Here is a 121,896-nt window from a genome sequence, read left to right on the forward strand (position 1 = left end):
GAGGATCCCCTGGGGAAAGGAATGGCTACCCACTTCATTATTCTGGCCTGGAGAATTCCAAGAACTGTATAGTCCCTGGGTCCCAAAGAGTTGGACACTGAGCAACTTGCCCTGTACTAGGAAAGAAGAAAGATCCAATCAATGATCTAAGCATCCACCTTGCTGCTGTTGCTGCGTCACTTCAGTTGTGTCTGACTCTTAGCGACCCCATGGACTGCAGCCCATCAGGCTCCTCCATCCATGGGATTTTCCAGGCAAGAGTACTGCAGTGGGGTGCCATTGCTTTCTCCAAACCATCCACCTTAAGACACATAAAAAATGTGAATTGAAATCAAAGTAAACAGAAGAAAGGAAAATTTAAAAGCCAAAACAGAGGTCAATAAAATGACAGAAAAACAGAGAAAATCAATGAAATCAAAAGCTTGTTTTTGATATGATCAATAAAATTGATAGTCTAGTTAGATTGTTATGGAAAAAAGACATAAACTATCAGTATCAGAACTGACAGAGGTGACATTATATATGTATCCTACAGATATTAAAAAGAGCAAGAAGAGAACATGAACAATTTTATGTCTATAACTGTAACTATTTATATAAAAAATATAATTTTTCAAATTGAAGTATAGCTGTTTTATAATATTGTATAAGTTTCAGACATATATAACAAAGTGATTTGTTTATATATATACATGTATATGGGCTTCCCAGGTGGCACTAGTGGTAAAGAACCCACCTACCAATGCAGGAGACATGAGACACAGGTTCAATCCCTGGGTGGGGAAAATCCCCTCTGGAAGTAGGCATGGCAACTCACTCCAGTATTCTTGCTTGGAGAATCCCCATGGCCAGAGGAGCTTGGAAGGCTACAATTCGGAGAGTTGCAAAGAGTCAAACACAATTGAAGTGACAAATCCCGCACACATGCATATATGTATTTATCTATATTCTTTCTTTATTCTTTCCCATTATAATTTAGTACACAATACTGAATATAGTTCCCTGTGCTATACAGTAAATCTTTGTTGTTTATCTATTTAGATATATGGTACTCTGCATCTGTTAATCCTGTACTCCCAATTAACCCCTCCTTCCCTTTCCCTTTCCCTGGAGAAGGAAATGGCAATCCACTCCAGTATTATTGCCTGGAAAATCCCATGGACAGAGGAGCCTGGTAGGCTACAGTCTATGGGGTCGCAAAGAGTTGGACACGACTGAGCGACTTCAGTATGTTCAGCATGTTCCCTTTCCCTTCAAAGCATTTGCCTGCAATGCAGGAGACACTGGTTTTATCCCTGGGTGGGGAAGATACCCTGGAGAAGGGAATGGCTACTCACTCCAGTATTCTTGCCTGGAGAATTCCATGGACAGAGGAGCTGGTAGGCTACAGTCTGTGGGGTCACAAAGAGCTGGACATAACTGAGCAACTCTTTCTTTCACTTTCTTCTGCCTTTGGTTACCATAAGTTTGTTTTCTATATCTGAGTCTGTTTCTGTTTTGTAAGTAAGTTCATTTTTATTATTTTTTTAGATTCCACATGTAAGTGATATGTCTTTGACTTACTCCACTTAGTATGATAATCTCTAGGTGCATTTATGTTGCTGCAAATAGCATTATTTCATTCATTTTTATGACTGAGTAGTATTCCATTGTGTATATGTACCACATCTTCTTTATCCATTCGTCTGTTGATGAACAATTAGGTTGTTTCTGGATCTGGGCTATTGTGAATAGTGTCGCAGTGAACATTAGAGTACACGTATCTTTTTAACACAGTTTTCTCTAGATATGTGCCTTAGAGTGGGATTGCTAGGTTATATGGTCACTCTACTTTTAGTTTTTTTAAGGAACCTCCATACAGTTTTCCATAGTGACTTCACCAATTTATATTCCTACCAACAATGTAGGAAGGTTCCCTTTTCTCCATATCTCCAGCATTTGTTATTTGTAGACTTTTTACTGATGGCCATTCTGACTAGTGTGAGAATGTTGCAGGCACCTTGTTGCAGTTTTGTTTGGCATTTCTCTGATAATTAGTGATATTGAGCACCTTTCATGTGCCCACTGGTATGTCTTCTTGAAGAAATGTCTGTTTAGATCTTCTGTCTCTTTTTTGATTGGGTTGTTTTGTTATTGAGTTGTATGAGATGTTTGCATATTTTGGAAATCAAACTCTTCTTGATTGCATCATTTGCAAATATTTTCTCTCAGTCTGTAGACTGCTCTTTGTTTATGGTTTCCTTTGCTGTAAAAAAGCTTACGAGTTTGTTTAGGTTCCATTTGTTCATTTTTGCTTTTATTTCTATTGCCTCGTGAGATGAACCTAAGAAAACATTGGTATGATTTATATCAGAGAATGTTTTGCCTGTGTTCTTTTCTAGTAGTTTTATGGTGTCAGGTCTTATATTCAAGTCTTTAATCCATCTCAAGTACTTTTGTTCAGGGTATGAGGGCGTGTTCTAGCTTCAATGATTTACATGTGGCTGTCGCACTTGCCCAACACCACTTGCTGAACAAACTTTTTTTCTCCATTGTATTTTCATGTTTTCTTTGTCAAAGATTAATTGACCTTAGGTGTGTGGGTTTATTTCTGAACTGATTTATTGAAGCAAATCAATTAGACCAACTGAAGGCAGCACTCAATGAAAAGCATCCAAAATGAGTCAAAAGAAAGGGCATTGTCTTCCATCAGTGGAGCACAAGATCATATGTTCCTTGATGACCAGGCAAAAACTGTTGCAGCTTGACTGGGAAGTTCTGATTCACTGTTTTGATTACTGTAGCTTTGTCATATCATCTGAAGCCTAGAAGGTTTATACCTCCAGCTTTGTTCTTTTTTTTTCAGGCTTTAGCAGCAATTCTTTTTTTTTTTTTGGTTCCATATAAATTTTAGGGTTATCTATTCTAGCTTGGTGAAAAATGTCATGCATAATTTAGTAGGGATCACATTAATGGATAAATTTTTTGAATTATACAAACTATCAAAGTTCACACAAAAGAAAATATTGGGTTGGCCAAAACTCTCCTTCAGTTTTTTGAGTAAGAATAAAAGACATAGTTTTCATTCTCACCAATAACTTTGCTGAATGAGGCATTAACCATTTTGTTCCACGACCTTCTGCCATTTTTAAGGCAACTTCATAATTCCATTTTCCCAAGCTTTTTATCTTTTTTTATCAAAGAACTCTATCAGGTGCATTTTACAGTCTTTCAGGGAATTGAAAATTTTTTTCTATTAAGGGAATTTTATAAAGACTGAACTAAATGGATGTCCAAAGGTGAAATGTATGGTAAGTATGGCAGATGAATTAGAATTTCCCAGACAAACTGCAACAATTTCCCCCTAGTCATCAAAGAAACGTGTGGTCTTCCACTCTCCTGATGGAAGAGGATACATTTTCTGTTGACTAATTTTGGATGCTTTTCATTGAGTGCTGCCTTTACTTGGTCTAATTGATTTGCTTCAAAATGGGGGTCAATGGAAAGTTTTGAGCAGTAAAGTCTAATGACCCATGTCTAATGATCTATATCAAGTTATTTTTTGTCTCTGTTGCACACCTCCTCCATCACCCCAGACTTCGTGAATGATCAGTATGGTTTTTGTTGCAGTGATATTGAAGGAAATAAAAAGAGTATTTGAGGCAAGTTTTGTGCCATGCTTTGTTCTCTCTCTCATTCTTTCCCCATTTTCAGCTTCTTTTACCTTCCTGTATCTTCCTCTTTCTTTCCTTTCTTTTCTTATTTTTCTCTCCTATCTATTCCATTGTCCCAATTTCTATTTATGTCTTTAAGTGGTGTCCTTTAGCTGTTTTTCTTTTTCCTATCACCCCAAACAGCGTAACCAAACTCTTTTCCTAAGTAAAGATTATTCTCTCCCTAAAATATTTGAGAAAATAAGAAAGAAAGAAACTGAAAGAAAACTTCTTCTCTTCAACTTGGTATTCAAATAGAATTAATGCACATCAAATTGCAGTCTTGAAATTGGAAGACACTTCTTGAAAAGAAGGCTAAGACAAACCTAGAAGGATATTAAAAAGGAAAGACTTCACTTTGCCAACAAAGGTCCATATAGTCAAAGCTATGGTCTTTCTTTTGTACAGATGTAAGAGTTAGACCTTTTCCTATTTGGAACCAGTCTGTTGTTCCATGTTCAGTTCTAACTGTTGCCTCCTGACCTGCACACAGGTTTCTCAACAGTTAGAACTGGACATAGAACAACAGACTAGTTCCAAATAGGAAAAGGAGTACGCCAAGGCTGTATATTGTCACCCTGCTTATTTAACTTCTATGCAGAGTACATCATGAGAAACGTTGGGCTGGAAGAAACACAAGCTGGAATCAAGATTGCCGGGAGAAATATCAATAACCTCAGATATGCAGATGACACCACCCTTATGGCAGAAAGTGAAGAGGAACTAAAAAGCCTCTTGAGGAAAGTGAAAGAAGAGAGTGAAAAAGTTGGCTTAAAGCTCACCATTCAGAAAACGGCGATCATGTTATCTGATCCCATCACTTCACAGGAAATAGATGGGGAAACAGTGGAAACAGTGTCAGACTTTTTTTGGGTGGGCTCCAAAATCACTGCAGATGGTGACTGCAGCCATGAAATTAAAAGACGCTTACTCTTGGAAGAAAAGTTATGACCAACGTAGATGGCATATTTAAAAGCAGAGATATTACTTTGCCAACAAAGATCCGTCTAGTCAAGGATATGGTTTTTCCAGTGGTCATGTATGGATGTGAGAGTTGGACTGTGAAGAAGGCTGAGCGCCAAAGAATTGATGCTTTTGAACTGTGGTGTTGGAGAAGACTCTTGAGAGTCCCTTGGACTGCAAGGAGATATAACCAGTCCATTCTGAAGGAGGTCAGCCCTGGGATTTCTTTGGAAGGAATGATGCTAAAGCTGAAACTCTAATACTTTGGCCACCTTATGTGAAGAGTTGACTCATTGGAAAAGACTGATGCTGGGAGGGATTGGGGGCAGGAGGAGAAGGGGATGACAGAGGATGAGATGGCTGGATGGCATCACTGACTCGATGAACATGAGTCTGAGTGAACTCCGGGAGTTGGTGATGGACAGGGAGGCCTGATGAGCTGCGATTTGGGGTCACAAAGAGTTGGACACGACTGAGCGACTGAACTGAACTGAAGAGTTACACCATAAAGAAAGCTGAGCACTGAAGAACTGACAATTTCAAGCTGTGGTACTGGATAAGATTCTTGAGAGTCCCTGGGACAGCAAGGGGATCAAGCCAGTCAATCCTAAGGAAAATCAACCCTGAATACTCACTGGAAGGACTGATGCTGAAGCTCCAATTCTTTGGCCACCTGATGTGAAGAGCTGAGTCACTGGAAAAGATCCTGATGCTGGGAAAGATTGAAGGCAAAAGGAGAAGAGGGTGGCAAAGGATGAAATGGTTGGATGGCATCACTGACTCAATGAATATGAACTTGGACAAACTCTGGGAGATGGTGAGGGACAGGAAAGCCTGGTGTGCTGCAGTCCATGGGGTCACAAAGAGTCAGACATGACCTCTGGCTGAACAACAGCAACAACATAACTACTAATAAATGTATAAACTTGAGATGTTATAATAATCAAGTGTAGAGTCAACCTTGGTGGGGATAAAGGGACTTGACAAGGAAAGTCACTAGAAAGAGCCATTTTCAGAGCAGACTTTGATGATGGTGTCCTTCATCAGCTCTTCTTCTGTTCAGTAAACATGCCTGCTCTGTTCCAGGCACTGAGCTGAACACTGAAACACAAAGAAAACTAACATTTAGTTCTGACTAAATAAATATTCAGTCCAGAGAGAGAATTGCATATGAAAAATACACAAAATAAAATGAGGTGGTTAAGGGCTATTTAACTGTCCACAGAAGCAGAATTTTTGGGGAAAAGTCTACAACTCAAATATCCCAGCCTGCTGTCAGACTTCATTGTCTCATTTGTAGCTCAATAAAAACACTCACCTCATGTACAGTATAAACAAGATGCTATAGAAGCATGTAATTTGCTAAATGTTTTGGAACACTGTTGGTAATGTGCCTACCATTGTGATACATCAAGGACTTTTAAATGCATGGCTAATTGTCCATATGCTCCATAGGAATGCTGGCGAATCAGAGGATATGCATCATCTCTAACCAATAGACTATGTGATGAGTATATTTTGGAATTCATGTTTAGATCCTTAAATTTACCTCTTTCTTAACACTCTGAGCAATTTATTGCTTTTATTATCAGAGCAGGTAAGGTCTTTTTTAGTAAAGCTGAATGGTTACAAGTGTTTCTGGAGTCAGACAGTCTGGTGTTTGAATTCTGAAGTTCAGTTCAGTTCAGTTCAGTTGCTCAGTTGTGTCTGACTCTTTGTGACCCCATGCATCGCAGCACGCCAGGCCTCCCTGTCCATCACCATCTCCTGGAGTTCACTCAGACTCACGTCCATCGAGTCCGTGATGCCATCCAGCCATCTCATCCTGGGTCGTCCCCTTCTCCTCCTGCCCCCAAACTGTCCCCTTATTATCTGATTAAGATTTACCAGATCCTCCAGCCTCATTATCTCCTTATCTATCACTTGATCATAAGAATGATACTTAATCCTGAAGTTCTCAGCCCTTGCCTGCCAAGGAGCTGGAGCTGAAAAAGTTGTTCTTATTCGGTGGCTCAGTCATGTCAGACTCTTTGGGACCCCATAGACTGCAGCATGCCAGGCTTCCCCGTCCTTCACTATCTCCACCAGCTTGCTTAAACTCAAGTTCATTGAGCCGGTGAGGCTATCCAGTCATCTCATCCTCTGCTGTCCCCTTCTCTTTCTACCTTCTATATTTCCCATTCAGTTCAGTTTGGTTCAGTTCAGTTGCTCAGTCGTGTCCGACTCTTTGCGACCCCATGAATCGCAGCACGCCAGGCCTCCCTGTCCATCACCAATTCCCGGAGTTCACTCAGACTCACGTCCATTGAGTCGGTGATGACATTCAGCCATCTCATCCTCTGTCATCCCCTTCTCCTCCTGCCCCCAATCCCTCCCAGCATCAGAGTCTTTTCCAATGAGTCAATTCTTCACATGAGGTGGCCAAAGGACTGGATTTTCAGCTTTAGCATCATTCCTTCCAAAGAACACCCAGGGCTGATCTCCTTCAGAATGGACTGGTTGGATCTCCTTGCAGTCCAAGGGACTCTCAAGAGTCTTCTCCAACACCACAGTTCAAAAGCATCAATTCTTTGACACTCAGCCTTCTTCACAGTCCAGCTCTCACATCCATACATGACCATAGCCTTGACTAGACAGACCTTTGTTGGCAAAGTAATATCTCTGCTTTTCAATATGCTATCTTGGTTGGTCATAACTTTTCTTCCAAGGAGTAAGCATCTTTTAATTTCATGGCTGCAGTCACCAACTGCAGTGATTTTGGAGCCCAAAAAAATAAAGTCTGACACTGTTTCCACTGTTTACCCACCTATTTCCCATGAAGTGATGGGACCAGATGCCACAATCTTTGTTTTCTGAATGTTGAGCTTTAAGCCAACTTTTTCACTCTCCTCTTTCACTTTCATCAAGAGGCTCTTTAGTTCTTCACTTTCTGCCATAACAGTTGTGTCACCTGCATATCTGAGGTTATTGATATTTCTCACAGCAATCTTGATTCCAGCTTGTGCTTCTTCTAGCCCAGCATTTCCATGATGTACACTGCATATAAGTTAAATAAGCAGGGTGACAATATACAGTCTTGACGTACTCCTTTTCCTATTTGGAACCAGTATGTTGTTCCATGCCCAGTTCTAACTGTTGCTTACTGACCTGCATATAGGTTTCTCAAGAGGCAGGTCAGGTGGTCTGGTATTCCCACGTCTTTTAGAGTTTTCCACAGTTTATTGTGATCCACACAGTCAAAGGCTTCGGCATAGTCAATAAGGCAGAAATAGATGTTTTTCTGGAATTCTCTTGCTTTTTGATGATCCAATGGATGATGGTAATTTGATCTCTGGTTCCTCTGCCTTTTCTAAAACCAGCATGAACATCTGGAAGTTCACGGTTCACATATTGCTGAAGCCTGGCTAGGAGAATTTTGAGCATTACTTTACTAGCATGTGAGACGAGTGCAGTTGTGTGGTAGTTTGAGCATTCTTTGGCATTGGCTTTCTTTGGGATTGGAATGAAAACTGACCTTTTCCAGTCCTGTGGCCACTGCTGAGTTTTCCAAATTTGCTGGCTTATTGAGTGCAGCACTTTCACAGCATCACCTTCAAGATTTGAAATAGCTCAACAGGAATTCCATCACCTCCACTAGCTTTGTTCGTAGTGATGCTTTCTAAGGCCCACTTGACTTCACATTCCAGGATGTCTGGCTCTAGGTGAGTGATCACATCATCTTGATTATCTTGGTCTTGAAGATCTTTTTTGTACAGTTCTTCTGTGTATTCTTGCCACCTCTTCTTAATATCTTTTGCTTCTGTTAAGTCATATCATTTCTGTCCTTTATTGAGCCCATCTTTGCATGAAATGTTCCCTTGGTGTCTCTAATTTTCTTGAAGATATCTCTAGTCTTTCCCATTCTGTTGTTTTCCTCTGTTTCTTTGCATTGATTGCTGAGGAAGGCTTTCTTATCTCTCCTTGCTATTCTTTGGAACTCTGCATTCAGATGCTTATATCTTTCCTTTTCTCCTTTGCATTTTGCTTCTTTTCTTTTCACAGCTATTTGTAAGGCCTCCCCAGACAGCCATTTTGCTTTTTTGCATTTCTTTTCCATGGGGATGATCTTGATCCCTGTCTCCTGTACAATGCCACATTATCAGGGTCTATTTCAATGAGTCGGTTCCTCGCATCAGGTCGCCGAAAAAAAGTTCTATTGCAGGGTGGAGGGGGTGGGTTGGGGGGTAAGGAGGTCGGAAGTGGGGTGGAGTAGGGGGAAGGAGGGGGTGGGGGAAGGCAGTTTTATAATTTGCAATGCTTTAGAGGGGACAGTAGAGGGAGCACTGTCATTGGGAATTGGACTTAAGATAGGTAGTAGGGCCTTAGCTTACAAAGCCCTTAGGTTACAAAGCCCTTGGCTTACAAGAATAGCAAGGAGAGATAAGAAAGCCTACCTCAGGGATCAGTGCAAAGAAATAGAGGAAAACAATAGAATGGGAAAGACTAGAGATCTCTTCAAGAAAATTAAAGACACCAAGGGAACATTTCATGCAATGAAACAGTTCAATAAAGGACAGAAATGGTATGGACCTCAGAGAAGCAGAAAATATTAAGAAGTGGCAAGAATACACAGAAGAACTGTACAAAAAATATCTTCACGACCAAGATAATCACAATGGTGTGATCACTCACCTAGAGCCAGACATCCTGGAGTGTGAGGTCAAGTGGGCCTTAGGAAGCATCACTATGAACAAAGCCAGTGGAGGTGATGGAATTCCAATTGAGCTTTCAAATCCAAAAGATGATACTGTGAAAGTGCTGCACTCAATAAGCCAGCAAATTTGGAAAACTCAGCAGTGGCCACAGGACTGGAAAAGGTCAGTTTTCATTCCAATCCCAAAGAAAGCCAATGCCAAAGAATGCTCAAACTACCACACAATTGCACTCGTCTCACATGCTAGTAAAGTAATGCTCAAAATTCTCCTAGCCAGGCTTCAGCAATATGTGAACCGTGAACTTTCAGATGTTCAAGCTGGTTTTAGAAAAGGCAGAGGAACCAGAGATCAAATTGCCAACATCCATTGGATTATCAAAAAAGCAAAAGAGTCCCAGAAAAACATCTACTTCTACTTTATTGACTATGCTAAAACCTTCGACTGTGTGGATCACAATAAACTGTGGAAAACTCTAAAAGACGTGGGAATACCAGACCACCTGACCTGCCTCTTGAGAAATCTGTATGCTGGTCAAGAAGTAACAGTTAGAACTGGATATGAAACAACATACGGGTTCCAAATAGTAAAAGGAGTATGTCAAGGCTGTATATTGTCACCCTGCTTATTTAACTTATATGCAGTGTACATCATAAGAAACGTTGGGCTGGATGAAGCACAAGCTGGAATCAAGATTGCTGTGAGAAATATCAATAACCTCAGATATGCAGGTGACACAACTCTTATGGCAGAAAGTGAAGAAGAACTAAAGAGCCTCTTGATGAAAGTGAAAGAAGAGAGTGAAAAATTTGCTTAAAGTTCAACAATCAGAAAACAAAGATCATGGCAATCCAGTTCCATCACTTCATGGCAAATATATGGAGAAACAGTTGAAACAGTGGCAGACTTTACTTTTTTGGGCTCCAAAATCACTGCAGATGGTGATTGCAACCATGAAATTAAAAGACGCTTATTCCTTGGGAGAAAAGTTATGATCAACCTAAACAGCATCTTAAAGAGCAGAGACATTACTTTGCCAACAAAGGTCCAACCAGTAAAAGCTGTGGTTTTTTCAGTAGTCTTGTATGGATGTGAGAGTTGGAGTATAAAGAAAGTGCTGAAGTGAGCGCTGAAGAATTGATGTTTTTGAACTCTGGTGTTGGAGAAGACTATTGAGAGTCCCTTGGACTGCAAGGATATCCAACCAGTCCATCCTACAGGAAATCAGTCCTGAATATTCATTGGAAAGACTGATGCTGAAGCTGAAACTCCAATACTTTGGCCACCTGATAGGAAGAGCTGACTCATTTGAAAAGACCCTGATGCTGGGAAAGATTCAGGGCAGGAGGAGAAGGGGACGACAGAGGATGAGACGGTTGGATGGCATCACTGATGCGATGGATATGAGTTTGAGTAAACTCCAGGAGTTGGTGATGGACAGGGAGGCCCAGCGTGCTGCAGTCCATGGGGTCGCAAAGAGTCGGACACGACTGAGCAACTGGACTCAACTGAACTGAAACCCTTAGCATAAGGCATTGTCTCTGTTTTTTGATTGAGCTTGAGTGACCTACACAGATGAGCTGGTAAGACCCACACCAGACTGCCTTGTTCCAATAATCCTGTGTACTGCTCATTTGATAATAGCTACCTTGGAATCCAGTGTATCTTTCTCTGTGTATGTATTCTGTCGGTCCAATCAGCTCTAACCTACCCCTGTCCCCTTGGGACACACAAGAGAGGAAGCTTGGACAGAGAGGTAAGGTGCCACCACAAAAATCAAAACAAACAAATGTTTATGTTCTTTGTATAAAAATTGGGGAGAAGGTGGAGGTGGCTTGTATCCTGTGGAGGGAAAGTGACACCCCTTCTCTTCCTATCTCACGGCCTCCAAAGCAAACAGGTCTCCTGAGTTTAGTGGAAAAAGCAGTCAGAAGAACGGACTGAATCCTCTCTGCCACCGACTTACAGATGTGAACCTGCTTACCTCACCTTACCTGTCTTCATCCCATCTCTATTTGAAACCCTGTCTGTACAACCAGGGGAAGGGAAAATGGAGTTTATTAACCTAGTGACCTCCAAAGTTTCTTCCAATCTGGCTATGTTTATTATTCTATTCACAATAGCTACTGAGCATTTTTCCTTATCTCATTCCTGACATTAGACCTTTGAATCTTCTCAGCGATTTTGTGTGGGTTATGATATTGCCATTTTTACGAGTAGTTTAGAACTCAGAGGTTAGGTAGCTAATCCAACTTTGTACTGCTAGAAAGTGGCAAAATGAGTACTAGAATTTATATTTCAGGAACTTTATAATCTGGTATTTCCGTTTTAAGATGAGGCAAAACAAAACAAAAACAGCAGTAGGGCTTAGAAGAGGGCAGTTAGGGGACAAATTAAAGTGGAGAGAAATCTCTGAAGATCTCCAGGTTTGGGAAACTTTATGAGGATTTCACTTTAGAATGCTTTTGTTTGATTTGCTTTGAATTGTTTTGGGGGAGATTGGTTTTGAAGTTGTCTGTTTTTGTTTTGTTTGTTTCTGACGAGGCACTGATGAGGCCAAGGCCAGCGTAGGGTCAAGAAATTGAGAACCTAGCTTTTTAGATTTAATTCTAAGAAAGAGAAGCAAGGGGGATATAGAGATACCCTTTCCTAGAAGCCTGGCTTGGTTCATGAAATAGGAAAAGAACCAGAATGTAAGTGTATATTTGAAACCAACAGACTGTTCATTTGAGTGGAGATTCTCTCATGATCTATAACTCTGGGTAACTGACTACAGTAGACAGGAGATGGTGCATGGAGCAAGGATTCCAAAAGTGTTGTCTGAGGACCCCTGAGAGTAGTCCTCCAGGTCTTTTCAGGCTGTCCTCCAGGGTAGTACTATTTCATAATAATACTGGTTTGCCTTTTCACTTTGTTGACATCTACGCGGATTGCACTGAATCCACGATGGGTAATCTTGGTGCCTTAGAATGAACCAAGGCTGTGGTGCCAAATTATCCTAGTATTCACTGCATTTTTCACCACCACACACTTCAGTTTTTATTTACTTATTTATTTATTGGCTGCGCTGGCTCTTTGTTGCTGTGCACAGGCTTTCTCTAGTTTTGGAAAGTGGGGGCTACTCTCTAGCTGTGCTGTGTAGCCTTCTCATTGTGGTGGCTTCTCTTGTTGTGGAGCACAGGCTCTAGTTGGTTGCAGCCTGAGGGCTTAGTAGTTGTGGTGCACGGGCTTAGTTGCTCCGTGGCATATGGGATCTTCTTGGACCAGGGATCAAATCAGTGTCCCTTGTGTTGCAAGGAATATTCTTAACGACTGGACCACAGTGGAAGCCCCCCAAATTTTTTAAATGCCAGTTTGAGTTAAAAATTTTCAATAAAGCAGGAAAACATATTAATTGTATTAAATCTCAGATCTTGAATCCATGTCTCTTTAATATTCTGTGTGATGAAATGGGACATACACATACTAATATACAATGGTCACTTCAAAGAAAAGCAATTATGTGATTTTTTAAGCTATCCACCCACTGTCCTGGCCATTTTTACTTGAAAAAGATGACTGACTATGGCTATGAAGACTTGGGTATTTGGAAAACATTTTCCTGAAAACAAAGTGAGCTATCACTTCAAGGAAAACAGTTGGCAATATCTGTTGCCATTAACAAAACAGGAGCTTTTAAGCAAGTTTGGAAAACTTTTATCTGTCATCATGAATTTAACAGCTTTCTTATACTTAAAATGGGGCTTCCCTGGTGGCTCAGCAGTGAAGAATCTGTCTGCCAATGCAGGAGACACGGGTTTGATCCCTGGGTCAAGGAGATCCCTTGGAGAAGAAAATGGCAACCTACCCCAGTATTCTCGCCTGAGAAATCCCATAGACAGAGCAGGCTGGTGGGCTACAGTCCTTGGTGCTGAAGAGTCAGACCCAACTTTGCGACTAAACAACAATACTTAAAATAGCTTTCTAAAGAGATCAGTGGTGATGTTAACTACTGTGATTTTCTGTTATTGTATGATGAAATGTGTCAGCATTTGGAAGAGTTGTGTAATTCAATGAACCAATATTTTCCAAACTGAACAATGTGTGATATTACAAAATTCTGACTGTGTTAAGAGTTCAATTCAAAAAACAGGGTATACCAATGGATTTTAATGTAACAGTATTTGTAAAGTTTGCTGATATGGCTTCACATTCCACAATACAACTAACTCTTAAGGAAACCACTTGTTGAGTTCTGGTGTGGTACCAAAGAAGGATACCAACATTATCTGAAAAAGCTATTAAAATGTTCTTCCCTTTTCTAGTTACTTATCTATATGAGTCCAAATTTTCTTCAGATACTTTAAGCAAAACAATATTTTGTAATAAATTGAATGTAGAAGTGGCTGTCTTTTCTCAAATAAGACATTAAAGAGATTTTAAAAAATGTAAATCAATGCCAATCTTCTATTTTGCCTGTCTGTTGGAAAATATGCTTGTTTTCCCTTTTAAAATGTTTAGCACATAATGGGTTCATGACTATAATTTTAAGTGAATAGATGCTTTAACTTTTTTTCAGAGTTAATTTTGAGTACAATAATTAAAAATGAATACAGACTAGAAATACACAAAAATTCTTTGAGGTTGTCAACAATTTTTTTAAGCATATAAAGGTGTCTTGAGACCAAACAGTTGGAATACTGCTGGGAGTATCCCAAGATGAGGTTTTTAAAAGAAGGGAGCAAACGCTCAGCTTTCTATAGCAGTCACTCAATAGTTGACTATAATGATGATAGAGACCTACAAAACCAATGTGACTAATGTTGTAAGGCAGGAAGTGAAAAGTGTTAAATGAGTGGGCTAGTTCTACACTGTCCAATATGGTAACCACTAGCCACACGTGGCTGTTAAGCACTTGAAATGTGGAGACTCCTAACTAAATGGCAAGTACACACCAGACTTCAAAGATTTCATATTAAGTAAGGAATATTGTCTCTCAGTCTTCTTTTTTTCTTTAAGTTTTAAAAATGGAAGTACAGTTGATTTACAATGTTGTGTTAGTTCCTGGTACACAGCAAAGTGAATCAGTTCTGTATATAATATACATATATATGATATTAAATATAGTTCCCTGTGCTATATAGTGGGATCTTTTGTTTATGGAATGCTGTCTCTCATTAATAACTTTTTATACTGATTATATGCTGAAATGTTAATATTCTATATGTATTGGGTTATTTACAGTATTAAAAGTAATTTAATTGTTGCTTTTTCCTTTTTTAATATGGCTACTAGAAAAGTGAACATATGTTGCTTGCATTTTATTTCTCTTGGACAGCATTAGTTTGGACATGATCAGAATTCAGTCAGGGAAAAATTGCTTACAGGGTTGGAGTCATCAGTGAAATCTTCACTGAGAAGGAGAGGATTTCAGTGAGTAGACAAGTTGGGGAAGAAACTGCAGCTGAAAGGGGCATCACTACTGAAATATGAGAGGATAATCTAGAGAGCAGAGGAGACTGATCTACATCAGATCATGGGTTCTCAGGGTGGGCCAGGAGGGTGGGGGAGAGAAGTTTCTGAAAGAGGTTAGGACCAAGTTGAACAGAACTTTGAGTGCCAAGAATCTGGACTTTTTCCTATAGGCAGTGTCCATGTCCCCAGAAGAAAACCAGGCTTTGCCCCATGGCTGCTGGAACAGCCTAGATGAGGCACTTTCTTCAGGTGCAGACAGAGCAGCATGCTGGAAACCACCCAGTGAGCAAGCAGCCAGGACCAGCTCTACCTGACAAATGAATTTAGATGGTGACTTTGAATTTAGATGTCTGAGTTTGGGGTTGATTGACTTGTTCTTTGTAGGTGAGGGAGTTCAGTTCAGTTGCTCAGTCGTGTCCGACTCTTTGTGACCCCATGCATCGCAGCACGCCAGGCCTCCCTGTCCATCACCAATTCCCGGAGTTCACTCAGACTCACGTCCATCGAGTCCGTGATGCCATCCAGCCGTCTCATCCTCTGTCGTCCCCTTCTCCTCCTGACTCCAATCCCTCCCAGAATCAGTCTTTTCCAATGAGTCAACTCTTCGCATGAGGTGGCCAAAGTGATGATACCTCCTGAAAGAGGAGGAGAATCCTCTGTGATGCTGGTTAGCACCATGCTGTGAAGCAAGGCCTTTGACCTTGGCAGATCTCTCTAGGCATGTGCATAAACAGATTGAGTCGTTCTGTTCTTTCTACCTCCTTTAGTCTATCGTCCGTTTTTGTTTTTGTGTCTTTATTTTCCTGAACTTTTGTAGAACTCTTACTGCATGTCAGGGGATGTTAACATCTGGCTCAGAAATGAAAAGAAAACAGCACTAAGGAGGCAGTTGAACCCCCCAGGTTCTTATCCAGTCTTCACAGGTAAATCACTGAGTAACTCGGGTCACCTCTTTGGGCCTCGTGTCTCTTCAGATAGGAAAGAGAAGTCAGAACCAGATGAGGCCAAGGCTCCCTCCAGCTCTGGGGTTCTAGAACCAGTCCACATCACGAAGGGAGAAACACATCCCCCTGCAACCAGGTGTAGCTACTGGGTAGGGGAGGATGATTCTGGGCTGATAAGGGCAGGTGTCCACCTGCGCAGGAGCTGGTCCAAGCCACTGGGTGAGGTTGTCTTGCTGGTGAGCAGACCCTATTAGAATCTGCGCACAGTGAAGTCTTCCACTGGCTGTTTTCATCCTGGCGACCCACCCCTTTCATCCCTGGGGCTGGCTCCCACCATGGTGAGTGAAGTCTGTAGGGAGGAAGCCGGGAAGCCTGGAATTTAGGTCGGGGCAAGTAAGTCTGCGCTTCCCTGATGGTTCAGCCGGTAAAGAATCAGCTGGCAATGAAGGAGACCTGGGTTCGATCTCTGGGTTGGGACGATCCCCTGGAAGAGGGCATGGCAACCCACTCCAGTATTCTTGCCTGGAGAATCCTCCTGGCCAGCTACAGTCCATGGATGGGGTCGCAGAGTCGGACACGACTGAGTGACTAAGCGCGGCACAAGTAAGTCTGCAGGGGCTCTCAGTCTGGGGAAACCGGAAGAAAAAGAGCGTGTGGCCCCCTCCCCCTTCTTTCTGACACCCTAGGGCCACAGGGAGTGGCTGGAGTGATTGATGGGGATGAGGAGAGGGCTCCCCGCGTGGTGGCTTCAACCTGTTTCTGCTCTTGAGAGTTTCTAGAATAGGCAGTGGGTGGGAACGACCCTAGTAAAGTACCGGAGGTTCTAACACTGACGCACAGGAAAGCCTCAAGTAGGAGGAGAAATGCAAATCCCCTCTGAAGAAGGCGTCAGCGGCTAGGTCCTGGGGGACCGTGCAGGGCGATTCCGACCGTGGACTTGAGCACCGCCTGGGACGCGGGCAGAGGGAGCCAGGTAAGGAGGCAGACCGCACCTTGGCGTGGCTTCTCTGGAGGAGGGCGGGCCAGGACGTGGTTCTGCAGGACGCTGCCGAGGTTTTGCCGCGCCCGTGCTGTGTTGACAGTTACTTCACGGTCCTAGCTGAGGAAGAGTAGTTTCAGAAACAAGCGGTCGACTCCATGATTCAAAGGTGCGCGGTGGCGCGGGTCTCTCCAGGCACTCTGCCCCGGAGACCGTAAACTTGGGTGGGCGCGACCGCTGTGGCTGCAGCGGGGGTGTGTCCGCGCCGAGTGTGGCCCCCCCGCTTCAATTTCTTAGCCAGCTGCTCTTAACTCTCATGCCTGGCATTAGATTGCTTGCCTGGGTTTCAGCCAGAAGCCCGCAACTGAGGTAGCCAGTGATTGAGGCTTTGATAAGAGCAGTGATGTTTTAGGGCAAGTAGCCCCCTTTTCACAGAACCCCAAAGCGGCAGCGTTAGCCCCCAGGAGGTGGGACAAAACGCCCGTTTATCAGGCTTCTTCTAGGGCCAGGCATTCAAAGAGACTAGGCAGGCACTCAGTCTTCAAAAGAAATGCTCGGTAGTTTTCTTGGGATGGGAAGAATTAGCCCTTAGAGAGTGAAGGTGTTTTTAGGTCCTTTAAAGGCGTTACTAGAGGCTGCAACAGAAAAGAGTGTCCTGAGTCTATAAACCTGTCTTTCCCCCTTTCAGCCTTGTGTTCAGCTCTCTGAAGGGTGGACTCAGATACTAGGAGTGATCTAACTTTAGGATGGGTTCAGACCAGTTAATTCTTAGTTAGAAAATAGATTTTCATCCAGATCATAGCAGAGATTGAACAGTAGTAGCAGTTACAATTGTAATGCTATTCTCAGCACCTGTTCTTTTGTCATTCACTAGAATAAACTGATAGAGCAGAGCCATGGGGATAGTAGCATGGCAACAAATGTGTATACACCCAGCATCAGGAAAGACAACCATGTGTAGTGTCAGGAGACCTCAGGTTGTTCCTTAGGAGCTGTGTGTCTTGGGCAAGAGTCATTTTGCCTATGTGTCCCTCGGATTTTTTTTTTCACTTTAAAGCCACAATAATACTAGCCACCTGTGCCAATTACAGCATCCAGAGACCCACTCATTCTTCTCTTAATGAGTACTTACTGAGCACTTTTGCCTAGGATTATATGTATAAATATAAAGTGATAGGAAAGTGAAAAAATTTTTTCCAGTCACTTTCTTTTAGCAAAACATTGGCATTAATCTTTTTTAAATACAAAAGGTGCTCCTGAAATGGTTCCCTTTGAAACCTGAGAAATTTCTCATCATAATGTTCTGTAAGCAAAAGGAAATCTTAATATACCTACAAGGTAAGTTGAAACACCATTGTGATTGATCACATAAATGGTTTCTTTGTTTGATCTAGAATTAGTGACAAAACAATAAAAAATTTGACTTTGGGAAAAATAAAATACTGTAATTTCAAGGAGAGATGTCATATTCATTTCCTTGAGTTAAATACGTCTAAAACTTCTAAATTGGACAAAATGGGGTTATGTTGGGGAAACACAGACTTTTGTTTTATGACACACTGCCAACTACGTATCAAGTGGTTTCTTCTTCAGTATGTTGAGGGTTTAACCACTGTCAGATACACATCAGAGACGGATTAAAAGGAGACTTTAAAAGCTTTGCCCAGCAGTAGTTGATCATTCCAGAGAGAAATGAAAATATTTCTTTGTTCAGAGGTATTTTGAACTGAAAGAAAAGCTCACAGGAAACTCTTTATATAGGTAAGACTGAGACTAGATAGAAGTCTAGGAATATGACTGATTCTAGAAGCCAGACAAATCTGAAATAAAGAGATTGGACAGTTTTATATAAAAGAATCTTATTGGGCAGTCCTCACATCAGGTGTCCCTGGTGGCTCAGATGGTGAAGAATCCACCTGAAATGCAGGAGACCTGGGTTCGGTTCCTGGTTTGGGAAGATCCCCTGGAGAAGGGAATGGCAATAAACTCCAGTATTCCTGCCTGGAGAATTCCATGGACAGAAGGGAATGGTGGTCTACAGTCTATGGGGTCGCAAAGAGTCGGAAAGGCTGAGCGACTGGTGCTGCAGCACATATAAAGCCTTAAGAGAATCTTAGGAGACATAGGTTAGTTTGTTGCTTGCCTTCAGGTTGCTCAAAGTCTAATTAATAGTGAGAGGGAGCACAGACTAGGGAAGGAGATTGTTGAGAATACACATCTGTGTAGACAGATGTGAAGGGTTTTGAGGGGGAATGAAAGCTTTCTAGAGAAGGTGGATCAGACATTTCTTTTAGAACAAAGAAAAGTATGGCGTGGGGTAGAGAAAGAATCCTTTTTCCTTCCTAGGAATGCATTAGGAAAAAGCTCAGAACTGCATTATCTTTGGACTGAAAACATTTTCTTGTTTCTGTTTTCTTTAATTGAGTGACTATAAAATAAATTTTTTTTCTCCAGTTACTTAATGGATAACATTGTTTTTGTCCGAAATCCAAAAAAAGGAAAAGAAAATATGTACCATAGTTGTTAATTAACATTATTTTTAAGTTCTATTTTTTTCCTCTTCTTTATAGCATGTCTCAGTGGAATCAAGTCCAACAGTTAGAAATAAAATTTTTGGAGCAAGTTGATCAATTCTATGATGACAACTTTCCTATGGAAATTCGGCATCTGTTGGCCCAGTGGATTGAAAATCAGGACTGGTAGGATCAAAGGTTATTGTGTTTTCCCTAGAGGACTTACACATGGACTTACTCTATGGTCCACTTTTAACTCAGTAGATACATTCTTTTCAGGTAAAGAACTTTCTTTGAGGCTTTGGAAAGCTTCCTTAAGGGAGAAGAATCATTGTCCTTTCTGGTTTCATCCATTGTAGATGAAAACTTTATGGTTCTAGTGCTTTGTTTTTTATAAGCCAACCCTCAGTGATTTTCTAAGTATTAAAAAGCCAAGAAGTAAGTCTATTGTTTATATCAATTCTCCATCATAGACTCAATAAAATAAACATTTTTTCTTAATATGTTTTACAAACATTTTTGGAAGCTCCATTCACCTTGTACAATTAATTTTTTGTTTGCTTTTGTCTTCTTAAAATTTTTCTTGTGATAAAATGTGCATAACATAAAATTTACCATTTTAACATTTGTTCAGCTTAGTGGCCTTAAGCATATTCACATTGTTGCCCATCCATCACCACAATCCATCTCCAGAACGTTTTCATCTTAAAACTGTGTACTCATTAAGTAATAACCCCTCATCCTTTCCATCCCAGCCCCTGGCAACCACTGTTTTCTGTCTCTGAATTTAACTAGCCTAGGTACTTCATATAAGTGTAGTCACACCAAATTAGTTATTTTGTGACCAACATTTTACGTAGCATATTCTTTCAAGGTTCATTCATATAGCATGTATCAGAATTTCCTTCCTTTTTAAGATTGAATAATATTTTGTTGTATGCATAGACTACATTTCTATATTCATCGTTCAGTGAACATTTGAGTGATTTCTTCTTTCAGCTATTGTGAATAAAGCTGATTTAAATGTTGATGTACAAATTATCTACTCAAGTCTCTGCTTCAGTTCTTTTGAGTATCTGCCCAGAAGTGGTATTGTATGTAATTTTATCTTTATAATTTGAGGAATCTCCATACTGTTTTCTACACTGGCTGTACAGTTTTCCACTGCCATTGGCAATATACAAGGAGGTTCCAGTTTCACACCCTCAGCAAAACTTATCTTGTGTTTTCAATAATAGCCATCCAAATAGGTGTGAAGTGGTATCTCCTGGTTTGATTTGCATTTCCTTAATGATTAGTGATGTTGAATACCCTATCATGTGTATACAATTTAATTTTTAAAACCATTAAATGCTTATCACTGTGGGATATATTTATCACTTTTAGGTGATTATGGTAAAAAGTAGGCATTTTTATAAGTTGTTTCCCTCTGTGTAATAACATTTTTGCTTTTTAGGGAGGCAGCATCTAACAACGAAACTATGGCAACGATTCTTCTTCAAAACTTGTTAATACAACTGGATGAACAGTTAGGCCGTGTTTCCAAAGAGAAAAACCTACTTTTAATACACAATCTGAAAAGAATTAGGAAAGTCCTTCAGGTGAGAATGTATTCTCCTTTTTCAAAGTATTTGTCTTTATAAGTCTTAAATTCAATTTAAAAAAATGTAGTCTTGTTGTATTTCTGTATCAGATTTAAAAGGGAAAAAGCTGAATTCTCTTACGACTTTACATTTTGTGCTCAATTTTATTTCATTACCCAACGTTTGTTTTTTACCAACTTTTGAATCTTAAGATGCCCACAAAGGAGAGAGTATGATTTGCATGTGACTGTTTACTAGTTATGATCAAATTGACGAGAGTCTGGGACAGGGATCTGAAAGATGTTCATTTCACAGCTGTCCCTCCAAACCTTTCTTGTCTTTGTCTTGTATGTATGTAACAAATCAGAGTTGGTATTGTTCTTATTCATAGGTGGAGGCATTATGGTCGTATGTCTTCTTCCAGATTTGTTTCAAACTTCACCTTCGAAAGCATTCTTTGTGTCCTGTAGCTTCCCATTCCAAAAGTTCATCCAAGCTTCCCTTTCCAAAAGTTCATTCCAAAAGTTCACCAAGGTGTTCCCATAAAAACTGCAACTCATCTGTACTGTACCATTTAGTGTATTCTACATTAGTGTTACTTCTGTCTTTCTTCTCCCTCAAATTGGGGGTTACTTAAGGCAAGACCTTTACCATTCAGTTTTGAATTCCCAGTGACCACTACAAAGCTGGACATATGGCAGATGTGTAATATTCATTGATTAAACAGGTGAGTGAATAAGTGAAACAAGGATCTAAAGAAGTAAGAGCAGGCTATTATTGACCTAAATGCAGAGATGCTAATGAAGCAAACTCTGAACATGGACTGCTCTAATATTTACAAAGTGCCTATACAATGTATTAGAGAACATGAAATGTACATGTACCATTTCTTAGTGATACATCTTTAGAACCTCAAACTTACAATGAATGCATTTTTAGAAGACTTTTCCTAGACTATAATAGAAATGTTCTTGATATTACTAACATCTGTGAGAGGGAAATAGATATTAATTTTTTATTGTTGTTTGGATTGCTGTTTTTTAAATTGTTAATGTTTTATTGTTCTTAGGATTGGATTTTTTTTTTTTTCATTGTCCTTTTACTGTTATCTTTGCCTTTGTAATCCCCTACAAATTTGCAAGAGACTTGGCCGGAGTAGGAAATGAACTAGTTGCCAGCAAAACAGAGTTTTTCACAGTGTAAAGCAAACTATCTCTTCCAGAGATAAGACATTTAATCTTGGCTTCATTTGCTATTGTTCTGATCAATGGACCTAAAACAGGGGTTTGGCATACTGGTACCCACAAGTCAAATGTGGCTGTTGCCTGTGCTTGTAAGGTCCATGACTAAGAATGATTTTTGCATTTTTAAGTGTTTAAAAAATTAAAAGTAAAATAAATAAGTTTGTGACATGAAAATTATAGGAAATTCAAATTTCTATATTTTAGTGGAATGTAGCTTACTTAATTAGTTATGTATTGACTCTGGGTGCCTTTGCACTGCACTGGCACAGTTGAGTGGTTGTGACAGACTGTATGGACCCACATCCTAAATTTAAAATATGTGCTTGTGTATATGTGTGTGTGTCTGTATTAAACGTACTTATCTGGCCCTTTATAGGAAAGTTTACTGACCCTTGGTCTTTGCTAGAGGGACATAGATGGATAAAATGGGTGATTCGTGGTCTTTGGAAATTCTGAGTCTCAAAATTTGACCTTAGGCAAGTCACTTAATTTTTCTAAATTCTTATATCTTTTCATGTAAATGAGGATAATTATTTGAGATTATAAGAAAAACTGGAGCTTTTATTTTGGCAAAAAAAAAAAAAAAAAAAAAAGGCTTTCAAAAATGGACCTTGTTGTTGATAGAGAAAACAGCAAGGTCTTCTTAGTGTTATTCAAGAGTAAGTGTCCAACCCATCATTTTTCTGAGTGTGGATAAGGTTGTGAGGGAGCCCAAGAACCCGCGGTAATTCCCAGTCACATTTCAGCTCAAGCACAAACGTCTCTGCTTATGTCACAGACCTTGCAGCATCTTGTCTCTGTTCACCTTTTCAATAAACTGCCCCAAGCTCCTCCACATTCCTGCCCTAGAAACCAGAGATCTACTCCTTGTTCCTGAGCACAGCAAGCTCACTGTTGAATGACTCTGAGCCTTTGTCCGAGACAATCTGGTGGCCAGGAATGCTCTGCCATTTCTCTTCCTCCAGCCCAGCTCCCAGTCATTCCTAGAGGACCTGTGAAGGCCCCGGGGCAGCAAGGGAACCTTCACCTGTACTGCTTTTTCTCATTCCCCATGGAGCATGGGCCATAAGATAACCAGCCTCTCACCTGTGGGGGATGTATCCAAGAAGGTCACACGCTCTTTGAAAGTAAAAATCTGAGCTCGTTTTGTGACCTTCCTCTTCCCTCCAGTACCCAGTGTGGTACTGGAAACAAACTAGAAACTACTACAAACTAGAAATTCCAAAAATAGTTTGGTTGGTTAGGATATTTTGAATGGACAAAACCACTTGCTCTGCCTTTGACTTATAAACTATACTTATTGATATTTGTATTAATTCAAAACAATAGAAAATAGTGATAAAGAACATCACCAATTAAGACAAATCTTTTTGGTAAAGTAAGCTTCCCTCCCCCAAAATGAAGGAAATAAAAATAAAAATAAACCTGCTGCTGAAAGAATATTGACACTATGTTTATTTAGTTTGAACATTTTCATCCTATGGGATTTTAAATGCAATCTATTTTAACTTTTAGAGCATAAAAGATCAAACAACATGGTCCCAGGGGAACTAAGCAGGTGTAAGGTAAATTTATTTTAGCTGTTGTCAGAGCAAGTGAGGTCTCCGGTTTCGATGTTTTAATTTACTATTTATATCCCACGTACTTCTGATAAAAATTTGGAATGGCTTGTTATAAAATACAAATTAAACAAAACCACTGAACCAAGAGTCAAGGCAGTCTCTGAGTTGGAAGCAGTGAACACTGATGCCCAGGTTACCTTAGTCCTTTTAAGGGGAGCCAGCCTCAGATCAAGATCAGGAGGTGGGCCTGTATTGGGTTGAATCCTGGTTCTATGATCTGCTTGCTGTGTGGCCCAGGGCAAAATGATCACATTCTCTGGCCTCAGTTTCCTCAGCAGTATGAGTGGACTCACAGTGGTATTGACCCCACAAGGATGTTAGGAGCATTAAAAAATTGTAGAACATGTGGTAAGGACTGTGTTAGGATTTTATAAAGCTAAATATCTGGCCCAGATACTTCAAGAATGCTTCACTCTGTTCTTGGGGCTTATTTTTTAAACTAATAGAAGTTCTTTTTTAGAGCAGTTTTAGGTTTAAGGAAAATTGAATAGAAAGTAGAATTCTGGTATGTGCTCTCTCTCCACCTGCCTCTCCCTACTTTCTCTTATTATCTGGCAATTTTTTGTACTTTGTTTCAGTTGATGAACCTGTTGTAGTCCATTGTTACTAAAGTCCAAGACTGCATTAGCATTTACTCTCCGTGGTGTACAGTTCTGTAGGTTTTGGCAAGGGCGTGATGTGTTGGATCCGCTGTTTCAGTTTCGCTGCCCTAAAGATTTCCTCTGCTCCACCAGTTTATTCCTCCCTCCTCCCCACTCCAAAGATCCTGGCAATCACTAATCTTTCTGCTCTATAGTTCCATCTTTTTCAGAATGTCATATAGTTGAAATCATACAGTATGTAGACTTTTCAGATTGACTTTCCTCACTTATTAATATGTTTTAAGTTTCCTCTGTGGCTTTTTGTAGCTTGGTAGGTTTTTAAAAATTGCTGAATGATAATTCCTTTTTATGGAGGTACTACAGTGTGTTTATATGTGTTGGGGAATTATAAACAAAACTCATATTAATATTTATGTGCAGGTTTCTGTGCGTTGAGTTTTTAACATATTTTTAGCACCTTGGAATTTTATTACTAGATCTTTGTTCTTCGATTTTCAGTTGAAAATCTCTTTTGTTTATTCATTTTCCTGTCTGGGTCTTAGTCTGTTCTGGATGTTATAACAAAATACAGTTGATTGAGTAAATTTTATATAAAAGACATTTATTTTTCACAGTTCTGGACAGGAAGCCCAAGATCAAGGTGCTGGCATGTTCACTGTCTGATTCAGCTTTACTGTAACCTCACAAGGAAGCTCCCTAGGTTCTCTCTTAAAAGAATGCTAATCCCATTCAAGAGAGCTCTGCCCTTATGGTCTAATCATTTATCAGAGGCTCTACCTCCAAATACCATCACTTTAGGGGGTAGAGTTACAGCATATGAATTGGGGAGGCACAAACACTTAGCTTCCAGCAACCTTTTACTGTCTCTTTTCCTCAGATAAAATGACTTTAAAATAATTAAAATGGTGCATATTATAAATTTAAAAATTGAAGCAATATAAAATATGCAAAGAAAATATGAAATAATACAAAATCTACTGCTAAGATATAACCATATTAATATTTGATAAACATCATTCCTAACATCGCTCTCTCATTCCATATATATATATATATATGGATGGATAGTAGAGCAGGCTGCTTTTGACATTTTATACTCAGTTGCTATCAGTATCTTTGTAGCCTCCTGTTTCCCCATCCCCAATTCCTCTCTGCTCTCTCCCCAGTCGCAGTAATCACTAATCTAAAATTTGCATTTATCAGTCTCTTTCTTTTTGTTACAGTTTCCCATATATTGGCATCTTTAGATGATATATAGGTTTGCAAGTTACCAAATATCACTTAAATAGGATCACATTTTTTATCCTATTCACATAAATAGGATCCCATGTTTATTCTTCATGACTTTTCTTTGTGCAACATAATTCCTGAGACTCACCCATGTTGATGTATATAGCAGTAGTCATTCATTTTCATTGCTACATAGTTTTCCATTGTGTGACTATGTCATAGTTTATTTATTTTACTGTTGATGGGCATTTGGGTTATTTCTGTACTTCCATGGAGAAGGAAATGGCAACCCACTCCAGTACTCTTGCCTGGAGAATCCCATGGAGGGAGGAGCCTGGTAAACTACAGTCCATGGGGTCGCAAAGAGTCGGACATGACTGAGCGACCTCACTTCATTTCACTTCACTTGCTATTTCAGACACTGTGGTCTGAATATTCTTGTGTGTGCCCCTCGGTGCACGCGGTTCTCTGAGACATAGACCTCGGAGTGAAACAATGAATCTTGGGTTATGTATATCTTTAATTGTGCTAGATCACGCCAAAATTGTTTTCCGAAAATAGTTATACAAGTTTATACTCTCCCAGTAACGTAAGAATTCTGGTATTCTTGTCCATACTTGTAATGGACAGATGTGTGCATGTATGCATAATTGCTTAGTTACGCCCAATGACTCTTTTTGACCCCATGGACTGTAGCTCTCCAGACTCCTCTGTCCAGGGGATTTCCCAGGCAAGAATATTGGAGTAGGTTGCCATTTCCTCCTCCAAGTGACATTCCTGACCCAAGGATTGAACCTGCATCTCCTTTGTCTCTCGTGTTTCTTGCATTGGCAGGCGGATTCTTTACCACTGAGCCACCTGGGAAGCCCAATTGGACATATATCATGTACCAATCTGGTTCTATATCCATCTAATTTCTTCAGTTTAGTTTATTCTTTGTCTAACTTCTTTATTCAAATACTTAATTTCCAGCCTTTTTTTCCTTATACATGAATTTAACACTATACATTTTTGAGTGAGAGAAATGTTCTATATACTTTAATATGGAGTGCTCTTGTTCATATTTAATCTAAATGTTTCATTAGTCCAGTTATGACTTCTATTTCTAGCTAGCTAAACTCAAAAATGGTCTCACTAAAAATACATTAAAATGCTAGACAAAATGTAACAGATTTTAAATGCGTAGATAAATTTATCACAAATTAAGGCAAGTTACAGAACCAAAGGGCTTCCCCAGGGGCTCAATGGTAAAGAATCTGCCTGCACTGCAGGAGAAGTGGGTTTGATCCCTGAGTCAGGAAGATCCTCTGGAGGAGGGCACAACAACCCACTCCAGTATTCTTGCCTGGAGAATCCCATGGGCAGAGGAGCCCAGTGGGCTACAATCCATAGGGTCACAAAGAGTCAGACATGACTGAACCAATTGAGCATACACACATACACATAGAACCAAAAAAAATTTTAACTATAAAACAGAATTGTGAGTAGGAGCTGAACTGGTGCCTGTCATATATCCTGTCATTTGTCCATGTGCATGCATGGCAAGTAACTTCAATTGTCCCTGACTCTTTGTGACACTTTGAACTGTAGCCCGCCAGGCTCCTCTGTTTATGGGACTCTCCAAGCAAGAATTCCTTCAGGGGAATCTTCCGAACCCAACGATTGAACACGAGTCTCTTATGTCTCCTGCATTGGCAAGCAGGTTCTTTGCTACTAGCACCACTGGGAAGCCCATCATATATCCTTCAGTTCAGTTCAGTTCAGTCGCTCAGTCATGTCTGACTCTTTGCAATCCCATGAATCACAGCACGCCAGGCCTCCCTGTCCATCACCATCTCCTGGAGTTCACTCAAACTCACGTCCATTGAGTCGGTGATGACATCCAGCCATCTCATCCTCTGTCATCCCCTTTTCCTCCTGCCCCTAATCCCTCCCAGCATCAGAGTCTTTTCCAATGTGTCAACTCTTCGCATGAGGTGGCCAAAGCACTGGAGTTTCAGCTTTAGCATCATTCCTTCCAAAGAACACCCAGGGCTGATCTCCCTTAGAATGGACTGGTTGGATCTCCCTGCAGTCCAAGGGACTCTCAAGAGTCTTCTCCAACACCACAGTTCAAAAGCATCAATTCTTCGGCACTCAGCTTTCTTCATAGTCCAACTCTTGCATCCATATATCCTTAGACTCTAGAAATACAGGCCCCAAGCATAGTAAATAAAAAGAAAGTATAGGACACCAGAGAGAAAGAAAAGACCCTGAAAGTAGCAAGAGAGCCCAAATATATTAACTACTTAGAGATGAGAAAAACTGAAAGTCAAATTTAAAAGAGTATCAAGTGAGATAAGAGTGTAATATCTTCACAGCACTAGAATACAATATCCAAAAACTTGGAATTCTATACCCAGCTCAATCATTATGCAGAATTAAAAGTTTTGTATAATACTATACAAAATCTACAACGGTATGCTCACAGAAGGAATTACTAAAGGAAATCAGACACAGATGATAAGCACACATGTTAAAATTTCAAAAGTTTCACTGCAAAAAAGTAAAAATAGAGTACACGAAAGGTTGAAAATGTGCAATAATATATCAGAAAAAACTATTCACTGTGTGGATCAAACTTAGCAGTTCTAAGACAAACTATAGTTTTTACAGGGATGTATCCAAAACATGAAATAAAAAAGTGATGAGATCAAAGACGTGCACCTGGGCTGCCTTGTATAGAATCTTGTGGGCCCTGGTCAAGATTCTGAGTCTTATTCTCAGTATGATGAGGAGCCATTGAGAGATTTGGGCAAAGGTGTGACATGAACAGATTTCTGTTTTTCAAAGCTTACTCTGATCTTTAAATGAACTGTAGTTAGTCAAGAAAGAATCAGGGCAAATCCCATTGATTTTTGAAAGCAATATACTGAGTCAATCTTTCTCTATTATTGGGGTTTATCAACTCTTAAACTTCTAGAAGTTTTTGCTTTGTGTATTTGTTACTATGTTGTGAGGAGCATAAGTACAAAATAGTATTGGTGAATTCAACTTTAAAAAATTCATATAAAATATTCTCTTTGACTCATTTATTATATTTGCATTTTGAAATTTTATTGTGTGGCTTTCTTTTTGTTACTGTTTGCTAACAGGTAAATGACTCTATCTTTCCATTTTCATACTTTGTCACTTTGTACTGAGTATTTTATAAATATCACATAGCCAATCTTATTATCTGGTCAACAAATATTAGACAAGTTCTTATTATATTATCAGTTACATCTTAAGCACTAGGAATACAATTAGAGGAAGTCATGAAGTTTACAGTATAAAAAATACACACCTCCTATGTTTTGTTTTTAACTTATAGGAGCCTCAATGGCTGTCCGTCACAAATTAGTATCAGGAAGTAAGGGGAAACAGACAATAGCAAACTTGTCTGATTAAAAAAAAAAAAACAACCTCCATTAGAAGGCTGAGTTCAGGGTTTTGGTGATTAACTCTGTGGTTAGTAGTCCCATCACCTAAAGAACATTTTTTACCCACCAGGGTAATGAGTCTGTTAGTGAGAGTTTTAGACTCTATGTGTGAGGGAGCACGAGCAAGTGCAAACCACACCTGACATGTTCTATTCTCTGCACTCTTGTGGCCTCTTTGTCAGAGGTGTTTGGATTTGCCTGAACAAAAATACATGTTGGGGTTTAAAGGTCCTCTAAAGTTGGGTAAACCGTGGTTCCTTCTGGTCCAGTCTGTAAAAATCCTACTGTTGGTTCTGAGTATCGAGCAAAGTGAGATTTTTAACATGACAAGGTGGAAGATTAGAAACACAGTTTTGCAATATGATGGAGAAAAAAGTTTGTTTTTTTTAAACTATTGAGTGGCTCTGAATCTACCAGATGGTCTGCTCTAACTTGTGCTGCTTTCTTAGTTCACTCCTCTTCCTTCCCCTCTGTACACGGTATACAAGAGAGGCGACAAGGTGACCTCAGCCCCCAGTCTGAACAGAGCCCGGTGTAGCCAGTCGGTGTCAACTCAGTTCAGTCCAGTCGCTCAGTCGTGTCCGACTCTTCGCGACCCCATGAATCACAGCACACCAGGCCTCCCTGTCCATCACCATCTCCCGGAGTTCACTCAGACTCACGTCCATTGAGTCCGTGTTGCCATCCAGCCATCTCATCCTCTGTCATCCCCTTCTCCTCCTGCCCCCAATCCTTCCCAGCGTCAGAGTCTTTTCCAATGAGTCAACTCTTCGCATGAGGTGGCCAAAGTACTGCAGTTTCAGCTTTAGCCTCATTCCTTCCAAAGAAATTCCAGGGCTGATCTCCTTCAGAATGGACTGGTTGGATCTCCTTGCAGTCCAAGGGACCCTCAAGAGTCTTCTCCAACACCACAGTTCAAAAGCATCAATTCTTCGGCGCTCAGCCTTCTTCATAGTCCAACTCTCACATCCATACACGACCACAGGAAAAACCATAGCCTTGACTAGACGGACCTTAGTCGGCAAAGTAATGTCTCTGCTTTTGAACATGCTATCTAGGTTGGTCATAACTTTTCTTCCAAGGAGTAAGCATCTTTTAATTTCATGGCTGCAGTCACCATCTGCAGTGATTTTGGAGCCCCCCAAAATAAAGTCTGACACTGTTTCCACTGTTTCCCCATCTATTTCCTATGAAGTGATGGGACCGGATGCCATGATCTTTGTTTTCTGAATGTTGAGCTTTAAGCCAACTTTTTCGCTCTCCTCTTTCACTTTCATCAAGAGGCTTTTTAGTTCCTCTTCACTTTCTGCCATAACGGTGGTGTCATCTGCATATCTGAGGTTATTGATATTTCTCCCGGCAATCTTGTTTCCAGCTTGTGTTTCTTCCAGTCCAGCGTTTCTCATGATGTACTCTGCATAGAAGTTAAATAAGCAGGGTGACAATATACAGCCTTGAAGTACTCCTTTCCTATTTGGAACTAGTCTGTTGTTCCATGTCCAGTTCTAACTGTTGCTTCCTGACCTGCATACAGATTTCTCAAGTCTGAAGGAGCCAAATGAAAGCTTCAGTCCTTCAGGTTATTTTCTACATATGAGCAGCAGCCAATTTGCCATTTTCATGCCACAGTTATTTTCCCAAATCCTCAGGACACATCCCTTTTTTCCTTCTGAGATAATTACCTGATGCCAGTATCACAATGCTCACATTTCAAAGGCTAAGAGACCTGCAAGTCATGCCATCTAAGATGAAATGTGAGTTCAGTGTCAGAATTTTTTTTGCTGCATAATCCGGGACAGCCAACAAAAGGTGGATAGTGTACATCACAATGCTCATGCACATCACACTAAACTGGAAATCCCAGGGGATCAACTCAACATCCCACCCACCTGAGACTTCATTCATGGATCATTTTTTGTATATTCCTCCAAGCCTTTATCTTATCCAGGCCTGCCAGGATTGCTCTCCCTCCTTATTACGTCTTCTCTCACAGTGTATCAAATGTCCGTAACGATTTGTTCTTTCCCTCTTATGAAATAATTACTTGTTTATAGTCCATATGTATTTAAATTCCAGATGATGATTTGGATTTCTTAAGTTACAACAGAGTTGGGAACATTTGAGCTGGGTCTAAGAGGATGATTCAGAACTCTGACAAGAAGAAGGGAGGGAAGGGAAGCACGTACAGAGGAAAAGCAGGAGCAGGAACATGACAGGGGAATGAATCCCATCCCTCAAACCAGCTTGGCGCTGCAACCAGTAAAAGGGGCTTGTATGAGGACCTTGCATGAGATCTGTCTAGTCAAGGCTGTGGTTTTTCCAGTGGTCATGTATGGATGTGAGTTGGACTATAAAGAAAGCTGAGTGCTGAAGAATTGATGCTTTTGAACTGTTGTGTTGGAGAAGACTCTTGAGAGTCCTTTGGACTGCAAGGAGAGCCAACCAGTCCATCCCAAATGAAAACAGCCTTGAATATTCACTGAAAGGACTGATGCTGAACCTGAAACTCCAATACTTTGGCCACTTGATGCGAAGAACTGACTCATTTGAAAAGACCCTGATGCTGGGAAAGATTGAAGGCAGGAGGAGAAGGGGACAACAGAGGATGAGGTGGTTGGATGGTATCACCAACTCAATGGACATGAGTTTGAGTAAACTCCAGGAGTTGGCGATGGATAGGGAGGCCTGGCGTGCTGCAGTCCCGGGGGTCACAAAGAGTCAGACATGACTGAGCGACTGAACTGAACTGATGAGGACCTTGAATGCCATGCTAAGCAACCTAGACAGCTTTAAAAAGCAGAGACATTACTCTGTCAACAAAGGTCCATCTAGTTAAGGCAATGGTTTTCCCAGTAGTCATGTATGGATGGGAGAAGGCAATGGCAACCCACTCCAGTACTCTTGCCTGGAGAATCCCAGGAATGGCAGAGCCTGGTGGGCTGCCATCTATGCGGTCGCACAGAGTCAGACACGACTGAAGCGACTTAGCAGCAGCAGCAGCAGCAGCATGTATGGATGTGAGAGTTGGACTATAAAGAAAGCTGAGCGCCAAAGAATTGATGCTTTTGAACTGCGGTGTTGGAGAAGACTCTAGAGAGTCCCTTGGACTGCAAGGAGATCCAACCAGTCCATCCTAAATGAGATCATTCCTGGGTGTTCACTGGAAGGACTGATGTTGAAACTGAAACTCCAATACTTTGGCCACCTGTTGCAAAAAGCTGACTCATTTGAAAAGACCCTGATGCTGGGAAAGATTGAGGGCAGGAGGAGAAGGGGATGACAGAGAATGAGATGGTTGGATAGCATCACCGACTCAATGGACATGAGTTTGGGGTAGGCTCTGGGATTTGGTGGTGGACAGGGAGGCCTGGTGTGCTGCTGTTCATGGGGTTGTAAAGAGTTGGACATGACTGACCGACTGAACTGAACTTAAGAAGTTTGGACTTTGGCAATGGGGAGCCATCAAAGGTTTTTAAGCCAAGTGGGACATGAATGTAGGTTTTTTTGAAAACATTATAGAGCAATCTTTCTCTCTACAAAGACCCATCCCTTATCTGCTGTAGGCAAAATAATTTTGGAGAATTATCCTAAGACTTAAAGCTTTTTCTTTCCTCATTCCAGCCCCTATTCTCCCTCTTCTCAAATCATCTAAATTTAGTGATTGGATAAGTTTTATTTCCCCTAATACAAAGCCTAGCTATAGTGTTCCCAAGGGAAAGAAAAATTTTAAAAAATCATTCTTTTTTTTTAATGATTTTTTGATGTAAGCCAACTTTTAAAATCTTTATTGAATTTGTTACAATATTGTTTCTGGGTTTTTTGAAGATGTTTCTCGGCTTTTTTGCTCCCGAGGCAGGTGGAAGCTTAGCTCCCTATCCAAGAAACTCACACCCACGTGCAATGAAAGGTGAAGTTCCAACCACTGGACTGCCAGAGAAGTCCCAAAACTAAACATGAAGCTCATGAAATTTATCCAAGAGCTATCATGAAAAGTCCAGACATAGGGATGAGGCCTGGGTCTGTCAGCCTGACAGACTGTAACAGAAACTTTTAGAGGAGCTGCCAAAGCCCAGAGAGAGCAGTCACCCCCAAGAATATAATGAAATAGATTTCTATAGCCCCTAGTATGATGACTAATCTCACCATTGAGAATGTGGGTGGAGAGACACAGATGCCAGTTGGGGCAGAGGATATGAAAATGTTAAGTGTCATAAGCTGATGTTTACTATCCATGGGTTCCATTTGCTGGTGGCATCATGGTGACTGAAGAAAAAGCTGAGTAGATGTTCATCTTAAAAGTGGAATAATTGTATCATTCTGCCAGCAGTTTTTTTTTTTAATTAGTTTCTTTTTTTAGTTGTCCCCATCCCATGGAGATGCAGACTTATAGGAAACCTTAGTTAAACTTTTCTGAATCCACTGTGACCTGGAAACTTTCCAAAGAGAAACTTAGTCAAAACCAAGGTAATTTATAAGACTTGTTTGTTACCTTAGTGTTTGCTGCTTTAAATATTTTTGTACAAGTTTAGTAAAAGCATAAAAATTGGAGCAAAAATAAACAATCCACTTGTAAACAAGTTAGTATAATCCAAGTTTGTAAGAAACCATTTTATGTTAGCTTTAAAACTGTGATCTGAGTGAATAATGATCAAGTTGCTATCTAAACTTAGTATATAATTAGATTTAGTTCATAGTACCTGCATGTTAAGCCAATTCAGTTGTGTCTGACTCTGTGATCCTGTGGACTGTAGCCCACCAGGCTCCTCTGTCCATGCAGTTTCTCTAGGCAAGAATACTGAAGTAGGTTACCATTTCCTGCTCCAGGGATAGAACCTGTGTCTCTTATGTCTCCTGTATTGGCAGGTAGGTTCTTTACCACTAGCAACAGCTGGGAAGTTCTTAGTTCATAGGCATTGAATGATTGCCTTTAATTGATCCAAATAACTTTAAAGGTATCAATTGTAATTTGTCAATGAAAAGTTCATTGTTTGGGGAAGAAGCTGTTTTCTTACCAAGTCACCAGTTCCCCTCTGGGCTTATCTTACTGATTTCTCCAGAAATGACCTGGGAGATAGAAGATTTGCTTAGTGGACACTTATCTCTCACACTACTTCCTTAAAAAAAAAATCAGGGTATAGAAAGGCAATGCCAAAGAATGCTCAAACTACCACACAATTGCGCTCATTTCACACACTAGTAAATTAATACTCAAAATTCTCCAAGCCAGGGTTCAGCAATACGTGAACCGTGAACTTCCAGATGTTCAAGCTGGTTTTAGAAAAGGCAGAGGAACCAGAGATCAAATTGCCAACATCTGCTGGATCATCAAAAAAGCAAGAGAGTTCCAGAAAAACATCTATTTCTGCTTTATAGACTATGCCAAAGCCTTTGACTGTGTGGGTCACAATAAACTGTGGAAAATTCTGAAAGAGATTGGAATACCAGACCACCTAACGTGCCTCTTGAGAAATCTGTATGCAGGTCAGGAAGCAACAGTTAGATTTGGACAGGGAACAACAGACTGGTTCCAAATAGGAAAAGGAGTACGTCAAGGCTGTATATTGTCACCCTGCTTATTTAACTTCTATGCAGAGTACATCATGAGAAACGCTGGGCTGGAAGAAGCACAAGCTGGAATCAAGATTGCGGGGAGAAATATCAATAACCTCGGATATGCAGATGACACCACCCTTAAGCCAGAAAATGAAGAAGAGGTAAAAATCCTCTTGATGAAAGTGAAAGAGGAGAGTGAAAAAGTTGGCCTAAAGCTCAACATTCAGAAAACGAAGATCATGGCATCTGGTCCCATCACTTCATGGGAAATAGATAGGGAAACGGTGGAAACAGTAATCCTGTGATTGGCTACCTTGGTCAAGAACATAATGACATTACTTCCTGTGTGTTGATTATGCAGTGAGGTGCTAACATGGTACAGGTAGCCAAGAACTATGCTTACCAGAAAAATGATCCTTCTGTGTGCCTGGGGAGTCAAGAACCTGCCTATTTTCTGTCCTTTAATCTGTCATCTCTGTCTCAGTTGCAAGATGTGGAAATGAGAAAATAAACAGTGTCATATCAAACTAAAATAAAAACCAGCCAACTGCCTTTTCTACTTACCAGGTTTTCATAACTTACCTCATTTCTGTCAAGATTTCTTTGGGAAAAATTAATATCTTGTTGGTTCCCTGTAGTTCAGTATACCATCAACTCAGTATTTCTCCTTCTCTAGACTCTTCTGTATCCTTCTCTGAACAATAAATAGTCTTCCCAGAGAAAGAGGTAGAGATGATAGACAGATAGACAGAGGCTTCATGGCAACAGTGTGGAGCATAGAGTGGCAGAGGTGACCACTTCAGCAGGGAGACCTGTCCGGACATTATTGCAGTAGTTCAAGGGATGTTGAGCTGGGCAATAACAAGGGTGAAAAAAATGTGCTGGAGTTGTGAGATAATTTGATAAAAGAATGTATCACTTAATGAGTGGATAGGTATGAAATGTGTGAGATGGCAGAGCAAGAAATGAGAGACAATTGAGAGTTTTAGTCTGGGTTACTCTATGATGTTGATGCATAATGATTACATTTGGGGCAGGAAGTGGGATAACAAGATGAGTTTGGTAAATTCTAGCGGAGTGCAGCAGGAAGTTAATGGGAAGTAACTAGAACTAATGTGTCTGCATACTTACCTGTTTTCTCCACAGAGCTGTGGTCTCCTTAGCATGTTCATCTCTGCATTCCCAAAATTTAACACAAGCCCAGCACATAGAAGGGGCTCAGTGTCTCATTTAATAACCAGTGCAGTTGATGTTGAAAATGTGAATCTCTCCTTACTACAATCAGTATCCTAAATAAAAGGAGCAAATGTCATGTCATCATTGCGATTGCAGTTTAGCGTCCATAAACTCAACTTTGATAATAAAACTTTCTTGCTGAAATCACCAGTTTCTACAGATGAAGGGAATTGGGTTTGGGAAGGTGTGTTTTTTTAGAGTGTGTTGTACATGTGAGAGAATTTGGACTGGATGGGACCAGAAGCAGCAAAAGCTGAGAAACTTTTGAGGAAAGGATACAAAACCACAGTCTAGAGTTTTTATTCTTATATATATATATTTAATATGCCCAGTATGATGATTTGATATACATGTACATAAGGAATCGATTACTGCAGTCAAGCTAACTAGTATTATCTCAGGTATCACTCTTGTATGTGTGACAAGAACACCAGAAATCTACTCTCTCAGTGTATTTCCATTATTTGATACAGTATTAACTATAGTCAATCTTGCTGTACATAATTGCAACTTCCACACTCTTCCAGTACCCCCAAACTTCTGGCAGTCACCTAAAACATCCATATGGTTAAATCTTTCATTTCTCCTGGCAATGTTTTTCACCTTTCTTCTGTAGGTCTTTCCAATCTTATGGATGTACCTTACTTTACCCCAGAGAAGGCAATGGCACCCCACTCCAGTACTCTTACCTGGAAAATCTCATGGACGGAGGAGCCTGGAAGGCTGCAGCCCTTGGGATCACTGAGGGTCGGACACGACTGAACGACTTCACTTCCACTTTTCACTTTCATGCATTGGAGAAGGAAATGGCAACCCACTCCAGTGTTCTTGCCTGGAGAATCCCAGGGACGGGGGAGCCTGGTGGGCTGCTGTCTGTGGGGTTGCAGAGTCGGACATGACTGAAGTGATTTAGCGGTACTTTACCCAGTCTTCTAGAACTGGGCATCTAGTTTGCAGTTTTCACTCCATTGCATCTCTTCAAGTGTAATGAAATTTAAAATCTCATGTCTGTCTTTTTGTCATTTTAAGTGCTATAATTATCATCTTAAAGTGCTGTATTGCTATCGAACACTATTCGTTCTCCCCCTCCTATATTCTCATCTATAAGCAAGAAGCCAAAGGGCAAAAACAGATTACCAATGGTGTCCCACCCTTTGGTTTTTAAAACCACAGCTGAACCACTTCAATCTATTTCCTGTTATTTAAAATCTCTAGGGAAGGCTACTGCATGAACAGACTTTGTAGCTTTCCAGTACCAACATGGTTATCAGAAAATGCCTTCTTTTGTCATTTTGCTATAAATTAAACCCATTTTCCCATTGTTCATTTGTCAGTGAATGAAAGAACTTATCACTGAATGGAAGAATATCTGATTTTTATTTTTTAAAAATAGTTCTCCATGAATTAGAAAACAGACTGTATTGGGGGCCCTATTAATTTCCCATGTCTTTAACTCTTTTTAGCTCTGTATATTGGTCCTAAACTCCAACCTTGCAAATCAACTAATAACCAAGCAGTTGTTGGTAATCTGCTCTATAGGAGCCCTTTTAATAAGCATGTGAACACTTTAGCTTCAGGTCTCCTCTCAGAGGCAGTCAACTTTCCTGAGTTATTAAGCCTCAAACAACACACATCCAGAGCCTTATAGGTGGTTTATCTCTGAGTTCCTATAGATTATACCTTTCTGCTGATGTAGTTCAATATTATAACTACTGATTTTTAAAGAACTTTATTTTTTTATCACAAAAATATTTGTGTATTAGATACACATCCAATAATGAAAGTTTAGAAAACATAAATAAAAAGGAAAAAAAAAATCATCGGTAATCCCATCTTTAACTGATAACCATTGTTAACATGATAGTATTATAAAATAGTATATTATAGTATATTTCCTGCCAATGATTCCACTCAAATATATCTTTTAACTTAAAAAAATTGATATTGTTTTATATCCTTCCTAAGCCTGCATGCATGTGTGCACGCTAAGTTGCTTCAGTTGTGTCCAACTGAACCCTGTGGACTGCAGCCTGCCAGGCTTCTCTGTCCATGAGCATTCTCCAGGCAAGAATACTGGAATGGGATGCCATGTCCTTCTCCAGGGGATCTCCCTGACCCAGGGATCAAACCTGAATCTCCTGCTTTGGCAGGCGGCTTCTTTACCATTAGCACCACCTGGGAAGCTTAATACAGTTAAATAATCATCCAACCAACCAACCATGGAATAGCATTCCATGCCATTAAATTCTTTTTCAGCATTATTTGTATTCACCTATTATTTGATATTTACTACATTTTCCTTATTTTTCACCAATATAACAAGTGAAGTGCACATGTTGTTTAGTGACTGAGTTGTGTCTGACTCTTTTTGTGACCCCCATGGACTGCAGCCTTCCAGACTCTGCTATCCATGGGACGACTTAGGCAAAAATACTGGAGTGGGTTGCCGTTTCCTTCTCCAGGGGATCTTCCCAACTCAGGGATGGATCCCACATCACCTGCTTTGCAGGCAGATTCTTTACCACTGAGCCACCAGGAAATCCCCAAAGTACATATACCTGTTATTAAAGTTTCATTCACATTTATGATTATTCTGTTAAATGGTGGGTTTTAACACTATGCATCAAAATCATTTGTAGAGTTGTTGTTTTTAATACACCCACTGCTGACATGAGTGTAAACTGATATATTAAGGAGAATAATACTAGTTATTTCATTAAACTATCAGACAGTAGGATTTTATTTATCATGCACATAACAGTTTAGTATTGGTTAGTCTATAGATAAGTGGGTGGCTTTCATTTTCATTACAATTCAGGGATCCAAATTCCTTCCACACAGGGCTTGGCTATTCCAAAGGGATCTCTTTAGAGATAGGCAGGAGCTGGAGAAAGAGAAAGAGCATGAACTCACAGCCACATCAAAGATTCCTTGGCCTAGAAATGACACAGTGTATCTATATCCCATTAGCATGAACTAGTTACACACCTTCCACACCATGCAAGGAATGCTAAGCAGTGTAATCTCTGGATGGACTGCCACTTCACACTTCAAAGGGGAGGGAATAAGCAGGAATTTGGGGGAACATGTAGGTATGTTTGCCACATTTGGTAAAACCATTTTTGAAAAGCAGTTTGTCAGTATCAATGTTTAATGCAACTCATGAATTCCATTTCTGGATATTTATCCTATAGAAGTTCTTACACAGGTAAAAAGAAGGATATCCATACCATTATGTTCATTGTTTTGTTATTTATAGTAGCAAAATGTGAAAATCATCTCAAATGTCCATCTTTAAATAATCTCAATTCTTTTGTCATTGTCCCGTCCCTCAGTTGTGTCCAGCTCTTTGAGACCCCTGGAATGCAGCATGACAGCCTTCCCTGTCCTTCACCATCTCCCAGAGTTTGCTCAAACTCATGTCCATTGAGTCAATGATGCCATCCAACCATCTCATCCTCTGTCATCCCCTTCTCCTCCTACCCTCAATCTTTCCCAGTATCAGGGTCTTTTCTAATGAGTCAGCTCTTTGCATCAGGTGGTCAAAGTATTGGAGCGCCAGCATCAGTCCTTCTAATGAATATTCAAGGTTGATTTCCTTTAGGATTGACTGGTTTGATCGCCTTGCAGTCCAGGGGACTCTTAAGAGACTTCTCCAATACCACAGTTCGGAAGCATCAATTCTTCATCACTCAACCTTCTTTATGGTCCAACTGTTAATTCTTAAATAAGTTGAATTATTTCTGTTGGATAAACAGTTATTAAAATATTAGATCTGAATATGCTGAAGTGGAATAATGATATATGTTATGGGGTGAAGAAAATGCAGAACAACATATTCTCTGTATTACCCACAGGGAGTGAGGGAAAGAAGCAGAATATGGAACTGTCAGCAATTTTTAACTTTTCTATTACCTGAAATTAAAAAAAAAAAAAGTCCAATTGACATGAGTATTTTCAAAACCCAGATTCCCAGACCTTGCCCCAAATCGACAGAATCATAATCTCCCAGGAGTGGGGCCCAGAAATCTGTAGTTCATATAAAAGCCTCCCAAGTGATTCTGGTAAATTGCCAGGGTTGAGACCACAGCCTTAGGGTAAATTTCTAAACGTGGAATTACTGTGTCAAAGGGTATGAAAAATGTCAAGGCTCTTGATCAGAGTTGCTAAATTGTCCTTTAGTAATGTACCATTCACATTCCCACCAGCAGTGTGTAAAAGCTCATTCCATCATCAATGCTGAGTGGTGCCAAGTGTTTTAATCTTTGCCAGGCTGATAAATGAAAAATGGTATATCTGATTTATTTTGATAAATGCACTTGTTTGTTGCATTTGGTTCTCTTTGGGGACATTCTGTCCCATCTATCTTCCTCTTGAATTGCGTAGAAAGATTCATCATGCTAAATTAGCATTCCATTTTAAAAATCGCTTGGGGAACTTGTTAAAAACTTCTAGCACCCACTTCCAATTCTGACTGAGCAGATCAAGAATGTGGTTTGGGGATGTGGATAGGAAGGTAGGATTCACAAAGTTTACAAGGGAGCAACACATTCCAGGCAGAAGCAACAAGACAATATGAATAATGGTGGGTGTAGTTTATGAATGTTTCATATGCCTAGAATAGAGGCATTGCTCATGACTTGCCCTGCCCTCTGCTCCCCTTTCCTCCCATCATCTATTAAGTTCCAGTCCAAGACTTCTTTCCGTGTCATTAAAAATCCACATTGATTTCTCCTTCCTCTCCACTCCTCTAGCCCTTTGTGTCCAAACAACTTACCCTGACAGTCACATGCTGCAATTACTTTAGATAGATTGGCATTGACTTACAGAAATAAGGATACGGTCTTATGGAAGTTGTAGAAGTATTGTTTCAGGACAAGAAGAAATGCCCCAAGATAGCCTGGAACATAATCCTGAAGTAAATTACTTTCGTGTTGACACTAAATTAGAAGCATTGCAACTCTGTAGAAGCTGAAGTTTGAAGTCAAATGGACTTAAAGAATTAGAAATGAGTGCTTCTCTGTCAAAACAAAACAGAGGGCACTTTTTATCTTCCAAACTGGCAAAGTTTTAAAAAATACTCGGGCTGATTGCAGACTGAGCAACCTGGGTGATTCTTATAATCAGACAAGTCTGGGAAAGAGTGCCTTTCCATCAGTGTTCCCAACACTGCCTGCTTATTAGACTCATCAGAAACACATTGAAAAATTCACCATGCTCGGCCAACCCCACCCCAGAGATTGTTTTGGCTGGGTTTTTTTTTTAACCTCCAAAGATGACTATAATGTGTAGCCAAGATGGAGACTCGTCAAAAGTAATGCAAAACAACCAGGTGTAGATCTCTCATATAATGGATTTCATTATTTTTTGCCACTTTAAATGTAGGGGATAAGTGAGTTGCTTTTCCAGGGAAATGATTCCCAAGGGTTTATTTACCACCTCCCTCAAATCCGTTGTCATCCGTTATGAGAACTTGGAGTAAATTTACTTTCATTTATTCATTCATCCAACAAGTATGCATTGAGGAGGTTCTTTGTCAGCAGTCTGCTGATGTTGGGGATATTGACTTCATGGTGTGTATAATCTACCAGAGCAGATGGAAATTAAATAAGTAATTGCAAGTAATTACACTGGAGCTGAATCTGTGAGTAGGCTTCAACCATTATGGACCATTCCTAAAATATGCCATCTTTGTCTTAATTGAATGCAGTGTGTTTAAGAACAACTTTTCTAATTCTTTGAGGTTATTTCTTCTATTTTATTATAAATCAGTTATTTTATTAAAAGATAATTTTCTATACTACTCTCAACTTTTAACATTTATCAACTTTAGTTAGGCTATTATTTTTTTATTATGACTAAGCTGATTCTTCTTTATGAAAACTTTAGATTGCAAAGTAATTGTATATCAACAAAACCAGCTGATGAGGGCTTGAGTCCAGGTTGGAATGTAGTGGCCAGTATGATCCTGTAGAGAAGGGGATTCCAGATCATAGGTCTAAAACTATTACATTATCAAACTGTTTCCCTCTTGTCAACACCAACGGACAAAGGGTACATGTGTACTTGTCTCACTTTGGGAATGAAAACAGTGGAAGGAACCATCAAGATTTCCATCTGTCAGTCATGGTCCTTACCAAAGTATTTCATGTTATAAGCAGGATACATTCCAAGCAAATGCTACTTTTCTGATAATCCAGTATCATTCAAAGTTTATCTCATGATCATAAGGTTCATTTGAACATGGGTTCCATGACCATAGATTCATTAATCCCATTTGACCAATCTCTTATTCCTACAAGAATTAAGCACTACTACCTAAAAGACACAACCTTCTCTGGCATTTTCACTTAATCCTGCTTGAAAAGGCAACAGAAGACCTAGTATGTAGAATCAGAGTGCATTTTTGGACCCCTCAAGAATTGATGTATACAATTACTATATTCTTGGTATAACATACATAAAATGATTCCTAATTTATTAAGGAATTCTTCGCTGTGCATTGGTAGGAAGTCATTATTTCTGAGGACCAAGGTTATGTACCAGCCTGGGCCCCCAAATAGTTAAGTGTAGCCTAAGAGCCTCATTGGAAACATGGAACTATAAGCTATTGCAATTTTGCTACAGTGGGAGCATCATTCTGTCCAACTGTACACAGGTGAATAAAGACCATAATGAGACACGATAAAAACGATGCATAGGCTTTTGGAGAGTCTGATAAAGTAGCATTAAGCACAAAGCCAATGCAGATGCTTTTCAAAACAGAAGAACTTTCAAAGTCTTGAAGTATGGTTGACAGGCTATGCCTTGCACAAATGCATGAGACTGGGGGAAAAACAGGGATCCCTTTTATGAAAGTGTGTGTCCTGGTGTGAGACTGCCTAGGTTGTTTTATTACAAGTCACATTAAGTCATCCTAGGGACTAACAGCTGCTTTATTTTTCTTGTTTTTTAAACAATTCTTTTTTTTTTTTTTTGGTTCGCACCACATGGCTTGCAGGATAGTGCCACGTCCTATCTGCCTGTGAGCCCTGACCCTTCCTCAGCCAAGACATATCCAGTTTTTTATCCTCTAGTCTTGGCATTATTTATGATCCTATCTGACATCATGAGGCAAGACATGACCACCAGCCACAAGGGAGAGTCCAGTGTACACATGACTACTCCAGGTGCAGTTGAGGCATCTTATTGAGTGAGGTCAGGACTTAAAATTCGTCCAACTTCAGGGCTGTGTATGCTTAACTAAGAAATTATGGAGCTGGGAGAATGGAGTTGCTCTTTTTGCTTCAGTGAGGCTGTATGTGTGAGGAGACTCTGTTCAAATACTTCTAAAAAATGATACAAATGAATTTACACAACAGAAACAGACTCACAGACTTTAAGGTTATGGGGTAGTGGGGAGGGATAGATTAGGAGTATGGGATTGACATGTACATACTACTATATTTAAAGTAAAATGTCTTTCAATGAAAAAAAAATTCTTATAAGCACAAGGTAAAAGCACATAAACTAAAAGGAAGTACACCTCAGTGCTTAGTTTGGAACAAAACCTAGAGTTTAAACTAGCCTTTTACCCTTTTCATCATCCTGCTTAAAGTCATGAAGAAAAACTAGAGGACACAATACAGATTAAATCCAGCTCCTGCTTCAGAGCCCAGATCAAATCACACTCTCTCATTGGATTGATCTCTTACTCCTAAGGAGAGCTATTTTCTTCTCTGGGCTTTGAAAAGTATCTTGTTCATACCACTAATAAAGCAGACATGTCATGGCTGTTTACATATCTATATTTTCTATTAGATTGTGAGTTTTTGAGAGCAAACAGCCTGAAATCACTTTAACAAATGATCTTTTAGTGAACTGTTTTTTGATGAACTGAATTTATATGACAGTAGAATTGTGTTTTATTCAACTTTCCCCATCACTTAGCACAATCTCTGGCACATAGCAGATGTTCCTTAAGTGTTGGAAGAATTGAAAAACAGGTAATTTTTTTTTTATGTTTATAAAAGTAATGCACTTCCATGCTTGTCAAAAAAATGTGGAATATAGAGGAAAATATCAACAAATTTACCTTTTAATCAAACAAACTAATGTATACTAGCACATCAGTTTTGAGAACAAAAAAAATAATACTAGCAATGATGATGTTGTTCAGTCACTTAGTCGTGTCCAACTCATTGCGACCCCGTGAACTGCAGCATGCCAGCCTTCCCTGTCCTTCACCATCTTCCAGAGTTTGCTCAAACTCATGTCCATTGAGGCAATGATGCCAGCCAGCCATCTCATGCTCTGTCACCCTCTTCTCCTCCTACCTTCAATCTTTCCCAGCATCAGGGTCCTTTCCAATGAGTTGTCTCTTTGCATCAGGTGGCCAAAGTATTGGAAATTCAGCTTCAGCATCAGTCCTTTCAATGAACACCCAGGACTGAGGGACCAGGATGGACTGGTTGGATCTCCTTGCAGTCCAAGGGACTCTCAAGAGTCTTCTCCAACACCACAGTCAAAAGCATAAATTCTTCGGCGCTCAGCCTTCTTTATGGTTCAGCTTTCACATGCAACCTTCTTTATGGTCCAACTCTCACACCACGATGTCATGGTTTTACATGACTACTGGAAAAACCATCGCTTTGACTAGATGGACCTTTGTTGACAAAGTGATGTCTCTGCTTTTTAATATGCTGTATAGGTTGTTCATAGCTTTTCTTCCAAGGAGCAAGCGTCTTTTAATTTCATGGCTGCAGTCACCAGCTGCAGTGATTTTGTAGCCCAAAATTGGAGTAGCAATGATGTCCACGCTGAAAACAAGGCGTATGAAATTTTGCCATTAGGGGTGGGAACATACCTTCCCCTGACCTAACAAAATGCTGGTTGGCTGCTAAACTGAATGAAAGCAGAACTCTGTCCTCTTCTATTTTCATATTTGCTGTCTCCTCCTCCAAAGGAATCCCTAATTTCTCTACCCTTCAAGGGTGCATTATTAATAACACTATTTAGTGATATATTTTAGTAGGGAGAGCCCCAGGGCTCTGACTAAGACGAAGGTGACATCATATGTGATAAGTTGTGTCGTGGTATTCTCACTAGAACTGACTTCATATTTCTAATAAAGGCTCAGCTGAAAAACATACAGAAAATGGAAAACACAAATTATGCAACTGAGAGTTGTAACTTCCTGTTGAACTTCATGGAGGAGGTGATAAAAGAACAGTAAGAGAGAAACTATTTTAAATGCTTTTTTTTTTTTGAACATATTGTTTCTTCTTTTGTTTTTCCTACTATCTATACTATACACAGAGAATACTATATTATCTATTTATCACAGTATATGTATAGGCATCCTAGAAAAATAATATTTTAGATATGGAAGAGACATAAGAAAAATGAATATGTGTGTAACAAATAACCAGCAAAATAGTTTTTGTTTCTTTTTTTTTTTTAAGAAAAGGAACATTGTTTTGTTAACGGTCTCATTATCATGACTTTGAAAAAACTTCAGGTTATACATTTAAAAAAATTTTTGTCTTGTTCAATTTTAGAAATGCTATTAGCAGCTGAGCATTACATACAACAACACTTAAGGCTTGCGGGTATTTCATTAATTTCACTGATAATTATTCTCCTGTCTCTATTGCAATTTAGTTCCTTAAATGAAGTCTAAAAAGCTACCTATGTTGTAAAACAACTGTGACCCAGACTAAATTCTAACAGCAGCTTCCTGTATATCACACCTTTTCTCAGACCACAGCTTTCTTAAGAAACAGTGTATTTTAAACATCAGATTTGATCAACCATAAACTCTAGGCCTTAGAGTCTAGGGGAACCTCCAGTCTCTGCCAGTTCTGAGCAGAAGAAAAAGACGTAAAAATACGTATGAAAACATTTTCTCTATATAACTCACTTTCTCTGTTTTAAAAACCTCTAACGTTCATACAACATTCTCTGTGGCTCTTGGGGAGAACTTTCTCTGTGAGAAGCTGCTTTTAAAAACATTTTAAATTTCCACAGATTTTCATTATACTGATCTCTGTAATTATTTTCCTTGATACTATTTCCCGAGTTCTTTTGTTGAAACTCCCTAATTCTTGTCCTTAACCTATTTATTCCCTCTTCCAAATGACAAGAGATGGTAAGAATTGTCCCCAGTAACATCTAGTTGCCTTCTTGCATCTCTCTGGGGAGGCCAAAAGTTTCCTGGAGTTTCTTAAACCAGTTCATCCTTGTTCAAGTTTGGCTCCCTTGTGTGAATTTCTGAGCATTGTTTACATCAAACTTTTTTTAACTTGTATCAAATTCAACACTTTCCTTTCTCTTAAATTAATTAACATTTCAAATAAGAGTTTGTCTCCCACATCTCAAGTGCTATACCCTGAACCTGTCATAGCTCTAAGGTTAAAGGAACAACTACAATATAGGGCTTCCCTGGTAACTCAGATGGTAAAAAAATCTGCCTGCAATGCGGGAGACCTGGGTTCAATCCCAGGAAGATCTGTTGGAGAAGGGAATGGCAACCCACTCCAGTATTCTTGTCTGGAGAATTCTTGGACTGGAGGAACAGTCCACAGGTTACAAAGAGTGGGCTAGGACTGAACAACTAACACTTTCACTTCATTTCACTTCACAGTATAAAAGTGAAGGTCAGATTCAAAGAAGGGAAAGATGGAGGAGGTGATGCTTGTTTGGTGTGGTTTTCTGAGCATCCAGATCAGTGCCTGGCAATACCTGTTGTTTAATACAAATTTGTGGAATGAATGAATGAATGAATAAGTTGCATCAGTAATGTCTGCAAGCATTGGCAGGATTTTCATAAACAGAAGTGTGAAAGATGTACAAAGCCATGTATGCAAAGGCACAGAGGTAGGAAAGCAATGTGAAGAGACATAGGAACCTGGACTAGGCGATTTGTGGTCACCCTTGACTTGACTCTTGACTCTTGGTCACACTTGAGTCTTGGGAAGATGGGTCAGAGCAATGGAGGACTATATGGGTGCTCTTCACATGAGGGAGCACAGGGGCCTGGCAGTGGGGTGCAGGGGAGAAAGATGCTTTTCCTTAATATTTGCTCTACAAATACATAGATACAGACATAGGACTACAAATTGTTTACTCTGAGTCCCAGAATACTTATTAACTACATTTGAGAAATGACCTTGAATTTCCTTCTTGTGATTTCTTCAGGTTTAAGGTGCTTGAGAGCCCTAGACCTGAAGTCAGAGTGTCTGTGTTCCACTCATTAGCTGATGACTTACCCCACTTCTGCTTCAGTTTTCTTAGCTGTAGAATGGGGGTACTAATAAGCCTTACCTCACATAGCTGTTAAAACTAAGATGATGTTTGAGAAAGTAATAACAGTAATAACAAAAGTCTCATTTTTCATAGATCAGTTCATTGCTTCTTTTAGGTTCATCACTATCCTATATTCTATGTCGATTGTGCCACGTTATCTGCTTACATGTCCATACGTGTTCTCGAATACATCTTAGAATAATGGTGCATGCTTAGTGTATGTGGAGTCCATTCTGATACCTACTTTCATTAGCTCTTTTAATCCTCACAACAATCCTATGAGGTAGCTAGTGTTATTTTCCCCATTTCACAGATGAGAGAACTGAGGCGTAGAAAGGTCACACAGCTAGGAGGTGAAAGAACTAAGATTGAATCTCAGTTTTTCTGAATCTAAAGACTGTGCCTCAAATAGCATACACACGTAGGTACTTTCCCCAATTCTGAGTTTATATTTCTCTGAAAAATATAGTTTATGATAGTTTTAATAATTTATTGAGGTATAATGGCATATAGTAAACACATAAAGTGTACAATTTGAGAAGTTATGACATAAATATCCACTCATGAGACCATTGCCACAGTCAAGATAATGAACATACTCATCACTTCTAAAAACTTCCTTGGGTCCTTCTGTATACCCCTTCCTGCCCTGGGTTCCTTCCACAGGAAACCACCTATCTCCTTTTGCATGCTAAAGATTAGCTTGCATTTCTTAAAGGTTTTTTTTCTTTTCAAATAGAATTAAGTTTTTTTTTAAGATTTATTCATTTATTTATTTTACTCTTTTTGGCTGCCTTGGGTCTTTGTTGCTGCACATGGGCTTTCTCTAGCTGTGGTGAGCCAGAGCTACTCTCCTTTGTGGCGCTTGGGCTTCTCATTGTAGTGGCTTCTCTTGCTGCCAAACACGGGCTCTAGGCCCTCAGGCTTCAGTAGTTGCAGCAGTGGGGTCAGTCATTGCAGCTCCTGGACTCTAGAGCACAGGCTCAGTAGTTGTGGTCTTGGGCACACAGACTTAGCTGGGCTTCCCAGGTGGGTCAGTGGTAAAGAATCTACCTGCCAATGCAGGAGACCTGGGTTCAATCCCTGGGTCGAGAAGAACCCCTGGAGAATGGCAACCTACTCCAGTATTCTTTCTTGGAAAATCGCATGGACAGAGGAGCCTGGCAGACTACAGTCCATAGGGTTGCAAAGAATTGGAGATGACTTAGCAACTGAGTGTATGCACACACACACATGCACATACACACGCACACACACACACATGCACGCACACACACACACACACACACACACACACATGGGCTTAGTTGCTCCATGGCATGTAGGATCTTCCTGGATCAGGGATCAAACCCATCCCCTGCACTGGCGGACAGATTCTTAATCACTGGACCACCAGGGACACCCTTGAGTTTTTATGTAAATATAATCACACCTTGTACTGTCCATTTAAACTGGCACCTTCAGTCACTAAGTTGTGTCTGACTCTTTGTGACCCCATGGCATCTTTAATGCATTGTAATTACTTGAGTTTATTCCTTCTGTTGCTGAGTAGTATTCCAGCAGCATGGACATTTTGTAATAAGTTTGGTCTATGATAATTTTTAATAATTTCCCATACTCTAGAATATGCAGGAAGTACAAAAGCAAATTATGTTCTTAAACTTGTGATATTCTGATCCTTAATTTATATTTCTCTTAATACTCATGCCATGTTTCCCTGAAATATTAAGTAGATGTCTAAACTGAAAAAGAATAAGATAGAGAGTTACAAGGGGAGAGAGCACAGGATGGATAAGAGTTTGTCTCCCAGATGTGATATCTCTCTGGTCTTTCAAAACCATAAGTTAATTTTGAAATTTTACCCTCACAGGCATGCACATAAAACCTGTATTTTTTAATTCTATGCATAAAATTCTGCATTTGAAATATTATGTTTATAATTAAATTAATCTAATACGGTGCTACAAACTATGAAAACTCACTCTGTGATTCAGTGCTTCAGTTGTATCTGTTGGAATACATACATCTTTTCCTTGATAATACAGTTGTAAGTGGCCAATAAATGTTCCCACTTTAAAATGGAATTTCCTCTCCCTGTCTGTCCCAAGTCCTTTTTTCTAGAGACTTCTTTAGGCTCCCAGGGAAAATAAGGACTCCTTTTACCATTCCTGGTATAGCAGTTTTCATAGACTTTCCTCACATCACCTATCACAGAGACAGGCACAAACCTAGCGCTGGAATACTTGTTGAATAAATGCCTGAACAAGACCTTTTTATCCTAGCACCGGCAAATAGTTGTGTAGACTGAGGAATGGGAGGGACTGTCCATGCCAGGAAAGGCATGAAGCACTGTCTCTCTGGGGAGACTGAGGCTATTGTGTGGTTGGCATTTGCTGCAGGGGCCTTGTAGATGGTGCTGTTAGATGTTGGATCTTTGGTGGAAGATGACAGCTCAGATTAGAAACCAGAGGTTTGCTAATTGTGATCTTTCTTTGTGAATAGGGCCCCCCTGGGAAATATAACAGCTTATCAAGGGCCGTTTAGCATAGCTTGGGTGTTGACACACCCTCAAAGTCAGTGATGAATAAACCAAGTACCTTGCCATTGTGCAGAGTCAGAATATTTGTTTCCAGGGAGTCGATCAAGAGACCCTTGTGAGACTTTAAGTCTTAGAAAATTGACCATTTTGAGTGAGAAAGTGAAAAATGGCAGACTTGTTGCCAACATCAATAGGTTTCCTTAGTCAATATTTCTGGGTCTACAATTAGCCTTTTGGCCGCCAATGGTTGTTCTGTGTGTGCTGAGCCTCCGTTGACTGCACTTGCTCCCACTCCAAAAAAGAAAGCCAGAATCAAACTCTAAATGAAAACATAAACACATAAAACCACTGGGGTTGTTTTGAGTAGGACATGGGAAATAACAAGACTGAGAAATAAAATGTTCTCAAGAACATTTTAAAAACTGCTGGCATAAGATAAATTCGATGCAACATAAAACTTAAAGAAGAATGGCCAACCTGTGTAACCTTCTCCCTTCACCATGATAGAAAGACTTCTGGAGGAACAGGAAAATTTGGTCTGGATTTCAGGTCAGCTTCTAACAAGGTCAGTGACCAGGGAAGCCACTTTACTTTGAGGATGCTCATTTCCCCCTTCTGTGAACTAGTGATCCATGGCATTGATCTTAATCAGACTACTTAGAAGAGAACTAAATGAGATCAAAGTGAGGACAGACAAACTGAACACAGGACTTAGCACATAGTATTCAACAGATTTTTGTTGTATGACTGCCCCTCAAAAAGCCTCCTCGTCTTAGCTGCACAAATGGAGAACATCATTCAGGTTTTGCTCCTCTTTAAAAATATTTCTTCATATTTTATAAATTTCCTGAAAAGCTGAATTTTCATCAGAACTTCTTTTCTGCCTCTCTTCTGTATCTTTAAAATGAGTATAAATCCACCTGCCTCCCAAGGTGTGTGTGAGAACCACAGGTAATCAGGGAAAGTGCTTACTGCATACCCAGCATACCACCACTCAACAAGTATCTAAAAGCACTGCTTTTTCTTAGGAGCAGAAACACACTGCTGATTGCTAATACTAGTCAGTATGTGAACCATTCAGAAAGGTGGAGAGTGTCTTTGACAAATAGGAAAGTAAATAAAGCTAATATTTTGTAATTTTCCATTAGAAACCAGGTTGTTTCTGTTTTTGCCAAATGGAAAAAGATTTGTCACATGCAGTCTTATTTTTCAGGTAGTTCAGTAGACATGGAAAATTCAATTTTAAAAAGCTATTTTGTTAGTGAATCTCTATCAGATTTTTAAGGGTATGTACCCAGAGTTTTAGAATTTTAGGGGAGTTTCCATTAGTGAATAGCACTTGCTTTGGCTGTGACCTTTTGGCTGGTTTAAACCTGTTGGGTCCAACCACAGAATCATGGTCCCAAGACACAAATTTTTTTTCTCATTTTAGCCTGTTCATCACCCCTGTTTTGCTGATGCTGACCAAAAGGTTTCCTTTTCTAAGTAAGAAAAATTCATCTGCTTAGCCTCGTATAACTTGCACGCACAAACTGAAGTGAAATAAACCTTATTTCATGTCCCTTTTTTCTTCCCCCACCGCCTCCTCTTCATTTCATATTTGACTGATTTATCCTGAACACACCAAAGTCAGTTTCTGATTCTGTTTCTTAAAGCATCACTGCATGTAAGTGAAAAAGTATCTGTTTCCAAAAGAACAGATATTCATGTAGAACAGCACTGCACCTATCATTACATTTACAGATAAATAAGTTCCCTTTTTTCTGTTACATCTCCATAAATTAAATGATAGATAATCTCTTTATTTCATCTTTTGTATGCTTCATAAATTATATAATTTAGAGATCATAGAAACTACCTCTATGTTTTCAGAGGCCATAGAAACTACCTCTTTTTGTAATATGTGGGCATCAATCAAGTAAGAAATATTCTATAGAAATTGAAATGCTTCAGCCTATAGAAAATGTGGGACTTCCCCACATCATAAATGCTTGATAAAAAAGCTACAGCAATCATTGAGATTCTCTTTCTGTGACCAGACAGTAGAACAGCAGGAAGGGTGGATAATAACTCAGATTGAGACAATGAAAAACAGAATTATACTTTGAATATTTCTACTTAACCTGGGTAAGTGCTAAGCCATACTCACTGACCTTCAAATATATATATCAAAACTAAACTAAGAAGTGGAGACAATTTAAAAATGACAGCGTAATCTTTAAGCTTAATCTTTGTACATGCATTCATGAATCAGACTACCTGGATGGACTCCTGGTTCTGATTTACAAGCTGTGTAACCTTTGACAAGTTACTCAATCCCTCTGCACTTCACTATCCTTATATCTGCATTTCTGCCTGATCAAATGGGGAAAGTAGTAGGGCCATACCCTTTATCATAGGGCTGTTGTGAGCTAGAAGACATAATTCATGTAAAGAGCTTAGCACAGTGCCTGGCACTCAAAAATCCCTCAATACATGTTATTTTATAAATATTGCCATATCTAGAACTGAGTGTAAATGACACGGTAGACTAGTAACAGGCAGGATAATTACAAAGAGAAAATAAGGATGATTTGGGGGAATTTCAGCTCATAAACATGCTTGCAGTACATATTGAGGTCATCACTGTAGATTTGACATTGGGGATGAAAAATGACTACAGGCTTCCCAGGTGGTGCTAGTAGTAAAGAACCTCCCTGCCAATGCAGGAGACATAAGAGATGTGTGTTTGTCAAGAAGATCCCCTGGAAGAGGGCATGATAACCCACTTTAGTGTTCTTGCCTAGAGAATCCCATGGACAGAGGAGCCTGGTGGGCTATAGTCCATAGGGTAGGTAGCAAAGAGTCTGACATGACTGAAGCAACTTAGCATGCACGCATTACACTACAGATCTCACAGAACAAGAAAGTTGATCTCTGAAACTTTTCAAAATTGGTCTATGTATACACATTTAAAAAATACATTTAAATATGCATTTACTTGACTGTGTCAGGCCTTAGTTTCAGCACTCGGGATTTTCACTGCATCAACGGGGATCTCTAGTTGTGGCGCGTGGACCTCAGTAGTTGGGGCTCATGGGCTTAGTTGCTCTGAGGCATGTGGGATTTCAATTTCCCAGCCAGGGATTGAACCCTCATCTCCTGAACTGCAAGGCAAATTCTTACCCACTGGACCCCACTAGGGAAGTCCCTCTGAAACTTTTGAACACTTTTTGTCTTACTGACCTCCCTGAACACTGCATTAAAAAAAAAAAAAAGAACCCGCCTCCCCAAAACCCTATATTCTGTGCAGTCACAAGTTTCTGCTGATGGTGTTAAATGTATAGAAGTACTTGAATTCAGCAGATATGCTGATCAGCAGATCACTATCAGATCCAATATCACTTGACTGACACTATAGATGTATCACCGAGCTCTAAGCATGGCACCTCTTCAGACAGCAACATCCTGTACCGTTTGCTTTACAATATCTTCCTCACCTAGAGGATTCCAGGAATGCTATCTCATAAAAATGAGGTTTCTCCATATACTGTAGGCTTCCCAGGTGGCCCTAGTGATAAAGAACCTGCCTGCCAATGCAGGAGAGAAGAGATGCAGGTTTGATCCCTGGGGCGGGAAGATCCCCTGGAGGAAGGCATGGCAACTCACTGCAGTATTCTTGCCTGGAGAATCCCATGGACAGAGTAGCCTGGTGGGCTAGAGTCCATGGGGTCACACAGAGATGGATATGACTGAAGTGACTTAGCATGCATACACACCACATGCTGTAATATTCCTAATGGGATCTGGCCTAATTCTAATGCTGGGCGTAGGCATGCTGTCACACGAATGCAGTCTTGCTCTGCTCCTGAAGGATGTATGTTTGCTTTTCCTAAAATGATTTGTTGACTCATACACATGTTTTTTTTCAGAAAGCTCCTTAAATTTGGAACATTTTAATTTTTTTCCTATGCAGTCACTAAACCATAAAACTTAAACAGAATTAGGCATGTGTTTTGATTTGTCTCCTGCTCTGCCAAGTTGGAAAAGTTCCCAGTACTGAGTGATTTATTTGCCAGCAAAGCCACAAAAGCACAAATGAGACCCCAAGGGTTACAAATGCTTTTGTAATATCTGTGTTCTAGTGGATGGCTAATTATTTTTGGCTTGAGACCTGTTAATAACAAAACAAAAATTAGGAGAACTGGAATTCTAACATCATTTAATCCAACTCTTAATGTTACTGATGAGGCCATAATGACCTGATCAAAATTCCTCAGTAACAGAAAAGCTGATGGGGGCTCTTTCTTCTGCAGAGCTCACAGCAAATCCCAGTGATGCACCTGTAGTCTTAGACTATCATAAGCCTCTCTGCTGATGCCAGCACTGTCCCCCTCCAGAAGCTGAGTTAGCTATTTTCCATTCATATTATTAACAAGGATGCCTGTGTGTGCGCACACACGCGCTTAGTTGCTCAATCGTGTACGACTCTTTTGTGATCCCGTGAACTGTAGCTTGCCAGGCTTCTCTGTCCATGAGATTCCCCATGTAAGAATACTGGAGTGGGTTGCCATTTCCTACTCCAGGGGATCTTCCCAACATGGGGATTAAACCTGAGTCTCCTGCATTGGCAGGTGGATTCTTTCACCACTGAGCCACCTGGGAAGCCTGATTAGCAAGGATAGTGAATACTACCATTTAGAAATCAGGAACAACCTGAATATTCATAACAGGAAACTAGTACCATAACTGTGGCCTTGCCAGATAACTCAGTAACACACATTTATTTAACATCATGTTTTTGAAGACTGTTTAATGACAATGAAAAATAATTGGGACGTATGTACCCATGAACTCATGACTTTGGCTTGGCTAGGACAGTGTAAAGACTGTGGCTTTTATTTTGAAATGAGAAACCGCTGGAAGGTTTTGGTTGTGGAGTGGTATGATCCCGCTTAGTTTTTAACAAGATCGCACTGTTTAGCCATACTGAACAAGGCTGGTCATGGTAGAGGTGATGAGGTTTGGATTCTAGCTAGTTATCCATCACAGTGTTAGGTTTTGAAAACTATTTTCCCACAATCTATCATTTATTATATGGGGATTTAAATATGCATTTAATATATTTTATCAATAGAATTTATGAGGAACTGAAAAAACATTGGGTGATAGGTCTTCTCCATGAAAATAACACCAAGTCTGATTTTTCCTTTCCTTCTCAAACACCTGCTTCTATACCAACCATTACTCTATCTCTTAGGAGCCAGGTAAGATTCCTTTGGGACTTCTTTGTCTAGTCACCAGAAGAACCAAGTCTTAGTCCAGGAAGCATCAAGCATCAGTTAGGGCCCATCCTTAATAAAATCTTCACTGGTCAGCAGCAAAATAAGAAAATTTACAAAGTCAAATTTATTCCTTTTAAGGGATTTTTTAAAAATTCTGTAACATTTTGTATCCTTGGGATAGAATGTTCTGTTTTCTTGAAATGATGATGTGCCTGGCAGTATTTGTGAAGCTTTCCTTATATATTCATTTAAGCAGAAAAAAAGTTTGCAACTTTATATTAGTCACCGAAAGTTCTGTTGTTTCTGGTCCATAAAATGCTCATGTCTGAAAAGCACAGCATTAATCTGTATGGCAAAATCTTTTCACATATGCCTATTGTGAATGCCTTTTTTTTTTTTTTTGGTAACTGAGTGAGAAATGACCACTACAATTTTGTATCTACAATCTACTTTTATCCTTTCCCAGAAAATAAATGTTAGTTGGAACTGAACATGGGAAAAGCAAAATTCATTGGTTTAATTCCTTCATCATTAAAGTTTTGTTCAGTTAGAATAGAGTTGTTTTTACTTTGGTTATATAAGTAATACATATTAATTATAGGAAGTTTGAAAAATATGGCAGAGAATAAACTATCCAGAGTGCTATCATGCAGATTTCAACCATGGTTGATACTTTAGTATATTTCTTATCTTTTGAAATGTATTAGAGATGGATGCATGTATTTTTTTCACAAAATGGAGATTACATGGTTGTTTCCTTAGTATATTACATCAAAAAGCTATTATAGAGGCTCTGATACTTAGAAAACTTAGCAACCCATTACTCATACTCTCAAATCTAGTTTGCTCATCAGAAATGTGCAAATGAAACTACATATATTTGAAAGACTGGGGTGATGAAAAACATGCATGGGAAAAACTACAGATTCCCCAATGTCTGAGAAAATTAATTCAAATTAAAATAGAGCTTAATTGACCTTAAAGACATATTACTATATCATGAGACTAATACAGTAAAATAGTGACAAGCAATTTTTAAAAATCAAATTATGCTTCAGCTTGGAATAGAAGCAACCCTATAAACAAGAGAAACAGGGCTTTCTATTTTTGCTTTTAGGAACTCTGACAAGAGATTTAAATTTCAGCACATCCCTAAAGATTTTTCTTTCCAGTTTACCATAGTGCCTGGAAATCATGCCTTTGACTTTGGTAATGAAGACTTCAAGTTTACAATTGTATATAAAAATCTCTCCAAGCTTCTGGATAAAATGCATTAGAGGAGAAAAGGACAAAGACATACAACATTAAAACCTAAAATGAGTGGACAGTTAAATACAAAAATATGAGTAAAATCTTTACAGTATCAGACACATAAATAAAACTAAATTAGGAGTATCAACCCCACATTCATCCATCAAAACATTGCCTAAAGATACATGTTTGAATCTTGTGAAAAAAATCCTCATAACAAGAGACTGGCAAGCTCAAAAGGATGTATTAAAAAGAAAAAGCAACCACATACTTCTGAAAACGATCTACTGCATAATTTTCAGGAAACCATGTGTATAAAATAAGAACAGAAATATGAAAGAGATAAACAGGTTTATATAAAAATTTCAAACAGATAATATGAAAAGAGGGAGATATAGGAAGGGATTCTAAGGAGGGAAAAAGAGAAATAGTAGAATGAAAAACATATTGGACGTAAGAAAGGACATAATTGATAGTATGGAGAATAAATAAGTAATGTGGGAAGTGAGCTTCCCAGGTGGTTTTTCTGGAACTCTTGCTTTTTTGATGACCCAGGGAATGTTGGCAATTTGATCTCTGGTTCCTCTGCCTTTTCTAAAACCAGATTGAACATCTGGAAGTTCATGGTTCACGTATTGTTGAAGCTTGGCTTGGAGAATTTTGAGCATTACTTTACTAGCATGTAAGATGAGTGCAATTGTGCAGTAGTTTGAGCATTCTTTGTCATTGCCTTTCTTTGGGATTGGAATGAAAACGGACCTTTTCCAGTCCTGTGGCCACTGCTGAGTTTTCCAAATTTGCTGGCATATTGAGTGCAGCACTTTAACAGCATCATCTTTCAGGATTTGAAATAGCTCAACTGGTATTCCATCACCTCCATTGGCTTTGTTAGTAGTGGGCTTCCTAAGGCCCACTTGACTTCATATTCCTGAATGTCTGGCTCTAGGTGAGTGAGCACACCATCGTGATTATCTGGGTCATGAAGATCTTTTTTGTACAGTTCTTCAGTGTAGTCTTGCCACCTCTTCTTAATATCTTCTGCTTCTGTTAGGTCGATACCATTTCTGTCCTTTATTGAGCCCATCTTTGCATGAAATATTCCTTTAGTATCTCTAGTCTTTCCCATTCTATTGTTTTCCTCTATTTTTTTTTTTTTTTTTGCACTGATCACTGAGGAAGGCTTTCTTAGCTCTCCTTGCTATTATTTGGAACTCTGCATTCAAGTGGGTATATCTTTCCTTTTCTCCTTTGCTTTTTGCTTCTCTTCTTTTCTCAGCTATTTGTAAGTCCTCCTCAGACAGCCATTTTGCTTTTTTACATTTCTTTTCCATGGGGATGGTCTTGCTCCCTGTCTCTGGTACAATGTCACAAACCTTCCCACCTTGTTCATCAGGCACTCTATCTATCAGATCTAGTCCCTTAAATCTATTTTTCACTTCCACTGTATAATCATAAGGGATTTGATTTAGGTCATACCTGAATGGTCTAGTGGTTTTTCCCACTTTTTCAATTTAAGTCTGAATTTGGCAATAAGGAGTTCATGATCTGAGCCACAGTCAGCTCCCAGTCTTGTTTTTGCTGACTGTATAGAGCTTCTCCATCTTTGGCTGCAAAGAATATAATCAATCTGATTTCACTGTTGACCATCTGGTGATGTCCATGTGTAGAGTCTCTTGTGTTGTTAGAAGAGGGTGTTTGCTAAGACCAGTGTGTTCTCTTGACAAAACTCTATTAGCCTTTGCCCTGCTTCATTCCGTATTCCAAGGCCAAATTTGCCTGTTACTCCAGGTGTTTCTTGACTTCCTACTTTTGCATTCCAGTCCCCTATAATGAAAAGGACATCTTTTTTGGGTGTTAGTTCTAAAAGGTCTTGTAGGTCTTCATAGAACCGTTCAACTTCAGCTTCTTCAGTGTTACTAGTTGGGGCATAGACTTGGATTACCGTGATATTGAGTGGTTTGCCTTGGAAACAAACAGAGATCATTCTGCATTTTTGAGATTGCTTCCAAGTACTACATTTCAGACTTTTTTGTTAACCATGATGGCTACGCCATTTCTTCTAAGGGATTCCTGCCCACAGTAGTAGATATAATGGTCATCTGAGTTAAATTCACCCATTCCAGTCCATTTTAGTTTGCTGATGCCTAGAATGTCGATGTTCACTCTTGCCTGTTTGACCACTTCCAATTTGCCTTGATTCATGGACCTCATTCCAGGTTCCTATGCAATATTGCTCTTTACAGCATCGGACCTTGCTTCTATCACCAGTCACATCCACAGCTGGGTATTGTTTTTGCTTTGGCTCCATCCCTTCATTCTTTCTGGAGTTATTTCTCCACTGATCTCTAATAGCATATTGGGCACCTACCGACCTGGGGAATTCATCTTTCAGTGTCCTATCTTTTTGCCTTTTCATGCTGTTCATTTGGAGTTCTCAAGGCAAGAATACTGAAGTGGCTTGCCATTCCCTTCTCCAGTGGACCATATTCTGTCATACCTCTCCACCATGACCCGTCCGTCTTGGGTGACCCTGCATGGCATGGCTTAGTTTCATTGAGTTAGACAAGGCTGTGGTCCATGTGATCAAATTGGTTAGTTTTCTGTGATTGTGGTTTCAGTCTGTTTGCCCTCTGATGCCCTTTTCTCGGTGCCTACTGCCTTACTGGGGTTTCTCTTACCTTGGATGTGGGGCATCTCTTCACGGCTGCTCCAGCATCCCTAGAATAGTTTCTTGGGATGATAAAGAAATCATTTAGATATGGAAAGTATGCTAAATTTTTGACGTGGGAATTTCAAAATAATGAAAATTAACTTCTACTTCAGATACTTAAAATGAAGTTTCAATGGTGGTATCATACAGTCAAGGCATTTTGTGATTGGTGCAAGTGAAAATGTAGAATTATAGATGGTGCAAACTGGGAGTTGTACAGCCTCTTCTGTCAATGCAGCAGTGCATAGAGGAGTATGGGGTGGGTGTGAGGTAATCCGCCTGGAGACTGTGGTGAAAACTAGGTTGTGAACTACTGGGCACAAAAGAACTTTTGATAAATTCAATGATAATTGCTATAAGCATGTAAAACAGTATTTGTACCTTCCCAAATAGTGGAGAAGGTGACAGAAAAGAAGTATGGGCTATCTATAACAAAAGACAGGCAAAGGAAATAGAAAAGTAGGTGACAGAGTACAACTGAACGTATAAATATGGCAGTAAATGCAAGTGGATTGAACTCTTCTTAAGGGTAAGAAGGTTCTCACTTAGAAACAGAAATTTCAGATTTCACAACAGAAAATTCAGTGACATGCTATTTACCAACAACCCCCAAAAAGGTATATGTGTGTGCTCAGTCACCAAGTCATGTCCAACTCTTTGCCACCCCATGGACTGTAGCCTGCCAGGCTCCTCTGTCCATAGGATTTTCCAGGCAAGAATACTGGAGTGGGTTGCCATTCCTTCCTTCAGGGGCTCTTACTAATCCAGAGATCTACCCTGGGTCTCCTGTGTCTCCTGCATTAGAAGATGCTTTACCACTGAGTCACCCGGGAAAGCCCCAAATGGGGTAGAAGGAGAAAAAGTTTGGGTAAAAATAATGCAAAAAGAGAGTATGGTCACTATAGATTGTTATAATGAAAATAATAAAATAGAAATGAAAGTGAAAGTGAAGTTGCTCAGTCGTGTCCGACTCTTTGCAACCCCATGGACTGTAGCCTATCAGACTTCTCAGTCCATGGGATTTTCCAGACAAGAGAGTGGGTTGTCATTTCCTTCTCCAGGGATCAAACCCAGGTCTCCTGCATTGGAGGCAGACACTTTACCCTCTGAGCCACCAGGTTGATCCCAATAAAATAGAAATGAGCTGACACTTATTTAGTACTCCGAATGTACAACATTTAATCCTCTTGGTGGTTCTGAGGTGGTTAGACAATGTCTAATTCCAGTTCAAAAGCAATAATCGGGCCAAATATTTTATCAGAGACAATTTCAAATGGAAATGTAACATTCACAGATCAGTATGCACCAAATAGTATTGAATCAAAATATAAAGTAAAAATTATAAATACAAGAAGAAATGAGAGACATCAAAGTGGAACACTTTAATAAACTTCTCTTAGTTTCTGAAATGTCGAGTAGGAAAACCATAAATGAACAAGATCTAAATACTGTAATTTAGCAATGTTCGTTTAATCAATATATCACAGCATTTTAATGGTGACAAATTATAAATAATCTACATGTCAACAGTGGAGAGTTTATTCAATAGATTAGGGCTAAAATAGCCATTCATCAGCTATTAAAAATGATATTGTAGATGTTTTAATGACATTGTAATTTAATTATCAATTAAATGGAAAAGCAGATATATAATAATATATAAAGTGTGTCTAAATTTTGTTTTCTTAAATGTCTGCACATGGAAAATATAAACTAAATGGCACATTAAATGTTAATATCAGTTATCTCCAGATCTTATGATTATGGGTATCTTTTATTAGTATTAGTATTTTTGCACTTAAAAATTCCTCTTCAAAGGATATTTTTGCCTCTGCAATCTGAGCAAAATATAATTGACCTTTGTTTAATGATTGACTCGGATATTCTGAACATCCCACTTGATTCTCACAACTTAAGAGGGCAGGGTACAGATTTTAAAGGGGAGAAAAATCAAAGTTCAGAAATGTAAAGTGGCTTTTTTTTAATGTCACAGTTAATGGTGGGGCTGGGTAAAACCCTGATTCTGACCTCAAATGCTGAGGACTTTCCAGTGCCTTCTGCGTAAACCATGTCTCCACAATGGCCTGGCTTCAGCACCTCAAGTGATTCACGCCCTCAGGTAGTAAACTATATAAACCTGTACAGCTTAATAGGAGTTTTCATCCAAAATGATAGGAAAAAGAGGCAACTACATTGATTATTAGCATTGCATGAGCAAGGAATGTAGGAATGAGACGAATACATTTTGATGGATGCTGATGGTACAAATAGTCCCGGAAGTCAGAGCCAGTCAGTTTAAAACGCCTTGAAGGACAAGTTTCACCAGGTTAGTATCTTTACTAATGTGGCCTTGAAAAGAAAGTGACCCTTTAAATATAAACATGTTATTGTGACTTGCATTTTAAGCCTCAAGACCACTTTGAAGTGTCACTCTGGGTATCTGTAAACCAACATTATGATTCCCAGTTTTAGAACTGGCTCTGAGACCTATCCTTACGGTCACAGTTGAGTAATAAGTCACTTGGGCATCACTTTCCATTATTCATGAACTATTAGCAACCCTTCAGTTTCCATTTCTCTCAATAGCTGAACAGTATTAATGCCTCCGCTACAATTCAAATAGATTCTGGATTTTTGTTCAGTGGAAAATGTTTAATGGTCACTTTGAGGGTTGCTTCATAAGTGTCAACAGTCTTCAGAGAATGGTTTTATTTCTTCCGATTGGAATGGTTTTCCATTTCTAGATGTAAGAGGTCTAGTTTTCTAATTTTCGCACTATATGTAAATTAATTTAAAAGTCTTTTACTAATGGACTTTTTTGATATCATAGAAATAGCTTTCTAATTTTTCCCTAATTGCTTAAATAAGATGTCTTTGTGAAAATTCAGACAATAATGAAAAATCTAAGAAGAAACTAAAAATTCCCTAAAATTCCACCAAAATAAAATTACTACCACTATCATTTTGGTCATTATCTTTTCATGTTTTTACTGCACATTCACATATAGTCTACCATAAATTAGATATAAGATATGCTGCTTTTTTATTACAGATTTCTCTTTTTCCTCACCCCCATCCACACCATCACCCCACAAAGACATCAGTGTTAACATCAATGGGCACTCTTCCATACCTATATCTCATTTCTAAATAAAATAAGAACGTATGTAATTTATCCCCATGAACATTATATGTTCTCTGAAATTTTGTAAATGAGAAGACAGGATCTTGTCATGAAAAAAAATGAAGTTGTGTTAATCACTTCTCTACTTTCTAAACTTTACATCACAGAAATCTCTAGATCTTAATGGTAGCAAATGGTCCATGGAGTGGATGTGCTGTACTTTATCGAGCCATTCCCATGAATGGAGCAGGCACTTTACCTCCAGCTTTTCTCTACCATAGTGTTGTAACAAACAACCTGGTGCGTGTGTCCCTATGGGCTAACACCCTTATTTTTATGGGATAGATTCCTAGAAATGGACCTTCTAGTCCAAAGATATAATTGAATTTTAATAGACATTGTCAAGTTTGCTTTCTAAATAGGTTGTAAAGTTCACATTTCCATCAGCAAAGTCTATGAAGACCCTCTTTCCTGTATCTCCATTAATAGTAGGTATTTTCATTTGTTTCCATCTTGCGTACCTGATTGTCAGGAAATAACATCTCCTTTTACTTTGTTTGCTTTTCTCTGACTACATGTGAAGCTGGTCATCCTTTTTCATATTTATTTGTTACTTAGATATGCTCTTTTGTCAATTTTCCATTCACTTTCTTCTATTGGGCTATCCCTTATCAGTTTCAAATGATTATATATTAAAAACACTAAGAATACTTTTCATGTTTAATAACAGTTACTAATAATTACCTCAATCTATCATAAGTCTTTTAGCTTTATGACGTCTTTTTTCCGTATCAACAAATCTTTAAATGTAGTGAAAAATTCATCTTTTTGTATAGTTTCAGGGGGTCTAGGCTTGGTTAAAAGTCTCCCAATTCTTAAACTATACATGTTTTCCTGACTTATTCTACTTTAAGAAAAATTATCTTTAATCTACGTAGAATTCTTTATGTAAAGATCCAACTTTTCTTATGGATTAATAGACAATTATACCAGCAAGACTTTTAAAATAATCATTTTTCCCCACTGAATTGAAATGCTTTTTGTATGTTCATTTTTTACATAATAATTCTCTACCACTCTCTTGTTATGCTCTGCTAGTCTAGATATATGTTAAAATTAATGATTATAAAGTATGTTATATAGTATATTGATACCTTATAAATATACTACATTTTGTAGTATATTTCAGCATCCTGTATGGCAAGTCCTTCTCCCCTCAACTTGGTAACAATGACTTGGTGGCTAATTGGTTGAAAACACTGTGGAGTCAGATTGAACCTTGGCTTCAAGCTACTTCATCTCTCTCTCTCTCATCATGCCTATCTGTAAAACAAGGGTGATAGCATGGATCACAAACAGTTGTTGTGAAGATTAAGTGAAATAAAACATAGAACACTTGGAAAATTCCCTGATATATTTTAAGCACTGAAAAATTAAGTAGCTTTTGTAATTTTCTTAACCGTTGTGCAACATTTCTTTCATATGCATTGTATTACCTCTTTCTTTCAATCCAAACTCTCCAAAATCAACACCTGGAAGTCTAACTGTAATTACATTAAAACTGTGTATTCATTTTGGGATGATTAACATTTTTAGGATAAAGTCCCACAATCCTAAAATTCTGTTATGTTTATTTTATGTTGTTTTTGATTTATGCCTTTTCAGATCTTTACAGTCTTCAGTATGACCCTAGTTTAATTGATATAAAACATGTACCTTTCTTTTTACATTTATTCCTAAGTTTTAAAAATATTTTCTTACTATTTTGAATGCAATATTATTTCCATTTTCAGTTTGAGATGGTTATTACCAGTGTAGAAAAAAGTGTCATCTTGTTTACCATTCTAGAATTTTTTATTAGTTTCTTATTTTTTCTAGATAAAGACATAACAAGAGAGATGTATGTATACCTTCTTTATCAATATTAACATTTAGTATTTCATTTTCTTGTCTTTATATTCTCATCTAAATATTCTTTGATTATAAGGATGATGTATTCTTGCTATCATGAGAGCAAAGGTGAAAGGGTGACTAAAGGATTCTACTAGATGTAAGCAAAGGACATCAATTCTTTTACTATAAGCAAAGGATGTGTCTTACCATACACAGAGCAGGAGACTCTCAGAGCATCATCCCTGCTATTCAAGTCTCCCCAAGGCAGCCTCACTACCAGTGATAGTGGTCAGTCAGGATGAAGATCCCACCAGGGCTTTTTGAAGCAAAGTCACCATCTCCAGGAGTATTTCATACCTTGCTATCCTCTTCCAACTAATCTCAAGACTCTAGTATTATGTATTCCTGGCTAATAGGGTTAGGTGATTAATAAAAACTCCAGAAGAATTTAAAGACAATCTCTTTGCTAACACTGAGATCGAATAATATGCTTTTTTAAATTTTTTCTCAGTTAGGAGGGAATTACTGTAATTTACTCATCTTCTCATTTGCTCATTCAGCAAGCATTTACAAGGTTCCTGTAAGGTGACTGCTACTACAAGATTTGTCTTGAAGAAAGCCAATTCCTGCTTTTGGAAGATGCCAGTATAGATTGGGAATAAGACATAGGAACAAATAATGGAAATGTTACAAGTTTATAATACAAATTGGTATTGAGAAGCATGCAGGATCTGGAATTTTACCCTTTTCTTTAACAAATGAGCTTATTGTTTCCTGTGCCAGTTAAAGACTTGAGACTTCCAGATAATAAAGATTTTATTATTCATGGCAAAAGTAGTAATCAGAGCTTCAGGCTCATTTGCATTAGTTTCCTTTGTCCTCTGGGTCCTACAACAGTGACACAGGTACTACAGGGCGCTCACCATGATTGTCAACACACTCAGTGGGTTGTGTCACAGGAGAGGAACTTGAGGAATTCACTGCTTTCACAGCTAGGGGAGGCCAGCCTGCTCTAGACGGAGACATTACCACATCACTTAAGGCTGCCTGCTGCAAATACACCCCCCGCCAAAATGAGACAAGTGATGAGTGGTCAAGGCTTTGTATTCTTGGCACACCAGCAAGATCACACAGGAGCACTCAGGGTCCATGGCAGATTGCCTGTATGAATAGCAAGGACAATAACCAGAGGTTATTAAGACTGAAGTCATTTCAGGAAATGGGATTCAATAATTTTACAATCAAACACATAGTAATTTTCTGTTGGTTGGTTTAACCACTGCAACTATCTTGAAGTTCCATAAAGAATGGTTAATCCTTGAACAGATTTATCATGGGAAATATTATAAAGATAATTTCCAGGGAGGGTAAAATTGAATGCAGCTGTGACTGAGGGGTCCAGCTAAATAAGAATTGCATTTTGAAAAAGACAGTAGTGATTTGGAAAGGTGATGGTTTATAAAATGAGATACACCTGTCTTTTGAAGCACTCCTTCACCTTAGAGTTCAGTGGCGTTCACAAATGACATGACCTCTGGGCTTCCTAGAAGGTACCTTGCAGACTATTGTAACCTTTTATAATGCACCCTACATATAATAGGTATTCAGTAAACGGCAGGTTCTAGTATTGTTATGTTCAAATATATAAATGATAAGTAGAGTTTGTTAGCATCTACTTGTTCTGTTCTGTCACTTTGAATTAAGCAATTCATTTATTCTTAATTATAAGACTGTGAGTTCCCCAAAAGCATTGAAATTTAGTCACTATAATGATCTAACTAGACTCTGACTCTCCTTTTTTCTCTTTTCACCTGAATGACACATTTTCAAAACCAACATTCATCTTTTACAAAAACCTCTGCATAAATCAAGCCAAGAGAAAGATCTGGTATGGAGTATATATGAGTGATTTATCACTACTTGTTTTGTTTTAATCATAAAAGTAACACATAGTTAAGTATCTTTAAAATTCCAACAATACCAAAGAATCGAGATAAAATGAAAGTATGCAGCCCCCCCAATTTCATTTCCCCAAGGATGATCATTAATGAAAGTTTATTATGTTCCTTCTCAGGCCTTTCTATTTGCTTAGAAAATGTAGTATTGATTATTGTCTTCCAAAGATTCTATGAATTATGCTCAGGTGGGAGCACTGTATTATTATTTCTTATTGCTAGCTTGTATGCATTGGTTTTTAAAATTTAAAGCAGCTATGTATTTGTGCACATGTGCAAGTTAATCCCAAAGAAATGCTAGGAAAGTTCCTGCTCTTTAATGTTTTGAAAGTCCCCCATACATAGTCTATCTTTTTTTGGAGTTTCTTTTATAGTCATGTAAGTATATTTCCCAGAAAACAAATTGGTTTTTATTGGCTTTTTAGTCAGTTTTCTTCCTTTTTGTGAAACTAATAGGAAGATTTTTATCTTCTTTTCATTGAGTTACCATTTATGATCTTTAAACTCTTCTAACACCCCACTTGAGTACTCTTACGGGGTAAATCCCATGGATGGAGAAGCCTGGAAGGCTGCAGTTCATGGGGTTGCTAGGAGTCGGCCATGACTGAGTGACTTCACTTTCACTTTTCACTTTCACGCATTGGAGAAGGAAATGGCAATCCACTCCAGTGTTCTTGCCTGGAGAATCCCAGGACAGGGGAGCCTGGTGGGCTGCCATCTCTGGGGTTGCACAGAGTCAGACACGACTAAAGTGACTTAGGGCAGCAGCAGCAACACCCCCATGAGACAACAAAAATAACCCTCTTTTCTTTTTAGAGCACTTTGTAAGTTACATGCTTTACAAGCTTCCCAGGTGGAACTAGTGGTAAAGAACCTGCTTGCCAATGCAGGAGACAAGAAAAGTGGGTTTGATCCGTGGGTTGGGAAGATCCTGGAGGAGGTACATGGCAACGTACTCCAGTATTCTTGCTTGGAGAATCCCATGGACAGAGGAACCTGGAAGGCTATAGGCCAAGGGGTCGCAAGGAGTCTGAAGCAACTGAACATGCACAAGTTACAAAGCTCTTTCTCAATTGTCTGGCATGCCCCTCACAATGACTCTGATACCAGTATTGTTATCTTAGTTGACTAAGGAGAAATGGTAAAATGTCTGCCTGCAATGCGGGAGACCCAGGTTCAATCCCTGGGTCAGGAAGATCCCCTGGAGAAGGAAGTGGCAACCCACTCTAGTACTCTTGCCTGGAAAATTCCATGGATGGAGGAGCCTGGTAGGCTACAGTCCATGGGGTCTCAAAGAGCTGGACACAACTGAGTGACTTTACTTTCACTTTCAAGGAGCAATTAGAGTAATGAAGGTTAAGAAGTCCCTTGCCTAAGGTCACACAGCTAGTGACAACCACAAACTCAGGTTCCCCTGACTTTATATAGAGAATTCTCCCACCGCTTCATGGAGCAGTTGTCTAGGATAAGCTAAGCCTTCACAGACAGAGAACATGGCGCCAGAAATAGACTCAGAATTTAAGGATTATGCCTTTAAGAAGTATTTTCTTTAGTTTAAAAAATAAACCAACACAAAAATAAAAAGTAAACCAAGACAAACTATTTACATCTACAGCTAATTTTAAGTTCATTTAATATGTATGTATTATTATTAGCATAAATAGAAATGGGGCATTAATAATTTGTATCCATGGAGAATCTATACCTCACTTCTTTTTTATTAAGAAAATCTTTGTGATGATAAGAAAATTTCACTTCAGTTCAGTTGCTCAGTTGTGTCCAACTCTTTGCAATCCCCTGGACTGCAGCATGCCAGGCTTCTCTGTCCATCCCAGAGCTTGCTCAAACTCATGTCCATCAAGTCAGTGATACCATCCAACCATCTTATCCTCTGTTGTCCCCTTCTCCTGCCTTCAATCTTTCCCAGCATCAGGGTCTTTTCTAGTGAGTCAGTTCTTTGCATCAGGTAGCCAAAGCATTGGAGTTTCAGCTTCAGCATCAGTCCTTCCAGTGAATATTCAGGACTGATTTCCTTTAGGATTGACTGGTTTGATCTCCTTGCAATCCAAGGGGGACTCTCAAGAGAATTTATTTATTTATTTATTTTTCTTTTTAAACATTTTTTTAAATTTTTATTTTTGCTTTATTTTACTTTACAATACTGTTTTGGTTTTGCCATACATTGACATGAATCTGCCACGGGTGTACATGAGTTCCCAATCCTGAACCCTCCTCCCACCACCCACCCCATATCATCTCTCTGGATCATCCCCGTGCACCAGCCCCAAGCATCCTGTATCTTGTATCGAACATAGAATCGCGATTCGTTTCTTACATGATAGTATACATGTTTCAATGCCATTCTCCCAAATCATCCCACCCTCTCCCTATCCCTCAGAGTCCAAAAGTCCGTTCTATACATCTGTGTCTCTTTTGCTGTCTTGCATACAGGGTTATCCTTACCATCTTTCCAAATTCCATATATATGTGTTAGTATACTGTATTGGTGTTTTTCTTTCTGGCTGACTTCACTCTGTATAATCGGCTCCAGTTTCATCCATCTCATTAGAACTGATTCAAATGTATTCTTTTTAATGGCTGAGTAATACTCCATTGTGTATATGTACCACAGCTTTCTTATCCATTCATCTGCTGATGGACATCTAGGTTGTTTCCATGTCCTGGCTATTATAAACAGTGCTGCAGTGAACATTGGGGTACATGTGTCTCTTTCAATTCTGGTTTCCTTGGTGTGTATGCCCAGCAGTGGGATTGCTGGGTCATAAGGCAGTTCTATTTGCATTTTTTAAGGAATCTCCACACTGTTCTCCATAGTGGCTGTACAAGTTTGCATTCCCACCAACAGTGTAAGAGGATTCCCTTTTCTCCACACCCTCTCCAGCATTTATTGCTTGCAGACTTTTGGATCACAGCCATTCTGATTGGTCTGAAATGGTACCTCATTGTGGTCTTGATTTGCATTTCTCTGATAATGAGTGATGTTGAGCATCTTTTCATGTGTTTGTTAGCCATCCGTATGTCTTCTTTGGAGAAATGTCTATTTAGTTCTTTGGCCCATTTTTTGATTGGGTCATTTATTTTTCTGGAATTGAGCTGTATAAGTTGCTTGTATATTTTTGAGATTAGTTGTTTGTCAGTTGCTTCATTTGCTATTATTTTCTCCCACTTCTCTCAAGAGAATTTAAAGCCAGCTAAACTACAGAGGCAGGCAACTATAGTCGTTTGAATTTTCTCTTTCTTGGTCAAAGGAAGAGCATAAGGAGGATATGTGAAAACTGTGACTTCTGAATGATGGTTTTTTAAAATAGACTTTTTAATTTTTTTAGAACTGTCTTAGGTTTACAGAAAAATCAAGTGGAAAGTACAGAGTTCCCAAATACTACCTTCGCCTCTCCCCCTGCCCCCACCAGAGAGTTTCCGTTGTTGTTAACACCTTGCATTATTAGTGTAGTATATTGGATGTAACTGATGAAACAATAATACATTATTATTAGATAAAGTTCATAGCTTGCGTTACCCTTTGTTCTTTGTGTTACATGGTTCTTTGAGTTCTAACATATGCCTCATGCCATCTATCCACCATTACTGTATCATACAGATGAGTTTCACTGCCCTGAAAGTCTCCTGTGCTGCCCTTCTATTCATCCTTCTACCCAACCCTGCAAACCTCTGGCAGCCACTGATCTTTTTACTGTCTCCACAGTTTTGCCTTACAGTATTCAGGTAGTAATATGTTTTCATTTCCTCCATGTCTTCGTGTAGCTTGAAAGCTCATTTCTTTTTATCACTGAATAATATTCCATCATAGAAATGTGGTGGTGGTTTAGTCGCTAAGTCGTTTCTGACTCTTGTGACCCCATGGATTGTAGCCTGTCAGGCTCCTGTTTTTAGCACGCAATTTTTCTAGGCAAGAATACTGGAGTGGGTTGCCATTTCCTTCTCCAGGAGATCTTCCCAACCCATGGATCAAACTTGAGTCTTCTGCATTGCAGACAGGTTCTTTAACATCTGAGCCACCAGGGAAACCCTCAGGGAGGTACGAACCACAGTTTATCCATTCACCCTTTCAAGGACATCTTAGTTGCTTCCAAGTTTTGATAATTATGAATAATGTTTCTATAAACATTTGCTGATTTTTGTGTGAACATAAGCTTTTAATGCATTTGGGTAAATTTTTAGGAGCATGATTGCTGGGTTGTATGATAAAGGTGTTTTTAGCTTTGTAAGAAACTGCCAAAGTGTATTCCACATTTGATAGTTCTGTGGCACCGTATCCTCACCAGCATTTGGTGTGGTCAGTGTCAACCTAACAGATGTGGAGTGGTACTTCATTATTGTTCTAATTATCATGAAAGAGAATTGCTTTTTAAATCTATTAGACTGGCCAGTCTAAATCAGCCTTAAGACAACTGGATTAGGTCTTCTTCAATTTAGGTTTTTTTTTTTTTTTCACCTTAGACATATCCTTATAATTCTAGTGAGGAAATCTTAGGAAAAGCCTTTAAGAAAAATCGTGTGCTTAGAACAAAGAGAGGGAAATGATAAGAAGCTGAAGCTGAGAGTGTGTTGTCATGGCCAGTGTGTTTGATGCTGGTAAGGAACAAGGATAAACATGATTTAACAGCAGTATTCAGGATGATAAAAGGGGATAGTGTGAGCTGGCAGCCAGAAGTGTGTAGTAGATTGCAGATTGCCAATAAAAACATGAATGAAAACATTTTACCCAGTAGTTGGAAATAACTGTTTCATATCTCAGAGATACCATAAAAAAGAAATATCAACATTTGACTGTAGTGTGGTTGCAGGTAGTTTAAAAAAATAAGAAATCGAAAATTTCTCAAATTGAGGTTAGGAGGAGAGCTGGTAGAGCAGAGATAGGTGCTGCTCTGCCCATAGCCCCTTGGACCTTATGGCTTTAGTTCAGTTGAGTGGACTTCAAAGTGCCGGCATCTGTGGGGTTTTGCTTTAGGGCTAATAATGACAAGAGCTGATATAAAAATACTCCAGTTCCCTGGCATAGATAAATCTGTGCTGTGCTAAGTCACTTCAGTCATGATCGACTCTTTGAGACCCTGTGGACCATAGCCCTTCAGACTCCTTTGTGCATGGGATTCTCTAGAAAAGAACACTGGAGTGGGTTGCCATTTCCTTCTCCAGGGGAATCTCTCTGACCCAGGGATCGAACCCACGTCTCTTACATTTGTCTCCTGCATTGGCAAGTAGGTTCTTTACCACTGGCACCACCTGGGAAGCCCAAATAACTCTAAGGCACATGTTCTATCCTATCCTGGGGGCTCCCAGCCCATCTGAGCCAATGGCTGGGTGGCGCACCCTTTACTGGATGCCTTCCCTTCTTCATCTCACTGACCCATTCCCATAACTGTTTTGGGGGATGAACTTTCAGTTATACTTCTTGCACTGGCATCTTTGTCTCAGGATTAGTTTCTAGAGCAACCCAGGCTCAGACAGTTGTTGGTTACACATTTATTCAGAATCCTCCATCCCCTTTAGTTACTGTGCCTCCTTCTTTCAAGGCTGTCCTGAAACTTCCCCTTTTATTTACCCTGGAATCCATTACACTCAGCCTGCAGGCGCCAGGTCACTGCAGTCAGAGAGCACATCTGATAAATCCTTCACAGTGCAGAGGGAATTACATAAATGCAGTGTTAACTCTCCCTTATGTCTTTGCATTTTAAAGGGGATCCTTGGGAAAACTGAAAGTCTAGTGATGAAATCTCAGATTTCAAGCCACCTGAATGAAGGAGATCATTTTGAGCAGCCTTATCACTTCCTTTACCTCTGACTCTGGTATTCTTTGGACTATCTGGGAAAAAGAGAGCAGAGAAACTAGTCATTCTTTAGTGACAAGTCAAATTTAGAGATTAAATGGAAGGCACTAGAAGAAAAATTTGCAGGAAAGCCAACGAATTTAGCCAAAAGCAGCAAGAATAATAAAATAGCACATTTGTTGATTCTAATGGAGGAGGAAACGGCAACCCACTCCAGTATTTTTGCTGGGAAAATCCGTGGACAGAAGAGCCTGGCGGGCCATAGCCCACAGAGTCACAGAGTCGGACACGACTGAGCAACTGAGCACGTTGATTCTAAGACACTTTTTCCTGCATGTTAACGTCTCTGAAATAAAAATGCGTCTTATGATCAATAGCATCTCTAGTTACTACTGTCAGGTAGCAGTCACAATGTTATGGCCATTTCCTGTGAGGTAAAATTAAGTCATAGCTCTTCATGTCACTTTCGTTGAACTGTGTGCACTGTTGATACAGACAATGAATTTAATTGCTGTTTAAGTGTCATTAATATAATACTGTGATTTAGGATTGAAACAAATAGTTTTCATGTATGCAGAATGTTGTTGTTCAATTGCTCAGTGGTGTCTGACTCTGTGACCCTGTGGACTGCAGCATGCCAGGCTTCTCTGTCCTTCACCATCTCCTGGAATTTGCTCACATGCAGGATGGGACAGAAACAAATCAGCAAAGCATAAATTTGATATTTGTTAAGCAAGTTAATTGTCACTAGGTGGATGGTCCTAAATTCCATGTTTTCTTAGAAAGCAACAATAAAGTACTTTACAAGATATAAGAAAGGGAAGAAGATGCCCACTATTAGAAGTTGTATTATATTTTATTTTTGAGACTCATGCAAAAGGATTGCCTATCATAGACAGAGCAACAGTGGCAAGAGAAATCACCAAATGCCTCACAATAGATGAATAAAATATCAGCACAATAGGCTGGAGGAAATGAATCATGCATTGCACAGGACTATGATTAAGATGTACAACATACATTTATCAGAAACTTCCTGCTGCCTTTGAACAGAGTGCCCTTAATTTACAGCATGATACCACTGAAGAAAAATTAAAATACGTGTTTAATTATTATCATTTACACTGCTTTTCATAATCCAAACTCACACTCTTAATCCTTTTAAGGATCTATTTGGGGAACCCTCCTACACTGTTGGTGGGAATGTAAATTGGTGCAATCATTATGGAGAACAGTGTGGATAGTGTGGAGTTTCCTTCAAAAACTAAAAATAGAGTTGCCATATGATCCAGCAATCCCACTTCTAGGCCTATATTATATTTTTGTTTCAAGGAAAAAAGCATTCTTAAAGATAAAGATCAGTTCATGGTAATGAAAGATTTGACTAGTAATATATAACAAGTATGAATGTGTATGAGAGAACCACAAGAAGAAAAATTCACAAACTAGATTTTAACATGCCTTTTTCAATATTTGATAAAATTAATGAGGGAGAGAAAAATCAACAAGGATACAGAAATTTGAACAAAACAATTAAAGTTAGGTTAATGAACATGTATGAGACATTTGCACCCAGCAGCTGCAGAATTCACATTCTTTATAAGCTCACATGGAATATTTACAGAAAATCCATATGCTGGGCCACAAAACAATTCTCAGTGAATTTTGTGACTGAAGTCATTCAAAAATCTATTCTGATCATACTTTAAAAAATCTATAACAATAAGTTAAAAGGATAATAGAAAATCCCTATGTTTGGAAATTAACCAATGCATTTGTAAACAAGTCATAATGTGAAGGTGAAATTCTGATGGAAATTAGATAAAGGAAAAAGGGGAAATGTTATCAATAGTCATACAAGATCTGATTCGTATTTGCAAAAAAAATCCAAAAGAATTTACAGATAAATTTTTACACTTGGCAAGAGATATTATAAGTACATTATTAGAATTATTGGAATTTAGCAAAGCTGCTGGATTCAGTCAATATATAAAAGTCAAATTTATTTCTACATACTAGTGAGAACACTTAAGAAAGAAAGATACTATCCATTATCAAACATACCAACTACATAGAAATAAACAAAAAAAAGGTGTAAGATCTCTGTGGAAAGATATAATAATAGGCATTAAAGAAGACCTAAATAAATAGATTAGAACACAATTATAAAGATATCAAGTATCTAAAGATTTAGTGCCATTCAGATTCTCAACAGGGTTGTGTGTATGTCTGTTTGTAGCTTGATGAAGTGATTTTAAAATTTATGTGAAAATGCAGAGAAAGCCTGTTATACTTGACATCAAAAAACTTGTTATAAAACTCTAGTAATTAAGATGGTCTGTTGATAAAGCAGATAGAACCATAAGGTGGAATGGAGTCAGAAGCCAATCCATCCATATATGGGCACTTGGCTATGCCAGTTCACCCAGCAGTGGTGGTGAAAAACTAAAATATTCAATAAATATCATTGGAACTAATATTTGTATAGAAAAAAGTGAAAGGGACCACTCATATTAATAAGCCCCAAGTGAATTACAATTAGGGAAAAACTCTAAAGGCTTACAATATATATATATAGGGAAAAGTCTCCATGGCTATAGATTAGGGAAAGATTAAGTTAGAAAAAATTAACTATAAACAAAAGATTTAATAAATTTGACTGCACTAAAATTAAAAACTTCTCTTTATTGACACTAAGAGATAGTGAAAAGACAGCCAGAGATAGAAAGTATTTGCAATACCTACACATAAGAGAAACAGACACACACTAGAAAAAGGGTAATTTCCCTTCATCCCTCCAACTTGGTGGCTCGGACGCTAAACAATCACCTGCAATGTGGGAAACCTGGGTTTGATCCCTGGAGGAGGGTATGGTAACCCATTTCAGTATTCTTGCCTTGGAGAATCCCCATGGACAGAGGAGCCTGGTGAATTACAGTCCATGGGGGTTGTGAACAGTTGGACACGACTGAGCACCTAAGCACACAGCACACACACATAAGAGAAACACACACACACACTACAAAAAGGGTAATTTCCCTTCCTTCCTTCCTTCTACCAACATACACTTAGGGGTTGTTTTCTGTTTTTTTTATTTCTGTTTTTTGTTGTTGCTTTCAGATAAGAGGAGTGTCCATGGTCCATATACACAGTAACTACTGAAAAGTGAACATAACTACATCTTTTAATACACACACACACACACACACACACAGCTGAATCACTTTGCTGTATACCTGAAACCAACACCACATTGTAAATCAACAATACTTCAATAAAATATAAAATTTTTAAATTTACCTGATCATTTTAAAAAGTGCTAATTTTGTTTTGAATCTATAGCGATCAGTTTTCCATAAGATGTTTTCATCTCATATATTTAAGTGAGACAAAGGTTTGGGAAAATACAAAAGGAAAGTGAAAAGATAGCCTGGGTAAAAAATGTGATTCTTTGCTCTTAACAGAGCAGGAAAAAAATGAATAATGTAACCTCACAGGGGGGAAACTGAAATGCGAAAGGGAAGGTAAAAGAAGTTCAGGTGGGAAAGAAAAAGGAAGAAATGTAAGAAAGAAGCTGAGAAATGTTGAAAGATAGTATCTGAATGATCAACAGTGAAGAACTTCTACAACACTGAGAAAAACAAATCGTGGTGATTCTTAGGATCTTAGAGGAACTCCTGATCTTGGATAGAAAAATCTTTCAACTTAACGTTAATAAATAACAGAGTCTCCAAACTAGTCCTGGGAGAAACCCTTTATTGTTTTTAGTGGAATATTTTAAAAATAAGGGCAAAATGAGAAAACAAAGCTTTTCTTGAAGAGTTCAATAGAAGGTATATGGGGAAAAATCAATAGATGGGAAAATTTTAACAGGAATAAATTCAAACTAAGGAGAATCTGAAATTGTTAGCATGCAGAAATCAGAATTTTTAGTGTCCCACCTTAATGAACAGGATAATTTTAACTTCTTAAGAGTTTTTGTCAATTCATTTTTGTTTTTTTCTTTTGGAGTTTTCTGATTTTAAAGGGGGAAAATGTTTTGAAAGCAATAGAATATGAAACCAGATATTTGGTGTTTACCCTAACTTTACCAATAGAAATGCTAATTAGAAAGCATCATCTAATAAAATTGTAGCAATGGTCAAGGCCATAAAAATGTTTACAAACAATAACCTCATTTCTTTCCCAGAAATACCCTTTGATTTACTAGTCTGTATAATCTACTTTTGATTATTAATTTTCCACTTTGTGGTTTGTTATTTTATCTTTTCTACTGTTGATCTTTTGGCCATTTTGTGGATAATTAGCACCTCCTTCAGAGAGGAGGGAGAAGGAAACTAAATAAAAAAATAAATGCATTTGTTTACATTTATTGTGCTTCCTGTTAATACTGCCATGCAGAGGTCTAGTAACAAAGTTTAACACTATTGACTAAAATGATGCTGTTCAAATTAGTCCTGTAAACCAAGAAAACACAGACACCTATAGGAGCCTAGCAGGTAAAGGAAATGAGTGCCTGGATCATTCAGTGATGGATATTATAGCAATTTGGGGTAGTGCAAGCTTCCCCTGAAGGAATTATGATATTTCAACTTACACATCATACCTTATGGCTGAATTAGGCCCACAGGCTGCCAGTTTACATTAGCATTGGTAATAAAACAAGTATATGCTTAGATGTCATAAAAATGAAAGTGAAAGTGAAGTCACTCAGTAGTGTCCGACTCTTTGCAACCCCATGGACTGTAGCCTACCAGGCTCCTGGAATTTTCCAGGCAAGAGTACTGGAGTGGGTTGCCATTTCCTTCTTGAAGGGATCTTCCTGACCCAGGGACCGAACCCAGGTCTCCTGCATTGCAGGCAGACACTTTACCATCTGAGCCACCTGGAGGGTTGCTCTAGCATACTGACATAATTATGAGCTAGTTGATACAAAGACCATCAAACAGGGACCAAAAACAATGTGTTAAACAAGTTACAAAGAACAGAGTTAACAAGTGAACGGCTGGGACCACCATGGTTCGTAATAATAATTTACAAAGAAGTAACTCTTGTAGAATTTATCCTAAGCCCAAAGTAAACCAATCCTTCTGAATGTGTGTTCAGAGCCTTTCCTACAAAGGTGTTCAAGAAGTATTTTTAATCATTAAGAATAACTTCTGGAGATGGAACAATATGTTACATAGATGTCTACACTCACAATATAAGTATCTGTGGCTTTGTAATAGAATAGATAGTTGAAACAAATCCCAAACAATTTCACGTATTTATTGGGAAGTTATTTTACTCTTCAAATAGTGATGTATATATTTAAGATTTATGTTGTTTTTGTTCAATTTTTTTCAGGGAAAATTTCATGGAAACCCAATGCATGTAGCTGTGGTTATTTCAAATTGTTTAAGGGAAGAGAGGAGAATATTGGCTGCTGCCAACATGCCTGTTCAGGTAATACTTTCTCGAGTTGCAATCTTTTCACCAAGAACTCAATTTTTCTAAAACAGAAATTCTAATCTTCTTTCCAACCATCTTCTTCTATCTACATTAATGGTGCCATCATCCGTTCAGCCAATTGGAATCAAGGTTCTTGGGACCATCTTTGAATAGTTGCTTTTCTCTGCCTTCTTACTGAGATAACTACCAAGTCTTTCCAGAATTTGTTTCTAGAATCTTATCTATACGTTCTTTTCTGTTTCCACTGCTCACACTCTGATCTGTGGTCTTACAATGTCAGCTGAGGAACAGAGTAACCACTTCCTGGCTAAATTCCTAAGTACCATTTAGGCTCTGTTTCTTTCAGCATGTTTATCCTCAGGGACAATCTTGCTCGAAACCCTTCAGCATTTCCCAGTTTCCTACACCACAGGTCCAAACTAGTCCATAAGCAGGAATTTTGTCTTACAGAAACTCCATAAATACTTCTTGTCTCTTTCAGTGTGCTCTGCCCTTCCATATTTTAGAATACATTTTATCCCACTATGCTGAATGAATTCAGAGTCCCCAACAAAGATAAGTAGAGGAGTTAACAAAGGCCTTGGGAATACTCCATTTAAAAAGGAAAGAGCATGTAGATAATCAACTTTCCAGATGTCATGCTGAATAATTTAGTGATTCACACAACTGTATTTATTTTTGAAGATCCAAAAAAACTATCTTTTTTCAACTATTAAAAATTCTCAAATTTGCTTGCTGTCAGTTTATGGTTGTTTCTAGAGAAGTATGAAGTTTTAATAACTTGCTCTTATTTGTTAGATGTGAATAAGAATAGTATCATCTTTAATTTTAAAATCTAAGGTTAGTAAGTTTCTAAAGTAAACATAGTTTGATTCAGTGAAAATTTGGATGAAAATTAAGATTCTATTACTAATATATTATATTTTCATATATTCTCAGTTGTCCTTTTTTGTAGCCCTCTTATCTCTAGTCATTATATATATGTGTGTGAGTGTGTATTGTTGTTGTTCTCTTCACATATCAGGTATCAGCCAAGTTAGAAACATTTATGCTCATCAAAATCATTCCTCAATCTTCTGGTACTACATACTACTACTAAAGAAGCACTGGTTTGTAAACTTCAAAGCAATAGACAATATATGGAGATACATACATACACACACACACCCAGAAATAATGGTAGCCAAAATGAGAGAGAGGCAGTTTTACAAATCATCTGAAGAATGTGATATAGTTGAAAGAACATTTGATTGAAAGTTAAGGACCTGGATTCCACTTGAGGTTCTGGGACTCATCTTCTATTTAGTCATCACTCTTTCTAACCACACCTCCCTATCCAAGTATAATGTGAAAGGTTTATGGACATTCTCTCAACTCTAGACATCTATGTAAACGTTATATCTCAAGAACAAACTCAGATAGGTTATTAGAGTGGCCAAGAAACATGGCTTGGAGTAGCTGGTTAGTCTCTCCACTAATACTTAACTAGGCTAACATTTTTACACATTCTTTAGTAAACTCTCTTTGTTCCAAGATAAAAATAAATTTCATCCTGGCAGATTCAACATCCCTAATTCTGAATTCAAGTACAACATAATGTAGTTTCGCATCTTATAGAATCTCAAAAGTCACATGGGTCTGATGTAGAAAAACAGGAAAAATATCTTAACTGTAAAATCATCTGTAATTTCACTGTTCAAAGATAACAAATGATAATATTTTGGTGTATGTGTTCTTCCAATCACATGTGCTTGAGTTTACATGTCTATACATACATCTAAATATTTATAAGTAAATACATACATACGCAAGCAACAAAGATCACAAACATGTAGTGTCTTATAATTTGCTCTATTTCATACTTTAACACCACTCGTATGTCCTTAAGGGCTCCCCAGGTGGCGCTAGTGGTGAAGAACCTACCTGCCACTGCAAGAGATGCAAGAGAAATGGATGCGATCCCGGGGTTGGGAAGATCCTCTGGAGGAGGAAATGGCAACCCACTCCAGTATTCTTGCCTGGGAAATCCCGTGGACAAAGGAGCCTGGCGGGCTGCAGTCCATAAGAGTCAAAAAGAGTCAGACAAAACTGAAGCAACTGAGCGCACATACACGTATGTCATTAAATATTTTTCTACAGCATGGTTTTTAATGGCTGTAGAATATTTCATATCATACTGATCCAGACCTCAGTTCAAAGTATATTACATATACTACATTCATCATAAGCCTGTTTCATCAATATGTTGAAGTTTCAGGGACTTCACTGGCAGTCCAGTGGTTAAGTCTTTGCCTTCCAGTGCAGGCGGTACAGGTTTGATCCCTGGTCAGGGAGCTAAGATCTCATATGCCTTGCAACCTATAAGCCAAAACATTAAAAAAAAGAATAAGCAATATTGTAACAAATTCAATAAAGACTTTAAAAATGGTCCATATCAAAAAATTTTTTTTAATATGTTGAAATTTCAAAATGTTTTTCCAGGGACCTCTGGAGAAATCCTTACAGAGTTCTTCAGTTTCAGAAAGACAGAGGAATGTGGAGCACAAAGTGGCTGCCATTAAAAATAGTGTGCAGGTGAGTGATCTCTTATAGATAGTAGAAAAGGCAAGCAGTGGTCCCCATTCTATGTACCTTTCTCTTGTGTGCCCAAAGTTACTGTGTACAGAAGTCATGGGGTACTTGGTTATAACATAAATATCTCTCGCACACTGTGTTCATATTAGAAAAGATTTCTTTGGGGAAAGCATTGAACTTCAATTTACTGAAAATTGGAGTCACACCAGTCTCCATCAATGAGAAGCCATGTGGCTTCAGGCAAGTAAGTTACTTTACATCTCCAAGCCTCTGCTTCTTCATCTGTAGAAGTAAGAATAACCACTCTAACAGGCTGGTTGGGAGGACTACATGAGATTTAATACTATATGAAAAGCCTTTAGCTTAGATTCTGACATCTTTATGTCTGAGCAGAAAACATCACTAGATTTAATACTATACTACTACTAAAGAAGCACTGGTTTGTAAAGCAATAGACAATATATGGAGATACATACATACACACACACACCCAGAAATAATGGTAGCCAAAATGAGATTTAATACTATATGAAAAGCCTTTAGCTTAGATTCTGACATCTTTATGTCTGAGCAGAAAACATCACTAGATTTGGAGAAGAGTAAAACCAAAAATCTCAAAGACAGAGATGAACAGGAGACACAGAGGAGGCATAAATATTTTCTAAGAGGTTCAGAGGAAAAAATTTAGACTGTATTGTCATATATGTCCTTTGATAAAGGAGACTTTAAACAAAAAGATAGTTGGTACATTAATACAGAGCTATATGGAGCTAAGTGGATAAAGTGGATCATTTGGAATTTACTGAGAAATGAGAGACAAGATGCTGAAATTTGCAAACACTCAGGAAGAGAAAATGGAAGAGCAACTTGAGTCTGGTTCTTCCAGAGATATTCAGTTTTCATGGGAATTAGCTCTTTGGAAATTGTGGTTCTATAATATATAATTAGTCTGGGATATTACTGGAGATTGGAAGCACTAAACAGTGTATTTTGAAATACTGATGATGGGTGGTATTATTTCATTGGCATGATTAATTGCAACAACAGAGTATGTTTTCTTTTGTAAAAAGATGACAGAACAAGACACCAAATATTTAGAAGATCTACAAGATGAATTTGATTACAGGTATAAAACAATTCAGACAATGGGTAAGTTTTTGTTTTGTCTACAATTCCACAAAGGGACATGACTAGGGTTTCTTCTTTCCTGAAAGAATTGATAAATTAGTCCCTTTTTTTTTTTTGAAGAGAGAATGCAGGAGAAGAGAATTTAATTTACTTCCTTTTCTCTTCATATAAATATATATTTTTTACTAACTATTCAAATTATAAAGCTCATGAGAAATAACCCCTATTTCAGAACAGTTCTCCAAAAGCTAAGAACATTTTCTTGTAGAATCAAAATATCATTATCATAATTAAGAAAAGGAATAATAATTGTCTATTATGATCAGGAAATTACTAATATTATCTCTAGGTGAGTTTTTTACTATAATTTTTTAAAATTAAAAGTAGAAATGTTATTCACTGTAGGAAATTGGGAAAGTAGAAAAAAATTACAAATTTAAAAATCACACAAAATTCTGCTATCTAGATATAACACCATCAAAATGTTAGCACATTTTCTTCCAGCCTTTTCTACATGTTCAAAATACATGCATAGAGATTTATTGACAAAAAATGAAATCAGCTTGCACATAGTTTTTGAATAGTATTTTAAGCTAAACTTTTATTTTACATATTTCCTCAGATTAAAAAAATCTCCACATATATAATTTCAATAATTATATAAATATCAAAATGTAAGAACACTGCAATTTATTTCACTATTTCTTTGTGGTTAAATATTGAAGTTGTTTGGGGCTTCCCTGGTGGTGCAGAGGTTAAAGTGTCTGCCTGCAACGTTACAATTAGGTGTTTTTAAAGAAATACAAGAACAGAATTAGAATATTTACAAAGATCTAAGATTTACAAGTAATAATAGATTGGTCACTTAAAGTGCACTGCAATTAGTGGAACAATTAGAGAAATTTTAATCAGGTCTAGATTAGTTAATAGGATTGTACCAGTGTTAATCTACTGGCTTTGACCATTGTACTATGGTTATGTAAGACATTAGAGGAAGCTGTATGAAGTCTATATGGGAACTTTATACTATTTTTGTAACTTCTTGTAATTCTAAAATTATTTTAAAATAATTTTTAAAAACATATTAGATATAAATTCTTTTTATAGATTTACAAAATCATCCTTAACTATTGAAATGCTAGCTTAAAATTTATCTGGAAGGAAATAATATGGATGATTGTGATCAAATGCTTATTAACTTCCTATCTAATATTTCAAAGAGAGGATATTATTTTTTCCTGGCATAGGTGAGATGTGACATGTTCTCCTGGCACATTCAGGATGTCTTGACTCCCAGGAAATGTTGATTATTATGTTATAAGTATGTTCATGAATTTGTATGCACAATTGTGTGTACAGTTTTGTACATGCATAATTGTTTGTATGGACAATATTTTTTCCTTTGGAGAAATTCACACAGCACAGGTTTCATCAGATTATATTATCAAAGGGGTTCATGATCTTAAAAAGGTTTAGAACAACTGCACATTTAATCAACTATTACATTTCATTGAAAGCAGCCTCACTCTAAATTTCATATGTGAACTACCAATTTTATGAGAGTATAATAAAATAAATTATAACAATAACATTATTTTTCAACTTATGTTACAATTACTTTAATATCTTTCAGTACTTCATAAGCAGTATGAAGAATAAAAATGATTATTTTATCACTTAAATCACCAAGTATTTATTTTGTTGGATATAAGTGAAAGGAAATATTTTAAGTGAAATGAAAGGTACATGGGAAACAAGTTATATCCTTGCTGGTGAAGAATGGAAAGTATTAGCTAATTAAGTTTTGAGTTGATAAAATGCTGTCTAAGCAAGAGTTTGGTATACATGGGATCTAGGAGTTAGTGAATTTGTGAATTAAAACAGCCAGAAATACTTCTTGGAGACCAGTGCTATTTTGTAGAGAAATTTGCCACAACGTTGTTCAGGAGCCTCTTTTTCACAATTACTGAAGCCCTATCAGTGTTCCAGACCTTCATTTAGATATATGAACAGTTAGGCCTTCATTTAGATAATGAACAGTTGGTATAAATAGTCACTTACTATATACCAATACATTTTTAAGTTCAAATTAAATAATATGATGTTTATTGTACTTTTTCCATTTAAGAGGATAAATCATTTGGGGTTTTTTCAGCCAGAGATTTTTCTTAATTTGCAACTCCCACTTCTGGTTTCACTGTGAGTCTAGCTTGTTTTGCAAAGAAAAAGAGAAAGCAAAGGATTTAGTCATTATTAGTTCATGAGACAGTGTATAAAAGTACAACCCTTGCAGGAGATTGAGTCAAGACATCAGGAGGGGTCAGTATGATTTAATCATGGGCACAAAGAAAGGCCTCTTCCTTTCTTACACATGCCAACCAGCCAAAGTCATTGTCAATGTAGAGATGATCTAATAAAGAATCCATTAAAAAAACGTTTCTATCTCCTCTCTACCGGCCCCTAAAAGGAATATCGTGAAGAATGGTGTTCTCTCAAGGTTTGTAAGATAGAGAGTTCATCTCTGGCGTGCTTGGATGTAATCCTTCCTGGCAATATGAGCAGTCAAGGATTTACTTCCAAGCTCATCATTAATGGCCCCATTTCTGCTCTTACATCCTGGATCTTAGGATGGCAGGTTACAGCCAGCTTGGCTTTCAGGTCAGACCTTTTCCTTGGAGAGGACTCTAAATCTGATCTCTTCTTCACAGATCAGGGTGACAAGAACAGTGCCCTAATGAATCAGGAAGTTTTAACTCTGCAGGAAATGCTGAACAGCCTGGACTTCAAAAGAAAGGCTAGTGAAGAACTCTAATTTGGCCTTTTGTCTATTTTTCTCCTTTTTCTATATCTAGTCCTACTGAAAAGAAGCTCATTGATTTTATCAGTTCTGTTTAGGCTGAATGATTTTATCAGTTCCACTTATGCAATGTTTCTAGGAAGAGTATCATACTGTTTGCCATGCTTCTCTACCTAAGTTTACAAAGCAGACTGTCTCTAGAGTCTATTTATTCTGCTTATGTGGTAACTGTACTATAGCTACCATTAAATTTCAAGAACATTTTACCCAGTTTTTATTTGCCATTATTTCAGACATGACTGTTTTAGTTGCTGTACTTAATATGCTGAGATGTGTTCTACTGTACATGTATAATTAAGATATTACTTGATGACTACCAAAATTTTATTGCAGAAATGTGTCCCAGTTTCTATTATGAGAAATGACGTACTAAATAATTTTGTAGATTTCAGAATAGTCCACTGAATCCTGAGCATATTTAATCTCATCTCTTCCCAAGGAGAGGAAGGATATTTTTCTGGCTCAATAAAATATTTTAAAAGAGGGGAAATATCTCAATTTCAGTTCTACCTCTCTTTGAAAAGAGACACAACTGAAATTAACCAGTTACTGAAATCGATAGTTTATTTCTAAAAGTTTGGCTTCACTTTTTTGTGCAGGAATTTGTGTAAGCACAAATAAATGTAAAATTATTTTCACTCTAAATCAATTATAAACTTAACCATATGTCAGGTTTTAAATATGTAAATATTTAACCTAAGATAAGCTTAATACTTTTATACATAATGAATCTATGCTATACATTTTATGCATGCTATCTTATTCTACTTTAAATAAAATTTTAAGGAGAAGGGGAACCTCAGAAATAATTCAGTCCATTCACCTGACTGTATAGATGAGAAAGCAAAGTAAAATGACTTCTTCAAATTTACATAGCCTGTGGCCAAGCCAGGGTAGAAATTCACATCTTCTAATCCCTAAGCCTTTGAAAATTATCCTCTCCCACTATGTTTCCCCAAACCCAGATAAAGTGATGATAAATACTAACATTTGTGTGTGCTATAATGCTTGAGTCGTGTCTGACTCTTTGTGACCCTATGAACTGTAGCTGGGCCAGGCACCTCTGTCCATGCGGTTCTCTAGGCAAGACTACTGGAGTGGGTTGCCATACCCTCCTCCAGCGATCTTCCCAGCTCAGGGATCAAACCTGTTTCTCTTAAGTCTCCTGCACTGGCAGGCAGATTCTTTACTAGGGCCATCTGAGAAGCCCAAAAACTAACACAGAGAGGCTCAAATTTTAGTCAGTACATTTAAGAATTAATGCATTAAGATATTTATAAGAATGTAAATTCAGTTTATAAATGGCTTTTTAAGAAGCAGATAAATGGCTTCTATGACTACAGGATTCAATATTGTCACAGGAGTTACAAACTCAACATATTTATATTAATGAGATGAGGCTATTGTGAGATATTATGAGAATGTTAACTGTGATCATGCTTTTTTCTTCATGATGTTATTGAATTGCCATAATTTAATTATTTGAAAAGGTAGTCCTATGGCAAATAGAAGGTAGTATTTGGTAAAATATTTGGTCAAAATTTTAACCCAAAGTTTTATCTCCCAGGTTAGGCAGACTGTATTCTAGATTGAATTGTGAGTGACTTCGGTTGTATGTCGTAAGAATCTTCTCAGTATTCACTTTTGTTTTTAGGAAGCCCTGAGTAAGATGACACAAATAGTGAATGAGACGGACTTGTTAATGAACAGCATGCTGGTGGAGGAACTGCAAGACTGGAAGAGGCGACAGCAAATCGCCTGCATTGGAGGTCCACTCCACAATGGGCTCGACCAGCTTCAAAACTGGTAAAACGCGCTGACTTTAGTTTCTAGTGAAAACCACAGGAAGTACACACACAGTTTCGGTGTCGCTGAGTTGGAGAAGGCAGGCTTAGACCTCAGCGTCAGTTCATTCAGCTTGTTGATGGTTTATGAGCAGCTGAAACTCTTGAATACAAATAGATGTAATTGTCTAAGTGTTTTGAATTCCCATTCTTTGGGGGAGAAAAATAAAGCATCTATAGAAATCTATAGAATGCATAAGAATTGCTCATTTTCTCATATATAATATGTCAACATGCAGTCTTAAAAGACTCAAATGAATTTTTTTCAAATCATCAATAAATACACTTTCTTGAAGAGCATGAGAAGCACTGGCTTCAAACACTGTATCTCATTTTTAAAATGTGTATCTTAAGATGTCCACATAAAACTAAGCATTAGTTTTGTGTTTTTAACAAAATGATTTGTTTTTGTAGTTAAATGACAAATCTCAAGTGGCTAACACCACATGGCATCCCCTGCCTGTGTACACATGCGCACAATCATGTACAGATATTATCTTTTGTACTAAACAAAGGTTTATAGGGTTTTCTCCTTCATCAGTGCAAAAGAAAATTCTCTGAGTGAAAGAGCAATTAGAAAATATAATGAAAAAGAAGGAAAATTTTTGAGTGAATCGAAAATTGCTTTCCAGGGATACAATCCAATGCGATGAAAACACATATAACTGGGCACACTTGCACTAAAAGCTCTGCACTTCCAGGACTACTACTCAAGAAAAGTGACTGGGCTCCTTTTAAAATTTGTTGATTTCCTTGGGGAAATATTTTGATTCGCTAACCTCACTGTTGTTGTGAAAACAAGATCAACAACAAAGGGAGGAATAGAGAGCATGGCAGAAATGGTGCTTATACCAAATTCAGTAAGGGGTTGACAGTTCTTTCTACCATGTTGTGGGGAATAAAGTTTAACTAGAAAGACCCGCTGTCAGGGCAAATGGACTTAGTAAGTGTGATGAGACTTCTGCCTCCTCTTAGTTGGAGACCCTTTCTGTGTGCCTTTCAATCTCCCCCTTTCCCAGACTTCCAGCCCAAGCTGCCACCTCCATTTCTTAAGTGAGATCCAAAGTGTAAAACTCTAAGCAGATAATTTTCTTCAGAAAGATCCATTGACAATCTTTTGGTTAATATTTAGGACTTGTATAAATATATGTGGAGGGAGGTCACATTATTTTTTCTGTCAGTATTCTTACACATAAGATTCTTCATAAAATGTATTTTTAAAGTTTTAAATTTGCTCTCTTTGCCCTTTAGCGAGTACCATCTTTTAAAAATATATGTGTTTAATAGACTTCTAAAAAAGATAATTAAAAGGAATTTGGGGGGACTTTCCTAGTGGTCTGGTGGCTAAGACTCTGTGCTCCCAATGCAGGGAGCCTGGGTTTGATCCCTGGTTAGGGAACTAGTTCCCACATACTGCAACTAAAGACCCTGTGTGCCACAACTAAGACCCAGTGAAGCCAAATACATAAAAATACTTTAAAAACAAAGGAATTTGAACCCAGACATTCACAAAATTTTCTAAATGGTTTGTCTTAAAACTGAAGGTAAAAATTTTAAAACATTAAAAACAGTTAACATCTTTCAAGCATTTTAGAGAAAAACTGAGTTAGGAAAATAAACATAAAAGACACTGTCACTAATCTAATGGAATTAAATGACTAATTCATTTAATAATTATTTAGTAATACTTGCTAAATAGTTAAAACGGTGGAGTTTAGTAGAAAAAAACTATCTGCATTTCCATTGACTGTTCAATAGCTTTACACTGTTGGCAGAAAGTCTGTTCCAACTCAGGAGGCAGTTGGAGAAATTAGAGGAGCAATCTACGAAAATGACATATGAAGGAGATCCTATCCCATTGCAAAGACCACATCTGCTAGAAAGAGTCACCTTCTTGATCTACAACCTTTTTAAGAAGTAAGTCAACAATTTGCTCTACACCTGCAACTTAAACAAATTGTACAACTATACTTCAGCTTGAAAAAAGAGGGTAAGTCGAGTGTTATCCATTTAGATGCCTCCTGGCAGCTTCAGTTCTATGTAGTTGGGAGGACACCCTGGTTTGGTTTTGGTATTCAGGTGAAGGAATGGGAGAGAAGTGTTAAACAATGAGCTTTAGGGTACAGTGAATAAAGCTCCAGAGAGTTCCAGAAACATTTTTTTTACTCATCACTGTTTATTCATCAACACTTCTTCCACCACCTAACCCAGTTTTTCATGAGTCACCACGTTGCCCACCCAAAGTTCATTTTTCATATTTTAGAAAAAAAGATTTCAAGGATTTCTACTCAAGTATCAATACATATTCAAGAAATGAAGGATGGAGAATATGTTTATGTTTATAAGCTCATCTAAAGAAAAAAAATATTACTGTGTACCAGAAATCCTGATATCTAGGTCAAAAATGGCATGAAATTAACTTTCTACTTGATGTTTATTATGATAAAAAGAGACTGGGGCTTTTATTCTTGACCTAAATATAATAATTAAGAATTATTTACTGTTGTTACTTACGGAAATCTTTAGGCATTTCCCATCTCTTGGTAATTATTTATGTGACGTCTTGGAAAGATTTGAGCCTAATGGGAGTTTGAATGTCTTATAAGTGTAGAAAATTTTTATTTTATAAGAGGACAGCATCCTGTTACTCTGTGGTTTTCAGCCTGTCAATGTCTTCAGTGTTTTCAAATGACACGCTTTATTTCCTTTGACCCCAGCTCATTTGTGGTTGAACGACAGCCATGCATGCCAACCCACCCTCAGAGGCCGATGGTCCTTAAGACTCTCATTCAGTTTACTGTAAAGCTAAGGTAGGCAGAATGCATTCTATTGTTTCATGTTTATGGTGCTACGGTCACTGTGTAATTGAGGCTCATTTCTTTCAATGTGGCTTTCAGGCAACTATTCTTCATTGAGTGACTCCTGCATGCCCAGCTATTGTAAATTAAATACCCACAGGAATATGAACGTGAGAGCCCTACTTATAAAGAGTGGGACAATGAAGAGGAGGGCATGAGAGTTATTAGCATGAAAGTATGAAGTCACAATTTCAGATGACATAGGATTAATTGCTGAGAAGATTGACTTGAGAGAAGACTGGGGAGCCTAGAGAATGCTTGTGGTCACTGTGAGGAAGGACCTTGAGGGAAGAGCAGGGGTGTGAGAGAGACACTATTAGAAATAAGGACTTTCTAAAATAAGGAGTCACTGTTCTATAAGCATGGGGAGCGGGGAGAGAGAGAATTGAGAAGATAGATTGGAACAGGTTGTAGAAGGTTCGAATATCCTATCCAGGCATATAGTGGCACATTCTTTACCTGTGATCACCCAGAAGCTAGCTTATTGAATTTTCCATGAAAACTCTCAACACCATGATTTTCAGCACATCCTTATTATGTACTTGATTTAAAGAGAAATGATTATGTTGTTGCTGCTTTATCTATGTATGTGATTCTTTTCATTTTCATGAGCAAACTAACACATACAGCTTTCCTAAAGACATTTTTAAAATAATGAGTTTGACTTCAGACTTTCAAAGATATTGTCATCATGCCTCAATCTCTAAGTCCCAAAGCTTTAAATTCCTAATCACTAGGTCATCTCTGGAAAGCTGAAATTCCAGAGAGGCTGTGATGCCATGGTAGATGGTAGTTAAGATCCCATGATAGCACCCTTGGTCACAGAGCACTATTGAAACTCCATTTTTAGTTCAGTTTCATTTTATCGAGACATATTGACATACAACACTGTGTAGGTTTAAGCATAAAGACTTGATGTGCATAAATGGCATAATGATGATTACAATAAGTTTAGTTGACATCCATCACCTAGGAACTTCATTTTTTAAAGGAAGGCATTTGTCTTTCATTTGCATTTCGGAAACCCTACTTGAAATTCTGAATCATTTCCTTTATAAGAATTTGCATCACCACACTAAGATACAAAAATAAAAAACAAAAACCAGGTTCCTTTTTAAAATTTTCTCAGTTTCAAATGTATTCCTTTCTCATCCCCACATCTCTATACAACCCAGAAAATTGTAACACTAAAGGGAAATAGGATAGCGGGGTAGTGCATATATCCTGCTTTCCCTTGAGACACCCGTATATGATATATTCAGTCTAAGATGTTCTCTGGGGCAAAAGGGAAGATGAGTAGGGATTGCTCAACAAAGAACTCTGAGTGGAAGAGGTCCTTGAGTGGGCATCACCTGACATGTTGTTTAAACTGACTGCCAGAGGCATAGACCATTAGTCCCTGGCAAGGGTATTCTGCCCTCCTCTTGCATCTAACTGTTCAGTCCCCATTCTTCTTTTCTGTACCCAATTCCCCCACTGTCTTGACAGCTGATCCTTTACTTAGCATTCAAGATTTTTCCTAAAACCCCACTCTACCAAAGCATTCCATCCTCCTATTTCAAAGGAAAGAGGTGACATGGGACTCCCTTTTGTCATCAGCACTTAAAGTGAGTCAGATCCTTCCTGATACAGGATAGAGAGGAAGGCAAAAAGGGAAGTCATTTCATCTTACTTCATAGACTGCCTCACTACCAGCAGCTATATTATCATATCCCAAACCCCAAAACCAGTTCCGGCAGGATTTTTAAGAAACCTTGATACGTTCTTTTTGTTTTGTTTGGGTTGTTTGTTATCTATGATTATATTTCTCTAATGTCAATCAGTTGCTTATCACCATTCTTTAAATGTCATCTGTTTAGCTGGACTTCTTCCTTTGATGGATCGCCATGTCTACTGCGCTCCTTCCTTAATCTTCATTATGCCAGTTTCCCACTGCCTGGGGCTGTACTGGGTTTATATAAGAAGCTCAATGCAGCTGAGTGAATAAACAATGTTTGGGATGAGTGTATATGTAAATGGATGAATGAGGGAGTGACTGAATGAATACCTCTGAAACTGAACTGAACCTGCAGAGAGGTTATGTCAAAGGGTACAGCTTAGAAAGTTTGGGGAAAGCTAAGGAGACACCTGAAGGAATTAAAGGAATTGTTATTCTGACCTTTAATCATGTGTTTGTGTGAAATTAGGTCTTTTTCAGTTATAAAATTTTTGCTGTTACTTACATGTAATATCTTTAAAGTCTGCAAATGCATTTGAAGTGGAATTTTCCATATTCTATCAGAGTCCTAGTCTTTCTCAGTATTTTACCATAAAACAGTTATCAAAACATTTAGTTTTACTAAGCTTACAATTTTTTTATAGTATGAGAATTAAATGAATCCACATAAATAGATTTACAAAAGTGTTTTCTTTTATTTATATGTCTAACCCAAATTTAGGCTTTAGCCAAAATATATAGCTATTTTTCTGATCTAGCCAATGTATTATCTAACACACATCAACTAACACAACATGGAAATACTTTCCAAATATGTGTTCTATTAAGTGGGTGATGTCAATATTAGTAAAATGGCAAAGTAAAGAGGAATTGACATTTTCAAAACACACGAACATAAGACTGGAAATAATGTGAGCTTGATTTATATATATTTGGCATAAATATATTTAAATCTTTAAATATAAAAAGGCTTTTAGCCATGAAAATTTTTATCTTTAATTCTTTATGTGTTTTTTCCAGACTGCTAATAAAATTACCAGAACTAAATTATCAGGTAAAGGTGAAAGCATCAATTGACAAGTAAGTTTTTAATTTCCATTTTGAAACGTGAAATTGTAAGACTTTTTAAGAAGAATTGTCCTTATTTTATAGAATAATTTTTAACTTTTAATTTTACTTCTCTAACATAATGTATCAATGTACTTCAATATTTGACTTTAAAGTTCAAACATTTAACAGAACTCCAATGAAGACTGACTTTATAAATTTTACTATAAAGACATGAAATGAAATTTTATATACTATCCTCATCCTCTAAAGTAGCATAGACTCTTTTTCTAGATTTATTAAATAACTCATTTTAAAGAATCTTCTTGGTTTTACAGGAATGCTTCAACTCTAAGGTAAGACATTTACTTTAGAATTTTTTGTTGTTCTCATAAAAACATTTTTACCTGAGACCCTTGTAAATAGCTAAGATTTCCTCTCTAGCAATCGAAGATTTGTACTTTGTGGAACTCATGTCAAGGCCATGTCCATTGAAGAATCTTCCAATGGGAGTCTCTCTGTAGAATTTCGACATTTGGTGAGTTAAGTAGTGAAATGACCCAAGTTCCCCCAACCCCTCCAAATCAGACACATCTAAACTAATAGACCTTATAATTTAATGTGTTTTGTTCTTTAGTGTTTCTTATGTGAATTAAGGATTGTATTGAGAAATAAAACATGTCATCTTTGAAGAATTTAAAGTGGTAAAAAAAAAAATTGAACCTTAACTCAGAAAGTCTGCGTTCTTAACAATGGTGATGTTGTACCTAAATATATGTCTTAATTAGTCAAAATATTTTGGTCATGATGACAGAGATAATATGTCTTAAAGTAGATAAGCATTCCTGGCTTCATTTTTAAAATCTCTCCAATTGATACCCAATAATGGCAGGTCTGGCTGAAATCTCTGTCATTTTAGGAGGATTGACTTGGGGAAATAGGATGGTTTTAGGTGTGAGATGTACACAGTTGGCCTTGGCATTTCTAGAAAGCTTCTGACCCAGCCTCATCCTGTTACTTCTTGTTTTTACTACTTCCTCTTAATCTGGAGTTCTCTTCCTGCTTCCTTTCTAATTCGTCGCATAGTTCTTAGATTCCCAAATACCCTATTGCTTGTCTAGCCAAAAACATGTTTCTTACCTGGCTTATTAACATTGAGAAGATACCTTACCTGAATGTTGACCACTGAAGCAGCCTCAAGAGGTCTACTTTCTAAAAGATAACATTTATATTAACAGAAAGATAGCTGCATACAAAAATTTATACTGGTGTTCAGTTTTTATCTTTTGTGTGAATCCTTGAATCCCTCTGTATGAGACTGCTGAATCAATTGAATGTAATGATGAGTGATCATATATATCAGTCAGTTCAGTTCAGTCGCTCAGTCGTGTCCAACTCTTTACGACCCCGTGAATCACAGCACCCCAGGCTTCCCTGTCCATTACCAACTCCCGGAGTTCACTCAGACTCACGTCCATCGATTCAGTGATGCCATCCAGCCATCTCATCCTTTGTTGTCCCCTCCTCCTCCTGCCCCCAATCCCTCCCAGCATCAGAGTCTTTTCCAATGAGTCAACTCTTCGCATGAGGTGGCCAAAGTACTGGAGTTTCAGCTTCAGCATCATTCCTTCCAAAGAAATCCCAGGGCTGATCTCCTTCAGAATGGACTGGTTGGATCTCCTTGCAGTCCAAGGGACTCTCAAGAGTCTTCTCCAACACCACAGTTCAAAAGCATCAATTCTTTGGCGCTCAGCCTTCTTCACAGTCCAACTCTCACATCCATACGTGACCACAGGAAAAACCATAGCCCTGACTAGACTGACCTTAGTCGGCAAAGTAATGTCTCTGCTTTTGCATATGCAGTCTTAGATTGGTCATAACTTTTCTTCCAAGGAGTAAGCATCTTTTAATTTCATGGCTGCAGTCACCATCTGTAGTGATTTTGGAGCCCCCCAAAATAAAGTCTGATGCTGTTTTCACTGTTTCCCCATCTATTTCCCATGAAGTGATGGGACCGGATGCCATGATCTTTGTTTTCTGAATGTTGAGCTTTAAGCCAACTTTTTCACTCTCCACTTTCACTTTTATCAAGAGGCTTTTTAGCTCCTCTTCACTTTCTGCCATAAGGGTGGTGTCATCTGCATATCTGAGGTTATTGATATTTCTCTCGGCTATCTTGATTCCAGCTTGTGTTTCTTCCAGTCCAGCGTTTCTCATGATGTACTGTGCATAGAAGTTAAATAAGCAGGGTGACAATATACAGCCTTGACATACTCCTTTTCCTATTTGAAACCAGTCTGTTGTTCCATGTCCAGTTCTAACTGTTGCTTCCTGACCTGCATACAGATTTCTCAAGAGGCAGGTTAGGTGGTCTGATATTCCAATCTCTTTCAGAATTTTCCACAGTTTATTGTGAGCCACACAGTCAAAAGCTTTGGCATAGTCAATATAGCAGAAATAGATGTTTTTCTGGAACTCTCTTGCTTTTTCCATGATCCAGCAGATGTTGGCAATTTGATCTCCTGTTCCTCTGCCTTTTCTAAAACCAGCAACATCAGGGAGTTCATGGTTCACGTATTGCTGAAGCCTGGCTTGGAGAATTTTGAGCATTACTTTACTAGTGTGTGAGATAGTGCAATTGTATGGTAGTTTGAGCATTCTTTGGCATTGCCTTTCTTTGGGACTGGAATGAAAACTGACCTTTTCCAGTCTTGTGGCCACTGCTGAGTTTTCCAAATTTGCTGGCATATTGAGTGCAGCACTTTCACAGGATCATCTTTCAGGATTTGAAATAGCTCAACAGGAATCCTATCACCTCCGCTAGCTTTGTTCGTATACATTCTTATAACTAGCACTCTTTTTGCTTAAGTTCAATTCCTATTCTCAAGAAACTTTCAGTAATGGCCAATGATTGCTAATAAGTGAAGCCATAAAAGGCTCTTAACTTAGAGATACCTGGCTCCCAAAAGAGTCATTTGAAAAAGGAAGGACAAGAAACATACCAAAAAGTGGTCGAGTCTCTATTCCAGGAAGGATAAAATATAAAATAACAAAACTTTATTCTTCATGATGCTTTTCTAGTTGCAAAGCATTTTCACATATATTACCTTTTATATAATACCTTTTATCAATTTTTAATACCAAAGTAAATATGGAAAATCAGCAAAGCAAAATTTTAAAAATTAAAAACCACCTATATGATCCCAACACCTTGACATAACACTATTGACATCCTTATTTTTGCATTTTCATTCATATATATGTGTATATGTGTATGTATACATATATATAGACCTTCCCTGGTGGCTCAGACAGTAAAGAATCTGCCTGCAGTACAGGAGACCAGGGTTTGATCCCTGGATCAGGAAGATCCTCCGGAGAAGGGAATGGCTACCCACTCCAGTATTCTTGCCTGGAGAATTCTAAGGACAGAAAAGCCTGGTGGGCCACAGTCCATGGGGTCACAAAGAATCGGACACAACTGAGCAACTAACACTTTCACTATATAATATATATATGTATATATTCTTTTTTTTTAAGTGGATCAGATTGTACACATTAATTTTTTTCTGTCCTATTTTCCCACTGAGTAGTCTATGTCATGAACATTTTGTGTCTTCTCCTCTCATGGCATTCAGTAGCTCACCAACGCCATGTGCCTACTGGCCTATGTCTATTTCCCCAGGCCTATGTGTTAGACATGATTTCATAGGCATTGAGAATCGTCATGGCTTAGCTCAGATGATACTTTCCAGGTACAGAGGAGTGCTGAATATATTCTAAAACATCCCAATATGATTTCTTCTTTCCAAAATGTGGCTGAAAAACAGTCTTATACCGGCTTGCTACCTTATCTCAATGAAACTTCCTGAAGTGGAGTCCCATGAGATGAAACAGGAAGCTCTTTCTGTTGAATCTGGGCAGCTATGTTAGGTTTCAGTGCATTAGAAGACATCTGGCTTACAGTTCTAGAAGTCAAAATTCTGACTGAGAAAACCGCTATAATAGGTATAACCAGCTTGGTATTTAGCAGATAATGCTTCTCCATCCAAACACTGTTGTTTCCTTTTCCGCAGCAGCCAAAGGAAATGAAGTCTAGTGCTGGGAACAAAGGAAATGAGGTACGAAATGTTTTCTCCAAAGGCATTTTTCTAGGAAATAATCCTATAATGTCTTATTTTTACAAAGCTCATGAACAGTATGAAAATGCAAAAGCTCTTAAACTGCCCTTTGTATTTTTATATAAAATCAAATTAATGTTTCTCTAATTACAAATGTAAAACTTGATAATTGCCAACTGTATAAGAAATTTTCTTTTAAAAAGAAGAGCACAGAAATTGCATATAACATCCTCCTAAGCAAACAACTATTAATGTTTTGGTTCACATCATTCTAAACTTTATATGTATACATTACTTTAAATGTATATATATACACACAATGTTTCACAACCTGCTTTCCATCACATAGCAATGTGAAGTGAACAGTTTTCCATAAACTTACTCTTGGAGGACATGATTTAAAGTGGTTGCATTGTATTGCTGTAATTTCTTTAGTCAGTTCATTATTATAGAATATCATAACATCACTCATCTTCCACAGGTAAGTGAAAAACAGTTCTATTACTTTATGGTATCAATTACTTTACTCGTATATCTAAGGTTGGTACTTCAGTGGATGAATCGATTAAAAGAACAAGCTGATGCAGCCCAGGTGTTTGAGTTTGTCAGTAAATAATAGAGTTGCCAAATCCTGAATTGGAAGCGGCTTTGGGAATCATCTATCTAGTTGACCTACATACTAGGGCAATGGCAACCCACTCCAGTACTCTTGCCTGGAAAATCCCATGGACAGAGGAGCCTGGTAGGCTGCAGTCCATGTGGTCGCTAAGAGTGGGGCATGACTGAGTGACTTCACTTTTTTCACTTTCATGCATTGGAGAAGGAAACGGCAACCCACTCCAGTGTTCTTGCCTGGAGAATCCCAGGGACGGGGGAGCCCGGTGGGCTGCCGTCTATGGGATGGCATAGAGTCAGACACGACTGAAGCGACTTAGCAGATACTAGGGCATTTCTCTATCCCCTACGTATTTGGAATTAGAAAACCTGGGCTTGAGTCCATTCTGACAGTGACTGAAAATATGACCCTTGGCAAATGATCTGATAGAGAAATATTGCATTTCTTTCCTCTAAGAGATCGAGTCATAACGCCCAATGCTCCATGCTGAGAAACTGCATGTGTAAGACCACCTACACGATGCAGTTAGAAAGCAATGAGGCTTATTTCTGGTGTGGTTGGTATGGATTAAATCTCCTGGCTTTAGTGTTACAGCTCTATGAGAAATTGCTTCAAATTATTTGGAAGAAAATACACTTTATAAATCCAGCATTCGATTATAGCCGATCTAGCCCACCCCACAAAACCACAAAGACCCATCACAACAGTTTTCATGCTCTACATTTTTCCCTTCCAAAAATTCTTCATTCTCTTACCCATGTCTTAAAGTTCTTTTGCCAGATATCACCGCTCCACCAAGGATGAGCTAAGCTTTCTTCCCAAGGTACAACCTTGGCTTACAGCAGACTGTCAAACAGGTTTCTCAGCCCAGATACAACAGGAACAAAGCTTTTGAGTTTAAGAATATTCTAGTAAACCAAACAAATAGGGGGTATTCTTCCCACCTTATAGAAATCCATAAAGGTTTTCCAAACTTCCTAATTAAAACATTAGCACATTACAAATAAAAGTCTGTTTCACAAATCTTGGAATTTTCACCAAAGTTGCAAACAGCATTTCATGCAGTGACCTCTCTGAATAGTATTTACTAAGTCTAAATAGACTTAGAATAGACTAAGCACAAGACTTCTAAACTCTTCTTAAGGAAAACAAATCAAGAGGGAATAAATTAAATAGCTGAATTCTTCAGTACTTTGTCATCTTTGTGAATGTAAAATCAGAACCTACTTGAATTTCTCTAGAGACAGAGATCTAAGTAAATCAGCTTCCACTATAGAAAAACAATGTCTCATTAACACTGCCTATTTATCTCATTTTGAATTTATTTCCTCTCATTTTCTGATTAATAACAAAATCATGCAGTTATATCAGAATGATTTTCTTTTTTCCCCCCCAAGTTTGCTGGAACTGGATAATTTTATTTTAAGCTGTTCTTTGAGCTCCCCCTGTTGACAGAATTTTAATATGACTCCTCGGTACATTGAAAATAAACCATAGACTTGACTGCTGTTTTATGTGCTATAGGAACCATTGAAAAGCCACACAATAAATGCAGTGGACTCAGAAAGATGAGATGGGAGTCAGGAGCTTGGCCAAACTTAGGGGTGACAAAAGGAAAGTCAGGAAAGAGTGGGGGAAGATCTGGTGATTAAGTGGGATTCACAGAGTCATGGGGCCAGGAATTGCAGTAACCAAAATTTAGGGAGAACGGGAAGCCAGGATGTTATAACCTCATTTTCAAATTTCAAACAGTAGCTGTTGCTTATCGCTTATCTATGTACCTGCAGCAGGAGTTCACAGCCTGATAAGAACTTATTTGACAAATCCTTGTGTGGCATTTACTCTGTATCTCACTGTCTAATAGCTTCGCTGGCATTGACTGATGTAACTGTCTCAACAGTGCCAGGAGGTAGAGACCATCGGCAGTGCTATTTCCACTACGGTACCAATGTGCACAGGAGATACAGGAGCTGCGAGAGTTTTCTTGGGAAGCATGATTTTAAATTCTTCTAAACTTTGTAAGGATTCTGGTGCAAGGTAGCTACGTGATTTAGTGTCATTCTTATTTTGGCCAGGGAAACTGAGGCACTGAGTGCTCAGGCTTAGATTCAAACCTCAGCAATCTGGCTCCTGGGTCCGTGCTTTTGGCCACTGTGCCACGCTGCCTCTGGAGTCACAAAACCTTCCTTGGGAGAGGCTGTGATGGTTGACGTTCGCTTTGACCTCTTTAGCTCATCACACTCACTCACACACCCACAAACACATACCCACACACATGCACAGAGGCCATGATGGTTGTCACTCCGCTTTGACCTATTTCATCACATACACACACACAGAGGCCTTGATGGTTGTCACTGTGCTTTGACCCCTTTATCTCATCATACACACACACACACCCATTTGCTGGGATTCCTATAAGAAAGATCTCTGCATTCTTTCCTCTGTTTAAGCTACTGTTTTCCTCACTTACACACCTGCTCAGAAATCATGCTGTCCCTAGAAGGCTAGGAAGACCAGTGAAGTCCCCTCTTTGGTTTTGGTTTGGTGAACGATGGAGCTCTGGACTTCCCACCCCTATTTCAATCAATCAGCCCTATTTTAAGTATTTTACAGATAGGGGTCCAGATGGGAAATTTACTTCTAAGAACATGTTCCAGGGTTAAAAAAAAAAAAAAGATTTTAGAACCATTAGACTACACAATCTCTGAAACTTCTTTGAAAGAGATTCTATAATCCTCAGAAGTGCAGCAGAGAATCAGGTAATTTTTCAAAATGCATTTAATTTAAAAGATTTGCTTTGGAATGAGGAATCTGTTGACATGCTGTCACAAATTCAAGGTTTGCAATTACTGCTTCTTTCTCCCACCTTTGTTTTTTCCTCGGGATAATCATGCTGAAGATAAGATTCCATCGTCTAGCAAGTTGCCAAACTTGGTGAAAGCTTCAGTCTATCTCTATAAAATAAACATTTCCAGGAAGCAGCCTTTCCTGGAGGTCCTGAGATCTGGCTTGAGAGTGATTGTTGAAATGGCAGAAACTGTTTGAACAGGGAGGCTGAATTGCAGTCTCTTGAGTTTGTTCTGTCAGTAGGCTTTAACTGATAAATGACAGTTTTAGCCACAGACTGAGGTGTTAGGTAATTTTGTTTATGTGGTGGAAAGTCATGAAGCACAAAGAAGCTATTAGTAAAGCCTGGCTGACTTGAGTTTCATTTAACAAAATAGCCAAACAGATGTTCTTTCAAGGTTCAGTGTTCTCAAACACAGATCCACCACTCATACTCCAACTGGCTCAAGCATTTTCACAGGAAGTCGATTGCCTTCTGAACTAATTTAAGTAGTTGCAATGCTTTTTAAAGACAAAGATTGGTGCACAAATAACACTAGAAACATAGATTTTTTTTTTTTGCAATATCTTCCGTACATTCCCTTTATTTTATGGATTGAGAATTAGTTGTTGCTTTACATTTATTTCCTATGATTCTGTGATTAAGATCTCTCTCTCATATGACTGTACCATTGTTTCCCCTCTTATTATTGTTTCCCAGGATCTAGGCCAGGGTCTAACGCATGATGGGACTCAGCAAATACTCATTAAGTGAATGGATTATTGCAGTTGTTTTCTATTCCACATAATTTCCCATGTGCAACATTATCATAGATTATGGCTTGTTAAGAGATGAGCAAGATAAACAACAATGTCCTACTCTACTGGGGACTTCCCAGGAGGTGCAGTGGTAAAGAACCTGCCTGCCAGTGCAGGAGACATAAGAGACATGGGTTCAATCCCTGAGTCAGGAAGATCCCCTGGAAAAGGCCATGGCAACCCGCTCCAGTATTCTTGCCTGGAGAATCCTATGGACAGAGGAGCTTGGCTGGCTACAGTCCATAGCGTTGCAAAGAGTTGGACACGACTGAAGTGACTTAGCATGCATGCACAGAGGTAACAAAAAGAATATGGTGACATCTATACCTGCCTTTCGTTAGGTTCCATATGTTTTCCTAGGTGGAGCCCTGGTCAGGTTGTTTAGCCAGTTTTTCACTTTCTTAGCAGATTATCCATCCAATGGGTACTTTTCTTTAAAAGTGCCATCCAGTCAATCCAGTTATATCATCAATGTCATTAATATAAATATCATAACTATGGATATTTTAAATCTATAATCATCTCAGATGGCTGAAATGGCTTTTAATACAAACTTTAATGGTACATCTTATCTATGATATTTTCACAGTCTGTAAGGAATGGACCCTGGGAATGTGAGATTGAATGGTGTCTCTAGCTTGGACTGCACTGATAAAATAATAAAGACTATGACTGGTGGCCATGCAAGCTTGGAAAGCTAATGACACTGTCTTCTGTCAGAGCTGCTCTCCTCCAGTCCTGTATATTGTTGATAGACATGTTGAAGCTGATGTCAGCTTCTTTGTTGAATTGCGTTCTAAATGTACCTTACAGTTGCATCAGAAGTTTAAAGCAAACACTGGAAATTAGTTTGAATCCCTATGTAAACCTCTCACCATCCACATTACAGTTCAACAAAGTAATATTTAAAGTACAGAGTCTTCTTCCAAAGTTAATGGACAACCCTGTGTGTCACTGCTCTGTAGAGCCCTGATTTCTCACACTTTGAGAGACTCTTGCCACTTGGGCCAGTGAGCACACAAGTGCCATAACCCAAAGGCGTGAGGGAATTATATCCATGATGAATTGTTATTACACACACACACACACACACACACACATTTAATTAAACAAATTAAACTGCAGAGACTAGAATGAAGGAGGGATAAGAAATCCAAAGGCTCCCTTCGGCAGTCCTCCCACTGTGGCCCTCCCTACAGGGAGAGATGTCTGGGTAGTCAAGGCCATGTGCTCACCAGAGCCCAGGGCTTCAGGATTCCCAGCCCAGAAGACCTTAAGCCCACTTTCAGGGCTGTACAAGGCCTTTTCCCCAGGTCTGCTCTCTCAAGCGCAGATGAAACCACCAGTGCAAACATTTCCAGGCATGAGGAGAGGCCTCAGGGCCACACTTGTCAGGTCAGCCCCTCACAGAGGAAGAATAAAGAAGGATGGGAATGGTCCCAGAAGGTCATTATCTCCCCAGGCCAGCGTATTTCAGCAGGACTTTGAGGAGTTAAAACCTGGCCAATTAGGTCGTGTGAAAGCTTAGCTGTTGAGGCAGGAGGCTAGCCCATATTTTAACGTTTGTTAACTTGATTTATAAAGGCTAAATATTTAGACATATGGTATGTGGTCTCCCTCTGTGTGCTTGCCTCAGGCCTCTCAAATGTTCTGTTCAAATGTACAAACACAGGCTTGTATCCTTTCCGCCACTGAACTCAGTGAGAATGTGAGTGGCACCCGTTAGTGAACATGGGCTTGTGGATTCTTCTGTTGTCTCACTTTGCATAGTGTAAACACCTCCTCCCAGAGGGCAGTGAGATTTTCTGTTGTTTTAAAAAAAAATGTGGTTTTTGTTCAACTTGGTGCCTAAAGATGACCGTTTCATCTCATGGTCAATCAAAGGAAGAACAATTTAGTTCTACATAATAAGTAAATTGGGGGAGGGGGCTGGTTGTTTGGTGAGTTTGGAGTAATTTTAGGGGTGGTCTAAGAGAATTTTCAGAAGAATTTTCAGTAACATAACTTTCTACTAATCCATAAGAAGTAGTCTCACTGAGTCAATCTAACCATCTCCAGGCACTGGAAGGTACCACAATGCTCTGGCCCAAGGGAAAGAGGAGTTTTTCTCAGTAACAAATCCTATTTTAACGTCCCTCCTGGTGGGCTGCAGTCCTTGGGGTCGCTAAGAGTTGGACACGACTGAACGACTTCACTTTCACTTTTCACTTTCATGCATTGGAGGAGGAAATGGCAACCCACTCCAGTGTTCTTGCCTGGAGAATCCCAGGAATGGGGAAGTCTGGTGGGCTGCCATCTATGGGATTGCACATGACTGAAGCGACGTAGCAGCAGCAGCAGCAACATTATCAATAAAATCTTCCTCTTGTAGTTGTCATTCATATCATCGTATTAGAACTTTTTTTTAAAATTTAACACAAAAGGACTCCAGCTTGTTATTAACTATATTCAGTAGCAAGAGCTCCCTTTCAGAGCTGACTCAGCCACCCACAACCCCACCCTGACTTTTCTAATCTAGATAATTCCACTTCTGCTCATATGTTCCCACAGGACTTATTTTTTAAATTGTTTAAGCTTTCTATATCATCTCCAATTTTTCTACATCCCTTTTGAGACTAAACACAATGTGGATACATCATATTGAGAATAATTGCCTCATAAATTCCACCTGGGGTTCTTGTTAAAATGCAGAATCTGGTTCAGTGGACCTGGAAAGAGGCCAGAGAAGCTGTTTTTCTAACAAGGTCTTAGATGATGACAGTACTGCTGGTTCTGGGCATACAGCAAGTTTCTGTCAGATTTCATCCTGGGAAAAACAGCACTTTTCGTCCCACTCCTTCCCACTCCAAACCCACTCCTCGGAGGTGATCACTTTTTGAGTTCTAAATATTATGTTAAGATCATACTGATATTTCTTGATATTTTTATTTTATATACTTCTGAATTATTCCTAGAAAGAGATTAAGCTGTGGCTCTCTTTTTTAAAAACTTTTTATTCTATACTGCAGTATAATTGATTAGGGGCTTCCCTGCTGGCTCAGATGGTGAGAGCATTTGCCTGCAGTACAGGGGACCTGGATTCGATCCATGAGTGTTGTGTTAGTTTCAGGCATACAGCAAAATGATTCAGTTATACATATACATGTATCTATTCTTTTTCAAATTCTTTTCCTGTTTAGGTTGTTATGTAATATTGAGCAGAGTTCCCTGTTCTATACAGTAGGTCCTTGATGGTTATCTATTTTAAATTAAGCTATGGCTCTTATATACCAGCTCTTCATACACATGCATTTTACCCATTTTTTTACAATATTATTGTATAGCATTTAGTTTATTTAATATATTCAGTGTTTGGGGTTACATTAGTAACAGGTAGATAAATTGATTAAGTAAAAAGTCTGAGGTAACTAAGTCCAGGGAAAACTAAAAATAATATAAGAATGGAAATACAATCATACTGTTATATGGTTCAGCTGTTAACATTTTTTTTTATAATCATAGTAATGCAAGCACTGGATGTATTAACTAACCAAAACCCCACCAGGGTCAGGGAAGTTGGGAACCTCATTGCCTAGGCTGAGGCTAGTAACTACCCATCCTGTTCAGCCCTCACTCTCCAGTTTCTGGGGGCTCAATGCTTCCACCCTTGGTTCTGAAACACACAGCCCCTAACTGCCACCCTCACTCCACACTCCCCTAGCTTTCACTCCCAGACCTAGGTTACAGTTTTATTTTATTGGAAAGTAAACAAAACCCCAGTTGTTACTTTTATTGAAGTTTCTGGAAGAAACTGAGGAAAGTACATATTTTTCCCACTTAACCATGTTTAACTGTGTTTGATATTGCTTTAAAAAAATCCATTATGATACTGACTTGTTTTTGTTATAGCTACACACATCTGGCTTTCTTTTGTTAACAGTTGATAAGTCAAAAGGACAAATTTCCAAAAGTAAAAATAAAGAGCAACTTATCTGGATTTCAACTGATGAAAATATGCTGGAATTGTTGAAGCTAGAAATTGTTTTGGAAACAATATCATTGTTTGTGTAAAGGAAGATTTCTCAAACTCTGTATATCCTTTAACTTTTTAAAATAAGGAATGTTCCAAAACAGAGGATATTTGAGGGTATTTTATACTTTATACTTTAAGAATTTGTTAGTTTTTATAAAAGCACATCTAATAATAGGTAACAACTATACACATTTGTAGAAGGCTTCCCCGTTGGCACTAGTGGTAAAGAACCTGCCTGTCAATGCAGGAGACATAAGAGACACAGGTTCAATCCCTGGGTGGGGAAGATCCCCTGGAGGAGGGCATGGTGACCCTCTCCAGTATTCTTGCCTGGAGAATTCCCATAGACAGAGGAGCCTGGCGGGCTACAGTCCATAGAGTGGCAGAGAGTCACGACTGAAGCGACTTAGCACACAGGCGTATGCATTTGTAAGATAACAGTTTATTTCTTTCCCCCTTAGGGCTGTCACATGGTGACTGAGGAGCTTCATTCCATAACATTTGAGACACAGATCTGCCTCTATGGACTGACCATAGATTTGGAGGTAGGTGTTTCAACGAATATTTAGTATTTACTAATAACATTTTCAGGAATTGGTCAGTATTTGAAGATGAAAACTCAATATTTTTTAGGTTTTAGTACATTCCTTATCCATTATTTTTGTTGTAATTTAGGAAATCAATATGTGAAATATTCACTCATTAGTCAGCATATATTATTCTGATTAAATATAAATGATAAGGGAATTCCCTGGTTGTCCAGTGTTTAGGAATCCACACTCTTATTGCCAAGGGCCCAGGTTTGTTTCCTGGTCAGAGAACTAAGATCTCAGAAGCTATGTGGTATGGCCAAAAAATAATTTTTAAATTATATATATATATAAATGATAAAACCTCAGTCATTATAATTCAATACATATTGAATAATTTGTTGCTGAGACTGTATATTTGTTTGTTTTCTGGGATTCTCAGAGTCGCAGATACTCAGTGGAAAGCTTAAAGAGAAATAGATATTCTTGAACCATGTCATGAATGATTTCAAATTTTAATTTGTACATAAAATTGCCTCAGAAGAAAGGTATTTAAAGTGTGATGAGCAGAGACCAATGATAGGAACATTCATAGCACATTGTTTTGATCCTCTGACAACAATCACCATTGAACTCAAAGAAGGAATCAAGAAATGGGGAATTAACTTGAACATAATTAACAATGAGCTCCTTGAATGCAGGATATCACACCTTTATCCTTCCATTACCAGTGCCCGGCACAGTGCCTGACATATAACAGATGCTCAACATTTGTTGGGTAAATGAATGAATGTGTACAGGAATGGATAAACACAACTTCATACACCTGAATATGGGCCTATTTGTAGAACAGATTATCTTAGCATTCTGCCTTCACTCTTTTATCTTAACGAATGTGAACATATTTATAAAACTTTCCAGAGATTCCTTCATCCCTTTTCCCTAAATGTCTGCTTCCATGAGCTGTTGAGTTCCTCAAGTGGGCATTTCACTCTCTACAAACAATATAACTTCTGTTAATGCGAAGGGACTAATGTAAGTTGATTAGTTTCCCAGATGAGTCTGTGAAGCCTGTTTGTTCCATAAGGTTGAAAACGTTGGCACCAACAGTACTAAGTTGAGTGCTATGACAATAGAGGCAGCAGCTCCATCTCCCATGATGTTTTGTATTCCAAAGTCACTTACCTCTCCCTCTTCTACAGTTAAAACCCCCATATCTGATACTGACATTAATGAGATGTTAGATCATAATTTGAATATATTAATCTATTCCAGAGATAAATTTTAAATTAGATTCTTTGATGTAACTTATTAAGAAAGTTGCTAAGTCAATACAAGCTCTAGTTAGTTATATTTTAGGCAGTACATGATACAAGAAAGTAAAAATATCTACATAATATCAGGGAAGATATTGGAGCCGACTGACCAAGCACTCTGAAAGGATCCCTATTTTTATTGCTTCTTTGCTCCCTGTACTTTGACTCATGTATGCTCAGACGGTTCCATTGCCTTCATGAATCATTTTAGTACCAAAGCAGTATAGACACCAGGATTGGAGGAGTGGGGTTGACTTGAGACGGCTCTTTAGGGGAAAGATCCAAGTATAAAATCAATGTAAGATGCTACTACCTGTAATAACTGTGCCTTTCTTTTAAAAAAAAAACCAGACCTGCTCATTACCTGTGGTGATGATTTCCAACGTCAGTCAGTTACCTAATGCTTGGGCATCCATCATTTGGTACAATGTGTCAACCAACGATTCCCAGGTAGAAACCCTATTCTTGTTTCTCCCCCTTTAATTCCATTTGGTTTGTTTTATGGTCAACAAAACCCATGTGCCCCAAAAGGTATGTGTATATGTGTGTGTATAAATTTTGGCCTATCTTTGTGGGTTGTTTATTTCAAAACTCCAATATATTCAGTTGTGTGATTCCTCCCTTGTGCCATATTTTAAATAACATGTTCTGATATACTTGGACCATGAGAGAGTTCTGGCTAGCAGAAGTGACAGACAGATGTTCTTTATTTCTGAGGTCTGGTCAGTTCCCAACTCTGCAGCACAGAGGGTTCTAGGGACACCCAGTTGCTCTGTTCACTGGATGCTGGAGAATCCCTTCTCCAAAATTTGAGGTCTGACTGCTATGTTTACCTCCTCAGCTACTTCTGGCCATACCCTCTCCACTCTGGCTCTTCCATAAAGGTCGAGAATTGGTTTCAAATAAGTGACTAGCATTTTCACCAATCTCACCTAACAACACTACAGATTTTCGAGTTGATTATAGATTTAAATCCATTCTAGGCTCAAATTGGCTTCTAATGCCATCTGGTGGTTATTTAAGATATGAATGAAAAATTGGTCTCAAGTTTCAAAGGAAGTAGAGAGTAGAAGCACTTCTTAAAAGAGCTTCTATTAAGACCACCAAGGCAGGGTGTGGCAAAAAAGATGAGTCAGGATTTCCCGCCATTGTCTCTTAACAAAACCCCAGTGTGTTGTCCTGGAAACCACCAAGGTCTAGAGAAAATAGATCAGATGTAAATAACTATTTCTTCTTGATGCAAAGTAAATGTGCCTTCCAAAGGGACGAATTTATCTACCTCAGGTCCTAGCAGTAGGAATAGTCATAATGAGTCAGCTCCAAGCACTCCCTCCCTTTTGTCTAATGTGCTTAATAAGAAAACAGCATAGAAAATGCCTCAGCCTTGTAACTTCTCATCCTCTGGTGCTCTGCATCTGAGTCAGATTAACTGCGGAGAGGAAGGCTGTGCAGAGTGTCCTGTGCCTTGCTTCCTCTCAGCCTGCAGTGAGAAGAACAGAACTCATTAGAAAAGTTCATCACTCAGTCCGACTCTTCCCAACCCTGTGGACCGTAGTACGCCAGGCTTCCCTGTCCATCACCAACTCCCAGAGCTCACTCAAACTAACTCATGTCCATTGAGTCAGTGATGCCTTTCAACTATCTCATCCTCTGTCGTCCCCTTCTCCTCCTGCCTTCAATCTTTCCCAGCATCAGGGTCTTTTCCAATGAGTCAGTTCTTCGCATCAGGTGGCCAAAGTATTGGAGTTTCAGCTTCAGCATCAGTCCTTCTAATGAATATTCAGGACTGATTTCCTTTAGGATGGACTGGTTGGATCTCCTTGCAGTCCAAGAGATTCTCAAGAGTCTTCTCCAATATTATAGTTCAATAGTATCAATTCTTTGGCGCTCAGCTTTCTTTATGGTTGAACTCTCACATCTGTTCATGACTACTGGAAAAACCTTAGTTTTGACAAGATGGACCTTTGTTGGCAAAGTAATGTTTCTGTTTTTTAATATGTTGTCTAGGTTGGTCATAGCTTTTCTTCCAAGGAGCAAGTGTCTTTTAATTTGCAGTGATTTTGGAGCCCCCAAAATAAAGTCTGACACTGTTTCCATTGTTTCCCCATCTAGTTGCCATGAAGTGATGGGACCAGATGCCATGATTTTAAAATCATTTTCTGAATGTTGAGTTTTAGGCCAGTTTTTTCACTCTCCTCTTTCACTTTCATCAAGAGGTGCTTTAGTTCTTCTTCGCTTTCTGCCATAAGGGTAGTGTCATCTGCATATCTGAGGTTATTGATATTTCTTCCAAAGTTATTTCTAGAATATTTCTGAAAAGTTACTTGGTCTGTAAAGTCAATAACAGCCAACACTTCTGAGATTTAATGTCTCCATTAGAAACTACACGTTTAGAATGTTTCATCCAATTCCAGGATACAGGAAGGAGATGGACTAGCCTCAGAGTGCAGTGCCACCACCCTTAGCTTTCTTCAGCATCCTTCTTCTATGAGAAAGCCACTAAAGATGTCTGCTTTAGCATCTCGGATTCTGCTCTAGTTTTAGATGAGGAACCTGGAGATGTATTTCATATATAGCTCCTAACACGTAAATGCACAGCCAGCTTACAGAGTTTAGCATAACAGCTAACTCTGGCTTCTCTCAACTATTCTGCTTCAAAACCTAAGCTCCTAGATCTTAATTATGTTCTATGCATTTTGGTCATTTGTCCAGATATAATCTTCATGTTCAAGAAAATTCTTTCTCTCTACTCTTCCCTCTCCTATCTCTCACTCCTTCTTACAGAATGCCATGTCTTCTTTTATTCCCACCTTCTGAAGTCTCTTGAATTGGTTTCTTTTCTTGCTGCCCAGCTTGGTTCATGTCTACCAAAGGCCTTCTCCCCGTATTGCAAAGGATTTCTTAATTCCTCTCCCACTTTCTTCCTTAAAATATCTTTCTTGGCTTTCTCACCTTCTCCTTTCCAGTAATCTGAGGTGAAGTCTTCTGTTCTGCCCTTGTTGACCCAGTTGCTGTTATAAACAGTTGATCTTTTGCAGTTGATCATACAAAAGATCCTCTTGTCTAGAACAATATTAGAAAAGAGAATCCTAAAACAGGAGTCCCAAGTTAATTATGAATTCATATTATAGGATTCCCTTCCTTAGCCTGGGACTTAACTATTTTTGTGCTTTGGGATGCTTCTTCTGGTCAAGATATAACTTGTACTAAACCAGAGGCAATGGCAGCCCACTCCAGTACTCTTGCCTGGAAAATCCCATGGATGGAGGAGCCTGGTAGGCTGCAGTCCATGGGGTCGCTAGGAGTCGCACACGACTGAGCGACTCGCTTTCACTTTTCACTTTCATGCATTGGAGAAGGACATGGCAACCCACTCCAGTATTCTTGCCTGGAACATCTCAGGGACAGGGGAGCCTGGTGGGCTGCCGTCTATGGGGTCGCACAGAGTCGGACACGACTGAAGCGACTTAGCAGCAGCAACCCATGATAAACCAATCAAATATCATGATACGAGTTTGGTTTAAGATTGATATTATTTCAGGGGACTTCCCTCATCCAGTGGTCCAATGGTTAAGAATCCACCTGCCGATGCAGGGGACACAGGATTGATCCCTGGCCTGGGAACTAAGATTCCATATGCTCTGAGACAACTGAGCCTGTGAACCACAACGACTGAAGCCTTGTGCCACAACTAGAGAAAGACTACTTGCAGCAACTAAGAGCCCACGCGCTGCGATGAAGACCCCGCACAACCAAAAATAAATATTTTTTAAAAGATTAATATTATTTCAGAAGAGAGTATCTGTTTAGTTATTTGTTGGACAGTGTTGAGTACTTGTATGAGTTGATTGATAGTCTATGGTCCAGGGAAAGTTAAAGAGCTGCCCAATGATTCCTTTAGGGATAAGATAGAACCATATATTACATTAGACTCAAAGAACCAGGAACTCTTTAGAAAAAGACAAAATCAGTCTTAATTTAAAAGCACAACAGAGATGAGACAATAGATCTGTATTGTTAACTTAGGTTAACCTGAAAAGTTTAAATCAGGAATCCTATATATTGAGCTGCAATTAATCACATTCAGTGTGATTAATACATACAATCATCAATACAACTCTGTTTCAGAACTTGGTTTTCTTTAATAATCCTCCATCTGCCACTTTGAGTCAACTCCTGGAAGTGATGAGCTGGCAGTTTTCATCATATGTTGGTCGTGGCCTGAACTCAGATCAGCTCAACATGCTGGCCGAGAAGCTAACAGGTAAGAGCTGGCATATATGGAGGACTTGCCCCTGTTTCTGGTACTCAAGAGTTTTAAAGAATGAGGGTGATATTACTATTAATAATAATAATGCTCATCACAATTTATTGAGTGCCTACTATATAGCTGGATATAGGGCTAAATGCTACATTTTCCTTCTCACAGAAATTCCTTAAGGCAGAATATTGAGGATAACTCATTATTCTATTGTTTATATTCTATCCATTCTATACATGAGGATACCTAAGTTCAGAGGTTAAATGACTTGCCACAGGTAGTACGTAGTAAAGACAAGATGCAGGCCAGGACTGTCCAGTTCTAAAGTACCTTCCTTTCTACTTGGCACTCCAGTCTCTAGGATATTCTTATGCCATTTCCACTGAATGTACTGTGAAGCCTTAATGGTGCCTTGATCTTTTGTATTAATATTACAGTGGTTATTAACCAACTGGAAAACAGCTGATCCCAGGATCAGGAAATTTATTTGAAATTTAAAAAACTACCCAAAGTGAAAGTGAAAGTGGTAGTCACTGAGTCATGTCTGACTCTGGGATCCCATGGACTGTATCCTCTATTTATGGATTTTTCTAGGCAAGAATACTGGAGTGGGTAGCCACTTCCTTCTCCAGGAGATCTTCCCAACCCAGGGATGGAACCCTGGGTCTCCTGCATTGCAGGCAGATTCTTTATCGTCTGAGCCACCAGGGAAGTGCCTGGTCATAGTTAATTCTTCACAGCAGGAAAATTTCAGTTTTGATGGCTATGTCTAAAGTTTGCAAAGTAGTCATTGGTACTCCATATAGTGACTACAGTGTAAGTTTTTTCTAAAAGAATTTTAGAAGATATGTATGTTTTGACAAACCTAGGGTAAACACATTTAGCACCAAGAAAAGAGTTAAAATTGAATTTGTATACATTTCTAGTTAAAGTACAGCCAAAGATGTATTTGATTAGCAGCAGTGAGTCGTGTGTGATTTGGATAAATTTGACTTAAAAGGGATGCTGGGTTGCCCTTGGATCTACTATCTGATCACTTGATGTTTAAATAAATTGGGAATATTACAAAATTTACTTAATGTAAATATTGTTTTTGATCCTATTTAATTCATAAACCACACTAGTAGGCATTCAATAAATATTTGTTAATGAGTGAATAAAGCTTTTATATATATAGTATAAATAGCAGCCATATTTTTTCAGATCTTCATCAAATTATTCTTATAATTTCCTTCAATTTTAAACAGAAATTCTTTTTTCATTGCCCTGGATCGGAACAGTCAGTGGTGGTTCCTTATTGCTAAATGGATCTCTAGTTCATTCTTTTCTTGATAATATTCAAGACTCTTGGCAATCTGGCTTTCACAGATTTATTTTATAATGTTTATTTACCAACATTAGGCTGCTCTTATGGTCTCATATATAAGCCTTGTTCATATCCACGATGCCTCAACCTACATTATTCTTGCTACTGGAGTGGCCTCTTCCTTCTTTGACAATTTATATCCTATCCATTCATGGAGGCCTGGTTCTAGACATCTACCCACTTCCTAAGGCTATCTTTAGCTCCTCCATCGAAGAGTTTCTTTCCTGGATAAAAATTTTCATGACATCTTATTTTTACTGTTTCTAGCATTAAATACACTGCAAACCCATAGCAGGTGCTTAGGAAATGCTTGGGGGAGGACAATTCAAATTGAGCACCAAATTGAAGAGTCTAACTGTTTAATAAAAATCTCAATCTCATTCTTTTCTTTCATTTTAGTCCAGTCTAGCTACAATGATGGTCATCTTACCTGGGCCAAGTTCTGCAAGGTACAGACGGGGAAAGGATAGTATCATTTACATTTTTTTTTAGTGTTCTTTTTTAAGCCTCCATTATCATAATTTGAGATTTTGAGGGTTTTCTTGATAAGGTTATTTTAAGAAGAACCTCTAAAGTGTTTTCTCATTTAAAAGAAATATTTCACTGGAAAAAGTAACTTGAACTATCATACCAACATTACTATTGACACAATTATTGTCCTAACATGTTTATTTATTCCAATAGGAACACTTGCCTGGTAAATCATTTACCTTTTGGACCTGGCTTGAAGCAATTTTAGACCTAATTAAGAAACACATTCTTCCCCTTTGGATTGATGGGTAAGTTCCATGGAATAATATGGAAATTATATTTTCCATTATGAATTCATTCATTTCTTATTTTTATACTGTCAGTTTTTTAAAAATTGAAGAGTAGTTGATTTACATCATGTTAGTTTCAGGTGTATAGCACAGTGATTCAGTTGTACATATATACTCCTTTTTAGCTTATTTTCCCTTATGTTATTACAAAATATTACATATAGTTCCATGTGCTATACAATAGGTCTTTGTTGGTTATTTCTTTCATATACAGTAGTGTGTATATGTTAATCCCAGCATAAATCCTTTAGATCCCTCCCCTCACCCCACTTCCCCCTTTGGTAACCATAAGTTTGTTTTCTATGTCTGTGAGTCTGTTTCGTAAATAAATTCATTTATATTATTTTTTAGATTGCAAATATGTGATATCATATAATATTTGTGTTTGTCTGACTTACTTCACTTAGTATGATATTCTCTAGATCCATCCATGTTGCTGCAAATGGCGGTATTTCATTTTTTAAATTGCTAAGATTGCATTGTATGTATATATATATTACACTACATCTTCTTAAGCTAGTTGTCTGTTGATGGACACTTATGTTGCTTTCATATCTTGACTGTTGTACATAGTGCTACTATGAACAGAAATAATAAATATAGGAGAGGGTGTGGAGAAATGGGAACCCTTGTACACTGTTGGTGGGATTGTAAATTGGTGCAGCCACTATGGAGAACAGTACAGAGATTTCTTTAAAAAATAAAAATAGAGCTTCCTTGTGATCCAACATTCCCACTCCTGGGCTTATATTCAGAAAAGACAAAAACTCTAACTTGAAAAGATGCATGCACTCCACTGTTCATAGCTTCTTTGTTGACAGTAGTCACTTTTTCTTTTCTTTCCTTGGTAAGCATATTTAGTGTCATAGAATGGAAAATAGTTGCAGTTTCTTATATTCTTCATCACATATTGATATTTAATCTGTATAAGTATTTTAGACATTATTGACTTTTGATTATATCAAAATAAATTCAGGTCTGTTCTTTGTGAATGCAATAAATTATAGTCTTTGATCAGATGAAACTATGCCATGTTCTATTTTTAGGTACATCATGGGCTTTGTTAGCAAAGAAAAGGAACGACTCTTACTAAAGGATAAAATGCCTGGGACCTTTTTGTTAAGATTCAGTGAAAGCCACCTTGGAGGAATAACTTTCACCTGGGTGGACCATTCTGAAAACGGTACATGCTCACTATTATTTATTCATGTGAAATTAGCATTGAGTTTGGTTATTGGTCTTTCCATCTTCAGAAGTGTGTGGCCTGTTGTTCTATTTCTTGTGTGTTCAGTGGGTTTGAATATTAATTGTTACGGTTGTTCCAGAAGAACGTAGCATGACTTTCTCACAGCCTATGTGGGTGTCCTCCATCATGTGGCCATCTGTACTCTACAGACGCAGAGAAGGGCTGGCCTTGTTTTATAACCAGTGACATGAAGAGAATGTAGGCTGGAAAAATGGCCACAAAGAATGCCTGCAGGATCCTGAATATTCCCTCTGTTTTCTCTTTTTCCAGGAGAAGTGAGATTCCATTCCGTGGAACCCTACAACAAAGGCCGGCTGTCTGCTCTGCCGTTTGCTGACATCCTTCGAGACTACAAGGTTATTATGGCTGAAAACATTCCCGAAAACCCTCTGAAGTACCTCTATCCTGATATTCCCAAAGACAAAGCCTTCGGTAAACACTACAGCTCCCAGCCATGCGAAGGTTAGGTTCTTTCCATTTGCTTTTTCTTCTTAAGATTTTGGAAAATAATCTCAGATGGGAGTAAAGTAAATGAAGTTCCTCTCTTTATGTTGACTTTGCTCATTATAAGATCAAGCCTTAGAAATGAAGTAGTGTGTGAGCAGTTCCTGAAAAGAACAGCAGGGATTGTCCAGCTAGCAGAGCGGTTAGTAATCAGTAGCTAGACTTCATCATGACTATGGGAGCTTCTCAGCCACCGATAGTTTCCTTTTTTCTCCCTTCTAAAGTAGGAGTGGCACCAATTTCACCTCTATGCCTGGGGAGGAAAAAAGAAAGAAGAAGTAATGATTAGAAAGCTGTTAAAAGTCAGGCAAGGCTGTTTTCCTTTCTTACAAAAGAAGCTCAGAATTGATGAGCTTTGTATTTTTTACTTACTGTAGTCTCACAACTCAGAGACTGTTGTTCCTTTGCCAGGGAGGGGACAAGGGGGTCTTTATGCTTCATCCCCACCTTCCAGCCTATCAATAACAAGTCTTGACATGCCTGCCTTTCCTGGTTGTATGTAAAGGGCTGAAAACGATACCTGGACAAAATAGGCATTTGGTAAATATTTGTTGAATACGTGAAAAGAACATTCATGAAATAGCGAATTGTAATATGTTTACCATTCTGTTTCTTTAAATGAAGTATATATGTGAATGTGTGAACGTGTCAGTCACTCAGTCACGTCTGACTCTGTGACCACGTGGACTGTAGCCCGCTAGGCTCCTCTGTCCGTGGAATTCTCCAGGCAAGAATACTGGAGTGGGTAGCCATTTCCTTCACCAGGGGATCTTCCAGACCCAGGTTACAAACCCGGGTCTCCTGCATTGCAGGCAGTTTCTTTACTGTCTGAGCCACCAGAGAATCCCAGAAGTATATACAAGACATTAAAACAGTCATCAATAGCAACTTAATATATGAGCATCATCTTGAGGAATATGGTACAGTTGTCACTCACGGCAGTGACTTGCTGCCACCCTCCTTCATCCCCTTCTGAAACTAGCAAAAGACAACAGCCACAAAAACCTTGAGGCTTTTAATTGTTTCTATATCTGATCAAATGAAATAATAAATGTCAATGCAACAGATTACACTTGAAAAAGTACAGTTGGTCCTTACAACTGGATCAATGGAGTAAACCAGAGAAATTTGAGGGTGAGGATTGCACACAATATTACTGCTACTAAAATGCAGTAATATTGTGCTTTTAACACTGAAGCCTGTGCTTCAAAACTTTGTGTCATTATAATATTATAATTGGAGTCAGTTTTAATGAAAAGAACTGCATTGCTATAAATCCCTAAACCATGAATATATCTGTCCTTATAATTAAACTTAAATACTACATGGAGAACAGGTAATATAGTTGATTCCCAATTTTGCTCACTCATTTCAGACCATTAATATGTAAAGTTAGATCAGGCCTGCCGAGAGATTTGTTTTTCTCTTCTTGCACATTTTATGCTCATCTGAAATGTCGTTTCATCTATTCAACTGAAAAATGTGAATCACTAAACAATTATATTATCTCTCTTCCTTTTAGCATTACTGAACCTTTTGTAGATTTATAAGTTTATCAATAATAATATTTTCCCCCAACATGCCTTTCTTTTCCAGTTTCAAGACCAACAGAAAAGGGAGACAAAGGTTATGTCCCTTCTGTTTTTATCCCCATCTCAACAATGTAAGTAATCTTAGCCACATATAAGATAATTATTATTGAACTTATCAAAAAAGCTGGAAACTTAAGGATAAAACAGCATACATCTAACTGAGAATAAAGCATTTTAATGCTCAATGTCCCATTTTCTTTAACCCATAAGTCTTTAGGATATACCACAGTACATCATGAAGGAATTCTAATGTTGCCCTTTCAGTTCAGTTCATGTGCCATTTATTCCATAGTGGGCTGAGTGCTCTGTTTTCAAATGATGAATTATTTGAAATTCAATAATCTCAGTGTCACAATAAAAGAAACCCTAAAAAGGTTCTTTTGCGGAGGTAGAAATTACCCCTCAAGTTCTTGTGACTGGACTAATAATAAAATTGATACAAGGCAGATTCACAGGAAAAAGGAAAACATTTTAATTGATGTTCATAGAATTCTCATAGAAATGGGACTTAAGAAGTGGCCAAAGCAGGCAGCTTTTATACTTATTGCACACCAAAATATCAATAACTTTGGGAGGAATTGACAGGAAAAAGATACTTACGCTTTGGGTGCTCAAGTAGTAAAGAATCTAAACAGAGTTTGGGTCTGGGGTATTAAATTAAAGAAGTAACAAGGTCCAGGCTTGTACAGGCCTCTCAGGCCCAAATGAATCCCCTATCTCTAGCAAAAAGGATGTTCTTCTACCTCCAGAACTGGGAGGGCACCTCTCACAGAAGAGACTTACTTCCTGGTTTCCGGGAGGCAGAGACAAGGGTCTGAGTGTCCCTCCTGCTTTGGATCTTTTTAAAATAACTTAAATCATTTAATTCAAAATAACCAATATGCCACTGAGGCACATTTTGGGTGGCTTCCCCTGGGCCCTAACAGTTGCTAACACAGTAAGTCACCACAAGCTATTATGTTTAATCCTCTTCAATATTTACTCCGTTACCTCTTCAAGCCGAAGTGATTCTACAGAGCCACATTCTCCATCAGACCTTCTTCCCATGTCGCCAAGTGTATATGCAGTGCTGAGAGAAAACCTGAGTCCCACAACAATCGAAACTGCAGTATGTTCCCTTTCTTTCCACTGCTGTCAAGGGCATTTCTCAGGAGTGAAGGTGGCGTGTGAATTAAAGGGGGGTGAAGATATGCCGGGGCAGTGAGAAAACACATTTGTTAGAACAAATCCATGAGCATAATACAGTTCAGTTCAGTTGCTCAGTCCTGTCCGACTCTTTGTGACCCCGTGAATCACAGCACGCCAGACCTCCCAGTCCATCACCAACTCCCAGAGTTTACTCAAACTCATGTCCATCGAGTTTGTGATGCCATCCAGCCATCTCATCCTCTGTCGTCCCCTTCTCCTCCTGCCCCCAATCCCTCCCAGCATCAGAGTCTTTTCCAATGAGTCAACTCTTCGCATGAGGTGGCCAAAGTATTGGAGTTTCAGCTTTAGCATCAGTCCTTCCAGTGAACACCCAGGACTGATCTCCTTTAGGATGGACTGATTGGATCTCCTTGCAGTCCAATGAACTCTCAAGAGTCTTCTCCAACACCACAGTTCAAAAGCATCAATTCTTCAGCACTCAGCTTTTTTCATAGTCCAACTCTCACATCCATACATGACCACTGGAAAAACCATAGCCTTGACTAGATGAACATTTGTTGGCAAAGTAATGTCTCTGCTTTTGAATATGCTATCTAAGTTGGTCATAACTTTCCTTCCAAGGAGTAAGTGTCTTTTAATTTCATGGCTGCAATCATCATCTACAGTGATTTTGGAGCCCCCCAAAATAAAGTCTGACACTGTTTCCACTGTTTCCCCATCTATTTCCCATGAAGTGATGGGACCAGATGCCATGATCTTCGTTTTCTGAATGTTGAGCTTTAAGAGGCTTTTTAGTTCCTCTTCACTTTCTGCCATAAGGGTGGTGGCATCTGCATATCTGAGGTTATTGATGTTTCTCTCGGCAACCTTGATTCCAGCTTGTGATTCTTCCAGCCCAGCATTTCTCATGATGTACTCTGCATAGAAGTTAAATAAGCAGGGTGACAATATACAGCCTTGATGTACTCCTTTTCCTATTTGGAACCAGCCTCTTGTTCCATGTCCATTTCTAACTGTTGCTTCCTGACCTGCATATAGGTTTCTCAAGAGGCAGGTCAGGTGGTCTGGTATTCCCATCTCTTTCAGAATTTTCCACAGTTTATTGTGATCCACATAGTCAAAAGCTTTGGCATAGTCAGTAAAGCAGAAATAGATGTTTTTCTGGAACTCTCTTGCATTTCTGATGATCCAGCAGATGTTGGCAATTTGATCTCTGGTTCCTCTGCCTTTTCTAAAACCAGCTTGAACATCTGAAAGTTCACAGTTCACATACTGTTGAAGCCTGGCTTGGAGAATTTTGAGCATTACTTCACTAGCGTGTGAGAGGAGTACAATTGTGCAGTAGTTTGAGCATTCTTTGGCATTGCCTTTCTTTGGGACTGGAATGAAAACTGACCTTTTCCAGTCTTGTGGCCACTGCTGAGTTTTCCAAATTTGCTGGCATATTGAGTGCAGCACTTTCATAGCATCATCTTTTAGGGTTTGAAATATCTCAACTGGAATTTCGTCACCTCCACTAGCTTTGTTCGTAGTGATGCTTTCTAAGGCCCACTTGACTTCACATTCCAGGATGTCTGGCTCTAGGTGAGTGATCACACCATTGTGATTATCTGGGTCATGAAGATCATTTTTGTACAGTTCTTATTGCCACCAAGAATTCTCCAAGCATTCTTGCCACCTCTTCCTAATATTTTCTCTTTCTGTTAGGTCCATACCATTTCTGTCTTTTATCGAGCCCATCTTTACATGAAATGTTCCCTTGGTATCTCTAATTTTCTTGAAGAGAACTCTAGTCTTTTCCATTCTGTTGTTTTCCTCTATTTCTTTGCATTGATTGCTGAGGAAGACTTCCTTATCTCTCCTTTCTATTCTTTGGAACTCTGAATTCAGATGCTTGTATCTTTCTTTTCTCCTTTGCTTTTCACTTCTCTTCTTTTCACAGCTATTTGTAAGGCCTCCCCAGACAGCCATTTTGCTTTTTTGCATTTCTTTTCCATGGGGATGGTCTTGATCCCTGTCCCCTGTACAATGTCATGAACCTCTGCCCATAGTTCGTCAGGCATGCTATCTATCATATCTAGTCCCTTAAATCTATTTCTCACTTCCACTGTATAGTCATAAGGGATTTGATTTAGGTCATACCTGAATGGTCTTGTGGTTTACCCTACTTTCTTCAATTTAAGTCTGAATTTGGCAATAAGGAGTTCATGATCTGAGCCACAGTTGGCTCCCGGTCTTGTTTTTGCTGACTATATAGAGCTTCTCCATCTTTGGCTGCAAAGAATATAATCAATCTGATTTCGGTGTTGACCATCTGGTGATGTCCATGTGTAGACTCTTCTCTTGTGTTGTTGGAAGAGGGTGTTTGCTATGACCAGCGCATTCTCTTGGCAAAACTCTATTAGCCTTTGCCCTGCTTCATTCTGTATTCCAAGGCCAAATTTGCCTCTTACCCCAGGTGTTTCTTGACTTCCTACTTTTGCATTCCAGTCCCCTATAATGAAAAGGACATCTTTTAAAAGTGTTAGTTCTAAAAGGTCTTGTAGGTCTTCATAGAACCATTCAACTTCAGCTTCTTCAGTGTTACTGGTTGGGGCATAGGCTTGGATTACCGTGATATTGAATGGTTTGCCTTGGAAACGAACAGAGATCATTCTGTTGTTTTTGAGATTGCATCCAAGTACTGCATTTTGGACTCTTTTGTTGACCATGATGGCTACTCCATTTCTTCTAAGGGATTCCTGCCCACAGTAGTAAATATAATGGTCATTTGAGTTAAATTCACCCATGCCAGTCCATTTTAGTTCACTGATTCCTAGAATGTCAATGTTCACTCTTGCCATCTCCTGTTTGACCACTTCCGATTTGCCTTGATTCATGGACCTAATACAAGGGATGTCTATACGGTCCTATGTGTTGCTCTTACGGTGGGCATTGAAAGCAGACACCTATGCTGACTTGAACTGCATTAAGATCTCTCATCAAAAGCTGCCCAAAGGCAAAATATCCCTGTATACCTCCCCACCTAAGTACACTTCATCCCTACTTCCAGCATCAGACCCACCAGTCCCTACCACTGTCCCCCCTTTAGGAGATAACACATATCAGTCATTAAATATGTAAGTCTAGTATAATATTTATGTTAGCAGTTCAAGAACCAAAAATGCCAATTTTTCTTGATTATTACTTGCCTCATTTGTCCTGTCCTGGGAGCTTCTTCAAGTAGTATATGAACAACAATCAATAGCAGCATAAAAATGCTTTTTTGAGAACTAAATCATAGTGTTAAATGCAACTATATGCTCTAGGATGCAGTCTATTATTGTCCCCAATATTGTCAAGCAGTTCAAAACTCCAATTACATGAGGATGCATGTACATCAGAATAATAGCATCTTGCAGAGACCATGAGCCCCCAAAAATTTATATCTGGCTATAAATCAAGTGGTGTTTAGTTTTTCTCTTGAAGATTTCCAGGGATGAAAAACTTACCCTCCAATGTTAGTCGTCCTTAAATCATTTAGTTATAAGAGAACTTTTGTTACATTTTACACTCACTTCTTCATTATGTTTTTGTGGGATGAATAGGCCTTCTTAGAATAGCTTTTATTTCTTTAAAAAATACTTTTTATTTTAGATTGACCAACCTCAGTTACTTTTGCAAGTACTATAGTTAATTGGTAGAAAGATTATGAAGTAAAGTATGTATTTAGTAGACAAGAGAATGTTTACCTAAGAAATGGTGACATATTTGCAAAACAATAGTTTGCTCAAAGGTTATTTTCATTTTTCAATTTTAGATGAAGTCTCCCTATTCTGCTGAATGACAAGATAAACTCTTGACACTCAAAAGAAGGAAGCAAATGAAAAAGTTTTAAAGACTGATCTTTGCCAACAATCATATCTGGTTTCTTCAGCTTTGTATATATCAGTTTCCAGGAAATGATTAAATATGAAGCTTTCTTCTCATTCTTATGATACACCCAAATGGGAATGTCATTGAAGTGCTAGAGACCCAAGCTTCTGATAAACTTGTGAGATAAAACACTTTAAGAAACCAGTGTTAATATAATATTAATGAAAGACTCATTTGTATGTGTTTCATTTCTGGGTTTTTTTCTGTTGTGTTACTTATGATTTTGACTCTAGAAGGTTTAAGTGCAAAGATTGCACAATAAGTGAAAAATAACAAGTCACATACACATTACTCACAAACCAGCAGGAAGGCTTGATGGAAACTGAATAAGCGAATGTCCTGAGTTCTAGCAAGAGTCATCACACTGGATACAAGATGGAAGCAACGACAGGGCATTAACAGCAGCAATTCCCAGGTGAATTAGGAAGCCTCTTGGTTGCCATGTCAGCACTGTTTCAACTTCAGGATTCACAGCTGCTGGCATCACTGCCAGGGACACCTCTCCTGTTAGGGGGAAGGATCCAGAGTCATCCATGGTAACAAATCTCAGGCAAATTACACTGAAAGCAGATGTATGGGTAAAACTCCCATGAAATGAAGACCAAGACGAAAATAACAACACTGGCCTTGGTTAGTAATTTGATCACTGAGTTGTATGTTCTTCACCTCTAGAAGAGGTTGGACTAGGTAGGCTATGGTCCTTTCTAGCTCGAATGGTCTCTGGTCTCATGAATCCAACTTGAGCCTGCAGGAAGGAATTTAGGGTGAGGTGCTCCATCCTTGGTGATGCAGGAAGGGAGTGGTTGACTGAATGATAATATATGTATATGGGCTACAGATCTACTTTGATCTTTCCTTTGCCGGGACTGGATGCTTAGTGGTGCCACTGCCCAGTTGCTGACCCTAGTAACAGTGTGGGCCCTCCCAGTGCCTGAGCCCTGGGGAGCTCTCCATGTCTCCAGGCTCCAGAGAAGCTGTTGAGCCAGGTGAGGAAGTCATGATACTGAGGTATCAGCCATGGCCAGCTACCTAAAGTCCTGAGGCTGGTGTCCAAAGTAAGCCCTGACTGCAGTCAGAGATGACAGTTCCTTGTGGGGGATTCCTCTCTAAGTTCCCTCACCCATTTCCCATCTTCTAGGTGGTCAAACAAGAAGAAGCTAATGTTTGATGGAGAAGATTTCAAAGAAAAAAAAAGCTTTTAATATAACCTGCCTTCTCCCTTGGACTTCTCCAATGCCACAGTAGGTGAAGAATCCACTGGCAATGCAGGAGATGTGGGTTTGATCCCTGGGTCAGGAAGATCCCCTGGAGATGAAAACGATGACCCACTCCAGAATTCTCGCCTGAAAAATCCACAGAACAGGAACCTGGCAGGCTACAGTCCAAAGAGTCACAAACAGTTGGACACAACTGAGCTCCATCCTATCTCTGATCCTTTATACCCACCCACATGATCTTAGATTACTCTATGGGAGAAACTTTGCACCTGTCCCAAGGCCACTCCTCTTACTCTTTTGCAAGCTCTTGACAGTATTCTTTGGGTGAAGGTGTCAGTTGGATGTAGGACCACAAGCTAATTCAAGGTGCATTTTCCAGTCTCTACTTCTCTCCACAAGCCAAGTTCTCTGAAATTCAAATATATTAATTGACAGCAGAAGTGGAGGAAATATTTAGAACTATAAGTGAAACCAAAAGTGTTAGTCATTCAGTCATGTCTGACTTTT

The 121,896-nt window shown here is 38.6% G+C and overlaps 1 protein-coding gene across 1 annotated transcript; it reads left to right on the forward strand.

Annotated features, from left to right (window-relative positions):
• Window positions 1-16,618: 16,618 nt before the first annotated feature.
• STAT4 (signal transducer and activator of transcription 4) lies at window positions 16,619-120,347 on the forward strand. Its single transcript, XM_040228908.1, has 24 exons — window positions 16,619-16,717; window positions 19,294-19,422; window positions 20,693-20,837; window positions 76,946-77,044; window positions 79,532-79,624; window positions 80,695-80,773; window positions 83,461-83,546; window positions 85,264-85,415; window positions 87,212-87,370; window positions 88,171-88,263; window positions 91,049-91,108; window positions 91,414-91,431; window positions 91,520-91,613; window positions 95,152-95,196; window positions 103,934-104,017; window positions 105,670-105,768; window positions 109,447-109,582; window positions 111,345-111,394; window positions 111,630-111,724; window positions 112,813-112,949; window positions 113,283-113,474; window positions 115,113-115,179; window positions 116,108-116,216; window positions 120,057-120,347. The coding sequence occupies exons 2-24, from the start codon at window positions 19,295-19,297 to the stop codon at window positions 120,081-120,083; spliced, it is 2,247 nt and encodes a 748-aa protein (XP_040084842.1). The 5' UTR covers window positions 16,619-16,717; window position 19,294; the 3' UTR covers window positions 120,084-120,347.
• The last annotated feature ends 1,549 nt before the right edge of the window (window positions 120,348-121,896 follow it).

Source organism: Oryx dammah, unplaced genomic scaffold, assembly GCF_014754425.2.
Source record: "Oryx dammah isolate SB20612 unplaced genomic scaffold, SCBI_Odam_1.1 HiC_scaffold_27, whole genome shotgun sequence".
Classification (NCBI taxonomy): domain Eukaryota; kingdom Metazoa; phylum Chordata; class Mammalia; order Artiodactyla; family Bovidae; genus Oryx; species Oryx dammah.

Excerpts from the sequence above, each read along its gene's own strand:
- STAT4 (XM_040228908.1), top strand. The coding sequence starts at position 19,295 with ATGTCTCAGTGGAATCAAGTCCAACAGTTAGAAATAAAATTTTTGGAG. Across the intron at positions 80,774-83,460 it reads TAAAACAATTCAGACAATGG|ATCAGGGTGACAAGAACAGT; the intron begins GTAAGTTTTTGT and ends TCTTCTTCACAG. Across the intron at positions 112,950-113,282 it reads GGTGGACCATTCTGAAAACG|GAGAAGTGAGATTCCATTCC; the intron begins GTACATGCTCAC and ends CTCTTTTTCCAG.